Raw genomic sequence first — 144179 nt, forward strand, 5'->3', positions numbered from 1 at the left:
CCTAGCACTGTGCCTGGAAAATACCTGTTTGCTGAGTGAATGGGAAAGGTGGTCTGAAATTCACTCCTTGACTGGCTAGGACAAGAGAAGAAAAAAAGCAAAAAAATCAAACTCCCACAAAAATGCCCAAATACAATGGCTCCACGTCTTAATTTCTCAAGAGATTCTGCTAGGGATATTTATCTCAGCAGTCCAGTCTAAGTGCCCTGCACAGAAGTGAATAGGAGCCAACAGGAGAAGATCCAGAGACACCGTGCAGGGGTCTGAACATGGTAGCACAGGCAGGGCAGTGAGATTTCCAGGGAGCAGACAGGCAATAGTTTATTTTGGGGTCATGGAGACCAAGAGCTATATGGGAAAAAGATGATTGCGCTTTGTAAATACCTCAGCGCAGACCTTACCCTTCTGAGCTGGGAGGTTAGCTAAAATAATCACTGAAAGGAAAAGTGAAAGTGGGCCTTGTTTTCCCCAGGGCGGGGGGTGGGGGGCAGAACAGTGATGGCGGAACTTGAGGGAATCTGCACCGACCGGCACTTGTCGGCAACTTTATCTGCACCTAGGTTTGTACCTAGGTACAACACTAGGGTTTGTGTTTTTGTTAAATGAAAAATTGAACAGTTAAACAACTAAGCAATTTTATTCTTATCACGTACAACATCCAAATTGGACTACATAATAAAATAATTCTATAAAATAACGTATCTATCGAAGGATTATCACCTCCTGATCTTTCTCCACAAGCTTTCAGTGCCCATGGCAAGTTCCTTGTCAAAACGCAGCAGCTGCCTCACTCGGCCTGTAGCTCGGGAGACTCATCGGGAAGAAGCTTCAGTCACCTCATTGCTCTTTCCAGCAATTTTCATTCTCCTAGAGGCGATAATCTTCAGGTCTGAAAGACAAAAATCAACATTTCTTTCTTTATGAATCATCCTATCATTTTCTCCTGCCTGATGAAGGAAGATTATTTTTCAATTTAAAATGAAAGTAACTGTTCATTGAGAAATTATCTACAAGCATTAGATTTCTGGTGAAAAACACTAAAGCCAAATCATCGTGAAGTGACAATTCCCAAGCTCTTTCGAGAGTATAAATATAGACTGCCTTGTGCCTGTGCGTGAATGTTGTAACTTAAAAACTTCAATTAAATTTCTGTTCTATTTTTAAATATACTTTCTTAAAGACTTTTTCACAGGACTGCTATGATCTTTAAAAATCCATATAAGCATATGGATTTGCCTAATCAAGGCCATTTTTGAATGAGTAATTTCCCTATTTATATTATTTTATCATGCTAAATTTATTTTTCATTATGATACAAATACAAAATAAATGTATAAACACCAGGCCTTTGATATTTTAATTACATACATATAACTGGTCTTTTCCTCATTCATGCATTTATAGGATTAATCATACTTGAAAGTTACTTCCAGTAGTAAATTAAAACAAAAAACACTTTTTTTTAGGGAAATGTTAAATCTTAACGGTGGAGAAAATGAAGAGCAGGAAATTACAAAATGCAAAAAAATGTTCAAGTGTCCTTTTATCTTTTCCATAGGTGTATTTGTAGGTGTTGAGCTCCCATGCGATTTTCAGAAGGGAGTTTGTAATCAGTAAATTAAATAGATGTTTTTGAAACAGCTGTAAAAATATTCGATAGTTTGAGTTCCTTTAAAAAGTAGATGAACTCTGTTTGCCCCGAAATAACTTATCTAGTCCCTTTCTACACTCACAGCATGTTTTCTTCAACAGAATACTCACAAGATACCAGATAGCTCAGCTATGAAGACCAACAGGCTAGTGGCTGAGTAAATAAACTACATTACAATTTAAAGTTATTATTTAACTCCGAGGAATATAGGCTCTGATCTGGGAAACCAGCCAAATATGCTTCACCATATCAGCCGTTCTATAACAACTAGAGGAGAAACTGCAGAATTCTGTCACTGTTTTTGAAATCTCTTTCCAAATGTAAAAACTGCATCCAAAGTCTGGGAAATGACAGTGTGGTCCGAGAGCTGAATGTGGCTCCAAAGTGCATCCTTTTAATCTTTGGCTAGTGACTCAATTTAGTGGAAGCAGTTCCCAGTCAAGACACACCAGCACATTTCAAGAAACCACTTCTTCTGTTGAGCTGGTTCATGTAATTACGACTAAAGGGTGGTGATGATGTCATCAGAAAGGAATCTTCTAAGCTAAGGTCCTAACAAGAAGTCTCTGCAACTCCACTCGATAAAACTAAATGTGCTTAGTCTAGTTGTTTCCACACCAAAGGTTAATTTATTAAGTAACAATGAGATGACAAAAGGACCTTTTGGTGGGATTTACAAATAAAACTGGAAATGTGTGTGAAGGGTGTAATCCGTGATATGAGGTATGTAGTAGGTAGTGACCTGAAAGCTCTAGGGGGCTAATAAGGCCCCAGTCTGTTTCAAGAAGATTTTCTGGCGGGAATAGAGGAGGATAAAGAAGAGGGCTGTGTTGGGGCTGTAGCAGTGATGAGTGAGAAGAAAGGACAGGTTCAGGATTTAAGAGGCAGAAAAGTACCATGTTGGTGGGGAGAAGGTGGGAAGGGACAGGGAAAAGGGAAGGGGCCAGGGAGATGGAGGAAGAAGGAGCTACTAGAAAATGAGGATTCAGGAATGATCCCTGATTTTCAGCTTGAAGACCTCCATGAATGGCGATGCTGCTGATCTCTTCAGGATAGGGAATACAGGCAGAGGAACAGACTGGAAGGGGGGAAGGATCTTGGTTTTGAAAATGGTAAGATTTGGACATGACAGGCAGCTAGCAATTAGGATGTGGAGTTTAGGAGAAAGGGGGCAAAGGGGGAGACCTGTCAAGAGTCCCTACCACAGATTCCTTCTTTTCCATCCCACTTCTGCATATCAAGTGGCCCTGCCTAAAAAATCTTCAGTAGTCCTCCACTGCTTTGTCACAATTCAAACAGCCCAGAAACCAATATATAACCCTCCATGACATGGCCTCAGCTAACACTTCTGAGTTATTCCTTCTACATCCCATTCCTTTACATTCTGATCCCATTACACTACCCGCTACTGCCCAGATAAAAACTTTCATACCTCTTGACTTGGGTACTTGAGCTTTTTTCTGCCTGATAGACTTGACTAATCCTTCAAAATCCACCTCAAAAATCACATCATCTGGGTAGCCCTCCAAGACCTTCCTTTCTAACTTAGGGCTCCTCTTTGTGAGATTGCCAGAGAATCTCATGCATACTTCTATTACAGTGTTTCTCAAATTATACTTGACTTTATTTATGTAAATAAATGTTACTTATGTAAGATGTGCTGAATGCTTATTAGAGGCCATGAAGTACACCAACTACTTCACATGCATTATCTCATTTTATTCTCATAACTACATTGTGAGAAAGACTTTTATCAATCCCATTGTATAGTTGACAATACCGAGGCTCAGAGAAGCTGGGTGACTAGCCTGAGGATACACAGCTAGGAAGTGGATGGTAGGGACCTAGTGCAGACCTCCTGACTGCAAGTGCCTGCATGCACCATTTTATTCTATCACTTCTAGTAGGCTGTTGGTTCCTTTAAAGGCAGGGTCCCCGTATAACTGAGATTATGCCTCCAGCAATTAGCACAGTGCCCAGCATACAGTGGATATCTGTAAGATATCTGTCATTACAGTACAGTGACTGCCTTGAAAATGCCACTTTGTTTTACAAACTCTTCCTTTTTTTACGGAAGGTAGTCAGGATCTTTTATGGATTGTTAATTTGCTTCCAGGAGGGGAAAACAATATCATGGCCAAGGGACTAGGTACTTTAGATGTTGGCATAGCCAGAAACATCAACTTATACTGGAGGCAATTAATGGTATTATATGGCGTTCAGTAGGTACCCTTGTGGGGAAAAGTGAGGCTTTTACATTAAATACGGTTTTATTTCTCCACACGCACGTGCACACACAAAAGCAGGCACACATCCAATGCATTTATACTGCTTACCTTCTTCCACTAAAAGGAATCCAAGGTAAGAAAGGGGAGGGGAGGTCTATTTACCTGAGTGCTTCTCCAACTTCAGTGGGTATACACATCGCTTGGGCTCTTGTGAAAATGCAGATTCAGATTCAGTTAATCTGTAGAGTGGCTCATGATTCTACATTTCCAACAAGCTCCGATATGCTGCAGTGCTGGTCTATGGACCACAGGATGACTTAGCAAGGGTTCACCTTAGACCTCCCACAGAGCTACTCATAAGAACGAGGGGATGACTATTTGAAGATGCTGAAGAAGCAAATGAAGTAAATTTCTAAAACTATGCTGCGCCTAAGAGAAGGTAACATACTTCCTCCTTAGCCAGAGGTGATTCCATTTGCTATACAGTATCCTTCACAGCTCTACCCACGAGAGGACTTTATTGACAGGCAGTTTTAAGCTTTTCTGATACAATAATAATTTTAAATTATGATAACATGTACTGATGAGGCTGGATACCAGAATTCCTTTGGTATCTATCATCAAAGAAAGCTTAAATTGTAGTCCATGTAGTTATTAGATTAAATAATTTTTAAAAGCAAGACACCTGGCATCTAATATATTGCTTTTCATAGTATGGATGCTTAAATGTTGTTTGAAACTTTAGTGAACTTAAATGAAATGACTTAATCCTTTGCTAGAAGGATGATGAGCAAATTTATATTCTATATCTATTTGCCTTAGTTCTTTGTTGCTGTTTCAGTGCAAATAAAAAATCATGAAGTTTTAAAATAAAAGATAATCTTATATAAGGTTAATGTTTTTGTAAATAACAGTATTCTAAAATAATCTCAGGAAATCTTTAAAGAGACATTTCAAATGCTGTTACAGAAAATTAATCTCTATTAATTTTCATAGAAATGTTTTCCTTGACAGAAATAAGTTATATTTTAACAAAATTACCATAATCTTTTCTTTATATACGTAATACAAAGTATCCAAAACTAAATATATCAGAGTTACACTAAAGCACAGACTGTTAAGGAAAATTTCTATTTTAGCTATAACTATTAAGCCAGCTTTAAGAAAGAAGCAAAGCCCAAAATATGAATTTACCATACTTGATGAATTAAAAGTCAATTCCTCTTTCAGGGAGATAAGATTCCACTCATTTATTCATTGAACAAAGATTACTGAATGTCAGGTCTACCTGTGGGCACTGGGAACACAGCAGCAAGCAAGACAAAGTTCTGTCTGTAGACCGTGCATTTTCTCATAGAGGGAGATGCACACACACTCACACACAGACACACATATGTACACTTTGACCTCTGAGGTGAAAGCTAAAAATGTTAAGCTTTCATAGATATATTTAGGGTAATTTGGGAGATTAATGAATTTCAAAGAATTAGCCAACATTAAGACTTTCCTTAATTCATTTTCTAAATTGTGCTAAAATTACACAGCTACTAAATGTTCTAGAGCAGTAATTCATTTTGCACTTAATGCTTGTCACTAGCAGAAAACTGCCTTCAAACACTATGGTTTTTAAAAAAAACACTTTTTTGAATGAGGAAACAGAACTTAAAAAAGGGCTGTCTGAAGAAGTATTCTATGGTACTTGTTTCTCAGAAACTTGAAAGTTAAAATCATACCACCTCTCACAAAATTCTCAATTTTCTATAGCAAATCCTTTACCACTGACATCCCTATGCAAAATGTTGCCAGTCACTCACTAAATGAAACAGGCAAAATACCGCCACTCATTGAAATTTAGGACAAAGATTGACAGAGGCCAACACATTTTAAATTATCTTGAAAATGGGGACATTTCTATAAAAAAATTTATCTTTTGACTTCAGGAAAAATCTTTAGGGAGATTTTAGTTTTCATTGTAAAATGATGGGACAAATCCATTTGGTTTGTGAATAAAATGAAATATAAAGCTATAAAACACACAGATAATGTGATGGTTCAGTTAGACACTTAATATTATTTATCCCATTAAGATAATTTATTTTGCAGAAGAAAAAAGCATTTGAATTTCGTTGTGAATCCACGAAATTGGGTATAACTTAAGTGTAATAAATCTCAAAAATATTTTATTCTCCCTTAGGTCTTATGTCTTTTCACTCATAAATAATATTTGTCAGTATAATGTTTATTCCAACGAAATATTTAAACGAGAAAAAAAAACAAACAATAAAATTTGGACAGTGGAGTAATCTTAAGAACAATAAAAGGTCAGTTTGATTGAGTTTTAAGTCATTTCCATTGTACTGATGAAACTATTTAGAATAAAGTCACAGGAAATCTGGTAACATTGCATATTCCTTGAACTAAAATTCTTTGAACTAAAGATGTCAGCCGTACAGGAAATCGTGAGGCAGAATAATGGTGCCTCTATACTCCTTTCTCCAGGCACTGTACCATGTACCAAATCCTGATTAGAAAAAGTTCAATAGTGCTTTAAAAAACAAACAAACAAATAACTAAATTAATAGGATTGTTAAAACAATTTTTTAAATCAACTTACTGCTTTTTTCAGTTAAAATAAATCATGAAACACTATGTCAAAAACTAATGATGTAATGTATGGTGATTAACATAACATAATAAAATAAAAAAATGAAATAAATAAGAGAGATGAATTCTGAAGAAAAAAACGGAAATCTCTTTTGAAATGAGGATTAAATGGGATGATATATAAGCTCTTAATATATATGAAGCTGTCAGTAAGAATAATATACTTAAAAATTCAAAAAAAAATAGGAATTGCTGTTACATTCACTTTTAAGTCGTAAGCGCTATTGGCTTGGAATGATTTGGTTTGGTTGCTCAAGTAGAGATTGTTTTTAATTTTAACAACCAGTCCTAATCTGTTCATAGCCAAAAGAACAGTAAAGTTTAGAATGTCTAATTTGAGCAAAATTCAGCACTGGAAATACTGAGGTCTACAGTTTTTGCCAATGCTGAGCTGGTTGAAATAATGGGAAAATTGGAATATAATCCTGCTCCTGAAGTCCAGCTAATAACTTCTGTCTGTGAAGAGCAGCAAATTAAGTTAAATCTTGTAGGAAAATGCCATATGACCAGACTAGCATAAAATTATGGAAAATCTTGAAGATGTCCAGATCCCAATTCCTTGTGGGTTTTGAAAAGGTAAAAATCCTTCTTTACGGTCTTTAAATAAATTAAGCCTCTGATGTGAAGCACTTTTATAAAAGAGGCATAGGTAAAAATATTGTTTTCTGCGTATTAATTTAAATACAACTGAAAATCTGTAGATTTTTAGAACTGGTAAGTTTCCTATTGGAGGGCAGGTATAAGTTTAAATCATTGCTCTCTCCTAGAGCTACAGACTAGACTACACAGGATGCTCACCAAGGCCCTTTTCCAGGGCTAATGTCCCCACACCTGTGTTCCTTTTACAGTGCTGGAGGCATCACCCAGGAAACATAAACCAAATCCTGCTTTCAGCAAAGACAAGTCAGGGCCAATCACGACTGCCCTCGTATCTCTCCACTTCCATCCCTGCCACTCTCTTCTTTGCAGGCCACTTCCAATAGCACACTCTGTAGAGGGCATTAACCGCTGGACACATGGGTTTTCATTATAAACAACTCTTTTCAAGATTTATTGATGCTGACCTTTCCACACTTAATTTCTATACAAAGGTGAGGGTTTTGCTTAAAATAAAGCATTACGGACTTAATGAGTGAGGAATACAAAAATCTATTTCTTTTTTCGTACTGTTACATCACTCACTCTGTGGACTATGCGAAGCAACTCCAGTTGAAATTTTCCACATACCTTGTTTTTCCTAAGAAAAGCTCTCCTACAGAATTTTGTAAAAATGAAAATAAAGTTTAAAATGATCCAAGTTTTATTTTTACCCTACATAATGAAAAGTTTCCATTACAGTGATAGCATTATAATTTCTATGATTATTGTGGTTTTGTAATGTGTTGGCAAAACTACAATGATTATGGAAATAATTACTGACAGAATTAAAATAAGTTGACCATTTGAAAGCCACAATGCAGGCAAATGAATTGTGAAGAAAAAACAGTGCTGTTGCTTTTTCTTTGACAAACAAATTCTCTGTGCATACCCTCCAATCATCACTTGCACATGGCAACCACACATTTATTTTGTACCATCAAGAAACAAATTATAATTTCATAACATATTCTAACACTATGTATGCATGAGCTATAAAAAATACTAATACACCAAGTATATCCACTAATTTAAGAAGTGAGGTTTATAGGCAATACTTCTCATACAAGAAAATGACTTTTAGTTATTAAAGTTCAGTTGTCTCATAAATATCAGTTTCTTTCCTTCTTGTCTAACATTGTTTTAAAAATGACTATACAACTAGCATAAGAAGATCTGCATAAACTGAAATTAGGCCTGAGAGAACATAACTTTTGTAAGTGATTTAAAATAATTTAAAGGAAATCCCAAAAATGGAGCTTTTAATTAAGATTAAAACAATTTTGTCAATCATCTACTGGGTTCAAACCTTAGTTCTGACTATCATTACTGTTTGACAGTTGCTCAAAAGCCTTCGTTTCTACTAGAAAAGCTAATAAACATACATTGACCAAAAGCTAATAACAGTTCCAATTAAAAAATGTACCTTTCTATATTATCAACATATTTTAAATTTTATTACTAGGGAAACAAAAACCAAAGCAAGCTATTTTTATGCCTATTGATTTAGGTGCAATCCAGGTACATCTGTTTCAGTCAAGTCTCTGCAGATTCACCATCAGATCTATCTTGACTAAATTCCAATTGCTACATTCCCAAGAAGATTATATTGTTGGCTTAGCTATTTTGGGTGGAATGAGAGCATATTTTAAGCAGCCTCCTTCTCCAAAAGGAGAAAAAAATTTTTTTCTCATGAAAGCAAATCTACCAATAATGAGAAATCCCATTTTCAATGGGTTGCCCTGCATAGTGTTACATATTTTCATTTTTACTCTAATGTCTATAATATTTAATAACAGAACTTTATGAAATGGCAAACAACTAAAATGGCAACATTCATTAAAGTGGTCAGTGGCCACATGGGGCTAATGAAACTTAATTAAAATGACAAAAAATACAAGTTCCATTCCTCAGTCACACTAGCCACAGTGTAAGTACTCAAGACCCACATGTGGCCAAGAGCCACTGTATTAGATGGCTCAGATACAGAATTTTTCATCATGTGGAAAGTTCTATTAGACAGCCCTGGCCATTTAAATTGTAATGTGTAAGTATGTACCCACATTACTATCTGGGGAACACAAGTTAACCAAGTTGTATGGCTACCTGTAAGGAAAGAACATACTTTAATAAAGCCCAAAGGCAAGGCTAGGGCCTTAATGCATATTCCTGTCAGAGGGAAATTCGAAATGAAAAGAAAGGGCAGGGAAATACATCTCCGTAGTAGTCTAAAAAATGCATCAAGTTACTGTAAGTTTCTCTAAAAGTCTCCTTAAAAATAATTCTAGAAAAGCCCTTCCCAGTTCCATTAATATAATAAAGGCACTCAGTCATCTTCTAATTTGTTTTAAATGAGCCAGGAATCATTTAGTATAATGAGCAGTTATGATCAGTACTCTTTATTCATGATATACAACTCCAAATGCATAACCCAAATAAGCACATATTTGATTAAATAGCACCTTTGGTATTTCTAGTTAAAAAAAAAAGTACCATATACCCCTTTTGGTTCGGAATATAAATTCATTTATGATGGTGTTTCTATAAAAAAATCAGATATGACATTCTTAGACTTCCAGAACTTCATACAGCATGGTAACCTACCAAAATCCAAAGACTACTTAAAATACTTTTTTATGATATAACTTTTTAAAGCAAAATATTTGAGAACTACATATGACTTAGGTACACTCACATAAGATGCTACAAGAGACACTCGGGCAGAGTGGTTAGGACGATGACCTTAGGCTTGAATCCCTAATCCACCATTTAACAATCGTGTGATCTTAGTCAAATTACTTTTCTTTCTGTGCCTACATTTCCTTTTCTATGAAAAAATGAGGATAAAAAATATAAGACATAGACACACACACAAACACAAAGAAACAGTGGAAGCTAACACACCAAAATGTTAACTATGGTGAGATTATTTGCTTCCTTAAGTTTGTATCTTATTCATAGTTTCTACAATGAACATTTAACATTTTTTTAAAAAGATTTATTTATTTTAGTGAGAGAGAGCAAGAGCAAGGGGAGGGGCAAAGGGAGAGAGAAAATCTCAAGCAGAGTCCTGCTCAGTACAGAGCCCATTGTGGGGCTCAATCTGATGACCCTGAGATCATGACCTAAGCGGAAATCAAGAGTCAGACACTTAATTGACTGAGCCACCCAAGCGCCCCAAACATTTAACACGTTTTATTTTTTTTATTTTTTTTTAAAGATGTTATTTATTTGAGAGAGAGAAAGCACAAGTGGGGGAAGGGACAAAGGGAGAGGGAGAAGCAGACTCCCCTCTGAGCTGGACCCAGGACCCTGAGATCATGACCTGAGCCAATGGCAGACACTGAACTGACTGAGCCACCCAGGAGCCCTCATTTAATACTTTTTAATTCCGGGGCGCCTGGGTGGCTCAGTTGTTAAGTGTCTGCCTTCGGCTCAGGTCATGGTCCCAGGGTCCTGGGATCGAGCCCCGCATCAGGCTCCCTGCTCAGCGGGAGGCCTGCTTCTCCCTCTCCCACTCCCCCTGCTTGTGTTCCCTCTCTTGCTGTCTCTCTCTCTGTCAAATAAATAAATAAAATCTTTTAAAAAAAAAAAAACTTTTTAATTCCCCCAAAGTGAAAGTTTTTAATCAAATGCTTGAGTTTAAAGACTATATTATGTGAATTCTTAGTAAATTAAAGATTCCAGGGTAGTAAATTTAAGCTAGTAAATGTTTTTCATAAATTAGAGATTAATTTCAGTTTGTGGCAAATTGTACATCTCTTTAAAAGAATTTAAAAAAATGTTTATGTCTTCCTAGAAAAATGTTCTGTATATGTGGGTTCAGTTGTAAAGATAAATATAAGTTCTATGTAGTTTAAGGAGGAAAAGGCACATTGAATATGTCTGGAATAAATGACCATGTAAGTCTATAAGAACAAGTTAAATTAAAATTATTTTTCCAAAAGTATAAAATTTATCCAAGTACAGAAGTCTCATCTGTCAGATGCCAAAGGGGGAAGAACTGTAAAGATCATAGCATGTAAAACAAACTGTAAAACCTTTTATTTTCAGAAACCACTGATTTATCTAAATAAATCACTACATAATCTGGATAAAAAAATGAATTTTATTTTTTTATTTTTATTTTTTATTTTATTATTATTTTTTAAGATTTTATTTATTTATTTGACAGAGAGAGAGGGAGATAGTGAGAGCAGGAACACAAGCAGTGGGAGTGGGAGAGGGAGAAGCAGGCTTCCCGCCGAGCAGGGAGCTCGATGCAGGGCTCGATCCCAGGACCCTGGGATCATGACCTGAGCCGAAAGCAGATGCTTAACGAATGAGCCACCCAGGCGCCCCCCAAAAATGAATTTTAATAAGAAGAATTAAAATAGACTCTTGGGTTTTGAAAAGAAGGCAAACTATTAAATAAGCATTTAAAAAGGTCAAAAGGAGACAATCACCCCACACTAAACTTAGTTGTTAGAATCAAATCACATCACATAATGTATGGTTTCTGGTCATCGTCAAGCAACGAAAACCAGAACCTAAGGAGTGATGGAAAATGTACTTCTTTATTTTAGGGAAAAATATTTATCATGAGGATGTATCCTGATAACTAGCTGGTATTAATATCAGACACCATAAAATCAGTTCTTTCAGTTCTTCATGCAGAGTTTTGTTAATCACTCATTTACTATCAACTGAAAACTGATGATTCAGATGATACAGTGAACAGAAACAAAAGTAATAAAATGTTTTTAAAGCTAGTCAATTTCAATGATTCTAGCATGAAGAACTAGTATTAAATTGGAGGATTTTATATCTTCTAGAGATTCTTTCCTAACGTCATTTATAAAAGCTGATACAAGGATATTTGCTTCTTCATTTATTCATTCAATAAATATTTGCTGAATGCCTACTTAATGTGCCAGATGCTATGCTCAGGTAAATAAGACAACATGGAGTTCCCTCACGGAATCTAGTTAGAGAAAGACATTAAACAAAAAAAATCACACACATACTTAATTACATTAGAATAAATGCAGTAAACGAAAAGGGAAGTGTACAATGAGACTCTATGAAGGGGGCCTAACCCAGTTCACGGATTATAGGAAGGACTTCTGGAGGAAGTTACATTTAAATGCTTCACCATCTATATATCCCAGACATCTATCCATATGTCTAGCACACAGGATAAACTCAATAAAAGTTTGTGCAGCTGAATTAAATAATGGTTTGTTTGCTTGTTTTTTAAAGATTTTATTTATTTATCTGACAGAGACCCAGCGAGAGAGGGAACACAAGCAGGGGGAGAGGGAGAGGGAGAAGCAGGCTTCCCGCGGAGGAGGGAGCCCGATGTGGGGCTCCCTGAGCCGAAGGCAGACACACTTAACGACTGAGCCACCCAGGCGCCCCGCCCCTAAATAATGTTTTTAATGGAATTTCTCCAACATGTGTCTCAGTGCCTATGACAGTGTCTTGTACAGATGAGACAGCTAAAATGTATTTTTTTTCTTTTAAGATTTTTATTTATTTATTTGACAGAGAGAGACACAGCGAGAGAGGGAACACAAGCAGGGGGAGTGGGAGAGGGAGAAACAGGCTTCCTGCTGAGCAGGGAGCCCGATGCGGGGCTCTATCCCAGGACCCCGGGATCATGACCTGAGCCGAAGGCAGACGCTTAACGACTGAGCCACCCAGGCGCCCCAACTAAAATATATTTGTTGAAAAAAATAAATTAATGAGGAAGTTTGCTTCTGTGGAAAGAACATAGGCTTTGGAATCAGACAGTTGGGTTCAAATGCAGGCTAACAAACCAGATGACCCTTGCCTTACTCTTCAAAATAGGAATAATAGATCTATCTCAGAGGCTTGTGGAGAGAATTAAATACAATACATGTAAACTCCCTAGCGCAGTGTTGGGCAATTGGAAAGTGTCCAACAAATAGTCACTATAATAAATGGTCACTAATAATTATATTATTTTCTTCATCTGCAGATTTAGTAAAGGAGAACCTTGATAAAAGTCAGCAAAATCAAAAAGATTCAAAGAGAATACCCTACAGACTTCTCTGTGTGGAGTCTGAAGATTATATACATGCAATAATGAGAGAGTCAAGGATTAGATTGTTGGACATACTGACAATGCTGGGAAGGCTTATATTTTCACAAACCTATCTGGCCAAAGAGCCAATAAAGAGATAAGAATTTTCAGAGCACAGAGGGTAGCGTCTGTGGGAAGACGAGCTGTCTAGTGTATAAGCAATAAGGATGTGTGGTTCTCTTTTAGATCTACTATATAAATTCTTAAATGTTCCCAAGTCCCCATTAGATGAAGTACTGTTGTATGCACTGAGGATCAGTGATGAGCAAGATGCAGCCCTTGCTCTTGACGAGCTGACTGTGGTAAGGACAGAGTTACACGGCAGGTGCTATGGCAGAAGATGGCTGGGCACTTAGTCTCATCTTGACGTTTACACAAGGCTTCTTAAAGGTGGTTGTATCAGAACTAAGGTCTAAAGAATGACTTAAGAGTTATTTCAGAGCATGGGGGAGGGACATGTTGTTCTAGGCAAAGTGACGCAAAACAAAGATCAGGAAGAATTAAATTGTGCAAAAAGGGTGACAATCTTAAACAGGCTGCTATCATTAGACCAGTGAAGTGGGAAGAAGTTAAGCTTCAGAGACAGAGAGGAACCAGGTCACGAAGACCCTGGAAGGCCAGATATGGAAACCTGCAAACAATTAGATGGAAGATAGTATGTCAATACCAAGCAGCTTTCCGGACCTCAGACAGAGGAAATTGTGTAGAGGATAGCAAAAAGTGTTTGTTATTTTGTTTTTCTATTTGGATCAGGACTATTAATTATCCAGAATTGATGACTTTTCATTAGATGATATTCTCAAGCTTAGTGAAGCAATCTGGAAAATGGTAATGACTATTTATTTATCATTCCAAGAGACAACAATCAATCTAAGTAATTTCATCCCAAACAAAATATCTGACAATTATAGGCACCTATGAACACCCTTGCATGTACATAGCAAGGTTCTAAGACTTAGAGACTTTTTGGTTCTAATACCAACATCTAGAATTTATTTGCAGGTCGAAGATGGAAAGAGTATCCAGGGGAGTAAAAAAAAAGTTCACTCTTCCCACCCTCAAGGATCTTTGGTCATTTGGTTAAGGAAACAGGGGATACTAAACTGAGCTTAAGAAAAAACAGGGGGAAAAAAAAAAAGACAGGAAAGAGAAAAGACTTACGGAGACCACACTCTTGGGAAAGCCTCTATTTCTTCCTGCGTGTACTCATCTAGACGTCTGGGTACTTTTCGTGGTTGAGGAAGCTCTTCCACCAAATTCTTACGAATATCTTCTGGTATGTCCTAGGTTAAATAAAATTTAGGCTTAATTTTCTTAAAATACATCCCTTAGTAATAAATTAGTAATACTTAGTAAATATTAAAAAATTACAAACAAAAGAATATTTATAGAATGAGGAACACAATACAATCTCTATAAATCCATGAAAATCCCTGAAAAGTATATTAATGATAAAAGTAATCTCATTATAATACTGTACCTTATATTTTAATCTTGACAAACCTATTTCTCATGATAAGTTAGATATCTTCAATTCTGAGGACCATCGAGTCACTAAGTTCTATCAATTTTTTCTAAACTGTTTAATTTATTCCCAGCCTTTCAATTGCAGAAAGGCACTGCCTTGGCTAATTCTCATGATTTTTCATCTGATTGAGTGGATGTACGGGGTCTGTGGCTTGCAGAGACACAACCTTTCAATTCATACTCCATGTTGTTGCCAGAAAAAACTTGGGAAAATGAAAACCTGCTGGATCTTTGAGTCATTTAGCCAACAAACATTAACTGAACTCCTTCTATGAACCAGAAATTGTGCTAGGTGCTCAGAATATAAAAGGGAATAAAAAGATGATGGCCTCTACAGGCTTATAATTTTAAAAATGTCACTTCTCAAACCAGTGTCCTCACTCCTAGGCCATCTCTGCGACTTCACCTCTTCACACACACCCGACCATGGTGTCTGAGTTATCAACCTCCCTGCCTTTCATGCATTGTTCCACACTGAAATCCTGGTGCCTTTATTAATGGCATTCCCTCTGCCCATAATGACTCTCCCCTGGTTAATATTCAAATATTCAAATATTCAGAAAAATGAAAGGAAAAGTAAAATGCAAAAAAGTCTGAATTTGGGTAATGAAAAGTAAACTAAAGAGTAAAGCATAGGGATGCCTGGGTGGCTCAGTCAGTTAAACGTCTGCCTTCGGCTCAGGTCATGGTCCCAGGGTCCTGGGATAGAGTCCAGCATCGGGCTCCTTGCTCAGTGGGGAGCCTGCTTCTCCCCCTGCCTGCAGCTTCCCCTGCTTGTGCTCTCTCTCTCTGACAAATAAATAAATAAAATCTTAAAAAAATAGAGTAAGGCATATATTTGAGAGATATTTTAAAAGAAGAACAGAAATTGAACAAAGTAAAGGAAATGATAAAATGAAGAGCCTGAGTAACCAAAAGAATTTACATTTATTTTGTGCTCATGATACAGACATAGGGAAAGGGAATTGTCTTGTGAGTCTGGATGGTAAGTTATTTTTGGAGACTCTACTGAAGTAATGGTTGGATGTCAATATGAAAGCATCCTATGAGTATTTCCACAGGGATAGTAGATATATTTCCCGCTTTTCATAACAGTATATTCCTAAACATTAAAAAAAGTTATATAGTAAATTACAATTCTCCATGCAAAGAGCATATCATAATTGGGAATCAAGTATCTGGGCAAGAACATGGGCCCAAAACAGTCAACATCTTAAGAATCAAAATATAATTTTAAAATAGCTTTAATGAATCAGAGCTCTATGGCATTATAAATTTGTTCTAAAATCTAATATGGCAAAATTTTAATAATATTTTAAAAAACTTAGGTTGGCTTTTTAAAATTATGGCTTGTATAGGGTGAGTCACTACCAATACATACAAAATACAATAAATACTATTGATAATGTTTTTCTTCACTGAGAAGCATTTTAAAAATATTTGACATCCCTTCCCCGATATATTCAAATCTGTAAGTTTAATCACACAAAACTGGAACAAGGAGAGGATGCCTGGACATATAAATATTAAGTTGCTCTCATTTTTTACTTCCTGAAAAAGTCTACTTGCCAGTTTGATATTTTTAAAAGTTTATGAATATTTCACACTCCTTTGGGAAGCTATTAAGAAAAAAAATCCCGCTATAATTCACAAAGACAATTTTAAAAGTTGCCAAGTGCTTACACAGCAGAGGGTGTGGAACATACTGGGTTAGTAAATGTTTGCCGAATTGAAGAGAATTCTGACTGAAACGAGCTTACAAATTTTCCCCACTCTTAGAGCAATTTACTGAAAGAATGGATTAAAACACTGCAAAATGAGGAATGAAAGTTGTTGATTAGGCATTACACATGAAACCAGGAAGAGGGGAAGCGCCTCCTTTAATCTGCACACTGAGAAGGTAACCCAAACATGCTAACTGAATGTGTTCATGGAGATTTAAGAGATTTAATTATTCCCGCTGCATGGAGGGAATGATCAACCTAAATGGGGGGAATAAGGAGAAGAATGAGTGGAATAAACAGGGGGCAAGGTGATCAGTTATTACTTTTTTCAATTTCTAAAGAAATTTCAAATCTACAGAAAAATTGTGAGAATACAGTGAACACTCCTCTAACCTTCACCTAAATTCACCAACTGTCAAAATAGGACATGTTTGCTTTCCTTCTTTTCACCTATATACAAACACATGCAAACTTTCATTTTGGCTGAACCATTTGAGAGTAATTTGTAAATATTTCATCCCTAAGTATTTCAGCGTGTATCTCCTAAATATAAGGATTGTCTCCTATGTCACCACATTACAAATTCAAGCTTAGGAAAATTAACATTGATGAAATACTTTCTATCTGATATATAAGTATATATTCCAATTTTCCAAACTGATACAATATTGTCTTATGTATCTTTTTTTCAGTCTAAGATCCAGTCAAGGATCACATGCTACATTTAGTTATTATGCTGTTACTATGTTGTTTCACATACAAAATAAGTTCTTCAGTCTAGTCTCTTTTAACACAAAGCCTGTCCCTGCTTTTTGTTGTTCATAAAATTAACACTTTTGAAGAGTCCAGGCCAATTATGTGGTAGAATGCCCTTTTATTTGGATTTGTTGGATTGTTTCCTCATTAAAGTCAGGTTAAACATTTTTGACAGAACGCTATACATAGTTTGAGTCTTCAGTGCTTTATTCATAGCAGGAGGCACATGATGTCAGTCTGTCCCATACCAATGATATGTTTGATCTCTTGGTTATGTTGGTGTCCACCAGGTATCTTTAACATAAAGTATCTTTTCTCCTTTCAAATAGTAAGTACTCTGTGACATGTTTTGAAATTGCGTGAATATCTTTTTCTACAATAATCTTTCACCCAGTGACTACAGAATATGCTGATAATGGTGACTTTTCTAATTCAGTATTATTTCTACATTTTTTAGATGATATTCTTCTCTAAGGAAAAGCTTTTCCTTCTCCAGAAAAGAAAGGGAAATTATAACAAGTTAAAAATAATTTTTTAATGGGCTCACAGATTTTTGTCTTCTACTCAATGTAATCCATTATTATTACCATTCATTTTGAGGCTCACAAAGTCCCATATTTGGTCAGTGGGCACCAATTCAAAATGCCTCCCATGTTCTCTTGGTATTTCTCCACCCATTTCTGAACACTGCCTTATTTTCTGTTACTTATTATTTTACCAGCATAAACAATGCAGAAATAATAATTATGTACATGTGTATACTCCATAGTAACTTTGTTCTTTCTCTGCTCCAGACCTAGAATCAACCATTTCTCCAATGAGAATCAGGTTCCTTTTAATAAAGAATAGCATTTAGAAAATGAGATCTGGGGGGCACCTGGGTGGCTCAGCTGGTTAAGCGACTGCCTTCAGCTCAGGTCATGATCCTGGAGTCCCAGGATCGAGTCCCGCATCAGGCTCCCTGCTCAGCAGGGAGTCTGCTTCTCCCTCTGATCCTCTCATGTTCTCTGTCTCTCATTCTTTCTCTCTCAAATAAATAAATAAAATCTTTAAAAAAAAAAAGAAAATGAGATCTGGGCACTAGTACTTACTTCTACTAGTGCTGTCATATAATTTTTATTTTTTTTTTTAAAGATTTTATTTATTTATTTTTAGAGAGAGAGAAAGGGAGAGAGAGAGAGAGCATGTGCGAGCAGGGGGGAGGGCAGAAGGAGAGGGAGAGAATCCCAAGTAGACTCCAAGCTGAGCACGCAGCCAAAGGTGGGGCTCGATCTGAGATCATGACCTGAGCTGAAATCAAGAGTTGGATGCTCAACTGACTAAGCCACCCAGGTGCCCCTTGAATAAAAATCTTAACATGATAAGAAAGTTAAAGTAAAAAAAAAAAAAAAAAAATCTAAAAGGCATTCTCCAAAAACCTTATTCTCTTCCCTACTCCTTCCATCTCTTTGTGCCCATGCTTCAGTAAGTAGCCAACTTCATCTTCTCGAGTTTCTTTATGCAAAAAGCAGATATGGTATGTATGTGTGTAAACATGTATATGTACCTATGCACAGAGAAGGCAGTATGCTATCTGTATTTTTTAACCTTGCCTTTTTTCACTTACCAATATGTCTTGGAAAACATCAATTCACAAGAATATTTGGCATTCTTTTTTTATAGTTACATAATACTCAACTGAATGGATGTAATATTGTTTATCCAATCACCTATGAATAAACTCTTATTTCTATTATTTTACTATTATAAATAAGGTGGAAACAATAATCTTGTGTATCTTCAGAGTAAACAGATTGCTGAACCAAGCACGAATCTCCTTATGTATGTATTGTATTATATGTAATGTTACCTAATTCTCAGATTCCTTATGGGTTGCACCATTTTGTACACCTACCAGCAATCTATGAGTGTCTACTTCCCTATGGCCTGGACAACAAAATGTGCTATGAAGCTTTTGAATATTTGACAATCCATTTTTGGGGAAATGGGCCCATTAATTTTATAGTCTGAAACTATTTAAGTAATTTGCTGTTCAACTGAACTACCATGAAAACTTAAAACATCCAAACCTGACTGCCTTATAACTAAGATTATATATCTATCTACATATACACATTTTGTGTGTGTGTGTGTGTGTGTGTGTCTTTTAGAAAGTACGGATTCTAAAAAAATGGAACAGTACAATCAGAAATACAACATTTAATATTGTGATTTGATGAAGGTCATTTATTCTTAGATGATGACATAGCTCCCATACTTGTTACCTCAGAGGTAAAGTGAATACTGGAAAATTCTACTCATTCATGCAAAGCAAAGGTAATACATTAACCATTTTGATAAAAGCATGAGTAATTTACTCATGCATTAAGCGAAGTAAATAGAGCACACAGTGGCTTAAATAGTTGATATAACTTCATATTCTAGAATTAGTTTCTACATTATTCCTCCAGTAATAACTATAAGGACAACAATCACAATCATGGTAATGATGGCACTTACTATGTCAAGCCTATTCTAGGTGCTCTACAAATGTTACCTCATTTGACCCTTACCACAATCTTGTGAAGTAGGTACTCTTATTTCCATTTTACAGATGAGAAAACAGAGATAATAAGTAACCACCCATGGCCATAAAGTCAGTAAATGGTGGAGCATGAATTCTAATCCAGATGGTCTGATTCCAGAGCCGGGACTCAACTATTTTATTATAGAACCTCTACTGTTTCATTACATTATACTAAAGAGAAAAGCTAAGGACTTAAAATAGTTTAATAGTAATAAATAAAACTATTTTTTTCAAATACTTTTTTAGCTGAATAAATTTTGAGTTAGGAACAAGTATTCTAAAATTAAATCAAGGAAAATAATTAGCAACCAAAACTAAGTTATTAATCCATGATTCATACAAGGTTTGCTACTAGTCACATAAAATGTATATGAAATTCATGCTTTTTATATAAAGCTGATGAAATTAGCAATGAATACCCTCAATTTATCAGGGGCTCTGGCCATGTTCCTCGTTGCAGCATCATTACCAACGACCACTGACTTACCTCATCTGGGAAAAGATGCAATCTCTGCATCAGAGTTCTTCTGTGAAGGTTTTTTGGCAGCATGCCATAAATAGCTAGTTTCACAATCTGAAAAACAGATATATGTAGGACTCAACAAGAAAAATCTGATTTGGGATATAAGAAGGCAACCACATTTAGAGATAGTGGTGAAAACAAGTGGGCTAAGACTCAACAAAAATGAAAGAAATTAGGACCTAAGTAGATATATGTGACAGCAACAGCAAAGGAATTGTCATTATTTTGTGCATTACTATTTTCTTTAGGCTCTATTTGCTTTAATTTAGTTTTAAAGGAAAGGACAATAGGGAAAGATTAAAAATAATCTACATATGTACTGATGTTAGCTAGAATAAGAAGAAATTCTCTAAGCTTGTACAAGAAACTACGGCTCAAATAATCTGTCACATACTGAATATAGCAGAACCCAGGGAGGCCTTAAATCCTGTGTCCTCCAGGTAGATCAGGAGGTCTCAAATTCATAAAGTAAGCATGACCATACAGTTTTGAGAATGACTCGTAGGTCACAAATCTACAACAATGTTAACATTGTTAACTGCGTCACATTTGTTGTCTTGTTTATCATGCTGAGTCTCATTTCACACATGAGAAAACAGATTTAATGAGGTTAAAGAACTCTCCCAATTTCATATATCTAACTTGGTGGTGCTGTAATGCAAACCAGGCAGTGGTCTTCCTCCCAGAATAGACATATAGTACATGCAATCACACCTATAATGTGTTTCTCTCTGTCACCTCTCAAGAAGACAAAAAGTCCCTTCTCTCTACCATACCCATTCCCAAGATAGCAAACTAACCTTGCCGTGATTTACTTTTTCTTTTTTAAGATTATCCTCTTTGTTGGTCTGAATGTGATTTGATATCCTTTATCAAGAGAAGGTCACACAGTGTCACCCTGTGTTCCATAATCTCCTGGGGGCCTGCTGGCATCTAGTATATACAAATACACTGCGAGGTCTTCATAAAGCTGCTGATAGGGACATTTGGAGGGCTGCATCAATTTTTACCATCTGTACACATAATCCAAGAATATGACTTGACATATATTAAAGTTAGTAGGAAGGGAAGAATGAAGGGGGGAAATCGGAGGGGGAGACGAACCATGAGAGACTATGGACTCTGAGAAACAAACTGAGGGTTCTAGAGGGGAGGAGGGTGGCGGGCTGCATTAGCCCGGTGATGGGTATTAAAGAGGGCACGTACTGAATGGAGCACTGGGTGTTATACGCAAACAATGAATCATGGAACACTACATCAAAAACTAATGATGAAATGTATGGTGATTAACATAACATAATAAAATAAAATTAAAAAAAAAACCACTAAAACTATACATGTTAGAACAGTGTTGCACTATAAGAGGATTTCCTGTATCTTTAATTTTCTCATCAAAAAAACCAAACAAACAAAAAAAACCCTTACTACATACCCAAGCTAATGGCATCCCATATATATTTTCCAGTTTTAGTGCTATTAATACTCTATGTTCTAGAGATTTTAATAGAGATTTCTATTGTTAAAATTAAAAGCAATTAAAAATTCAGTTAACTCAGCCACACAAGCCACATTATAAGTGGCCAATTGCCACATATGGCTAGTGGCTACCATGTTTGACAGGGCAGACATAGAACATCATGACAGAAATTTCTATTGGACAGCATTGATGTAGATACTTGTCCTTAAAAATTTTAATTTTTAGAAGTCTTAAGCAGAAATTGACAGTGTTAAGACTACTGAGCATCTTTTCTGGATAAGCTAGTCATTATAACCTCTGAATATCCCAAAATAGCAATTTTATTGTTATGGTAGGGTTATATGGCATTTAGGGTTCATGCTCTTAAAAAAATATAGTTGTAGTCACTTGAATTAACAAGTTGGTTTTTTAAAACTTGCCCTATTAAAACATGCAAACATAGAGTCAAATTAGAGAAAGCTAGAAAGTGTAGAAAGATTTTAAGCCGACAGGGGAGAGAAAAAGGCAGACATACAAACAATATACGCCCCAAATAATAGAACACAATGTGTGCATGCAATCAAGTAATTATAGCTGCATAGGCTTAAGCATAAGTTCTAAGGAATTCAGAAAGTGAGAGAATAAAGCGAGGTTAATAAATATTAAAGAGCTTCCACATCTGAAAACCAGGGCATGTGCCCATTTGTTTCACACAAAATAACTTTATTAACTATGGGGGTGGGGGCGGAGATAAGAAAGGAACCATGTTAGAAAAAAATGTAAGGACAAAGAGGTGGGACATCTGGTTGGCTAAGTCAGAAGCACATGTAACTCTTGAACTTGGGGTCGTGAGTTCAGGCCCCACATTGGGTGTAGAGATTATTTAAATAAATAAAAACTTAAAAAACAATGTAAGGACAAAGAAACTATTAATAAAACTAAAATATATGATAGAGGGATAAGGAAAGGCTGAATTAACACATTTATATGAGTTTACAAATAATCTGTGTAATTATAAAAATATTTTGAAATATTTAATAACCTACTAATAACTATTTAAATGTATTAATTAATGTATTTTACAAACAATATTCCAGGACTGTACTAATTATCAGAAACAAATTCTCTTACAAGCCCATACACCAAATACTGATAAGCAAATTACGTCTGCAGGCAGAAGACCTACTGTTCCAGACAAACACGTTATTTGATTTGAAGTAAAATAACTGAACTCTTCCTTAACAAGCTATTCTTTTTCAAAATACAAAGTCAAAATTAAGACTTAAAAAAAAAATTAACATTATTTAAATGACATAATAATTCAAATGGATTTAACTTTGAACTATTTTCTAGGCCTTCATTAAACATTTTCTAATGTGTTTTAATATTTGTTTATAAAACATAACTTGAAACAGCTTCTACAAATGTTATCTATTGCCAAATCCTTCTAAGTTATAAAGTTGGGACTACACTGCCTCCCAGTGTATAGTGAGCACGCCTGCCTGAATAACACAGAAATTTAAATCTTAAAAATATCTGTCAAATATTAAAACTACAATTTGTTGTAGCACTTATAGTACATATTATCAGCAGTCCTTATAACTTTTTAATACCATTACATGCAATCCATATAAATAGTCAAAACAGGATATTTTATTTGACCTGTAATAGTCTAAAAACATGTTTTGAAACAGAACGTTAAATATTTCTTAAGCAATCTCTGAGCACATTTTTGTAAAACACCTATAAATGATAAGAAGTAAAAATAAATGGTAAAGCACGGAACTTCCAAATGTTATGTCAGAACTTACTATAATAAAATATGTCCCTCTCCCTCACCTCTAAGGAAGTTTTAGGCAGTATTACACCAAACAAATGATTGTATCCTGACAATAGGTATCTATTTTTATTCACCACTGTAGGGAAATTAAAAAAAGAACGTCTCCACAGCATAACACTTTGTTCATTTATGAATGTATTTAGGTATAAAGCTAAAATAGTTCATAATGGGGAAAATGTTATTATCTATTCTATGAGTCTAGTTCAAAGACTGAGTTATAAAGAATTAAGGAAGGAAAAATAAAATTGTGAAATGGCAACAGGAGATTTTGTTTTTAGCAATATTGACCGCTAATATTTAGATTAGAAATTTCTAGTATATAACTCAAATGATAAAGAAATAAATATTAATGAAATTAATAATACTGTTTTAAAAAATCTTTTCTAAAGCATGGAAGCAACTAGAGGCCAGAAGTAGGAGAAAGTAGTACAAAAAAGAGTCCTAAGGCTGGCATTTGCCCAGAGGGTATCAGCTTAGTGCAGGGCTTGGATTTCAAAGGACTACCTCTTTTTTGGTCAGGAAGTAGGATCAAAGACTTCCTCATAAACCTAGATTTTCAACAGAAGTCAATATCCAGGGTATAGAGTGGGGAAATTAAAAAATAAAAATCTTTCCTGATAGGAAACTAGAACCATGAGCCTGACTGCAGAAGGCCTCGAGGCCCCAAATTCACCCTTTTTAAAATGGGGATCAAAACCCAGAAATCTATAAAGTATAGCTTAAAGAGGTCTTAGGTTGGTATAGCCCCATGCACCTATCAGAAGCTAAGCCAATCTTTTTTTTTTTTTAAGATTTATTTATTTTAGAGAAAGAGAGAGAGAGTGCGTGCAAGAGAAGGGGGGAAGGGCAGAGGGAGAGGGAGAGAGAATCTCAAGCAGACTCCCACTGAAGGCAAAGCCCGACGTGGGGCTCAATCTCACAACCCTGAGATCATGACATGAACGGAAACCAAGAGTCAGGCACTTAACTTTAAGCCACCAGGTGCCCCTGCTAAGCAAATTTTTATGAAGAAATCCACTTTGAAGATATAGGTCTCAAAGAATTCTCAGTGATGAAGTTTCAAGGTACATGAGCTTATCAAGTATCCTGAGCAGAAACAATATATTACAGATCCACAAAGACCAAAAATATTAGAATCAGATATAAACACTAAGAATTATGTTTACTAGGCTTAAAAAAATAAGAAGGAACCAAAGTATGACAAAGAAACAGAAAAACTATCAAAACTGACCAGCAAACTTGAAAAAAAAGACAAACAGTAAATCTTCAAAAAAAATATATTATAATTCAAATCAGAAACTCAATAAAAGGATTGATCAGATGAGACATAGGTAAAAAGATAATTAGAGAACTAGAACACAGACATAAAGAAATTATTGACAATGCAGCACAGACAGGGAGACATAAAATATTAAAGAGAGCTAATGAATCATGTACAATGAAATGAGACAATCTACTGTAAATATAATCAGATTTCCAAAGGGAAAGAACAGATAAAGAATAAAAGGACCAATATTTAAAAGATGTAAGAGCTGACAAATTTTCAGAACTGAAGATACCAGTCCTCAAGCAAAATAAATAACAAGACTTGAATAGAAACAGGAAAACCAACGCCAAAGGAAAGATCTCAAAAGCATCCAAAAAGAAGACAAAATACATACAAAGAAATATTAAACTGACATGTGATTTATCAATAGCAGTAACAGAAACTAAAATCTGTTTGAACAATAGCTTCAAACAGGTGAGAGAGAAAAATAGTTATCCTAGAATTGCATATACTGAATAAGCAAAACTAACTTTCAAGAAAGAAGGCAAAAATAAAGAGTTTCAGACAAAAATGAGTTTACTATTAAGAGAATGTTATGATAGGAATGTCAAAAGAAGTATTTCGAGAAGGAAATTAATCCCAAAGGAAGGCTGTTATCTGAAAGGATTTATAAGCAAAGAGAATCATAAAAAATCAGTAACTAGGTAAAACAATAACAAGAATGTTGAATTGGAAGGGTTTTGAAAACTGTTGAATAGAGAAAGAATCGTAACTGTGAGGGAGAGAAGGTGTTAAAAATCTTCTAAGGACCTTGATTTGATCTGGAGGAAAATAAAGATATTGATTAATCTTAGACTTCTAATAAATAAACTCAATCCAAAAGAAGGCAAGAAAGAAAGAGGGGAAAAATTAAAATAAAATCTAGTTTAAGTGTAAAGTAAAATGACATTTCAGGCAAACACTATCAAAAGAAGACTGATGCAGCTTATTAATATAAAAAAATACACCTGGAGTTAAAAAGCATTATTGGAGATAAAAAGGGCCAAGTACATACGCTGATTAATTCTTAGGAATAGTATAATTCCAAACTTAAATTCATCTAACATTAAATCTTCAAAACATACAAAGCAAAAACTGCTAGAACTACAGGGAAAAAACAAATCCACAATTGAGAATGTAACATAACTCTTTCAGGTAATCAATAAATGAAATGAACAAAAAAAGGTAAGACTTTTGATTGGAACAACATACTTTGCATATTTGATATAATGGATATATAAACATACATAGATACAAACAACGCTCTCTCTCCCAAGATGTTTTTGTGAACATATCATATTCTAGGTAATCAGGCTGGTATCAAGTAATTAAAAAGAAAAGCAACAGAACTGTTTGGCTACGTGAAAAACATAGTAAATAGTATTTAGAAAATATATAGATTTGAATAATAATGGGTTAATACTTATCAAAACTTGTGAGACAGTTAAAACGCAGAATTTATAGCCTTGCATGCTAGCTACATTAGAAGAGAAGCAAGACTGGAAAAACAGTTTCTGAACCAGTCTTTCCACAGATGACAAATAATAAAAAATACAATAAACTTACCGCTACTGGATCCTTCTGGTGAAGTTGAGCAGCTGTTACTTGTTTAAATCCACCTGGATAGCTGTGAAAAGAAGCAAAGACATTAAAACTGGGAGTAGGCTATGATATAGTATCTTGAAATGAATGTTTTATAATATGAAAACTATTTTTATTATGAAATTATTGTTTTAGGAAACTATGCTGTTCATTAGGATGTCTTAAAAAAAATTAAGTAGTAACCTATGCTATTTGAAATGCTGTTCTTTTTAAGTGGTCAACTATCATTGTTTCATAAAAGTTCCACATCTTGGAAAATTCATGGCATAATTATCTTTCAAGGGAATTTAAAGTTTTCATTCATTCATTCATTATGGGGTAGTTTATCATGCTTGAATTAAGAAAGAAAAAGCAATGAGCCAATATGCTTCACATTTCCTGCCAAGTCAGAATGTCTGTATAGCCTAGGGGTCAAGTTTGGGGAAAATAGTGGTAGACCACTTTGGTTCTAAAGTCAAGTTCATACTCTGAAGAGGGGATGGTCCTGTTTCCTACTAACAATTGGTAAAAGACCACTAAGAGTTATACGCTGGTCTTAAGTAATAAAATATTTCACTGAATTCATATAAAAAATATATAAAATGGATAGAGGTTAAAAACTATATATATATACATATACACACACACACACACACACAGACACACACACACACACGTATATGGGATACATATATATTTGGGATCGTACTGGTGGCAGCTTAGTAACTTGGATGCCCCATATCCCAGTCTAGAATCTAGGCTTGCCAGTGGCTACCAGTATAGTATTAGTTAACTCATTTTACCTTTTTATATGAGTTTATTCACATAAGAAAATGATACTATCTGCTCTATCTACCTCTCAAGATTTTTACAAGAGTCAAATGAGAAAATGTTTGTGAAACTGCTTAAGAAATTTAAAACAAAAACAATATACAGATGTGAGGTTTCATTATGCTGAATGGATAAATATAGCCCAAATGATTTCTGAGGAAGGGGAAAAGAAAACATAAACTCAGTGCACTCTGCAAAAGAAGTTTACCTAAAATGTGATTCCTTTCATAAGTTTCATAAGTTTCTTTCGACAAGACTTGAAAACATTTGAAAGAACCACACTTCAGGAATAAAATTGAAGAAGCAGATTTAGAAGTTTGCTGAGAAAGATGGATAATTTTCAAAGTGATACTCTTGCATTTGTTTCAAGGAATTTCAGTTTCAGAAAAAGAAATACCTGTCTAGACTTCAATTCCTGTATTCATTCTCTCCATGGAAAAAAGTACTTTACACCTTCTACGCTAAAGATCACTTCTCTGTTTTCAACACTGGGATGCCAAATTCTAAAGCACAATACCATTTACGTTTTATTTCAGGAGAATCTGGAGAGAGAGCATAAAATTCTGAGTAGACGAATGACTTGCATAGTGTAATAAATAGTCAGTTCATTTTTACTGGTGAGAAAGTAATTACACTTCTTCCTCCAGGGATAGCCTGAATGGAAGAGAAGAAACTTTGTTTTAACTGTTCGTCAAATTTTTTTCAATTCAAATTAATTCAGTAAATACTGAATGCCTATTGTGCTGAGTGCTGGGGATATACAATAAATATAACGGTATCCTGTCCACAGGAAAAATGACTAAGTGAATTCTACTGAGGCATCTAACAGTAGGCTGTATTTCCAACTCATATCAATACATTTTAGATGACTGAACAGTTAGAGTCAAAGTTCAAGGTGCACACATACACATCTCGCCTGACCTCTAAAACTATGAGAAGCGAATGTTTATGAAATATTTAGATGAGAAAAGATTTTCTGAGACTGGAAAACACAGAAGAAATTACAAGGGAAAAGAGAGATTTAATTATATAAAAGTTAAATAACCATACAACAAAGGATATAAAGAAAATTCGTAAAAAGTAAACTAATAGTGGATTAATATTCTTAATAGATAAAATACGCAGAGAAGGTGCTAAGGAAGGCATTGATACCTTATTATAAGGCACATGTAAACAATCAGATGCCCATCGAAGTAGCAGAATCTTATTATTAAATCATTTTTATGGCAGTATTGTGTCAGCAGTTTTACAACAGGCATTCTTATGCACTCCTAGTGCAATATTACAGTAATATTTAGAAATACTCTTAAAAGACCTATTATCATCCCTTTGATCTTGAAATTCGTTACATTTCTAGTTTTATTTTAGATTACCCTATATATTGAAAAAGCCTAATGGATAAAGATGTTTTTGGGGCTCTTTATGAAATTAAAAATTTTAATTTTAAAAAATAGAACAATCATTATATATGCAAATCATATTGTGTACTACTACACAGTGACTAACAATAATATTTATAAAAAAGCTTTCTGGGAATTTTATATAAAGTGAAAAAGGATGTAAACTTGTGTATGTATTAAAATGTTTAGTCCACAAGATGAAAAATGATTTTTAGTTCCTTCTTTACATTTTTCTGCATTTTCTAAAATTATCATGTATTAACATTTTTACAACTAGAGAGTTAAATTTTGAATACATAATGTAACAGTGTTATGAGCATAATAAGAGTGGTACCTCCAGTGAGGTGAAGGAACAAAGGGAAGAGTCAAGAGAAACAGAAACAAAAAGTGACTAACCCTATGGGGGATGACGAAATAGGGAAGGCCTTCCAGAAGAGGTGATATCTGAGTCAGGGTTTAATGGATAAATGTGAGAATTCTTGAGAAACACTCCTGTGAAGGAGAATAACACATGCAAAGGCAGAGAGGCAAGAAATAGCAATACGTTGGCTAAAATGAAGGATTCTGAAGCAGAAGGGATAGCTGGGTACCAACAATTTACAACAGTTTAGATTTTCATCCATAGATAGGAGAGCTTTACTGAAGAGGACACCACCAGCAGAGGGTACATTACACTAGCTGTTCGCTACTGGCAGTGCTATTATTTTCCTTCATCTGCAGTATCACTACAGATATTATTGCTACAGTAATTACTGTAGCATTTTGTGTCAATACTTCCCCTTTACGCTTTTATCACATTATGTTATCCTGACTTTTTATATTTCCTTCCCCCATTATCTCTAAATTTTATAGAACTTGGTTTATCTGTAGAGATTTCCTAATAGTAGAAATTACTAAAGCCGTATGTGAACTTATTTGGGCATTTATATGGGCAAAGGATGGCTAATGGAAGCAAAAAAGTTATTCCCAGCATTTGAGACCTACTTAGGGGGGGTATTAAAGTCTGCTTGTCTAAGACAAAGGTGTACTTGGAAATAAAATAGTAATTTTATTCAAGAATGAAAGGTCAACTTTTTTTTTACAGATCGATTTATTTATTTATTTTAGAGAGACAGAGAGCATGAGCGGGGAGAGGGGTAAAAGGAGAGAGAGAATCTCAAGCAGACTCCCCACTGAGCATGCAGCCCTATGCGGGGCTTGATCCCAGGACCCTGAGATCAGAACCTGAGCTGAAATCAAGAGTCAGCCGCTTAACTGACTGAGCCACCCAGGAACCCATGAAAGGTCAACATTTTTAACCACATGGTTGAACAGCAGCATGTCTAAGAAAGACTTGGGAGTTTTAGCTGATCATGAACTAGTGTACTACCCAGTGATATGGCCTTGAAGAAAAGTTCTGTTGCGATAGAGGACTGCAACTGAAAGATGGAGGACTCCCATTATACCAGGAAACCATCAGAACATAGCCAGTTGAGTATATTTCATTACGAAAGACACTGACAAGAAATGACTGTATCTAGAGAGTGACCAAGAAATAAAGGCTATAGTCAAAGGGAAGCCATATGAAGAACTCTGAAGGACTATACATGTTTAGCCAAAGACAAATCAATGGGCTCTTATTGATCCCTTTCTCAAAATTATGTGAAGGATGTCCTGTGGAAGAGAGATAATTATTTTACACTGTCCAAAGAGGAGAACTAAGACCAGTATGAAAGCTGGAGAAAAACAGATTATGATTCAATAGCATAAAGAGCTTTCTAAAATTTAAACCATTTCAAAGGTGGAATGAATGGGCTGCCTTACAAGCCACAAGATGGCTATTATTCAAACATTGGCAGAGAGACCTGGATCTTGAAAAGTATGTTGTGGGGATTTCAGGTATCTTCCAAATTTGGGATTTTGTTCACCATTCCTTAAACATCTCATGTATTATGGTTCAGGAAATAGCAGTAACATGAATGACAGGAAACAGAGAAAAAATTGAGAAGATTGACTAAAAAATGAGAATAATCTAAACCAGAGAAGTTATGTGAAAAGCTCCTAGGAAAAACAAATACTGTCAGTAATAACTAGTATTTGGTATAGTTCTGTGGGTTTTTTGATTAAATTATATATGTAGCATATGCAAAATTAGTATTTTCTTAAATGCCAATTTTTGAAAATAGCTTTTTAAGTGAGATCTATAGTATTCTTTTAAGGGATGGGTTTGTTTACTTATTTATTTAAAAAAAAAATTTTTTTTTAAATAATCTCTACACCCAACTTGGAGCTCACACTCATAACCCTGAGATGAAGAGGCATCTCTTCCAACTGAGCCAGCCAGGCACCCCTAGTAAGACCAATAGTATTTTTAAAGTAATATATTTCAACTACCTATCTTCCTTGACAATGCATTATCTTTTTTTTTTTTTTTGAGTATAGTTGACACATGATGTTACATTAGTTTCAGGTGTACAACTTAGTGATTCAACAACTCTGTATGTTATGCTATGATCACAAGTGTAGCTACCCTCTGCTACCATACAATGCTATTACAATACCACTGACTATATTCCCATTCTGTACCTTTTATCCCCGTAACTTATTCATTCCATAACTGGAAGCCTGTATCTCCCATTCCCCTTCACCCATTTTGCCCATCCCCTCCACTCTCATCCCCTCTAGCAATCATCAATTTGTTCTTTGTATTTATAGCTTTGATTCTGCTTTTTGTTTATTCATTTATTTTTTATTTATTATTATTTTTTTAAAGATTATTTATTTATTTGAGAGAGAAAGAGAGCAGGAGCAGGGGAGCAGAGGGAGAGGGAGAAGCAGGCCCCCCGCTGAGCCGGGAGCCTGACGCGGGGCTCCATCCCAGGACCCCGGGATCATGACCTGAGCTGAAGGCAGATGCTTAATGGACTGAGCCACCCAGGTGCCCCTATTTATTTGTTTTTTAGATTCCACATATAAGTGAAATCATATGTCATTTATCTTTCCGAGTCTTCACTTAACATTATATACTCATATTGTTGCAAATGGCAAGACTGCATCCTTTTTTGTGGCTGAGTAATATTCCAGTGCATGTGCACATGTGTACATCATTATCCATTCATCTATCAGTGCACACTTGGATTGCTTTTCTATTTTGCCTATTATAAATAATACTGCAATAAACATAGGGGTATATATGTATCACAAATTAGTGTTTTCATTTTCTTTGGCTAAATACCTAGTAGTGGAACTAGTGGATCATATGGTAGTTCTATTTTTAATTTTTTGAGGAACCTCCATACTGTCTTCCACAGTGGCTGCACCAGTTTACATTCCCACCAACAGTGCATGAAGGTTCCTTTTTCTCCACATCCTCACCAACATTTGTTATGTATTGTCTTCTTGATTCTGGCCATGCTGACACATGTAAGGTAGTATCTCATTGTGGTTTTGACTGGCATTTCCTGATGGTTAGTGATGTGAGCATTTTTTCATATGTCTGTTGGACAATGGCTTTATCTTACCCAGTATGTGAGGAGTATACTTTTTGTTCCCATTTATTTCCAGAAAATGCAATGTGCCTTGTGTTCATAATGACAACATGATCCCCACAATCACCTAGATTTAAAAAGAACAAAGAAAGAAAGATTTTATATGAAAGCCATGACCTTAAGAAAAAGTGATCTTGGTTATTTATAAAGCTTTTCAAAGCCTAAACAACACATTAAAATATATAAAGCAAGTCACAGTGTAACACCAAAATCCTTGAACAGGATTTTGCTGTTCTGTTCTTCTTTTATATAACATCTAAGTATAGAAAGAATTGGCCAGACATGTGGAAAATCTCAACACTGGAAGGTAACAGAGAATATAATAAAGATGCCAATCACAACAATACATCTTTGAAAGGCAAACTATTGTTATTCCTATTGTCTTTTCCCATTAATAATCACACTTTGCTAAAATGTTTATATTAACATACCTTTAAATATCTAATACAAACTGTCTTAAAAATAGAAGACAAATTAAAAACAATATGCATATAGAAATAAAAAGGTATGTTTTACCAATAGGCAAATTGAAAACAAATGTTAAAACATCACAACTGATTATTCTTCTCAAATTCAGAGAACAATAGAGTACTATGATCTTATGCTTAACTACTAACCCAAGGCTTTTTCCACCCACATTTTAACTAGCTACATTTAAACTGCCACTCTCAACTATGACAACATGCATATTTGATATGACAGATGACCTGAAAATTAAAATATATGTATTAGATTAATTTTCCAGTGAAAGTACCTCTAAATTTGGCTGTTCATCTAAAACAAAACAAAACAAAACAAAACAAAACAAAACAAAACAAAAAACCCTAAAAAGTCAACATGCAGTTTTCGAAGAAGTCACTATACATCACAAAATCAAGTAATCAGAAACATTTTTTAAATGCCTATTATAGTAAAAAGGAAACTTAAAAAGATTCTAAAAGCTTATTTTAAAAAAAAACCTGAAAAAATAAGTATAAATAAATACCATATATGAAAACTAACGATTACATTATAAGATTCTACGCAGAGCTTTGAATTTGAATGACAGCATTTTCAGAGAGAAGTACATTCATAGTCTATGTGGAACAAGGGTAAAGGAATAGAGGATAAAGCAGGTAGGTTTTCTTTACCACAGTGAAAAGGAATCTAGAAATGTAAAGGAAAGACCCAGGAAGTTTGCTGTGAGTGGGTTGAAAAGATAGTTTGTATTTGGTGAATTGTCTAAAGTTCCTATAAGTGACCCATAGTGGGCTACTACGGAATGCAACTGGGCAAATGAAAAGAAAAACAAAGAGGGTGAGAAGAGATCTACGTCATTTCAGAGAATGCTTCAGTTACCTTAGTTTTCAAGCAGACATTTACAGTTGAAGAAGCTAAGGCCTACTAAGATTAAGTGATCTGCCAAAGCTCACATGCCATGTTATTTAACACCATGTTCTGGCTCTTTCCGTGACACTTACGTGGAGGAAAAATGGAATTGTTAACTTTACACAAAAGCTGAATTTATTTTTAAAATGTTACTTAAGCTGTAAGTATGCAAAAAGCACTTTGAGCTACTCCAAACAAAGCTACTCTCTTTTGTAGAGATCAAAAAGGATCTTTCAAAGGATATTAGAAAGAATACCACGGAGTAGATGAAAATCATGTTCTTTCATCTCTAAGGTATGAATATCTAATCTGGGAAAAGTTATTCTCTCCATAACTTATGCCAGATCTCTATTAAATATATTCTTAGAAGCACTTCTCTGACTCTAAATAGAACTAACCAGCAATTAAATATTTGGTTTTTTGACTGCATTACGTATTAAAACAAAAGCCAGTATCATTAAAGGCTGAGATCCTGAATATAGTACAATCATTTCTGTCTAAATTTCTTGTTAAATAGACAGATTTCATTTTAAGGTTTTAACTAAAAAATTATGCTTTATAATATGCACCAAATGCATATAAATTGGAACTCTATTGCCTGATGAAGAGATGTTCCAAGAGAAATTAATTCCCTTCAGATTAAAAAAAAAATAGAGTTCAGTAAGTAATTTTTAGAATAGGAATTCTGAGTTTATTTGTAAAAAATTCTCACCTTAGATGTGTAACCTTATTTGGCCCCTTTTTATAATATTCAGTGCTAAACTAAATAAATGTAATAAATGTAATAAATAAATAAATAAATATTAGGTGCCAAATAAATTCAGACAAAATCAATCAAAGTGGAAACTCAAAAGCTTCCCGTCAGGGAACTGAAGGTCTCATGATGAGTTACACTATCAGGGGTGCTTCTCAGTGCTACGGCTTCAGTGTTTTGGCTCGTTTTCTCCCCTAAGCCAGAACTCCCAATTTTTCCTCAAAATTGCCTGGGAGAAAGAGAAGTAACATTCATTCTGTATCCTCCACATGCAAGGGCCTGAGCTAGGCATCTTAAAATCACTTTCTACATTGTAAGTCTCACAGTCATCTCACTGCTACACTTGCTATTCCCCGAAGCATTATTCCATTATTTCTATTCAAAACACACACACACATAGAGGAATGTATACACAGATCCTCCAATCTTTTCTTCGTTCCATCCACTAGAAATACTCTCCTGATTTATTTCCACTTGCTAAATTTTATCCAACAAATTTAAGTTCCACATAAATACCAAGTTCCAAAATAAATACCAGTCCTTCCATAAAGCCTTTCCTAATACCAAAGCCAACCTCCTTTGATTCCACAAAGATGCCTGAATTTCTCTTATGATACTGACTTAACTCTATCTTGTCCTATTGTTTGTACAATTTTATTCCCTCCACCTACATTATAAGCTTCCTTCTGAAGACTCTTAATGTAGACTCATATAATGGGAGTTACCAGTCACAGTGTTAAAAAAAAATTCCTGGTGTTCACTTTAATGTAAATAGGGCTTGTTCTATCACGTCTGGCTCCCATTCAATTCCTTTCTTAGATTTCATGGGAGATACTCCTAGTTCTTATCTTAGAAATCAGACCATTCAAAATTGTCTGAGCTACTCAGATTCCATACAAGGGTAGATTCAGATGTAGATATATATAAGTTTGGCAGGATTCTCTTCCAAAATCTGCTTTATACTCCTTTTCCATTGATTGATTGATTAACCAACTTACTACTTACTAATGCTAGGTACTGTTCTTGATGTTGGGAATATAGCAAAGAATACAACTGAAATCCCTGTTCATAATAAATCTTACATTCTAGTGGAATGAGCTAGACATTAAACAAACAAGTAAGTAAATATACAATATGCCAGGAGCTGATAAATATAGGGGGATAAAGAGTAATACAGAAGTATTATTAATTGGTACAGGTTTTTGTGTTTTAATTTCCCTGGGACAAAGGCCCAAAAGTGCAACTGGTATATGGTAAACTCATGTTTAGTTTTATAAGAAACTGCCATATTCTTTTCCAGACTGGCTGTACGATTTTACATTCCTACCAGCAATGTGTAAGTAATCCAATTTCTTTGCATCATCACTAGCATTTTTATTGCCACTATTTTTTATTTTAGCTATTCTGATAGATGTGCAGTGATATCTCATTGTGGTTTTAATCTGTTCCCTAACGGCTAATAATGTTGAATTTTTTTATGTGTTTATTTGCCAGCTGGTCATGTATTTTGCTCATTTCCTAATTACATGTTTATTTCTTGCAGGCTGTGTGATTTTCAAATATTTCCCTTCAGTCTGTAGCTTGTCTTTTCATCCCCTTCACAGCGTCAAATCCTTCTTTAAAAGTTCTTTGGTTTATTAAAAAAAAAAAAGAAGAAGATAGCAGGAAGGGAAGAATGAAGGGGGGGGAAATCGGAGGGGGAGACGAACCATGAGAGACTAAGGACTGAGAAACAAACTGAGGGTTCTAGAGGGGAGGGGTGTGGGGGCAGGGGTTAGCCTGGTGATGGGTATTAAAGAGGGCACGTACTGCATGGAGCCCTGGGTGTTACACGCAAACAATGAATCATGGAACACTACATCAAAAACTAATGATGTAATGTATGGTGATTAACATAACATAATAATAAAAAAAAATTTAAAAAAATAAACCCAGGTTTAGGGGCACCTGGATGGCTCAGTCGGTTAAGCGTCTGCCTTCGGCTCAGGTTATGATCCCAGGGTCCTGGGATCAAGCCCTGTTATCAGGCTCCCTGCTCAGTGGGGAGCCTACTTCTCCCTCTCCCACTGCCTCTCCCCTTACTTGTGCGCATGCTCTCTCTCTCTCAAATAAATAAATAAAATCTTAAAAAAAAATAAAAAAATAAAAGTTCTTTGGTTTAGCTTGGTGGTTTTAAAACTGTATTTGATAGAGATGTCAGGTTCTGAGAAGGTGACTCACAGAAGCAAGGGTCCAGCATCTTCTCCCTCCTTCAGCCAGCGCAGCACTGCTTTGTTTTTTTTACAGATTTATTTATTTGAGAGAAAGAGCACATGGAGGGCGGGGGCAGAGGGAGAGAGCCTCAAGCAGACTCTGCGCTAGCGTGGAGCCTGACATGGGGCTCTATTTCATGACCCTGAGATCATGACCTGAGTAGAAACCAAGAGTCAGACGCTTAACCAACTGCACCACCCAGGCGCCCCTGTGCAGCACTGTTTTTATATATTGGGTCTCCATACAAGATTTGGTTTGAGAAATGTTTGAAAAATAGCTATTTCAATTTAGTGATACATAACAAAATTGGCTTTGGCCATTACGTTTGTTTCTAACCTTGAAAGATAAATGTCCAAATGCCTAGCTCAATGTTATTTTTGGCATCCCTGAACTTGTGCATAGCCAATATGACAGATGACCATGTAGGTTACCACAAAATCTACTGAGTGTAAAGACACTGTGATAGGAATAAGGAGTGCTGTTCAAATTTATTGATAATATCTAAATATCTTCCAAAGGAGTTAAGTATTCTGGATGTAACCTGAAGCAAAATTCTCCTTCACTGTTTTGTACGATGATATCCTAGGAGCAGAAGAATAAATGTGTAATTAAGACTGCAAAATTAAAATGATGCAGTAATTGACATTTGAAATAAATTGACACTGAACTCGATAGTAAGAAAGAAAAATACGTTAGCTGGCTAACTTTAAAAACAGCATCCTAAACTTTATTTTCTAACAAGTCCTTACAAGATGTAAATAATACAAGGCAGAATGCTAGAGATTGGACTAGATCTAATCTAATCTTTGTTAAACTGGTGTGCTAGCATTCATAATGTTAAGAACTGTTTGCAACTTTTGTTTCATTTCATGTAGATCAGGAGTATTTTAGGATAATCTAATAATAACTTTAGAAAATGCTAAAGAAAAGTTTCTCTCTGCTTCTTTTCTTTTTTAATTTTTTATTTATTTTTAGAAGATTTTATTTATTTATTTGAGAGAGAGAGAGAAAAAGCGCAAGCAGGGAGAGGGGCAAAGGGAGGGGCAGAAGGAGAAGCAGGCCCCCTGCTGAGCAGGGAGCCCGACGCAGGGCTCCATCCCAGGACCCCAGGATCATGACCTGAGTGGAAGGCAGAAGCTTAACAGACTGAGCCACCCAGGTGCCCCTCTCTGCTTCTTATAAATGCTCATACAGTCCTCCTCAATTTTTCAATCTGTAACCTGCAAAAAGAGTGGAATCCTCATGAAGAGTAAGTCATAATCCAAAAATTACCATGTGTCTTTTCTTTTCATTTATCAGTGACAAAGAAACAAGCTCAAAAAGCTCTCAGGTCCCAAATTCAGAAGGGCAGCTCTAATTAGAAAGAGGAGAGAATGCTTTTCCTAGTTCCACATCATTTCCAGCTTGACCCAGACCACATTTTCCATAAAAAATAATCTCGTAAGTGGAAATTTGGTTTTCTACAACACTTGACAAAGTCCACTGGACCTATAAAGTAGTTCAAATATCGTATATATCATGTTTAGATACATTATTGGTTAAATTTTATTACTTATTTATTTATTTATTTTTTGTTGGCTAACTTTTATAATCACTCCAGGATATACGACCATCATTTATAGTATTATTTTTCTGGGAAACTGCATGTCAATTTTCAAAAAAACATGTTTACAGTGATTGTGAGCACATAATACATGCTTAATAAATGCTTACCAAACCAATGAATGTTAGAAGTAAACTTACAACATGAGATGTTTGTAAGTAGAAAATTGCTTGCAATTTAAGTCTTGATTTTAGTGACATCTTGTGGAAATAAAAAGTTTTGCTGATATGTTACATATTAAATTATATAGTAAAACAAAAATAACTCCGTCTTTAAAATGTAAATTTTTAATTTCATAGAAAAGCTATTCTCCTTTACTAGAAAAGGATGACCGGAGAGGCAGCCGCAAAAGCTCGTCTGGTGTTCTAGGAGAATATTCTCATTAGGTACCTAAGGAATACTTTTGCAATAATGACCTGCTTACAGAATGCAGAACTTTAATTCAGTGAACAGATAAGTGCTATACTTTAAGGAAATCAGATTACTACTAATTTTACTTTTCCCCAAATTTTGTACTGTTTGTATTTCTACAAAAACAATCTAAGAGATCTTATGTACCACCTTGTTAATAACATTGCTAAGGTAAAAAAAAAAAACAAAACAAATCAGCAGGAAAACACAGCTTAAGTGGCTAAGAATCACCACACTGAGGTGGAATGGGTAATTTACCTCTGAGGAAACAAGTTCCTGGGTTCTGGTCCCAGTTCTATTATAATATAGCAGCTGAGTGACAGTGAGAAAGTCACTTTATTCTTCTGATTTTAGTTTTCTCACATATAAATGAGGCAGTTAAACAAAATATCTGAAGTCCTAAGGAATTAATTTCTATGATTTGGTAATTCTAGGACTATAGCATTCTCCTTGTCTGCCAAAAAAGAGATTTTTAAAGTAAAGAGATTTCTAATTAGTCAAGCATAAGTCTGCTCATCACCATTTTACTTTGGAAGCACAGGTGCTCCTCATTATTCATGGATTCCACATTGCAAATTTGCCTATTCTCTTAAAATTTATTTATAATCTCATTACCTGCGGTGCTTTCTTAGTCATTTGCAGACATGTGCACATCAGTGGAAAATTTGAGTGGCTTGATGTACTCGTTTCCAACTGAGGTCAAATAACGTAATGCACTGACTGTTCTCTTATTATAAACAAGTGTCCCTTTGTGGTCCATTTAGTGCTAGCTTTTTGGCATTTTTGTTCTTTTTAAAGTGACTTTACTTTTTAAATATCCCTCAAGTCTGATGCTCAAGTGCTGTGTAGTGTTCCTAAGTGCAAGAAGGCTCCAGTGTGTCTTACAAAGAAAATGTGTGTTAGATAAGCGTTGTTCAGTCATGAGTTACTCTGCGGTTGGCCATGAGTTCAACAATGTGTGTATTAAATAAGGTGTCTTTAAACAAAAACACATAAAACAAACAAGACTATATATTGATTGGTTGACAAAAAATGCTGTGACCAGAGGCTCATAGGAACCTAACTGTGTCTCTCCCAGAAGCAACGATTCGGTGTTCACTCTCATTCAGCATTCGTGGTGACTTTAAAGAACGGAACTACAGCGGATAATGAGACTGTGCTTGTAAAACATTTTCTTAAAAGTGTCATTCCACAAAATGTTTCTGACAAGCATTTCTGAAGGACCAGACATTATACTAAGGTGCCTGAAGAACAAAGATCAACATGACAGAATCCTTACATTCAAATTCTGTACTTAAAGATTTCACAGGTTGTGGGCTTACTTTGAAATTTTCATTAAGTGAAGAAAAAGATTAGAGCAGCAAGTATGAGAAATGGGGAAACTCGCAAGTTCTTGCTCTTACCCAAATCAAACCATCTACAGGTCTCTTTCTCCTAGCTCCAAAGATCCAAAATCTAACTTAGTTGAAATGCCAGAGCCCTGATTAAAAGTAATTTCTTCATTCTCAAAACTGGTATTCATGAATGCATATATCCACCAAAAAACATTTTATGCAGTCCAGCTATGTGTCAAACACCATTCTAGGCACTGGGCATATATAGCTCTGAAAAATTCAGGCAAAGTTCTTGACTTCTTAGAACTTCATCTAGTAAAGGTAGGTGGATAATGCACATTTATATAATATGTGTGATCAGTGAATGCTATTTTTTTTTTTAAAGGCAAGGTAAAGTATAGTAAGTGAAAGGGGGAGCTGACAGAGGAATTGGGGAAGGCCTCTCTCAGAATATAAATGAGCAGAAATCTGAAAGATGTGAAGGAATAAGGCATAAATTTGGAAAATCCCATGCAGGCAGAGGGAACAAAATGTGAAAAGGCCCTAAGACAAAAATGTGTTGGCAGGTATATTAATGAAACAGTAATAAGCCTTAGTGGATTATTCAAGGGAGGTAGGAAATAAACTCAGGGAGATAATAGGGACCACACCATGTAGGTCCTTGTAGGGCACTGACATAATTTGGCTTTTACTCTGATTCTCATTTGGAAAAGACAACTGTAACTGATCTGTGGAGAAAAGACCCTATTGGGGCAAGAGCAGAAGCAGGCAGATCAGTGAGGAGGCTTTTGGAATAACCCAGAGTAGAGAGTACAGTGGTTTAAAATTACAGTAGAAGAGAGAGTTAATGAGACGTGGCTAGATTTCAGATATATATATTTTTTCAGATATATATATTTCTTCAGGTATATTTTTTCTTTTTTTTTTGAAGATTTTATTTATTTATTTGAGAGAGAGAGAATGAGAGAGAGCACATGAGCGGGGGGAGGGTCAGAGGGAGAAGCAGACTCCCTGCCGAGCAGGGAGCCCGATGTGGGACTCGATCCAGGGACTCCAGGATCATGACCTGAGCCGAAGGCAGCCGCTCAACCAACTGAGCCACCCAGGCGCCCTCTTCAGGTATATTTTTTCATATATATATATTTTTTTTTATAGGGAGTTGAAAAAGGGAAGTCACAAATAAAGCAAAGACATCTGACTAGAGTAAGAAAAAGAATAGAGAAGCTGTTAATTGAGATTGGGAAACTAGAAGTAACAGGTTGGTTTGGGTGGGGGAAATCAGGAAGTACGACACCTCCAAGTTAAACACACATTAACATGCTGGAGATGTCTACTAGACACCTAAGAAGATTTGCTGAGTAGAAATGTGGTTATGTGAGTCTGGAATACAGGGAAAAGGTAAAAAAATGAAGATATAAATCTGGCAGCTATAAGCATAATAGAAGATAGAGATATGAAACTGAATGTGATTGCTTAAGGAATGTGAAGGGGTCCAAGGAGCAGGTTCCAGGGCACTCCTAATTTTTAATGAGAGAAGACTGGGAAATTGGAAAGTTGAAAAGAACAAAAGGAACTGGGAAGGAGGAGTTAGCAAGAGAATGCATCCAAGAACAAATGGAGAATGTGTTTAAGAAGAAAGTTCTTTACATGAAAACTAGCCTGGACTCCCCAAAAGGGTAGCTGCAAGAAGAAAATAAGGATTATTCTATATTAAAAGGACTAAAGAAACATAACAACTGAAGGCAATACAAAAACCTTGGTTGGATTCTGGTCTTAAAAAAAAGTAACAGCTAGGGGCGCCTGGGTGGCTCAGTTGTCAAGCGTCTGCCTTCGGCTCAGGTCATGATCCCAGGGTCCTGGGATCGAGTCCCACATCGGGCTCCCTGCTCTGCGGGAAGCCTGCTTCTCCCTCTCCCACTCCCCCTGCTTGTGTTCCTGCTCTCGCTATGTCTCTCTCTGTCAAAAAATAAAATCTTTAAAAAAAAAAAAAAAGTAACAGCTATAAAGGACATTCTTGGAACTACTAAAGAAATTTGAAAATGCACTGGATATTAAATCATACAATTAAATTATGTTTGTTTTGTTATGTGTGATAAGGGCATTTTGGTTACACAGGGGAGTATTCTTATTCTTAGGAGACACATGCTGAAGTATTCAGGGGGATTTATTATGACATCTGCAACTTATTTTCCAATGATTGAGTAAAAAATTATATGTTAAATTATATGTTAAAATGTTAGTAACTGTGTAATCTAGGTGGAGGGTATAATTCACTGTACTATTCTTTGAGCTTTTCTGAAAATGTGAAAACTTTCACAGTAAAAGTTATAAAAATGTAAAGGACAAATAACTCAGTGGAAATATGGGCAAAAGACATGTATAGACATTTCACAGAAGAAGAAATGATAAAAGGCCAATAAAGAGAAAAAGATACATAGCACCATTTGCAATCAGGACAATGCAAAACCATCAGGAGAGTGTATTTCACATCTACCAGAGTAGTCAAACTTAAAGAGAATGAAAACATCAAGTGTTACTGAAGATGAGGGATAATACAAACTCTGGTAGGACATCAGCGTCAAGACTAACTAGTTTCCCAAACCCAGTAACTCCTGTGCTGTAAACAGACCTCGGAGAAACTCATCCACATATGCACTGGAAAAAAGGTACAAGAAAGTAGTATTGTTTGTAATGGTAAAAGAAAAAAAAAAAATTGGAAATAACCCAAATGTTGAGTGTATGGGTATTTATTTCATCATCATTATAACTGTTAATTTTCTTTAAAATATTACCTATATTTAAATATTATCTATATCTACACACTGTATATGTAAACTTCATGTTTCAAAAAGCTAAAACTACGATCAATTGCCAAAAATGGTGTTGACAGGTCAAACAAGATGAAGAGTAAGAGCTAACACCTAGATCTTGCTGGGTGGTCCCTGAAGTCCCAGGTTAAGTGAAGTCAATCAAAACTACGTGTAACAAGCAGAAGTCTTTTAGTATCAAAACAACTTTTTTCTTTTGTATTAGAAAAGGGTTACAGAAAATCAAATCTATAATTAAAAACAGAAAGAGTAAACTTTCCATGTCCAGCTAGTTCTATCCATCTTCCTGGGGGAAAAGGTTTTTGGAAGAGAGGGCAAACTTATTTCTTCATTTTCAAAAATTCTCTATTCAAATGCACATCGCCATCTGAAGAAACATGTGTAAGAGTGAACATATAATTTATAGTCCCAATCAGGATATCTGAGAATGAAAGGAGGGCTACAGATAATTTTGCTGTTGTAATGGCATAAAATGGGGTTGTCTCAGGCAAACTGGTCTGTATGGTTTTCCTATGAATAAGCCAAATTCATTGTAGTGCCCCAGTAGGTTTTTTGCTGAATGGAACAAGGGATCCCAGGAAAAAAAGAGGTCCTTAGAAGTAGTTCAGTCAGACTTCTTCAAGATTCTATTCTGGTATGAAAATTATGGTTACTAGTGACAGATCTAAAATGATACTCACTCAGTTGATGGTATATAGGTTTATGCAATCCTTGAAGTTTAACTGATGCCAAAGCAGCCAGTTTGCCAGGGGGCTGCATTTTCCCATCTAAGAGATACCAAACCCGAGCAAAAGTGGCCCATTGCTAGGGGGAAAAAAAATTTAAAAAGAGAGAAAACAAAGAAAATTCTAATTAAAATGGAAATAATCAAGTTTATTATTATATACCATCATGACTATTCTACAGTTAATATTAATAATAAATCAATCACAAAGAGCCTTCATTTTGTATTCATTTCTATTTCTGGAAAAGGAGGGTCTTTTTTCATTATACAAAGATTAACACAGTAATTTTTCCTGCCTGCTTTTCTATCTGCAATATGGATGATGCTTTATTTAAAACATTTCAAAGATATATTTTCCTTTATATTATGACTTTTTTTGTATCACATAAAATAGAATCTGGAATGGTAATGAGAAACTCTTATGAAAGTAGAAACTGTTTATAAAGGTCTTCAAAAATATTTTGAGACTAATAGATATTAAATTGAAAGATGAGTGACCAACTGGGAACTGAAGACCATTCAGAAGTTCAATTCCATGGGAGAATACAGTAACAGAATATAGCTGGACAAGTATAGATGGATGATGTTGAATAAACTTAAATTTTAAGTAGCTGCTTTAGACATCTTTAGGCTGCCTCAGGCATAAACCATTGTCTTTGCAGTATCCATCAGTAACTTCAAACTCTAAGAAAATTCCAGCCCAGAAAGATCTCAACCAGATGTTTTCTCTATGCATATACATAAGTTGCTGAACAATGCTGGAAAAAATACAACCAGGCTAACTGGTTTTATTTTAAAATTACAAACTTCAAATCGGCTTATAAACTGCTCACCATTTCTGTTTTTCTCTCTCACTTTTCTAGTTTCTACTTTGTTCTCCTCACATATCTTTTGTCAGATTTATCTCTTAAGTATTTCATATATATATTTTAAAATTTTTTATTGTTATGTTAATCCATATTACATCATTAGTTTTTGATGTAGTGTTCCATGATTCATTGTTTGTGTATAACACCCAGTGCTCCATGCAGAACGTGCCCTCTTTAATACCCATCACCAGGCTAACCCATCCCCCCACCCCCCTCCCCTCTAGAACCCTCAGTTTGTTTTTCAGAGTTCATAGTCTCTCATGGTTCGTCTCCCCTTCTGATTTCCCCCCCTTCAGTCTTCCCCTCTTGCTATCTTCTTTTTTTTTTTTTTTTAACATATATTGTATTATTTGTTTCAGAGGTACAGGTCTGTGATTCAACAGTCTTGCACAATTCACAGCGCTCACCATAGCACATACCTTCCCCAATGTCTATCACCCAGCCACCCCATCCCTCCCACCCCACCCCCCACTCCAGCAACCCTCAGTTTGTTTCCTGAGATTAAGAATTCCTCATATCAGTGAGGTCATATGATACATGTCGTTCTCTGATTGACTTATTTTGCTCAGCGTAACACCCTCCAGTTCCATCCATGTCGTGTATTTCATATATTTTGACGTCACTGTAAATGGTATTGTATTTTTAATTTAAATTTGATTGATTGTTGCTAGTATATGGAAATGCACTTCATTTTTTGCATGCTGCTCTTATACCTGCAACCCTGCTAAACTTATTTATCAGATCTAGTAGCTTTTCTTAGATTCCATCTGATTTTTTACATAGAAAATCATGTTCTTTGCAAATAAAGACAGCTTTTAGCCCATACCCTTTCCCTACTACTCTCAGTTTAGGACTAACTAAGAAAAATTCAAACAGTGGGAACTGTATAGGACAATCTTTTGTCTTCAATAAATTGCAAAGGAAAAAAAATAGGAAAAAGAACCGATTTATTAAGAGAGAATTAAAAAACAGGAAATTATTACATTCTGGATCCTAAAACCAAAGGAACAGTAAAAATATTATGTATTTCTTTTTTTAAAATATTTATTTATTTGAAAGAGAGAGATTGAGAGCAAGAGGAGGGGGGAGAGGGAGAGGAAGAAGCAGGCTCCCCGCTGAGCAGGGAGCTCAATGCAGGGCTTGAACCCAGGCCCCAGGATCAAGACCTGAGCTGAAGGCAGAAGCTTAACTGGCTGAGCCACCCAGTTTTTATGTATTTCTATATTTTATGTATTTTTATGTTTTCTATATTTTTATTTTATGTATTTCTGTAACAAATTTTATGTATTTCTATAACATATATGAGAAAATTGAACATATACTACTCATTTGAGATTAAGGAATTATAATTAATTTTTCTTTTGTCTTTGATAAATGGTATTGGGATTATAGTTTTTAAAAGAATCCTTATCTTGTAGAGAACATATTGAATTATTTACTTATGAAATAATAGGAGTCTGAGATTCACCTCAAATTCATAAGGAAAGGTAAGAAGTGAATGGAGGTACAGAGGAAATAATATTGGCTATGAGGTTTTTGAAACTGGGTGATACCTACTTTTATATGTGATTGAAATTCTCCATAATAAAGTTAAAAAACAACAACAACAAACCCTCCTGACCTCACTTAGCCACTGCTTCATTTCTTTCCTCTCCTTTGTGGCAACATTTTTCCAAAGAGGTTGTCTTTACTCCTCATTCTCTCTTCAACCTACTCCAACCTGTCTTTTGCCCTCCCACACTCATCGCCCTCACTCTACCGCCTGCCAAAGTTACCAGGACCTTCATGTCACTAAATCCACTGTTCAATTCTAAGCTTCAGTATAGGTGATCACTTCCTCCTTCTGGGTATTCTTTCCTCACTTGATTTCCAGGACACCACCCTCTGCTGGTTTTTTTTGCTACTTTGCTTCTTCTCTTACCTCTTGCCTCTGAAATGTTGAAATGTCCCAGAATTCAGTTCTTGGTCCTTCTCTCTTCTCAATACACACTTCCTCAAAGACTACAACCAGACTCATGTGTTGAAATGCCATTTTCATGCTTAGGACTCTCAAATGTAGAAATTTACATCTCTAGCCTGGACCTTTTCCCCCCAACTCTACATTTGTATTTAATTGTCCACTTGGCACCTGCCCCACAGTGCTTTTTAAACCATATGTAGCAAAGACTAGTTTTTCCCCATTCCATTGCAGATCAATTATTCTGACTAAAAATAACCCCAAACTTTGTTTAAAAAAATTAAAATACTGCTATATCATCAAATTGCTATAAAAGTTTTAAAATGTTTAAGCTTATTTCCTGTATATGCCTCATCCAGGAGAGGTAACAAACAGTTCAAGAAAGCAATCACACTTGGAGCAGAACTTGGCTAAGAAGCATCTCAGACCAACATACCCAAAACTGAACTGCTCTTCCACCTGAAACCTGCTTCAATTTCAGTCTTCCGTATCTCAGCTGACCGCACGGAAACAAAAAACCTTGGAGTAACCCTTGTTTCTTCTTTTGTTAGCTCACATTCAATTCTTCAGGAAATCCTTCTGGCCCCACCTTCAAATAGAACCTCACCACTTTTCAACACTCATCGCCCTCACTCTACCGCCTGCCAAAGTTACCGGGACCTAGTTTGATTTGTGCCACCATCATGTCCAGCCTGGATTACTGCAGTTGGTCTCCAAACGGATTCTTTGTTTCTATCTTCCATCAATCCCCATCTCTGAACAGTCTAAACTCAGCGGCCAGAGTGCTCCTTTTAACACCTAATGACATCATGGCTCCTGGCTCCAAATCTTTCAATGGATCCTCATTTTACTCAGTAACGAACAAATTCTCACAATGATCTACAATGCCCTATCTGATCCTCCTTATTACCTCTGACCTTCTCTCCGAATACCCTTTCCGGGGCGGGGGACATGAAAAGGGCTGGCTGAAAAGAGAAGAGTGCCAAGAGAACAGCGAGCAGTAGCCAGAATCACGACCCTCGTATATGCTTTCCCGAGGCATCCTGGCTTTCCTGTCGGCTTTCCTGCCGACTCAGCATCACTAAATCCACCCGAGCCACTGACTTTCTTCTGCCGGTGTAATGAATTCCATCAAGCTACAAGAGTTCGAGCTCACCTGGGGTGCCTTAGAGAAACTCGACATGTCTCCCCCACCAGCAGGACCGTCCTTTTCCCAGGATCCAAGGCCAGACCTCAGCATCACTAGCCCGGCGGGAAACGTTACAAACCCAAGCATGACAGTTCCTAGGCCAGCCAGGCCTCGTCAGCTTCTCTGCTCTTCCTGGGTCTCCTCCAATCTTCCCATGGTAGCAGTTTCATCATGAAAGGAGGAAATAATGCAGCTATTGAGAGAATAACTCCCCAAAAGAACCCACCGGCCGGAAAAGCTGCAGCAAACAGACGAGGGCGCACAATTTCCAGCCGACCAAAAGTGGAAGGGAACCGGAAGTATATCAGTAGCGCGCGACTGTTTGGATGTGGAAACCGGGACTTGAAACAGTAGTTCAGCTCTAAGGAGATGGATCGGTACCTACTCCTCGTGATCTGGGGAGAAGGAAAAGTCCAGTACGCAGCGGGTGGGGAGGTGGAGCATGGGCCTGGGGAGTTTTCCGTGGAGGGTAGCGAGAAGCTGCCGGGTAAGCGCGGGGCTGAGAAAGAGCGGGAACGGCTTGCGGGGAGGGAAGAAATTTAAGTTTGAGATCCAGTTCTGCCGGGGAAGGACCTATCTCGAGTTCTCCCGGGGATTTGTTTCTCTCTGGGATCGGCCCAATAAGGGCTGACAAATGTCGTTATCTTAATGGAAAAATAAGGACAAATTTGTGAATGCAAAATCCCAGCGCTCAGAAGTTCTTGGCACAGTAAAAATTTAATTGAACAATTCTCAGTGCTTTAGGAATGGAATGTCTGCTTGTTGGAAATATATGCATTCAGTAGTGTTTCCGCCTCCTGTGTGTTCCAAATGCAGGTACAGAAAGGAACAAGATGGAAAAGGGGCTTACTCTCCTAAAGTTTACATCCTAATGGGAGGAGACATCCTACACATAAACTAAGCTAAAAAAAAAAAAAAAAGGTCAATTTAAAACAATTGTAACCGTTTGAAATTGCACTCCTTTTTGGCGTTTCTGTCTAATCCGTGTTCCATTTTATTTGTTTTGATTGGGCAAGCATTTTGAGGAGAAAATATATGTGGTTGTATATAGAGTATTGTGGTAGAGTTTCCCTTCTCCGCTTAAAGTTATTCTTTGCGGGGATTTTTGAATTTGTGTTAACTGGCTAGCATATACAAACTGGGCGCCTTTCTTCTCTGTTTGCATTTGATTTATTATATTGAAACTAGAAAATGTGTAGTTCTTTTATGTACCATATAATGTTCTTGAGAGTCTCTGATGGTGAAATTGGAATAGGCCTAGATTACATGACTCTTGAGCCCATTGAGTTAGTCTTTTCTTTTTCAGACTTAAGAGCAGCAAATGTTTATCATCTCCTGAAAAGAAGCATTAGTGCTTCAATGAATCCAGAAGATAGTACTTTTCCCGGTAAGTATAGCACAAACCCCTTATTTCTCTGACACTGCATTTGTATTGGTAGTAAATTTAATTAATTTGGTCACTTAAAGTTACAAGAGATATTTGTTGACTGTGCATAAGCCACTGGGATAGGGAATTAAGGAAATACAAACCTGAAAAAGATGATATCCCTCTCATCTTGCTGCTTCAATGTAATCAAATTGTATGGAAATTACTTTAGGTTCTCAGCTTGACTTTGTTCCCTTTATGGGATTTTTTTGCCCATCTTTAGTTCCATATAAAATAGGGTAATGTGGCATTATTAGAAGGATTTGCAATTTTGTCCTGAGTACAAATACATTAATGCTCTTACACCCATTTCTTACCATTTTTTTCCACCCTTACCTCTTAACAGATTCTCTTTAAAGCACTTCATAATTGTTAAACACAGTGATCCTTTCTCCATTCTTATCTGTTTTAACTTTTTCTAAGTATTTGGCTTTTTTGACCGCACCTTTGCTTTTGTAAAAATCTTTTTTCCTGTGGTTTCTATTAGCATTATACAGATCCATCTATCTATTTATTTATTTATTTATTTATTTATTTATTTTAAGATTTTATTTATTTATTTGACAGAGTGAGACACAGCGAGAGAGGGGACACAAGCAGGGGGAGTGGGAGAGGGAGAAGCAGCCTTCCCGCTGAGCAGGGAGCCCGGCGTGGGGCTCGATCCCAGGACCCTGGGATCATGACCTGAGCCGAAGGCAGACGCTTAACGACTGAGCCACCCAGGCGCCCCCATCTATTTATTTTTTGATAGTTATCTTCTCTTTTACTTCCTCTTCTTGGCCTCTGAGAGTGTCTTTCAAAGGCTCAGAGAAAAGAGATAACCAAAACAGGCCAAGGCCTAAAAGCTGAAGGAAGCTTCTGGAGATGCTAGGGATAGGGTGCTCATTTTGATAACGTAATTCTCATGACTGTACTGTCTGTTCCTTTCTCTCTTCTTTCATTAGAGAACCTCTTGTCTGTCAGGTTTAAACTGTCACCCTGGGGAAGTTATTTCTAATGTTTTGTGCTGCCGTAGTCCATTTGCCCAGTTGCAGTAGTACTCATTAAATTTTCAAGCTGGTATAATTTAAGTCAGTACTGCTATTACTGCAAGAAAGATTTTCTTTCACTTGTGCCTTGAAAGTATACATTAAAGAGCTATTGGGAGCATTCTAGGAATTCTCGTGATAAATTTCACTTCCTGTTTGGGTGGATAGACATTTCTTATCCAGGCAGTCCTTGTTTGCCCAGTAATCTGGGACTATGTAAGTGATTGCACACTGAAACCACGCTAAGCAATCCTAATAGGGAAAAAAATCACAATTGTTCCATGACATTTTTTGTCAAAACATTAAAGTCTCTCACTGTTGGTTATACATGTAGAAGAAATGGGGGAAAAAAAACCCAGTAAAACTAATAGTTATTTCAAAGGCTGTAATTTGAAGCATTAGAAGCATTGAGAATTAAAGTGTTTCTTCTTATTATTCTTCTTTTTTTTTTTTTGTAAAAACTTTATCAGAAGTAGGTTGAACAGTTCTTGTCACTTTCTTGTCATCATACAACTTAGGATATAGAGTGAGCATCTCCTCTATGTTTCAGTGAATTGCTGTACTCCCAAGTTTGTATTAGCTTCCAGTGTTTTATCCTTTGCACTTTTAATGTCCTGAAATATCTCTGAGTTCCTTTAGTGCAAAGGTATTTGCCAACGTCATTTTTCTCTGAGACGTCTTCATCCTTTTCATCACAATGTTTTTTATCACAGCAGCTATTTCTAGAATCCAATTACATTAGATTTGAATATCACTTTGTGTTTTTTGCTGCGCTTTCATCTTTTTTTTTCCTTTTGCCCATTTCCTCTTACCATTATCCAATTCTCTATAATATGTGGATTTAGCACTGGGAGACAAGAAGGAAACACAATTACATACTTGTCCTCTATTCATATGAACTGAATAACAGATGTGCAGTGACCAATCAACAAACTTGGAAAGTAGCAATGCGATTGGTCACTGATCATGATACACATCTTTGATTTATGTAGTGATTTGCGATCCGAGAAGCTAGCAGTGACATTTTACTTTATGCAATTACGGTTCATTAATAAACCTTGGTAACTGGAGTTTGAACCAATTTTGGGGGGACCAGGAGTTATTGAAACCATGGTAACTGAAATCTGCATATCAGAACCATGCAAAGAAAGAACTGCTCATATTGAATTTCTTACCCTGGGAGCATTATTGCTTTCAGTAATATGGCAAGTTTGAGAAACTGGAAGTGCATTATGATTATAATTGAGCTAAGGCTGGAAAGGTAGGCATAGCTATATGGAGGACTTTGTAAATCATGTCGGGGTGTTTGGACTTTATCATAATAATAATTAGCCATTAAAGGCTTTAATGAAGGAAGAGACGTGCCATCTGTGTTAGTGAAGTATTCTGGCTACAGTAGAGTAGACAAATTTGAGAAAAGTGTAGTTATGAAGGGGCTGCTGCAGAAGACCAGCTGAGAAATAAGAGAGGCAGTCAGGGTAGAGGAAAATGGATAGATCTAAAGGAAATTATAGAGGTAGAATCCACCTGACCGAGTGTTGCATTGGTGTGACTTAGGAGAAGGGAAGAGGAGAAAGCAATCAAGAGTGACATTAGGTTTCTGGCTTGGCTATAGTGTAGATGGTGGCATTTAGTGAGGTAAGAGAATTAGGTTTTGAGGGACTAGGACGAGTCCAAATTAGAACATGTAAATACTCTAAACAGTTGCCTGTAAGATGTCAAAGTGAAAATGTTTTGTAAAAGTTGGATACCTGTGTCCAGAACTCAAAAGGCTGGAGATAAAAAAGATTATAGAATCATCAATATATAGATGTCAGTTCAAGCTGTGAGAAAGGATGGGATTTATGGACAGTGAAAAGAGCAGAAAATTTTGAACTGAATCCCAGTATTTAAAGGAACTGAGCACTGGTTTTTAAAGGCATGAGGAGCACCTGGAAAGATAGCTTCCACAGAAGCCAAGTGTTTTAAGGGAGAAAGATGACAACTGTGTCATCTTTGATTCCTTTCTTACTCTTATGTTGAGAGGTCAAGTAACAACAGCTGTAAGAGCTGCCACGTTTAGTAACATGCTAGTTATTATTGCCTTTAGGGGGTATAGTTACAGTGGCATATTGGAGACAAAAAAAAAAAGATTGAAATGGATTTAGAGGGGAGTAGAAAATGTGATGAGGAAATAGGGACAGTCAAGTGTAGACAATACTTACAGTTTATCCTTGAAGAAGAGTAAAGAAATAGTACTGTCTAGCAAAGGGAGGTGATTTAAAGGAGATTTTTTTTTTTCCCTCTAACTTGAGGAATATCTGTGCAAACTTAAATGCTAATGGGACGGAACTGACAGAGGAGGAGAGCTTGAAGGTGCAAGAAAGATCGTCTAATCAGGGGTTTGGGGTCCCAGTGGAAGTCTGAGGGATAACATTGAATTGAAAGGGCAGTACTCCTCATGTACTCACAGAAAGTAATGAGGAAAGACTAATGGGAATGCGAGTAGTGTCCTATGTTTCCTGACAGCATATTTGGGAGTAATTACCTAATAATGATTTCTATTTTCTTAAGGAAGTAGGAGGTAAAGTCTTTTGCTGAGGCTGTTGGCAGAAAGCGGTAATTAGCACTTAGCATGTTACCTAGCTCCCAGGAGTTAAGCTTCATTTCTCATCTCTCCTGTGAATCCAGTTTCTTTACATAGTTCTACATTCTTCGTGGCTCTAGATTGACATGCACCCTGGAGATGACCCTTAAGTTCACATCCTCATGTCACATTCTGGTCTCCAAGAAGAGAATCTTCCCTACGTTTAGGCTGTAGTTGTATCTCCTCTCTCTCTAGCCAGGATGAACCAGACCTTCATGGTCTTTGAAGAGGGGATCGTTTTTCCTAAAATGACTTACACACTTTTGTGTGACTCAATAGTAATTAGTGGGTGTATTTTTTTGGTAGACTTTAGTGTTTAAAATGGTGAATAAAATAGTATGGATTTCGATTTTGACAAAATAAAAGTGTTCATTGCGAGTGAATAATTTTGCTCTTTAGGCAGATTGTTCTTTTAAATTTTTATAGATTTTAAAAAGATCCACGTTATATGTAAATGCGTAGATACACACACACATATCTTAAAGAACTATATAATATGTATCAAAAATTATATAATTCTTTAAGTATATATGCTATAACATCTGCTTACTTGTGGTATGCCTTTCTTCTAATAATCATGGTTTTGTTTTCAAGCATGTTCGGTAGGCGGTATACCTGGTTCCAGGAAGTGGTTCTTTGCAGTGCAGGCAATATGTGGATTTTATCAGGTAACAGAAATGAAAAAATAGCCATTAGTAAATGTCTTTGTTAATATAAATAATTTCAGGAACGCATCATTTAATGCAGTCTTTTCATGTATTAGTTTTGCAGTTCTGACTGGGAAGAGATACATTTTGGTATGGAAAAAGATGAAATTGAAGATGTTCTTCAAACAAATATCGAAGAATGTTTGAATGCTGAGTGTTTTGAGGAAGAAGATAGTAATAGCAGAGAATCATTATTCTTGGCTGAGTATGCTTATAATAGCTTACTTTCTATAATATCTTTCTATAGTATCTTTAAAATACTTAACATTAGATAGTATTTTAGCCACAAGAGTGAAGGTTAAATGTTTTAGCTATCAAAAGGGAATTTTAGTTAATTGAAATTGTCAATTCTTTATCTTGGAAGATAGGCAATTTGGGCCTTTTATTTGAGTAAAACTATTTAAAATGGAAAATGGGCATCTGCAAATGTTTAGTTTCTCAAGCTGAGAAAATTGCAGGAATCATAAAAAGTGATACTCTAATTAATATGTCACTCTCCCTTTTTTTTTAAGATTTTATTTATTCATTTGAAAGAGAGCAAGCACAAGCAGGGGGAGCAGCAGACAGAGGGAGAGAGAGAAGCAGGCTCACCCAGCAGGAGCCCTACGCGGGGCTCAATCCCAGGACCCTGGGATCATGACCTGAGTTGAAGGCAGACACTTAACGACTGATCCACCCAGGCGCCCCAATATGTCACTTTCTTAAAGATGAATTCTGCCTGATTATGAATTTTAAGAGCTTGACTAGAAACTTTATTTAAGATTAATAACTGGCATTCAAACTCAAACTCTAAAAGTATGATTTTCATTTTGCTATTTGAGGTTGAAATATTTGATTTCGTCAATTTATGTATATCTTGAACATTTAGACACCTTTAAAATGCATAGGGTTTCTGAGGATTATATAGACCACTGGGTTCACTTTCAGGTTTTTTGAACTGTGGTATAATATACAAGTTGGTACAAGTTGGTCCAGGTGATGTAAGTTGTGATTATTTTTTTCTTCATAAAATAGCCCGTCTTTGACTCATAATTAATACCTTTCATTTTAGTCTTCCACAGTATTTCATTACAAAATCCCACTTTTGTTTATTGCAGGAGTCACATATTACAATATTTCTATAAATTACTGGAGACTTTAAAAATTCTGTTTTCCTCTTTTCAAATTATATTTGTATGATTAATGAAAGGAGATCTTGTAGAACTGAGCAAAGGTTATTGAACCAGGAGTCATTAGAGGTAGTTTCTAGTTACATGATTGTGGGCCAGTCACTCCATTTTTCTAGTCCTTTATTTTCTCGTCCATAAAGGGTTGAGATCCTTTCAGGTGATTTCTAAGGTGCCTGCCGGCCTTAGAGTTCTTATCATCCCATGTTTCCCACCATTACTAAAAGAGTGTAAATGTAATTATTTCTAGTAAGTGACCTAATAATTATTTCCACAAGAGGGAGCTTGAAAACTATTTTTTAACATAACATGCCTTAGGTTTTCTAGACAATGGCAGGTTTGTAATAAAGGATTTAAGTAACTTTATGTTATATAATAAACTTTTGAGAAAAAAAATCATCATTTGGATAAAATGAAAAGATTTGGAAGAATTGGAGGACATCATCATATTTTCCATCCAGGGCTGTAGTATGCCATTCAGAGAAAAGCAGTAGCCTTCTTTATTAAACCCTTAGCAATACTTACTTTTAGGGTTCAGAAAAATGTTTGGTCTACTAGTTATGATTTATGTTTAATATACTAGATATAATTTAGAGTTTTTCCCCCCTCTTTTGTTAGTATTGTTTGTTTTTGATGGTGTGGCTAAAAAGTTGGACTCAGTGTTTGAATCTTAGCTTCTACACCTACTAATTATGTGGCTGAGGCAAATTATTTAAAGTAAGAATAATAATAGTAGTGCCTCATGGATTGTCATGAAGATCAAATAAGATAATGCATTTAACATACTTAATAGTGTCTGCCACATAGGTCCATTTAATTAATATTACCTATCATTATTATATGAAATGTGTGGGTGTGTTTTTCTAACTTACCCTTTTATTTTAGCCTATATGAAGAATCTGCAGAAAATTTGCATCAGCTGTCCGATAAACTTCCTGCTCCTGGTAATATTTTATGACTTTTCAATAATGTTTTTTAAAGATTTTATTTATTTATTTGACAGAGAGAGACATAGCGAGAGAGGGAACACAAGCAGGGGGAGTGGGAGAGGGAGAAGCAGGCTTCCCGCTGAGCAGAGAGCCCGATGTGGGGCTCAATCCCAGGACCCTGAGATCATGACCTGAGCCAAAGGCAGACGCTTAACTACTGAGCCACCTAGGTGCCCCATGTTTTCAATAATTTATATCTTATCTTATACCTTCTATGAATGAGTGATGAATTCAGTCTTTATGCTAGTGTCCTCACTTCTAATTTCAAAATTCAAAATGAAAAAAAATTTTTTTAGAGGGAGGGGAAGGACAGAGGGAGAGGGAGAGAGAGAATCTTAAGCAGGCTCCACGCCCAGTACGGAGCCCAATGTGGGGCTTCATCTCAGGACCCTGAGATCATGACCTGAGCTGAACTCAAGAATCAGATGCTCAACCAACTGAGCCATCCAGGCACTCTGAAAAATAATTTTTTAATTGAAGTTGACACAAAACACACTTTAATAAAGTATATTACTGAGACATTACAGTTCTCTTAATTGTTTTTATTTAGTTAGACAGAAATTAGAACTTAGAAAATTAAATACCCATCTCCGTTTCCTCATGTAGTTATTACTGAGGAATGTTTCCACTACATACCATTGTTTTCCACAGTATGTTCTATAGAACACTAGTCCTATGAATACCTCTGGGAGAAAGAAGTTCTTTAACCTAGGTCATTTGGATAACATTCTTATAAGGTGTGAGGCCACTATATACATTATCAAACAGAAAGTTATACAGTAGGGGCGCCTGGGTGGCTCAGATGGTTAAGCGTCTGCCTTCGGCTCAGGTCATGATCCCAGGGTCCTGGGATCAAGCCCTGCAACTGGCTCCTGGCTCATTAGGGAGCCTGCTTCTCCCTCTCCCTCTGCCTCTCCCCTGCTCATGCTCTCTCTCTCTGTATCTCTGTCTCAAATGAATAAATAAAATCTTTAAAAAATAAAAAAAAGAAAGTTATACAGTAAAAGAACCCGTTATTCAGCATTTTATTTTTAAGGATTTTATTTATTTATTTGAAAGAGAGGGTACAAGTGGTGGAGAGAGAGAAGCAGGCTCCCCACTGAGCAGGGAGCCGATGCGTGGCTTGATCCCAGGACCCTGGGATCATGACCCGAGCCGAAGGCAGCACTTAACTGACTGAGCCACCCCGGTGCCCCTACTCAGCATTTTTTTACAAAGCCCCCCCCCTTTTTTTTACTATAGTGGAAAGCATATTTTATAAAATATTGCATCATACTATTCTTAAAACTGTATTCTGTCTTAAATTTATCTTTCTTTGTGTCAATCAAGTAGCTGGCATCTAAAGTGAGGTACAATTTGGCATCTATAAATAATTTTGAAGAGCGTTCTTGAATATTGTCATCATTGAAAGTCATTTATTAAGCAGATATTTGTTGCATGTATTGTATGTCATGTACTAGGAGCTGAGTATATAATGAGTAAAGCATATGTGATTACCATGAAGGACTTGATAGCTCATCATCTAATCCTTATATTCAAGATCCTATTTTAGTATAAAGATCCCACATGGAAAATAACTGAATACATAGATAAATAAACATCAGTTTTTTAAATGAAATGTGTCAAATTCAAAATATGCATTGAAACATATAGTTGCTGTTTAGGCAAATTAGAATGCTTTCATTATCAAATTTCTATTTGGTTTCTGTTTCATTTATATTATCTTGGTCCTTTGGTAAATTTATAATTTCATAAAATGTGAAGTTTCATGGAGTTATACTTTTTTTCTTAGGAACTAATGATATTGTCAGTATAAATTGAGTTTTCTGAGGGTTTTATTGTCCTATACAAAGAAATAATTTATTTGAACATTACAATTTTATATTAATTCATTCCCTTTTGTATAAATTAAGTACAGAAAAATATACTGAAATTGCCCAGTTTTTTTTCCTCTGTTCAGTACAACAATAGCATTGATGATCTCAAGAGCAATATATATAATTAAGCACTGGTGCATAATTGGCAAGTAATTATGATAGACTCCATTGTTTCCTGGCATATGCTAGCTATTTCAAGATAACAAGGCTTTAAATCAATGATGAACATTTAGAAATTTTGAACTCCTAAAGATGTGTATTGTTTTGAAGAATTTCAGAACTTAAAGTTAAAATCCTTCTTTGTATTCTAAATAAATATAAAATTCAATTTTTTAGGGTACTATTTTGAGACATTTCTGATTTTCAGAAAAATTACGAAAATGCCTTATTCTCTTTCTAGGTAGAGCAATGATAGATATAATACTGTTGCCCTCGGACAAAGATCCTCCTAAATTGAAAGACTGTCTACCTACTGTGGGAGCACTAAAACATTTGAAGGAATGGTATTCAGCAAAGATTACTATAGCAGGAAATCATTGTGAAATGTAAGCTGTTCTGTTTTTATTGGCTCTGTGTTATCTGTCTTTACAATTAGCATGGTATCCTGTTTTTAATAGACTTATGATTTGAAGTTTTTTTTTTTAATGTGACAAGATAGTTTTATGTCATACTGTTATTAGAGGTTTATCTATTGAGAAGAATCTAGATTTTTCTTGTTTCATACTTTATATTCCTGAGGTATTTAAGTTTTTAGTAAATATCATCAATGCTGTTTTATAACCATTATTGAGCATTAATTATCTAAACACACTGTGTGCTTTTAAATAAGTGTGTATTGTTCATTGAGCACCACGATGAATACCATGGATACATGGATACACAGGATTTGTTATGTCATATTTGTTTTTTTGTTTTATGTGCAATGTAGAAACAAGTATATACGGTTGTGTTTTATGATATTTTAGTAAGGACCAATTGTATCCTTAAAGAAGTATTCAATTGGATTTATTAACTTCATGATTTTCTTCATTTAACAAATGTTTATTGAGCACTGACTTTATGCCAAGCACAGCAATAGATGCTGATGAGTTAAGAAAGCAAGATTTGATCTTGTTCATTGAGATACAGGGAGAAACAGGAGTGCTAATAGTCATGATCATCTGTGATAAGTGCTACTATGGAATTCCATACAAAGCTGTATGAGAAAAATTTAGGAGAGCAGTTCTCCCTTTGAAGATAAAGGACTGATACTAAGTCTGTGTGTGTGTGTACCTATGTGTATATCTGACACTTTTAAGCTAATAAGTAGTAATAGGAAAATCTGTACCTTCATCTGTAGTGTTAAGGGTAATTCCTCTTAACAGGGATATTGAGATTAAATGGACATGTAATAGTGACTCCCTCAGAGACTGACTTAAGGGATGCTCTATAATATTAGTAGATAAAAGCAGCAATAGAAACTGCATTTTTGCCTGTTAGGATTATAGTTAACTATAACCGTTAAATCTAAGGAAGATATAAAACCCTGTATTTAACCATCATAATCTTTTATTTATAGGAATTGTCAGAAAATTGCAGAATACCTCTCTGCTAATGTTGTATCTTTAGAGGATCTCAAAAATGCTATTGACTCAAAGGAATTATGGAGGGGAAAGATTCAGATATGGGAAAGAAAGGTAAGTGGATTTCTCAGTTATCACAGTTTGTAAAGCAGGCCTTTCAGCTTTATTTACAGCACAGATAATTTAAATGAATTTGAATGAAAATGTACCTCATAAAGATGTTCTAGAATAGCACTAAGAATTTTCTGCGATAATAGAAATGTTCCGCCTGTGCTAATACAGTGGCCACTGGCCTTATATTGCTACTGAGCACTTTATGTGTGATTACTTATGTGATGATTTCAACCAAAAAATAGAATTTTAAACTTTATTTTAATTATATAATCACCGTGGTTATCTTTTGGACACTGCAGCTCTAGAATCTAACAGTCTTTTAAAAATATAGAATTTGACATTAGTTGAGTTCATGTTGTTTATCCAAGACGCCTTATTTCATTACATGTGTAAACTACTGGAAAGCTGCTTAGAACATCTTAACTATAATACCATTTTATTTTTTTTTTAAGACTTATTTATTTATTTTTAGGGAGAGAGAGAGTGGGACCAGGGGGCGGGACAGAGGGAGAAGGAGAGAAATCTCAAGCAGACTCCTCACTGAGGGCAGAGCCCAATACTGGGCTCACTCTTACAACCCTGAGATCATGACCTGAGCCAAAATCAAGAGTCAGACGCTTAACTGTCTGAGCCACCCAGGTGCCCTATAATACTACTTTAAATGATCACTACTCTCTACTAATCAGCTCTGATTTTGAACAATTTTTTTTAACCTCACAAGATCCTAGATTTTTCAACTACAAGATGAAAATATTGGATTAGTTCAACTTCTCTGATCTTAAATTTCTATGAGACTCCAATTCTATTTTGGCATCTTTTATGATGAATGAATATATTGAGTGGCTTTTATAAGTTGTGTGCATGTTAAAGTAAGTATCTAGTATTTTATATATTTTTGAATATAGGTAAAACTAAAACAATAAAGTTTCTTGGAACGCCTGGCTGGCTCAGTTGGTTAAGCATCTGCCTTCAGTTCAGGTCATGATCCTGGGGTCCTGGGATCGAGTCCTACATCGGGCTCCTTGCTCAGTGGGGAGCCTGCCTCTCCCTCTGCCTGCCGCTCCCCCTGCTTGTGCTCTCCCTCTCTCTATATCTCTGACAAATAAATACATAAAATCTTAAAGAAAAATACCAAAAAACAATAAAGTTTCTTAATGTTTGTTCGGGGTGGCATGGGAACATGAGTTGGGTCTTATATTTCTATAAAGATTTATTGCACTAATTACTAGATTTTTTTTCCTTTTCAATTCACCCTTAACTATGGCTTAATAAAACTTCTAGTAAGGGGGCGCCTGGGTGGCTCAGTTGGTTGAGCAACTGCCTTTGGCTCAGGTCATGATCCTAGAGTCCCTGGATTGAGTCCCCATCGGGCTCCCTGCTTGGTGGGGAGTCTGTTTCTCCCTCTGACCCTACCCCCTCTCTCTCATTTTCTCTCTCTCTCAAATAAATAAATAAAATCTTAAAAAAAAAAAAAAAACTTCTAATAAGACAATAGGAATTAATGTGATTGGGTCCTTCTTGCTGATTTACATGTTGCCTCATCCTCACTTTGGGAAAGTTCAATCTGCAGGTAAACCTTCTCTGCAAGTGGTTTTAATGTAAACAAACCACAGAGCCAGCTTGAAGCCTGTAGGATAGAATTAGCTAGAAGAATTGTTTTTGTACACATTTTTTGAAACTGCATGTTTGCATACACACAAATAATGGCAGAGTTCTTTTCATGTGATTCTTTTATGAATAGGAAATTAAATGTTCATATCTCCACAAGATGAATTTAAAACTTGAAATCACTTGTTTTGGTGGAGAATAGCTTTTAGCATAGAGGCATTATAGTGATTAAAGACATAGATTTTGGAGTTAAATTGTCCACATTGAAATCCCTACTCTATTTCTTGCTAGTTTTGTGTGACACACTGGGTAATAGTTAGCCTTTTGGTGCCACAGTTACCTTCACCTGTAAGATAGGGGTCATAATAGCTCCTATCTCATAGATTTTTATGAAGGTGAAATTACGTAAAGCACAAAGTAACCACTCATTAAATGTTAGTATCATTGTTACCATTACTATTAAGACCCCTACTATTACTGCTTCTACAGGAATTGATCTTTTCATCAACAGTTTATTTTGAAAGCAAACTATGTGTGAGGCTCTGTCCTAAGAATTTGTTTGAATAAGACAGACAAGCTCTGTTTTTGCAGAACTTGCAGACTGATAGGAAGCCACATATTGAACAAGTATATGTAAAGGAAATTGTTTGGTTCTGGGGTTGCACAGAATGGGCTTAATACATTCTTGTGGGCTGTTATAGGGCCAAAGAGAGCTTTTCATGAAAAGATCCATATGTAAGTTAAAACAGGAAGGATGTATACACAAATGGAAGAACCACATTTTGAGTTGAGGAATCAAAAATATATTTCCATGTGGTTTTCTTCTCAACTTTTACATTGCAATAAGATGTATTGGTCTTTGTAAGTTTATTCATGGTATTTCTAACTGTGTTCTTTTGGTTTCTTTTCAGTTTGGATTTGAAATTAGTTTTCCTGAATTTTGTTTAAAAGGAGTCACACCTAAGAATTTTGGTACATCTTATTTAAATCCTTGTATTCTTGCCAAAAGGGTAATACCATCAAAGGATAAGAACATTTTACCGAAGGTAATCTATGTTTAATTCATTTTGCAATCATCCATTCATGCATATTTTTGTTCTTATAAGATATGTTTGAATCTTAAAATTAACTTTTCTAATATATGTGCTTAAATGTGCTCACTGGCATAATTTTTATTATAATTATAATTAAGCGCTTAAATTATACTGTGTTACCAGCATTGAATGTTGGCAAAACTATCATTATTTTGTTTTTAAAATGGAATGATCCTAACTTTAGATCAGTATAGGCCTGAAACTTCCTTTGGTGAGGACTTTGCTATGGGACCTTTCTGAGACTCAGTTTGGAGGGAATATGATACACTGGAAAGAGAACAGGCTTTGATGTTAGGTAGACCTGGGTTTGAAACCTGGCTCTGTCACCTATAAGGTGTTGTAACCTGGGTAGATTGATTAACTCATTCGTGAAATGAAGACAGTAACACACTTACCTTACAAAGTTATTACGAAGGTTAAATGAGGAAAGGGATTACACTAACTGACATTTGCTTCATTCACAGTTTAAGAAGTATTAGTTGTGTCCCATATCTCCATAGGTTCATTCTTAAAATGCAAATAATTATGAAATATAGCAATTTAAAAGGGTTTAGTTAGTTGGCTTTTTTTTTCACATTGGAAAAAATAACATAAGAAGAGGTATTTATATAGAAGCCCTTTAGAAATTCACTTTAAAAGACCCAATTCAAGAATGTGCAAAACAACAGTCACTGAAATTACAAGGATGTCAGATGGATGGGTAATATTTTCTGATCAAAGGGTAGTACAAAAAAAGGGCATATTTCTGATGTAAACACATTTCCCAATAGTTGTTAAGTTGTTAATTGCTTACTTTAAGTAACCTACCATGGCCATCATTCACAGGAATATTATATTCTTTTTTTGTTGTTGTTAAAGATTTTCTTTATTTGAGATAGAGTGAGAGAGAGAGAAAGAGAGAGAGCATGAGCAGGGGGAAGAGCGGCGGGCAGAGGGAGAAGCAGGCTCCCCGATAAGCAGGGAGCCCGATGTGGGACTCAATCCCAGGACCCCGGGATCATAACCTGAGCCGAAGGCAGTCGCTTAACCGACTGAGCCACCCAGGCGCCCCAATATATTCTTTTCTAAAGATTATAAGATTGATGACTTCAATGTCTCTTCTTTCATAAGACACCATTCAAGTATGGATAATATATTTAAGTTTTGCTGTTATGGATGGGAGTCTTAGGGTACAATCTCTCTCTCTCTCTCGTGTGTGTATTTATGTGTACATATACACATAATTAAAGATGGTGAAATTACTCAGCTTTCTGCAAAGTTTAAAACTTTGGGTAGTCTCCTCAAAATGTGTTTGCTTTTCTTTACCCTTCTTGTGAAGTATTGTAGCCTCAACTTCTAAAATATCTGTCCTCCTTCACTAGCTCACTGGTAGCTTAGTTTTAGACTCTGCCCAAAGAAATACTGCAATTTTATTTCTCTGAGTGGAGCTCTCTTTGTTAATTAGGACTCTTGGCTTTGCTAGTTCTCTTAACTTCTTCAGCATTTCTTTCAAGGATTTTTTTTTTTTTTTTTTTTAAATCTCAGCACACCACTCAGTCTAAGTTCATTCTGGAGAATCTTCTCTTTCTATCTCTCAGTCTTGCAAACGCTCTAAGTTTGTTTCTTCAATATCCTAGCTTCTTGGGTCACCTGTCTGTCTTGCTGAAAATAAACAGGAAAAGTTGAGAACTCTTGTCTTCCTTTGCTTGCCTCTTTCCAGACTCATTTTCCCTCTGTTAAAACTCTTCAGTTACTAAGAAATCTCTATGTCTGTCTCTACTCTGAAAGGTAGAATTAAAATGGAAGAAATTCTTGTCTGCTATAGAGGATTTAATGTTTGGCTTGCATAATGTGTAAACACCTGCTTTTAAAGATCGATTTTAAAGTTTTAAACTCTGATCACTAATTTGTTCACTTTTATTTTATTTGTAGAATTTAAAGTATTACATAATCTTATTTCTTTCATAGGTTTTCCATTATTATGGCCCTGCTTTAGAATTTGTGCAGATGATAAAATTATCAGATCTACCCTCCTGCTATATGTCGGACATTGAATTTGAGTTGTATCCTTTTATTTACATGTTCATTTTAGATTACATTTTCTGTGTCAGGTAGAATGTTTCCTCCACATTTAGATATTTGACCATGCTGGGGTTTTTTTCTTTAATAATATTCAGTATATTTTTCATTGCCATGGCTTTAAGAGAAGCTCTACAACTTTCAAAAGGAAAAAATCTTCCTTCAAGTACTATATGCTCCTAGAATAGGCAGAAGACTTTCTGGTATTGCTGCTCATTGCTAATGGGGTAGGGAGGATGGAGAAATGTTAGGAATATGTGGAGAAAAACGGAGTAATTTATATACTCCTGAAATGTGCAGATGTTTCTGTTGCCATCAGCAGGCTGGATATATAAGCACCAGTCCACTGTATCTTTTTATATACTTAAGTAAATACAAATGCTGTCTCATGTATCTGCAAATATTCGACAAATTTAGGCTGTCTTTTAAGAAAAGGATTTTTAGAAGTACACCTAAGAACAGAACATTTTATATAAAAAGAAATTGTTGCCTGGATTTGGAACTCTAGCATGGTGTTCTTAAATTTTTGTGTAGAAACTATAGTTTTTACAAATCTCTTTTTCTGGTGGTTTATAGGGATGCTCTTCATAGAAGCACTTTTTTCTTGGTATATTTTCAGCATTAGAAAAATACTTTTCCTTAAGGGGAGGAGCAATTGTGAATTCCTACAGTTAAAATTTTTAATAAATTAATCTAAGCACCTTGTGAATTAGAGGACCAAACTTGTTTTAGGGAGTAGTATTGTTTCACGGTTACCATTCTATCATTTCTTTAACTCCTTAGTGCAGAGGGTTGACAAAAAACAATACCAAACAGAATTCCATGTTGTTGTTGGAGCAGATTTCTTCTTTGCATGGCAAGGTATAGGTTTTTTGTTTTGTTTTTAACTTAACATTTAAGGATGGGTGAGAAAAGGGAATATAGTTTGTTAATCTGTTTTTGCATAATAATTTTGCTTCTTTAATATAACAAAGGATTTTGGACCTAATTGATATTAAGATACTTTGAACTTCCCATAATAACACCAAAGTACTCTGCAGACATGAAATGATATTAAGTTTTTGGAAGAGATTTTCAAAAATAAGCTTCATGACTGGTAATTTTGTTAGTTTTAAAATTTGAAAACATGTTAGATTATCGTTAATCTACTCCTTCAACATCTGATTTCAGTTATATGAGAAGATATTCGTACGCTTGCATTATCTTTTTCATGGTAGGACAGGTGGGTGGAAATGAGAAAAACTTCTAAAGCCTCATGGTATTATCAATAAGTTTTCAGTTTTTCTTTTTTTTTTTTTTTAAGATTTTATTTATTTATTTGTCAGAGAGAGAGAGCACAAGCAGGGGGAGTGGCAGGTAGAGGGAGAAGCAGACTCCCCACTGAGCAAGGAGCCCAATGTGGGGCTCTGTCCGAGGATCCTGGGATCATGACCTGAGCCGAAGGCCGACACTTAACTGACTGAGCCACCCAGGCATCCCTCAGTTTTTCTTTCTTAATTCTGGTGATGTTTATGGGGCGTCTGGGTGGCTCAGTTGGTTAAGCAACTGCCTTCGGCTCAGGTCATGATCCCAGGGTCCTGGAATCGAGTCCCGCATCAGGCTCTCTGCTCTGCGGGGAGCCTGCTTCTCCCTCTCCCACTCCCCCTGCTTGTGTTCCCTCTCTCGCTGTGTCTCTCTCTGTCAAATAAATAAATAAAATCTTTAAAAAAAAAAAAAAAATTCTGGTGATGTTTATGAGATTTGTGGCTATTTCAATTTTTATATATATATATATATATATATATATATATACACACATATACATATATATGTCATCTATTTAAAGTCAAGTATAGTTTTTATTGGGAAAAACTAAAAGTTTGCTTTTCTTTCTGGTTATTTACTGTGTTTCTATGAAAACAATTTTTAATGCACAGAATATTCATTGGCAATATTTATTTAACATTATTTTACTATTTTAACAACAAATAAACTATTTCAAACAATTCTGTAGGGAGGAAAATGATTATTAAAATTATAGTTTCCCCATGGCACTATAGTCAAATACTGGTTATAATTCCCTTAGAAAATTGATACAGTAATGGAAATAATGATTTTGGCCTTAAGATGCTTGACTATAGATAATTTAAAATTTTGACTTTCATGGTTAAGCGTCTGAATCTTGATTTTGGCTCAGGTCATGATCTCAGGGTGGCATAGTCAAGCCATGTTGGGCTCCACTCTGGGTCATGGAGCCTGCTTAAGATTTTCTTCCCCTCTCCCTCTGCCCCCACCCCCACCCCTTGCATGTTCTCTCTCTGTGTGTCTCAAATAAATACATCTTAAAATTTTGACTTTCAGCCTCTTTTTCCATAAAATTAAGTTTTTTAATAGTGTGCTTAAGTGTTTATTTGATGAAGTAGCCTTTGAAGGAACAGCCTGAAGTGTAATATTAGCCTGTGTTTTCATCCTCTAAAGAATACCTAATGTGAAATTTAAAACATTTATCTTTTCTTATTTATCCAACGTATATCTTATTATGTGCTAGACACTGTTTTAGGTATTAGGGATCCAGTGATGGATTAGAGAGATGAAAACTATCCTCGTGGAACTTACATTTTGGTGGGAAAAAGAGAAAATAATAAGAAATATGAAGAGGGGAGCCTGGGTGGCTCAGTCAGTTAGGCAGCTGACTCTTGGTTTTAGCTCAGGTCATGATCTCAGGGTCGTGAGATCCAGCCCCATGTGGGGGTCTGCGCTGAGTGTGGAGCCTGCTTAAGATTCTCTCTCCCTCTCCCCCATTCCTCACACTCCCTCTCTCCCCCTCCAACAAAAGGAACTATGAAGAAAACAAGCAGACTGCAATAGAGTAATAAGGTGAACTTACTTTAATCGAATTAATAAGATCATATATCTTTATAAAAATATGCATATAGAAATCTTGCAAAGTTGTATAGTAAAAAGAAAAAGACAGAAAAAGGAAAGAAAAAAAAGCACAAAGAATTAAAAAAAAAAATCTGTTCCTGCTTTAACCCAAGTAACTAAATAGTTCTCTGTTTAACCTTATCTAGTTCACCTAATTTTGGGGAGCCTCTTCATTCTAGGAAATGAGAATATCATTAACCATTTCACCTGTGTTTTCAAATAGGGGAGGGGAGGAGTATGGTAGAATAGAAAGTCTCAAGTAAGAGTGTATATACTTTAGAAAACTTAGATTTAAGTCCTAGTTCTACCACTTACTGGCTTATAGCTTTTTAAATTGTAAACTGTAAGTAATCCCTGTTTTACCTGTTGTGAAAGTTGCAATGAAAACCAATTGGAATATATTTTACAAACTGTGAAGTATGCTATAAAAGATGGTTGGTAACTAATTTTAATGTCCTTGAAGTTTATCTGGCCTGAATGATAGACATGCATATGTGAAATATTTTCCTGAAAGGTATAAAGCTCCAAATATCCTCTAGATATTTTGAAGATAAAATGAAATTTTTAGGAATCGCTTTTATAGGTAATTTTTCAAGTCAAAATCAGATACATACCTGTAATTTGTTTAATACAGGTATAAAATAATCCTTAATGCATCTCGTGATTGAAGACAGGCAACACTAATATTAGAAGCAAACTAAATGATATTTATATCGTATTTTCAGTTGTTTTGTTTTAAATTTGGTATATTAGATTGTCATTTTTATTGCTTCTTGGACAACGACTATAAAACATTAGAGTATTCTTGGGGTGCCTGCGTGGCTCATTGGTTGAGCGTCCGACTCTTGATTTTGGCTCAGGTCATGATCTCAGGGTCATGAGATCGAGTCCCGCATTGGTTGGGTTCCGTGCTCAGCACAGAGTCTGCTTGGGATTCTCTTTTTCCCTTTTCCTCTGCATCCTACCCCTGCTCGTGTGCTCTTTCCCTCTCTCTCCCTCTCTAAAATAAATAAATAAAATCTTTAAAAAATACTAGAGTATTCTTTATCAGTAAGGGACAAATAAATGATGGAATTTTTTATAGATGTTTCTACTTTAATGCAGCAAAAGGGATGATTTTTGGAAACATAATTTAGCTAACATATCTCTGAATGTGAAGCACTGTATTTTCCTTTTATACTAGGTCATAATTAGTTTTTTACATTTTTGAAAAAAGTAGTTTTGATTTGCATGCTCATTCTTTGAAATAATTCTAATGCTTTATAACTTGGTTTTCATTTATTTATTCAGCAGTTTTGTGTGAGGGGCTGGGGCAGAGACTGCCTGCTGTGTGCCCAGGGCTTGTTTCAGATGCTGGAGAGAATAAAATGGACAAGGTCCCTCCTTAGGAAGCTTTCATAGTACTTAAATTTTAGTGATTTATATGATCTTAAGTCAACTTCTGACTTTAAAAAAACAAATTTGATCAGCCCCAGAATAAAAATAAAAACCTTTTATAGTGAAGCTTATTTTATTAGATTAGTAAAAAATAAGAAGATTGTTAAGGAATCATGATATCTACTAATTGTATGACCAGGAAATATTTTTTATTTTGTTTTATTTATTTTTAAAAAAAATTTTTGAGAGAGAGCAGCAGGGGTGGGGGCTGGTAGTAGTAGGAGGGGTGGAGGGAAAGGGAGCGAGAGATTCTTAAGCAGGCTCTACACCCAGCATGGAGTCTGATACAGGGCTCGATCACACAATCCTAAGATCATGACCTGAGCCAAAATCAAGAGTCGGATACTTAACCAAACGAGCCACCCAAGCACCCCAGGAAATATTTTTTTTTAAAGATTTTATTTATTTATTTGACAGAGAGAGACATAGCGAGAAAGGGAACACAAGCAGGGGGAGTGGGAGAGGGAGAAGCAGGCTTCCCGGCGAGCAGGGAGCCCAATGTGGGGCTCGATCCCAGGACCCTGGGATCATGATCTGAGCCGAAGGCAGACGCTTAATGACTGAGCCACCCAGGCGCCCCCCAGGAAATATTTTTTTAAGAAGAGAGTTTGCAAGGTTAGAAACGTGATTCCCTTAGTGCCTGCTTGTTCAGGTGGTGCCTACTGAAAAGAATGAATCAAAGTTTTGAAATGGTATTTGGTTTTTAAATTCTGGAGATAGTATGATAACCTAGAAGCACCATCCTCAAGTCTTAGAGAGTATCTGATGATTAGTGCATGAGTGAGAACGAGTTATCAGAATCCAAGTTTGTTTTGAACACAGTATAAACAGTTGACATAAATGTATTTTGTAGGAAATTATAGTTTATGGGATTTAGAAATGTTTATTTTCATATTTGTAGCAAATGTTTATTCAAGAATAAGTTGTCTCAAACATTTGGCTACTTCTTTGCCTGGGTAGGACGTACTTATAATATCAGGCTTTAAGTTGTGCATTGAACTGCATTTAGCATCTCTAATTTGTTAAGCTTTAACTATAATAATTACATAATTAAGTTATAACTGGGCCCTGATCTAGCATACTCACAGCTTTTGTCTATCCTTTGGGCAAAATACTTTTGTTATGAATTTTGTGCTACATAGTCTTATTTATGCAAGTATGAAGAACTAGGATTTAGTGTTTCAAAGTTAAATATAGATCTTTTTATATTTAATGATTATTTTCTATTGCTAATATTTTTTATTTTTAGTGTCTAATAATTATGTGAAATACATTTGTCTTAGAATTAAAAAAAGGCGTGGCTGTAATAACAAAAATAAACATTTAATTTTCCCTTTTTTTTGTTCCTAATACACTTATTTGTATATCTAAAAATGCATAAGATAATAAATATCAGTAAAACTAATACATTATTGACTTAGTATCATATATGTCATGAGACTCATCCATCTACAAGTGACAATTAAGAGTGATTTTTCTGTTCCATTGATCTGTGTGTCTGTTTTTGTGCCAGTACCATACTGTCTTGATGATGACAGCTTTGTAATAGAGCTTGAAGTCCGGAATTGTGATGCCACCAGCTTTGCTTTGCTTTTTCAACATTCCTCTGGCTATTCGGGGTCTTTTCTGGTTCCATACAAATTTTAGGATTATTTGTTCCATTTCTTTGAAAAAAGTTGATGGTATTTGATTAACATAACATAATAAAATAAAATTTTAAAAGAAGTCATTCTTCATTAGAGTTGAGATCTATAAGGTATCTTACTTAAATTTCCCCAGAGTTAAAAAAAAATGTTATTTATTGGTTGTTGTAGCTTATATTTCTAAAATAACAAGCAAAATGTAGCTTTCGGAGTGCAGTTTGTTTTATTCAGTACCTAATCAAATTGAGATTTTGCCTAAATATCATATGCTGGCTTTGGGAAAACAAATATTTAATAAAAATCTGTATGCCCAGCCCTGGGAAGGCAAAGATGAATAAGCTGAGTTTTCTCACAAATCAGTCAGAAGCTGCTGTATGTTTTCTGGCATATGATTCATGGTTTCTTTGCAGTTTATACCTTATTAGGATTAAATCTCTGATTTCTAGGAACAGAGTTTTGAAATTACCTACAGATGTATTATAATTTTGAAACCAGAACAATAATCCATCCAGACAAAAGGTTATAAAATTATGGCTAAGTATGACAAAATCTTTTGATGATGGCGTTCCCAGCCTCTCACTCGTTTGCAGATACACAAAGAAATGATACCACAACCTGAACTTGAAGCAAATATTGTGAATAACAAGGTTTTCAGAGATCTGTAACTTACTGGAAAAGGGAGCCCATGTTTGACTACCTTGGTCTGATTTTTTACTTTTTTTTCTGACAGTTTGGGCATTGTTTTTGTTTTTCCAGTGGACTTGTGAGAGAGCATTACAAAGTACCTATTAGATAGGTGAAATTCGAGTGGAAAATTGTCAGGTGACACTATTTAAGAATTAATCTCAGTGTGCAGTCGCTAAAAATATGTTCTGTTTTATCCAGGTTGGTGCTCTCTTTGTATTGCCATGTGCTATTAGTAACACACTCATTCCACCTCCCAGCCAGCTCAGTTCAAGAAAATGGAGAGAATACATAGCTAAAAAGCCTAAGACAATCAGTGGTGAGTAGTAAATCGTTGTTTTATGAAATGGAGATAACATGCTTGATGAGAAAATAATATTTATTACTACTGATTAAAACGAACCCACATCCTTTTAAGATTTTTTATTATCTCTTAGTAACCTACTGTTAGTAATAACAAAGTGTATACTACCTTATTCAAAAAAATATCAGTGATCTAAAGGCCGAAGTTTTGATTAAGTAGATAGCTAATTATATTGAACATGGGTTTCTTAGAGACATTTCAAGAATGAAATTTATGAAAATAAAGGGGTGCCTGGGTGGCTCAGTCAGTTAAGCATCTGCCTTTGGCTCAGGTCATGATCCCGGGGTCCTGGGATCGAGCTCCAGGTCAGGCTCCCTCTGCCCCTCCCCCTGCTCGTGCACAATCTTTCTCTCTTGCTCAGTCTCTCAGATAAATAAATAAAATCTTTTTTTAAAGAAAAAGAAAAAGTGGTTATTTTATTATATGGTAGGTACATAAGAAAAAAAACTGGTGATTAAGTTTTCTAAAGAAATTAGAAGTTATTTAACAATTATATGTTATGCAGTGTTCTGTGTACTTTGGAAATATTGGCTCCTTTAATTCTTATAATAGCCCTATAAACTTATTTTTATATCCATTTAACAGACTAGGAAATTGGGGCTTGAAGAAGTTACAGAGCTGTTAATTGGCAGAATCTAATAGTTAATAGCTCTGTAACTTCTCCAAGGATTTGAACCCAGGCTCTTTGCTCTTAACTACTGCACTGTATTGCCTCTACTAGTTTATTACATTCAAAATGTCACTGTCAAAATGAAATCTTAATTTCTGTTGTAAAATCAGATCATTTATATCCAAACTTTAGTATTTTATTAGGTAATTACAGCTCAAAAGTTTTAGTTACTTGCCCAAAGTCATATAGCTAAAGAATGTTTCTTCATACTTTGCTTATATGTGTTTTTTTTATTGGACAATAATTTGTTTAAATTAGTTTTGAGCTTGTAGTTAGTTTTCGAGACCCATGATATGATGGGACTAAGAATTGGAATTTGAACATGCCCACCTGGATTGTTCTAGAAGAAATCTCTAGCAATACTCCAGAGCCATATAATCCTGAGGAATATGAATTTAAAATCAGCAACTTACACAGTATTATATAGGTGAGATACTGAAATCCATTTTAGCAAATGTTGAATTTGAAAAGGAGATGATAGCTATATGGAAATTTAAATTTAAGAGTTTGAGATTAGATCTATTATCCCCAGAGAGTGGTCAGGGCTAGAGATTTAGATTTTACCAGCTGTTTGATCTATTTTATAACAAACCAGCCTAAGACTAAGTGGCTTCAAAGAGCAAATGCTTTTATTTGCTCACAGTTTTGCAGTTTGACCTAGGTTCAGCTGGGCAGTTCTCCCATTCTCACCAGTGGTCACGGATGTGGCTGCACTGAGCTTGTGGGTTGTTCAGAAGTTGGGCTCAGCTTGGGATGCAGGGACAGCTATCTTTCTTTCCCCATGTAGTCTCAGAGCCTTTTCTCTTGCCCCATGGTTTCTTCATGTGATCTCTAGCAGGTTAGCTGGAATTTTTACATGGTGGCTTAAGACTCCAAAACGTACAAAAGTCAAAGCTGCCAGGAGTTCTAAGGCTTAATCCCAGAACTGGCCCAGCATCACTTCTGCTGTATTGTTTTATTTAAAGCTACTCAGAAGAGTGGTCCAGATTCAAAGGGGAGGTGATTAGACAAGGGTGTGAATACTGAGAAGCCACCAGTGTAGAAAGCCTCCCAGTGACTGTGTATAGGTAATAGTTGAAGCCTTAGGAGTAGTTGGACAAAACCATATAGACAGCATGACTAGAGAAGAGAGCCACGGCTAGGATCTTCAGAAATACCTGAATTTAAGGTAAAGGTGGAAGAAAAGCTAGGAAATGATTTAATAAATAGTGGTTGGAAGACCCTAGAGAGCTATAATCATTAACATCAACATCAAAGTATCATTTATTGCATGACACACTGTGGGAAATAAAGGGGAGTCAAACTGGGTCCTTACACTTGAGGAAGTAGTTGCACGGTCTTTTTCTTTGTGGAATTTGTAGTCAAGTGATGAAAGCACTTTGAAAAATCATTATAAATCCGTTTAGTCGACACTGCGAAGGTGAAGTGGAGGATACTTGCAGAGTGTTTGGCCTGGCATAGTCGCAAGAATTCAGAGCAGCTTCCTGGGGGAACAGATGTTCATGTGGTTAGTTGCACTGTACTAGTACATAAAGAAGTGCAGCTCTGGCCCTTCTCAACTCCTCCCAGGGAGCAGATGTAGCTGTGGGGTTTGGGCACCTGCTAAAACAAAATCAGAAATAGGTGTGCTAGGTGGCAGTAGAGGCAATTTCACTTATTTTACATGAAATCATAGGATAATATTTATCCATTTCTCAATATTACACATGTTTAAGGCTTACTAATATGAATTGCATATTAATATCTCCTAACTAAACTTGAGTATATTCTGGACAGCCCATTATTTATTTTTTCTTTGTAACTTTTTCTAAGGTAATTTACTGATTTAGAATTTATTCTTAAATAGGTTTTTTTTTTCATGAGTTTTATTGCAACTTTAAGAAAATACCTTAGTATGTGGCTTGATTTGATTTCCTTAAATTATCACCTCTTGAAATTTGGAGATTAATATTGGTAACTTCTGAATAATAAGACATATATCACATGACATTCTTCAAAGGCAGGTTGTTGATTACTGATCAGGCTGTATCATTAAGTGCTGATGAAGCTGACACTTTACAGTATTTTTTTTTAATCTTAGAAGTAGAAACAATCAAATTGGACAGTTGATTATTAAGTTCTCTTCTAACCATAGCCCTTTCTGTAGGGGAAATTATTTATCTCATTGACAGAGCTCCTTTTGTAAAAGAGGAGCCAAGTTTTAGCTAGGATAAAGTTTTCACAGCTCTTACTTAGGAAGCATCGTCTCCCACTCATAGTACCACTACCCGTAGCCTCTCTCACTATTCCAAATAAGATACCAACTGTCCGATCAGCCTCTTAAGTCAACATTCTGTTCCCATGCCTTACTGCATTATGTCCAGCTGTGCTCTGTTGTTGGCCCTGCATGTCCCGTCCTCCAAGCTAAACTTTTATACTGTTTCCTTAAGCTGTTCTCTGATTTTCATCCTTTATGACCTTGTTCATTCATTCATTCAGTCAGTCAGTCAGTCATACCTTTCATTCTTTTTTTTTTTTTTTTTGAGATTGGTAGATATTGTGGATCAGGCATGGTACAATATCTGGAGATTAGTAATGAGCAAGATAGACTTGGCTCCTCCTTTCCTGGAATTTGACCCGTAATAGGAAATAGATATTGAGAAGTCATTATTAAGTCTTAATTATAACATTGTATTCAGTAGCAACCGACTATAAATCCACAAGAGATAGTATCTTGAAAAAAGTTAGATGTGGAAAGGCTATCAACAACAATGTGGGGGGGGAGTGTGTGTAAGCACTTGTACGTATTTATTTATATTATCAAGCATCTACAATATAGTAGGCCCCGTTACACGTGCTGGACTGGCAGTAAATAGAACACAGTCCATGTCCTCGGGAAGCTTACATGACAGTGGAGGGAATGGGTTTAGATTTTACCTCAGAAACCCGTATGGTTAGGTCTCTCAGTTTTGACGGGCCTTTACTCCAGGCATTTTCTCATTCAGGACCTAATTTGCCATCCCGTTTAAAATTGCAAATAGACTCTTCTCCTGACATTTTATCCATTTCCCCAGCTTTATTTTTTCTCTTTAGTACTTATCACTATCTAATATACTAAGTGTGTGTCTTTTTCTCTCACTCGAAGTGACAAGAGACAAGATGGAATTTTTTACTTTTATTCATTTTATTTTCAGTGCCTGGAACAGTACCAGATACTTATTAGGTACTCAAAAATAGTTGTTAAGTAATATGTGAAATATATATTTCCAGGTAGTGATAACTGTTGTCTGGAAAAGTAAAAAGATTTTAAATGGATTCCATCTGTGCAATGTGAATAAAAATTTGTGCCCCAGTTTTTATCAGTTCCTTAAGTTTAACAAATCATCTCTGATGAAATAAAATACATACATAGTTTGAACCATATGGTATTGCTTACTTGTATATCAAAAATTGTTAAGTATCAGCAGTTTCATATGGTTTGACCTAAAATAGAAAACCAATGTCCCATTTGAATTATGCTTAAATTAAGTGTAGTCAAAGAATGATTTTTAACAGTGATTTTCAGTGAAATACCCAGAAAGTATTATGATACTAGGAAAAATGCAAAAGAACTATGTGAACAAATGCAACTGAGCTAAACCCAATTACTCTGAAGAAAGGCTTCTATATTTAACACTTGTACTGAAAAGCCAGTTGTATAATGAAAAGTGCTGGCTTACCATATGTTCACAGAGAAGTTTTACAGAATTGTCAAAAAACTGGATGTTGATCATTGCCTCACTGTACATTACAAATGAATAAGCTAAAGTATAGAGAAATCAACAACCTTCTCTAATATCATAGGGTGCAGTCAGAATTTTCACCCAAGTCTGACTGCATCTACAAACCATCCATGTTAATTTTACAATCTTGAGTCCTATTGTTGTCTCATTTTTTTTAATTGGAATTCTTTTGAAAGGAAATATTTTAAAGGCACTCTTGAAAAGTTACTGTTTCGTTGACTGACAAGTCTTCTAATAAAAATATTTTTAAAGGGACTAGATTAATAAGAGCTAATGAAATGTTTTGAATTGATGAAGCATGTGCCTTTATTCTTTTTTTTTTAAATTTTATTATGTATGTTAATCACCGTACATTACATCATTAGTTTTTGATGTAGTGTTCCATGATTCATTGTTTGCATATAACACCTAGTGCTCCATTCAGTACGTGCCCTCTTTTAATACCCATCACCAGGCTAACCCATCCTCCTACACCCCTCCCCTCTAGAACCCTCAGTTTGTTTCTGAGTCCATAGTCTCTCATGGTTCGTCTCCCCCTCCAATACCCCCCCTTCATTTTTCCCTCCGTACTATCTTCTTTTTTTTTTTAAACATATAATGTATTATTTGTTTCAGAGGTACAGGTCTGTGATTCAACAGTCTTACACAATTCACAGCACTCACCATAGCACATACCCTCCCCAATGTCTATCACCCAGTCACCCCGTGCCTCCCACCCCCCACCACTCCACCAACCCTCAGTTTGTTTCCTGAGATTAAGAATTCCTCATATCAGTAAGATCATATGATACCTGTCTTTCTCTGATTGACTTATTTCGCTCAGCATAATACCCTCCAGTTCCATCCACGTCGTTGCAAATGGCAAGATCTCATTCCTTTTGATGTCTGCTTAATATTCCATTGTATATATATACCACATCTTCCTTATCCATTCATTTGTCGATGGACATCTTGGCTCTTTCCACAGTTTGGCTATTGTGAACATTGCTGCTATAAACATCGGGGTGCACGTACCCCTTCGGATCCCTATATTTGTATCTTTGGGGTAAATACCCAGTAGTGCAGTTGCTGGGTAGTATGGTAGCTCTATTTTCAACTTTCTGAGGAACCTCCATACTGTTTTCCAGAGTGGCTGCACCACCTTGCATTCCCACCAACAGTGTAGGAAGATTCCCTTTTCTCCACATCCCCTCCAACATCTGTCGTTTCCTGACTTGTTAATTTTAGCCTTTCTGACTGGTGTGAGGTGGTATCTCATTGAGGTTTTGATTTGGATTTCCCTGATGCCGAGCGATGTTGAGCACTTTTTCATGTTGTCTGTTGGCCATTTGGATGTCTTCTTTGGAAAAATGTCTCTTCATGTCTTCTGCCCATTTCTTGATTGGATCGTTTGTTCTTTGGGTGTTGAGTTTGATAAGTTCTTTATAGATTTTGGATACTAGCCCTTTATCTGATATGTCATTTGCAAATATCTTCTCCCATTCTGTCGGTTGTCTTTTGGTTTTGTTGACTGTTTCTTTTGCTGTGCAAAAGCTTTTTATCTTGATGAAGTCCCAATAGTTCATTTTTGCCCTTGCTTCCCTTGCCTTTGGCGATGTTTCTAGGAAGAAGTTGCTGCGGCTGAGGTCGAAGAGGTTGCTGCCTGTGTTCTCCTTTAGGATTTTGAAGGACTCCTGTCTCACATTTAGGTCTTTCAGCCATTTTGAGTCTATTTTTGTGTGTGGTGTAGGGAAATGGTCCAGTTTCATTCTTCTGCATGTGGCAGTCCCAATTTTCCCAACACTGTTTGTTGAAGAGACTGTTTTTTTTCCATTGGACATTCTTTCCTGCTTTGTTGAAGATTAGTTGACCACAGAGTTGAGGGTCCATTTCTGGGCTCTCTGTTCTGTTCTATTGATCTATGTGCCTGTTTTTGTGCCAGCACCATACTGTCTTGATGATGACAGCTTTGTAATAGAGCTGGAAGTCCGGAATTGTGATGCCACCAGCTTTGTTTTTCTTTTTCAACATTCCTCTGGCTATTTGGGGTCTTTTCTGGTTCCATACAAATTTTAGGATTATTGGTTCCATTTCTTTGAAAAAAGTTGGTGGTGTTTTGATAGGGATTGCATTAAATGTGTAGATTGCTCTAGGTAGCATTGACATCTTCACAATATTTGTTCTTCCAATCCATGAGCATGGAACGTTTTTCCATTTCTTTGTGTTTTTCTTTCATGAGTATTTTATAGTTTTCTGAGTACAGATTCTTTGCCTCTTTGGTTAGATTTATTCCTAGGTATCTTATGGTTTTGGGTGCAGTTGTAGATGGGATTGACTCCTTAATTTCTCTTTCTTCTGTCTTGTTGTTGGTGTATAGGAATGCCACTGATTTCTGTGCATTGATTTTATATCCTGCCACTTTACTGAATTCCTGTATGAGTTCTAGCAGTTTTGGGGTGGAGTCTTTTGGGTTTTCCACATAAAGTATCATATCACCTGCAAAGAGTGAGAGTTTGACTTCTTCTTTGCCAATTCGGATGCCTTTTATTTCTTTTTGTTGTCTGATTGCTGTGGCTAGGACTTCTAGTACTGTATTCACCACAGTCAATTTTAGGACATTTTCATGTCTCCAGAGAGCAACTCCAAACCCTTTAGCAGTCCCTCCCCATTCCCATTGCGTGCTCCTCCCCCCAGCCCTTAGGCAATCACTAATCTATTTCTTTCTGTATAGATTTGCCTGTTCTAGATATTTCATATAAATTAATCATACAATAAATAAATGTCATCTTTAATGTCTGGCTTCTTTCACATATAGCATGTTTTTAAGGTTCATCTTTGTTGTACGACATACCGATACTTCATTCTTTTCATTGCTGAATACAACTCGTCATTTGACTCGTCATTGAATGTATCACTTATTATTATTCACACATCAGTTGATGGACACTTTAGCTGTTGACCCTTTCAGGCTATTGTAAATATGTACATGTTTTTTTGTGAGCATATGTTTAAAATTATTTTGGATATAAACCTGGGAGTGGCATTTCTGAGTCATATGTTAATTATATGTTTAACTTTTTTGAAGAATTGCCAAACAGTAGCTGTACCATTTTATATTCCCAACAGCAATCTATAAGAGTTCCATTCTCTCTACATCTTTATCAGTACCTGTTATTGTCTGTATTTTTGTTACATTCATCCAAGGGAGGTGAAGTGGTATCTCTTTGTGGTTTTGATTTACATGATGTTTTGGCTAATGATGAGGATCTTTACATGTGCTTATTGGCCATTTGTATATATCTTTACATGTGCTTATTGGCCATTTGTATATATCTTTGGAGGAAAGTCTATTCAGATCCTTTACTCAGTTTTTAATTGAGTTGTCTTTTTATTGCCATAGGAGTTATTTATATATTCTAGATACAAATCCCTTATAAGATATACTATTTACAAAAATTTCCCTGTGTTCTGTAGGTTGACTTTTTTTTTATTACTTGGTAATAGTTACTGAATAAATGGTATATGTCAGGCATCGATCTAAGCACTTTCCCTACAGCATCTCATATTTATTCCTCACAGCAGCCTTGTCATATGGATACTTCTTTTTAAAATTAATAATCTTTATTTTTTTAGAGCATTTTAGGTACTCAGCAACAATGAGCAGAAAGTACAGAGAGTTTCCTTATAGCCCATGTCCTCACACACATATAGCCTCCTGTTACCAACATTCCACCCCAATGGTACATTTGTTAAAATTGATAAGCTTGCATTCACATATCATTATTAACCGAAGTCCATAGTGGGTTGACTTTTCATTCTCTTGATGGTGTACTTTTAAGCACAAAAGTTCTTAATTTGGGTGAAATTCAGTTTTCTCTTTTTCTTTTGTTTGTTGTGCTTTGTGTCTCTTATTTAACAAACCATTGCCTAATCCCAAGGTCATGAAGATTTATGCCTTTGTTTTATTGTAAGAGCTTTAAAGTTTAAATGTTAAATTTATGTTTTTGATCCATTTTGGATTAATATGTGAGGTAGAGGGGTAGGGGTGCAACTTCATTCTTTTGCATATTGGATGTTTGGTTGCTCCAAGACCATTTGTTGAAAAAACTGTTCCTTCTCCCATCAAATTGTCTTGGTGCCTTTGTTGAAACTCATGTGACTATAAATGTGAGGGTTCACTTATGGATTCTCAGTTCTATTAATCTGTATGTCTGTTGTTACACCTGTGCCTCAGTGTCTTGATTACAGTAGCTTTATAGTGAGTTTTCAAACAGGCAAGTATGGATCCTCTAAGCTCCTTCACTCTCACCACACACTCAAATTCTTCTCATTTCCCTCTCATACAGTAATTTTAAATTAATATTAGTTGTTTTAATTATTTTGATTATGTAATCACTCTTCACAGTTGAGCCATGTAATGTATCTTATTTTCCTTTCCTCTACAGTATTTTGTTTTAGCTAGAATCCATGAATATTTTTTTATATCCAGCCACAAAGCCTTCCCCCAGTGGTGAAACTCCTTTCAGTACCTTCAAGTACATTAAGTATTCTATCAATCATGTATATGTAAGAAATCTCTTCCAGATCTTTATGACCTGTCTAATCCAGACTGGTGTCTCTAGCTTTGTTCCATAGCTTTGGATTTAAAAGACTAGTTTTTCATCATCATGGAAATTTCTTCTGCCCTTTCTCTGTTGGTGCCTTTAATCGTCTTGTCTCTTCCCTTAGTCCCTATTTTGGTGGAGCAGATTTGCTAAAATCTTCCTGAAATTTTGACGGTATTACTCCATTGTCTTCCAGCTCTTAGAGCTGTTGTTTAGAATTCTAGTGCTGTTTTCATTCTTGATTTTTTTTTTTTTAATAGTAAACCCATATTTTCTCTGGAATTTTGCAGAATCTTCTACTTGTTCTTAGTCTTCTGAATTTTCATGATGATGCACCTTGGTGGGTCTATTTTTATTCTTGTATTGGGCTCTCAGCATGTCTGGAAGCTTGTCTTTTTATTGGGGAAAGAATTCTTATAATTTATTTTGTTGGTAATTTCCTTCCTTCTGTTGTTTTATGTTCTCACTTCTATTACTCCTGTGTAGATGTTGTTCCTCCTGATTTGAGTGTCTGTCTCTCTTTATCTTCTCTACTATTTTCCATTTCTTTGTCTTTTTACTTTACTACTTTCTGTAGATTCACTGAACTTTTCTTCTACCAATTTAGGTGAAGTATATGTTTATGCTTTCTTAGTTTTAATTTCCATGAGCTCTTTCTTATTAATGTTCTTATAATCTCCTGTTCTTATTTAATGGATGCAGTATCTTCTCTGAGGATTTTAGTGATCTGATTGGTTTGTTTGTTTGTTTCTTGTGTGTGATTTCTTTTTACTGTGTATTCTTTGTTTCCTTGCAAGTCACTTTTTTCTGTTTATTTTGGCATCTAGTTTTCATACTAGCAACTTTTCTTGAGATCTCATAACATTTGCCTGCCTGCTCACATTTAAGGGATAGTACCAGAAAACTAATGGGAAAATTTAGGTGCACGAGTGTAGCTTGTTGACTGTGATCTTCATTTTAGGGTGATCTCCCTGGGACCTTAGCTGATCCCGATGTTGGGATTCTTCAGTCTTTCCTCTAGGACTGACCACATTTCCAAAAGAAAGCTCAATTCTGTTATCTGGCTTCCAAAATTCTAGAAGTTATATAGGTGAAGTAGGGCAAAGGATCTCAATATTCAATATACAAGTACATGCTTAATCCACTGATAATTAACTCTAACCCTACTCTCTGTCCAGTATCTCTCAGGCCAGAGACACCTTGTTTTACTTTCTGCAGAAAATAAACCACTAGTCTTCTGGACTGGGAAAAGGACAGTCATGTGCCTCAATAGAATAAGGACTGGTCAGGTTGCCAGACTTCACCTCACTCACAGACTTCAACCTATTTTCCTATTTTACCTTCATGTTGCTTCCAATGCCATCTGGGACCATCATCCCAGAGTCTTGTCAGGGGTTGTAGTATAAATTATGTTGCTTCTAAGCCTTGTCCAGTTTTTCTCAGCTTCCTTAGCAGTCTGTTACCAATTATTCATTTGCTTTCCTGCTTTCAAAATTAGTTTCTGTTGTCTCTTCTGTTAGATATTAGTCCTTGTAGATTTGTGCTATTTTAAAAATCTCTTTATTATCATTTTGTGGAATTTCAGGAGATAGTGAAAATGAATGCTTATGTCCATTTACCATCTTCAACAAAAAAGGGACTCTACTTCTATTTTTAATCTCAAAGGCTTCACAGTTTTTCTTTGACCTTCAATATAACCCTCACTTGATTTGTTTTTAAAAATACAAGAAGCTGTCTTAAGTGACCTTCATGTAACTGGCATGCCAGATTAATGAATGCTCTCCATTCCCTCTGTAAAATACATTATGGATGCCCACTGCAGGGACTGAAAAGCTACCTTGGAGTGTATCTGTACACTTCTGCTGCACCAGTGGAATTTTTTGTGTGCTCACAGGGGTCAGTTAATTCCATTTTAAAGAAACAGAAGCTGGAAATAGTAGTTGGTACATTATAGGTGTGGTCATATAAGAAAGATATCGTGGAAGTCTAGTGGGCCATATCAAAAGGTAATGAACAAGGACACATCGTTTTAAAGTAAAATGTGTAGGCTTTATGTCATTTTTGTTATGATCCTCTGCTTTCAGTTTTCTGAGTTAAATGAACAAGTGCTACCCAAAAGAGGTTGCATAAGAGCTTGTTTTCAAATAACATAGAAAATCATTATATCCTATGGGTCAAATGACTGATTCTGCCATGTTGCATGCTGAATTTTCACATACTTAACAAAATAATTGTTTTTGTTTAGTTCCAGATGTTGAAGTGAAAGGAGAGTGTTCTAGCTATTATCTACTGTTACAAGGTAATGGCAATAGAAAATGTAAAGCCACATTGATTCACTCAGCCAACCAGATCAATGGCTCATTTGCACTCAGTTTAATTCATGGAAAGATGAAAGCAAGGACAGAAGAAGCCAAACTGAGTAAGTGTTAATTTTAGGTGGGAAACGTTTTTATATTTGTTTGTATATGCAGTTAACTTCTGTGGTTTTTAATGATTTTATTTTCCCCAAACTCCATTTCACTTTCATTTTACCTTTTATTTCGAACATATTATAGCATATATGAACAATTTAAAGTACACATAATTAATCCCTTTTTCATTATACTTAGTAAAATTTAGTAGGTCAGCCTTTGATTCCAAATAGGAAATTTTTAGTATTTTCCACTTTATTTATTTATTTTTAAAGATGTTATTTTTTTATTTCATAGAGAGAGCTCACGTGTGGAAGCATGAGGGGGTGGGGCAGAGGGGGAAGCAGACTCTCCACTGAGCAGGGAGCCCAATAAGCAGCTGGATCCCAGGACTCTGGGATCGTGACCTGAGCTGAAGGCAGATACTTAACTGACTGAGCCACCCAGGCATCCTGTTTGTATTTTCCACTTTAAAACACACTTTAAAACAGATAATATTTTTCTATAATTTATCTCTCATTTTTACTTACTTCCTCTCAAGCATCTTGTTCCATTTTATTGCCCATCTTTTTTTTTCCGCCAAGTTCCAAGTTTTGGTTATCCATCAGTATATGACAAACCACTCCAAATTTAACTTAAAAATGACTTTTCATAGTCCTATGGGTTGACCGGGCTCAGCTGGATGGTTCTATTTTGAAGTCCCACTTACGTTTGCAGCCACATAAAGCTGGGGCTCCATTCACTTGAAGACTTAATGGAGCTTGTTGTGTAAGATGACTTCTTCACCCACCTGTTTGGCTCCTGGGTTAGGATGGCTGGAACAGATGAGAGCTGACGTTCTCTTCACAGGCTCTTTTCTCATAGCCAACTTGGGCTTCCTTACAACACTATAGTCTCGGGGTAGTCTGATTTCTTACCTGGTTGCTATCTTCTCTTAGAGCATTGTTCTAAGAAGCCTCCAGGTTTTTTGACCTAGCCTGAACTCATTCACTGTCACTTTTACCGTAGTACCTTTTTGATTTCATAGAGCTAACCTGGATTCATTGTGGAAGGACTACACAATGAGTGACTAGTAAGTGTGGTTGATTGGGAGCATCTTTAGAGACTAGCTGCCATACTGCCTCTGTACTTTGTGTAGGACTTTCAGTAGCTGAGGCCATAAAAGAAAATGTGATGGGGGAAATTCTACTCTGTTACCTAAATTCCCTCAATTTAAGAGGCAGGTCAGGGTTTAAAATGCAAAATAATTTAGTATGCCTAATTTCTGCATCTTAATTATTATTTTGAAATAAGCAAGAGCAGGAGAGATGAGTAACTGGCTTTTATTTTTTAAAATTATATAATAACACATTTTCTGGGAACTGAACATTATTGTCATAGAACATCCTTAATACTTACTTTTCTCTATTTCTCAGGCTTTCCTTTTGACTTCTTGTCACTTCCACATTTTTCTGGTGAGCAACTTATACAGAGAGAGAAACAGTTAGCTAATGTTCAAGCTTTGGCTTTGAGAGAATGTCTGAGTAAGTAATGATTTGTACATTTCATTTTACTCTAAGAATGTTGACTTGTTCAGCAATGCATTGTTACTGTCATACTTTTTCTTACTTTGTCTTTTAGGTATAATGCTCATTTGTAGAACTATTCTTGATAGAGGTGATGCAGAGTAGAAAAGGTCTGCAGCCTTTTTCCACCAGATTCAGAATCTTCCTATTTATTCATACATCACTGATAACATTTGTAAAAGTATATTTTTTAAAGACTTATTTGAGAGAGAGAGAAAGAGGGGCGGAGCAGCAGAAGGAGAGGGAGAGAGAGTCTCAAGCAGACTCCTCACTGAGTACAGAGCCCAATGCCGAGCTCGATCTCACGACCCTGAGCCGAAATCAAGAGTCAGATTCTCAACTGACCGTGCCACCCAGGCACCCCTATAAAAATATTTCTTTAGGAAAATTTTGTATTCCATTCTTTTTAACTGTGTACTGAAAAAGGTAGCTATGGTTTTTTAATTCTGATTAATATGAATTTTTTATAAAATTCCTCATTTTATATTTTTGGTTGTATCAGGAGGATAAAGACTACAAATAGAGGGAAATACAACTACAGAGAAATTAATATGCTAACTTGAGCATTGATTCTTAGACTTTAACCATGACTATTAATAATAACACATTTCACATGTGTGCAGAGTAAAGTTAGCATTATGGATTTTTCCTTATTCAGGAAATTAACACTTTTTTCAAGGGTCATAGTTTAAGGTTTTACCTCTATTACTGAATGTTTAGTTGGTATCAGTCTTAACATTTTATAATAAATAATCATTCATTAGTATCTAATATAAACTTATTTTAAGGTAACTGATACAGAATTTTTAAGAAATTGATTCAAATTGTGAGGCCTCTTTAGTAGCATATGAAAAAAGTGATATTAGAATTAATTAGATACATTATAAAATAAAAACTATCATCCTTTTCTTTAAAAGCATTTTAAAAATATCTTCAATTCAGTAGCCTATTTTATTCAACAGAAAATAATTTTAGAATACTTGGTCTCAATTATTCTTTAAGAATTACCTACTTTTTCAGTTGTACAAATCAGGGTGATTGTGTAGTCTTGAACTTCTCCAACCATTGATTTTTTTTTTTTAATTGTATCAATGATATTAGCTCAAGGAAAATATAGTTAGAAAGGCAAATCAGTTTCAATAAAAAGTAGTACATGTTAAAACCAAGAAAAAGAATAAATACTGGAATAGTATTTTTGTGGCTGGAAAATCTTTATTTCACATATCAACCTGCAGTATTATTTACCTCTTGACTTTGTTCTGTCCCTGCTAAACGCGTCGTCAGGCCCTGCTCCCTTGCCTTAAGCCTTTTGCAGCTCTTTGTAACTTAGTTCCCTCAACATCTCCTCTCTCCTTCATCTTCACCTCTCTTCCTCATCCTTCCAACCCGAAAATCTGCCAGAGTGGAAGAATAGGTTGCTCTCTGAAGCTGACGCTTTTCTGCTTTGGGTAGGAAGAGTTAGCCCTCCTGTTTAGGTGGGAAGGGAAATACTGACAGCTCTAACTAGACTGCTGCCTGCGGGTGTGATCAGAAGCTCTGCTGCGGGAAGCGGAAACGGAAGTGCTCAATAAATGCCGAAAGTGTCGGAGCACCGGCCGCTGAGCGGTACCGCAGCTCTAAGGATGCCGCAGCTCTCGGCAAGGTGCAAGGACAAGGAGGGGGCTTGAAGTTGGGGGAAACCTTACAGCTAGTAGCTGCTGGAGGTACCAGCTCCTGGCATATCCATGAAATGACCAGTCTGCAGTCCAAAGCATTACATCGTGATAAAATTAGTGATCCAGTTCATCAGTTTATGATGGAAATACTAGCTGAACCAACCTCTTCTCTACCCAGAGAGTCAATACTGGATTAAAAATTTGGGGTAAAGTTGCATCTGTTCAGAATTCCTGTATCTCCAAAGACAAAATGACAGCAAAACGAAGTTTCTGATGTAAGAATGTCTGAGTGTATTTCAGTGACTTTCAAAGAAGTGAAATATAAATATAAAAGTAGTGAAAGTGATATAGTTAATTAATTTACACATGGTAAAAACTAATGTACTAGGAACAGCTTTCTTTGGGAAAAAATCAACAATTCGGAATCAATACAAAGATTATAGCCTTTGCTGTAAAATAAGAAGTTGTTCAGGAAGATTTTTTTTTTTTTTCAAAATTATCAACAAGACATGGAGTAGACTTACTATCTCCCCACTATTTCTCTGCCCCAGTCCTGAATCAGAAAGAGCAGCTGGAAAAGTTTGCATGAAAATGTACATACATTATCGAGACACTTTGTTGTTTAAAATAACACAAAAATCAAATAAAGTTTCTGTTATGGTTTAATTTTTTAGAATAATTACTTCCAGTAGTTTTATTTTTTAAAAATTATATTTAATAATATTATATTAGAATGATATTTATAATTTTATAAGTTTTTTTACTTGATTTCTTGGTAGTTTGTAACTTTCTGAATTTGGAAATATTAAATATCTTGTTTCACTGATTTTTAAAGAAAAAGTTTAAGAATGCTAGACAATTTTTAGATAAAAGACTATTCAGTATGATGCATAACAAATACCAAAACAACAACAGGCTTGTCATTTTGCTCCAGTATTGCTGTCACTCCTCTGAGTTTCCCACATCTGTTTTAAATTTATAGAACCTAGTACAAACCTGATTGACACTCAGTCTCTGGTACTTTTGAATATTCTACTCTATCTTTTTATTTAATAGATCCCAAGTTATGGCTAGCTTTTTAGGAATAGTATTCTTTTGCTGATTCATTTTTAGACTTTAGTCAAATATTTTTCTCCCAAATATTTTCTCACTTGTGTGCAAATTCATTTGTGTAGAGAATATTTTTTGCCTAGGTAAATTATTCTGCTCATAACCTTGTTAAACTTCATCTGTTTCCTCTTTCTTTTTCGGTCATTAAGGCCAGGAGGAAGTCTTACACTACTCTCCAAATAGCCCAATTTCATAATATAATTGACTACTTTAATAAGCATGGTCCGGTTCATGATTTAAGTTTATTTTTAACATTAATAAAAATGTAGAGCTAAATTCTGAAGCACATTACCTATTGTGCATCTTTCAGATGAAAACAAACCATTGATAACTTTTTGTTTAGATGGCTCCCAGCAGATTGGCAATAAAGCTTTTTATTTTCTCACTAAGAAGATATAATAATAGCAGCATATTTTACAGTCTTACTTTACCATTACCAATGTTCTTGAGTGCAGGAACCATGTGTTACTTACCTTGGATCACAACTGGAATGACCCTACCAATATCCACATTGCTATGATGGGATTTTGCAGAGGCGTCGTTGTAAAGCTGATGTTCTAAAGTAGAGCCTCTAGGCTGGCTATTTCCTTCTCAGCCTACTCTCTTGCATTATTTATGTTTCAACCTCATATGGTAATGGGTTCTAATCCTCTGTGTCTGAGGGCACAGCACAGTGCTTTGTAGACAGTACCTAATAAATGTTGGAGTGAATTCTCTGTGCATTTACAATTTACTATTTTATTATAGAAGAAAATGTTATTAGTCCAGAAGTGTTTTAAAAGTGTAATATTTTTATAAAAGTAATACATGGGTCTAGTTTAAGATGCAAATGGTATTGAAAAACTTCATGTGGAAACCAGCAGTACCCTACTGTCTCCTCTCCATCTTTCAGTCTCCGTCTGTAGGCAGTGACCCACAGCTGTTCCAGCTGGTTTTCCTAACATTTCCTCCACTTTTGTTACTAGTATGTGTATGCTGCTGTTTATTAATTTGCCAGTTTCAGACATTATCTTAGCATCTAACTATGAAAGATAAACATTTAGCTTTCTCATATCATCTTCAGTTTCCCTTTCTACCCTTTACAATGAAGTCATGAATTTTGGTTAAATCAGTGGTTAGTTTTAACATTATTATCACTATATGCATAAGTTTACCACTGAGTCAAATAATATACGATGATTATCACTCTTTTGTATCATCTTTGTTTTTCTTATGGTTGATGATCATTTTTAATTTGCCCATTCCTCTGTACAGGCAAATTTTTTTTTTTTTTAAGATTTTATTTATTTATTTGACAGAGAGAGAGTGAGAGCAGGAACACAAGCAGGGGGAGCAGGAGAGGGAGAAGCAGGCTTCCAGTGGAGCAGGGAGCCCGATGAGGGAGGGACTCGATCCCAGGACCCTGGGATCATGACCTGAGCTGAAGGCAGACGCTTAACAACTGAGCCACCCAGGCACCCATGGCAAAATATTTTTATGTTTTTCCAGAGGCTCCAACATTTTTCTACACACTTATCATTAAATTCATTGTATGTTCAAACACAGCAGTTCCTTTTTATTTCTCTTTATTTTTTCAGAGTGTTTAATATTTTGTTCTGATAACGGAACATTTTAGAGACTTCTCTTTCTTCTTTCTCCTCTTTTGGAGTCTCCTTTTTTCTAGACCACTTGTCCTTCTTGGATTACTCCCTTGTTTGGTTGGAGCATATCTTTCAGTAACTACTTTGAGTAAAACTTCATGGAGCGTAAATTTTTTTAAGCTCTTGCGTATTTGAAAATATCTTTACTTGACTGATAGGTCATAAAGAATCCTAGGTTGAAAATCATCTACCTTCAGAATTTTGAAGACATTGCTTTATTATCTTCTGTGTGACTGTGTTCCTATTGAGAAACCCAATTCTATTCTTATTCTTTATAGTGTTTTATTTTTGGTTTCTTTGTTTTAACGCCTTTCTAGAATGTTTATCTTCAGAAGCTTTGGCCCTGGAAGCTTTACTCTGAATCATGGTGTGTATGTATGCTCTGTCCTCTCCCTCTGTCCTCAATTTATTAAGCTATGTGTTTGATGAGCCATTTCAATAGAAGATTCACATTCTTAAACCTGAAAATGTTAATAATTTTTCTTTCCTTTTCTGTTTTTTTTTCTTTCTAGAACTTTTATTAGTTATATAAAAAATACCTGGACAGAACACCTACTTTTCTGGACCGAACACCTAATTTTCTTTCCTATTTCCATATTGTTTTCTTTTTGTTCTAGTTTCTGGGCAATATCTTCCATTTTATTTTAAGCCCTTTTATGGAATGTTTAAAATTTGAGCTCTCATGTACTTAATTTTTAAAAGTCTTTTCTTGTTCATCATCTGTTCCTTTATTAAAGAATCCTGTACTTGTTTCATGGGGTGTAGTATCTTCTCTTAGTTCTACGAGAATATTAATTATAGCAAGCTTTCTTTTGTTCCCTGCAGTGTTTTTGTTTCTGCTGGGCTCCTTTTTCCTTTTTGCTTGCTTTAGTCTCTCTTTTTCATCTTGGACTTTTTCTATTTTGAGGGTCCCAATAAATAAACCCCCTTACTCTCCCAAAGTTGGAACCAATTGAAAAATAAAACTAAGAAACACACTGATGGAGATAAATAACAGATAAAAGCTGTATTGAAGGATATGACTTTTTAGATCTATGGCCAGGTGAGTTTTCTGAACACCCAGAATTGAATTTCCCCCCCTTGAATGAAGAACTAGGCAAATGAAGATCAACCCTGTGGGGGCAGGGTTACCGCATTGTAGAGAGCATGCATCCTGAGGACTTGCTAGCTCAGAGGAAAGTTGGAGAGAAGGATCTGATCAGAGCATGCCTTGTTTCTTCTCCAGACTAGCTCAGTGAGTGACAGGAGGGAGATAGGAGCTAGAAGTGTTACTGGATCAAAGTCCTTCCTTATATGTGTAAACATAAGACTATGGAAATGCAGAGTCCCCTCTTTCCTCAACACCTTTTCTTTTTTTTTTTTATTTTAATTCTTTATTTAAATTCAGTGTAGTTAACATATACTGTATTATCAATTTCAGGGGTAGAATTTAATGATTCATCTTTTGCATATGACACCCAGTGCTCATTACATCAAGTGCCGTCCTTAGTGCCCATCACCCAGTTACCCCTTCCCCCACCCGCCTCCCCTCCAGCAACCCTCAGTTTGTTTCCTAGAGTTCAGCATCTCTTATGGTTTGCCTCCCTCTCTATTTTCGTCTTACTTTATTTTTCCTTCCCTTGCCCTATGTTCATCTGTTTTGTTTCTTAAATTCCACATATGAGTGAAATTATATGATATTTGTCTTTCTCTGACTGACTTATTTCACTTTGCATTATACCCTCTAGTTCCATCCATATCATTGCAAATGGCAAGATTTCATTCTTTTTGATGGCCGAGTAATATTCCTATATATATTTATTTATATATAAATACCATATAAATGCCATATAAATACACACACACATGCATACCACATCTTCTTTATGCATTCATCTGTTGATGGACATCTGGGCTCTGTCCATAGTTTGGCTGTTGTGAACATTGCTGCTATAAACATCGAATCACTGTGTTCCTTTTTTTTTTTTTTTAAGATTTTATTTATTTGTCACAAAGAGAGAGAAAAAGAGAGCACAAGCAGGGGGAGTTGCAGGCAGAGGGAGAAGCAGGCTTCCCGCTGAGCAGGGAGCCTGATGAGGGACTCAATCCCAGGAACCTGGGATTGCGACCTGAGCTGAAGGCAGACACTTGACCGACTGAGCCACCCAAGTGTCCCAAATCACTATGTTCCTTAAATGTCTGGTGATTCTTTTCTGTCTGTACTGTTTTAAATGGGAAGCTTTACATACCTTGCTCTAATATACTATCTGGCAAGCTGCAGTGTAGAGTGGTAGAGTGACAAGTCATCCTGGTTGTGAGCTCCTATCCCTACCTGCACTTCAATATCAGGATGAAGCTCTTTCCTCCAGGGGCATTCAGTTTTTCAAAAGGGGGACTCCTTAATCTTTCTAGTGGAGCATTTATAGCTGCTAGCTTTCCCGCTACGGGGCTTGGAATCAGACCTCTCAGTATGTACACTTCTATTTAGTCCCCCAGTTTTAACCCGTTTCAGTGCTACCTTTCAGTGTGCCTGATGCTGCTTGGGCTGGGACTCCTTTTCAGCTTCTACCAAAAAAAAAAAAAAAAATGAGAACAGAGTCTCCTGGCTGTGAGGGCTGGAGGGTGGGGTAAAGACCTTTAGTTCTAACTGCTCCTTCCCTGAACATCCATGCACGCAGTCCTCTTTTAGCCTGCCTCGCCATCATCTTCCTAATACCTCATAGGAGTGCCTCTCTAGGTACCCAATTGACCCTCCCTCTGCTGCACCAACTCAGCTACCACTCCACCATCATTTTATCTTCCAAAATGTCCAAAACTCTCATTATTTATTGTTTCTGCTTTTGTTGTCCTTTTTTAAATTCCTTTGCTGTGAGTTTAGGTTTTGGGAAGGAGAAGAAACAGATGGAAGTGGCCAAGCTACCACATTTAACTCAAAGTCTTACAGGTTTTATTTTCACGTAAACACCAACGTTCTTAGTGCTCTGCGGTATATTCTGAAAACTTGCAAACTTGCCTTTACCATTCATCACGCATGGTGTGAACAGATTACTTTATTTTTGTTTATCTCACATAACTGGAAATTCTATCATTACCTACAAATTGGATTAAAATAAAAACCTACATAGGAATGTTGATTTGCTGGAGAAATTCAACTGTTTTACTTTTGAAAATATTTATCATGAAAGAGTAGTATATGTACTTCTTGAGAGTCTTTAAAATAATAGTTATATGGTTAATCATACTGTTTTGTTGTCTTACAGAAAGGAGAAAGTTGGCAAAGCAGCCTGAAGTAGTTTCTGTTGATGAACTCAAAAGTCTATTAATACTCACAAGGGAACGCTTTTTAGATCGTTTTGATGCCTTTATTCCTAAAACAATTCCAATAAAGACAGACAAAATTAAAACCTCCAATATGTTAAATGGTAAGTTTTTTGTAGAATACTGGTTCTTTTTGTATGTATTTCTCATCATTTAAACATTAAAAAATTTCTGTCACTTCTTTCATTAAGCATGTTTAATATAATTGTTTTTGAGCAGAGGGAGAAGCACTTTAAGGTGATTCCTCTTATTAATTTTACTAAGCTGCTAGAATGGGCAGATTTCTATTAAGCCATATTTTCGGAAGATGAGAATAGTAGAACCTACACAGTAAGTTGACTATAGTTAAAACTACCTACAATAAGATGCTCTGCATTTGCCATTCATTGTAGTAGGAACGGTCACCAAACTTCACTGAAGGAGCAGGAAATCATTTCTATATTAACTTGCAACTCTTTGTCTTTTCCTGGTTCCTGTTCTTGTGATGTATTTGGATACAGTGAAGCTTTACAAGATCTAGCAGGAAAGCATTTGATGATTGCCTGGCATTTTAAACGTACAGGGTAATTTTTTGTTTTTATTCCTTGAGAATCATTTTTATTCCATTGGTTAATAAGAAAATGACCAAAGAGTCAAGTTAACAGTAATATTTGTGGGGTACCTTTCTCTGTTTGACACCATAAAGGTATACATAGAAGTAAAAATTTGGATCCTTGACTTTCAACAGGTTATGATCTATTTCAAAAACAAAATATAAATACAGCACACAGTGCCGTTTCAAGAGCCCAGGCTCGGGAGCTCGCTTGCCAGGGCTCAAGTCTGAGTTTTGTCACTTGTTCTCTGAGTGTTGTTGGGCAGTTATCCCACCTATCCCTGCCTCTGCCTCCTCATGTTTAAAATGGGCTTAATAATATTACCCACTCACTAGGGTTATTGTGAGGATTAGATGAGTTGATGCATATAAGAACACAGTAAATGCCAAAGAACTATTAGCTGTTTGTATTATCATGATTGTCATCATGACGTATCAGTACGAATGTTCAGTAACAGTGCAGAGTAATCTGACAGGTGTTGGAGACAGTGCAAGGTTACTTGTAAATGGGGGCATGTGTTCAGTAAATGAGAGACACAGTTTCTTGGTTGCAGCCTGGGCTCTGGAGCTGGACTAACAAGGTTGGATGCGGCTCTGCAGCTTACATGCTGTATGACTTTGGGCAAGTTTTCTAACCTCTCTGAGCCTCAGGTTTTTTTTCATCTTTAAATGAGAGATGACATATGTTGTTATGAGGATTAAAGGTATTATTTATAAATTGCTTAGAAAGTTGCCTGATGTGAAGTGCTATATATTTGTTTTTAAATAAATGAATGTGAATTTAGAGGCGAGGAATATAACTAGGGTAGGATAGTCACAGAACACTTTGTTAGGAGCGAAGGGACTTGGATGTAGGCCTTGAGTGATGCATAGGATCTGGGTAGAGTGGAGAAGATAGGATTTTCCAGGGAGTAGGAGCTGCATACCCAGAGTCATAGAGGTAAGAAAGGGCAGACTGAGTTCCAGAGAAAAGTTGGCTTACTCAGAGAATTTGTGCAGGAGTTAACAGTTACAAGGTAGGAAGGGCTGTGATCATTGCACAGGTTTTTCTGTAAGTGTGGAAATGTGTCTTATAGTTACTCATACAAAGTCAAGTCCTAGGACACTATTAACACCCTGAGCTTACAGGGGTGCTCATCTTAAAATGTAGATCAGATTATATCACTCCTTTGTTCAAACCTTTGTCATTGCTTTCCATTGTACATAGAATGTGTCATCCTTAATATGGCTTACAAAAACCCTACAAGATGTCTGCCCTCACACTGATTCTGGCTTCCTCCAGTGTCGCATTTCTGTCTCCTTGGTGCCACAGTCTTTCCATTCCTTGAGCACGTCACCTTCCTTTCCACCTCAGGAACCTGACACACGTGGTGTCCTCTTTTCGGAATACTTTTCTCCCAGTCTTTACCTGATTAATTGACAGTCATTCTTCAGATCTTGACTTAAGTGTTACTTCCTCAAAAAGGCTTTCCCAGACCTTCCTCATTTTAAATTGTTTCCAGTGGTACTCATCTTCTGTATCTTTCTTTAAGTTATTTTTCCTATGTTAAATTATATACTATAGATGTAATTATTTATTAACTATTTGTCTTCACTGTGAACCATATGTTCTCTGAGAGTAGGGAGTGTGCCTACTTGCTTTCTCCAGTGCCCTAGAGCCTAGTACCGTACCTGGCATATAGGAGTTCATTCCTCCCAAAATAATACTGAACAAATGAAAGAAACCCTGAAGATTTTTTAGAGCCTGAACTGAAATTTGACAGGTTATACGTTTGAACATGACCCCTAAGAATGGAGTTGTGATTTTTAACATCCTTTGTAGCTTTTGTTTGAGTAAATACATCTAGATGCAAATTATACAGCAAAGGAACCAATAAGGTCAATCACGTTTCATATTCCGATCCCATTCTTTAATAACCATGCTCATTAGGAATTATTGGCAATCATCAAGATTATTGTTTTCCCCTTTTTTGTGTGTATAAAAACTATAGCACTCTAGCATGTGTAACATGAAAATCAGCATGGAGAAAATGTCTTGATTTTCTATACTCATTGCCACAAAGTTGCTAAAAACCTTCACAATGCCAAATGTAATATCTGAACTCAAAATGCAGCAACTGTCTCCTTTACCTCAGGCCACTGGAGCACATAAACAACACTGCATAAATGAGTTTTCTAGGTAATTTTATAAGATCACAGTTTTATTATTTCAAATATTTTAATAAGAATCTTCTAGGGGCGCCTGGGTGGCTCAGTCTTTAAGCGTCTGACTTCGGCTCAGGTCATGATCCTGGGGTCCTGGGATCGAGCCCTGCATCGGGCTCCCTGCTCAGCGGGGAGCCTGCTTCTCCCCATCCCACTCCCCCTGCTTGTGTTCCCTCTCTCGCTGTGTCTCTCTCTGTCAAATAAATAAAATCTTAAAAAAAAAAGAATCTTCTGGTATGTGTTTATAATTCTTGCTTTATTAAACAGAATATGCCAATTATAATATAACCTTTTCTTTGTGATTGTAAGGCTTTGTGTATGTAAGGCTATGATGGCCTCTGTTACTATGCACATATTATCACCTGCTGTATTACTTCCTTTGTGTTTGCCTTGATTTGTGTAGGGCAGGTTTTGAGTCCCTATTTCCCTACTGCATCACTTTCATTTCTCTGTTTCTCCTGTAAAGTAAAACACTTAAAAAAAAACAAAAACAAAAACAAAAAAAAGCAGTGTTCTTGGTTTCTCAGAGGCCCTTTTTGTGCTTTTTGGTTGTCAGCATGTCCTAGTGTCCTCACTGCCACATAAATAAAATATTGTGTCTTACTTTCCTGTAAGAATTATATTAAATTATTACCCAAAAGTACATATGAATGTTTGTCCATCCATTCCTTACTATTTAGCCTATGTCATTTATATTTATGTAAATTGTATAGTCAACGTTAATAATTAATTATATTGTAATATGTAGAACAATTAATGTTTACTTTTATTTAACATGACTTGTGTTCTTTTGAGTTCTCAGCATGTAACTGTTCAGATCTGCTAATGATATTTGCTTTATGATTTTAGTGGAAAGCCATGTCAACATTAAAAAGTAGATTATTTCATTATAAAGTTTATTGCTATATAAAATAGTATTTCACTACCCTTATTATGAAATGGGAAGTGGTATATTTGGATGGTGTTTGGTGGGGGCAATCCAATGTAGTCATTAAAGATATTTTAAAATGTTCAAGGTTAAGTAGTTTAATGAATAAAGGGAAAATAACAAGCAGTTGGCTTCGGTTTTATGTTTAAGTGTTTTCTTTTTTGTATAAAAATTCCTTTACCAAATCACCATTTTGTAAGACTTCAAAGTATAAAATGGTATTTTTGTCAGAATTAATAGTCAGACAACTAATGTCCAGTAATTTTCAGTTAATTTATTAGAATAGTGTGTAATAGCTCAAAACAATATTAAAAACCAGATATTTTGGGAATCCAAAAAGTTGTACAGTTAGTAATTTTGACAGTGTTAAAATAGTTTGGATGTACTAATAATTTATAATGCAAATGGAAGCTGTCCCTTTATGTTTTTGATATGAATTGTAGTGTTATTAGTAATCTCAGTTCATTGCAGCATACTAGCTAGAAGGATAAACACACTCTGGTATAAAATATTTTATTAGTAGTGAAATAACATTTAATGTTAGTGATTTACTTGAAGATGTATACGTTAAGGCATCTTACATTAATGGATAAGTGAAAATTCTTTCTAAGGTAACCTTTATCTGAGAACATCCTATGTTATTTATTGTGTTATTATACTTTTGAGAATGAAGTAATCTCTTTCAAAAATATGAACTTTTCTGGATAATGCTGCTAATTCCTGTTTCTGGTATGAAAATCACATAGTATATCCAATATATTCTCCAGAGAATTGCCTCCTTTTCATTTAATACTAATTTCACACACACACACACACACACACACACAAATAAGCAAGTTATGCTTTTATTCCACAGGAGTCCTCATAGTGCTAATTCATTTTCTGAATTCTAGCTCATAACTTGTATTATGAGGAGACAGTAATATAAACAAAGCTTAACAGTGATTTTTTTTTTCATTTCCAAAAAACTTTTCAATGGCATTTTGCACAGTTTCGGCCATCAGAGATATCCTTAATAAATGCCTGAGGTAAGTAGTGCACAGTTAATCCAACACGGCTTTATATATACATATATGCATGTGCACATGGATGGATGGATCTATCCACATGTATATGTTTTCATATAGCAAAATTCAATATGTTAATAATTTTCAGTACTTACGTAGGTTTCTTTCACTTTAGACACCAGTTCAGTAGAACCTACTTCTTCAAATCTAATGGAAACGAACCCTTTGGAATGGCCAGAAAGGCATGTTCTTCAAAATTTGGAAAGTTTTGAAAAAGCTAAACAAAAAATGAGGTAATATTTAAATAGCTCAGTATTTTTAAATGGGCATTTTTTTCTTAATTCTTACATTGTGTTTATGAAATATAAGTATTTTCTAGCTTTAATAGGAAATAATATTTCCTTTATTGAAGGAATACATGCATACTGTAAGTAGATAGGTAGATAGAGCATTACAGAGTAGGATGTTGAGAAAACACTGCTCTTCCTCACCTGCTACTTACACTTTTGTGTGTACATAATCATTGTTAACATTTTAGTGGATCCCTTTCCAGACTCTCTCTCCTGCTCTATGTTCTGGGTGTTAGAAGGTGGAGGAGAGACAGTAAAGTATCCTCCAAACTGAGAAGGCACTTGGAAATATAAAAACGAAGCAAACCATTCCATACCTTCCACACGGAGTTTTATTCAGAGTAACTTACTGACGGGGTTTCAAGCGGATGACAATCCAGCACTGTGCAGCTATTCTCCACAAAGTCCGGACCTTAATCTACAGATTTTATAAGAGTGAGGGGATGGGCAGAGGTCATTGTAGTGAGGTCAAAGGGTTTAACAGATCTGGGGGAGCCATCTCTGTGCCAGAGAGGAGAAAGGGGAAGAAACTAGGCTGTCTCTCCTAGTTAACCTTAACAACTTTAGGGAAGATCAGAACAAGCCTTTCCACATCCTGGTCAGGGCACACATCAACCTCCAAGGGGCCTGGAACACGTAGTCCTAAGAGAGGTTATTGCATGAACGAGACGGAGGGCCAAAGATGGAGTCAGTGTTGTCAGCACTCCTACATCTGGGATATTTTCTTGACCTATGCTTTCATCTTTTAAGTTTTTTGATAGTCATACTTTAAATTCCTAATAATTTTTTTTTGTTCTCAACTCTGTTTTTTCATTAGCGATCTCTTCTTTTGTTAATAATGAGAATTCAGAAGATACTAAAGGATGTTAATTGGAATCTTCTTTTAACTTGTTTTCTCTGTTCCTTAGATGATCTCATTATCCTTGTATCTGTTCTGTTTGTTCCTCTGGTGTTTTTTTCTTATGTGTAGCTTTCCTTCCACGTCTGATGGTCCTTGATTGTTACTAGGTCGGAATTTAGTACGAAGCTGCTTTATATAGGTAGTTGGTGTTTATTTTCTCTCTATATGTGTAGTCATGTTTCTCGCCTGTTCTCATTTGAATATCGTGGGTAGGGAGAGTGGAGTGTACCTAGTAAACTTTAGGGCACCTATGGGGGTATCAGAAGGTAGGCAGCCTTGGTCCTTCACCCAAGACTGAAATAACAGGGCTTTATTCTGGGGGCATCAGCACGGAGACTGGGACAGGTACCTAGTTCTGGATCTTCAGAGAGCAGTTTCTCTGTTTTTCACTTGGAGATAAAATTGCAGGGATAAGGGGAGGTGTGGGAGGGTGATACTTGAACAACTGTTCTAGTAGGGTTCTTAAAATACATTGCCTGATTTCTGCCCATTGTCACTCAGCCCATGTGTAGAGTCTCACTGTGGCATTGTGGGATGGGAAGAAGACAGATTCCACATTTTTTTGTAAGTTTCTCTCTCTAGCTCTCATTTACATGCTTGCTCTAGTTTATCCCTTTTGTTTGTTCCATCATTTTTTCATCTTTCATTTCTCAACCTTCTTAGGAATTTAGTGTCTGGTACTTCATCATTGTGATTTCCATTTGTTTGAGTGGAGAGGTTTATCTGTATGATGTTTAATGCACCATCATCTTGAACTAGATTGTTTGTCATTCATGTTCTCAATCAAATATCACCTTTCTCTTAAGCCTTTTATAAATGTTACAGCTCAGTGTTCTCTTTCTTCATTAAGCACCCAAGGACTATATCATTACTTCTTTCATGAAGCTTATTTTATTGCACCTTTTTTTTTTACCTCATTCTACATTGGTATATCTATCTCCTTTTACTGTCCTTACCTCCTTTCTCCTACTCAAATCATACCTATATTACTAAATTACACGCAGTGATTATGAGTCTATACATTATCATCAGTGAACTCTTTTTAGTATCTTCCAGTGATATTTACAGAGTCAGTGCTCAAATACTTGAGAGTACGTCACAGTATGGGGAGATGTCATTGAATTCTTGGTTGGGAACAAAAGTTACTTTGCATATTTTCAGAATTTGTATTGTGTTAAAATAGGCTTAACTGGAGAATTAAGGATGCTTTACATAGTGAAATTCAGAAGTCATAAGAATTTGGTTTTGGAAATAATACATTATATGTTTAAAAAAAGAGGAAGATAGTAGGAAGGGAAAAATGAAGGGGGGATGTAGGAGGGGGAGATGAACCATGAGAGACTATGGACTCTGAGAAACAAACTGAGGGTTCTGGAGGGGAAGGGGGTGGGAGGATGGGTTAGCCCGGTGATGGGTATTAAGGAGGGCATGTACTGAATGGAGCACTGGGTGTTATATGCAAACAATGAATCATGGAACACTACATCAAAAACTAATGATGTAATGTATGGTGATTAACATAACATAATAAAATAAAATAAAAGAATTTGGCTTTGGACAAACTCACCTGTTGTGTGACTTTGTTGCCTCATCCGTAAGATGGAGATAACAATCCCAGTTCTACTTCAAAGTTGTCAATGCTTAATGAGATGATGTATGAAAAAATACTTTGTAACCTTGCAAACACTGGACAAAATAAAGTGCTATTATTTTATTGATTGATTGATTGATTTTAAAACCAAGATATATCTTGGTGGTGTAATTTATCACAAACTGGGCTTTGAAATTGCTTTGATATCTTTGTGTCCAGGGTCCTATATAAATGCAAATTATACATGTCCCCAGTCCGCCTAGCCTATAAAATGATTAGGAGTAATATTCATTAAGAAACCTTTGTGAATCACAATTAGAGAATAGCTATATAGAAATTAAATTAAACTCATAATGTAGTTCCTACCCTCTTGGAGTATGAAGTTCAGAGAAAACATTTGAGTATTTTCTTGTTTGACTATTTTTATTAGATTTATATTTTCAATTTAAAAATAAAGGGGACAGGAGGGGGAAAGGGACACACTCTTGGTACATTTTTGATCTTTATAGAAATAGAAGTCTAAAACTATAATGTCAACATTTTAATCATATAATCACCAATAAGTATGCTTGATTGGAGTGATTAAATAATCAGGAAATAGTATTAATAGAAAGTCATGAAATTAATTTTCTGCGCAGGTATTAAAAGAGTTTATTTAAGCTTTGGTGACAGAGCAATAGCATGGTCTGACTCAGTGCTTGATAAAACCATTACCATTCTCTGAAAGTAAAGTATTTTCCTTTTTCCAGTTTTTAAGCTTCCTGTGAGCTTTTTGGGTTTACAGAGGGAGAGTGTAGATAGAAATAGTACCTAATTCAGAGTCAGTCTGGTTCTGTCATTTTAAATGGCTGTGTCACCCTGGGCTTGTAATACAAACTAATATGTGGTAGTATCTTTATCTGAAATTAGTAATAATTCTTTCCTAGGTTGGGTATGCTGACTTTCACTTTAGAAAGTACTTATTTTCAGGTGTTCATTTTGAGATAAGACTTGTTCTGTCTTTGTCAAGGAAATTTGTGAGGATTAAGAACATATTGTATCTAAAGTAGTTTGAGAAGTATGAACTCCTGTATATATTTCAGGTATAATAATGATCCATTGCTTATTCATAATGTTATAATCATGGCTAGGAGAGACCTTGGGAGAGATTTTTGATTACTGTCTCATTTCATGGTTGTGCTTCAAGTAATCTTTGAAGTTCATAGAAAATCTTTCAAGTTCATACAGTCTCTACCATCAAAATTTATGAGATTATGGGGTTTCAGAACGTACAAAAACACTTAGATTTAAATTTTATAAAATTGATAACTTCACACTACTAAATAATCATGCCATCATTTATTTTTTTAAAAGATTTATTTTAGAGAGAGAGCAGGGGTGAGAGGCAGAGGGAGAGAGAGAATCTCAAGCAGACTCCCCACTCAGTGTGGAGCCCAACGCGGGGCTTTGATCCCATGACCCTGAAATCATGACCTTGGCCTAAATCAAGATTTGGATGCTCAACCAACTGAGCCACCCAGGTGCTCCTCATGCCATTTATAAAGAATATAATTATGTTTATTTTAGTTAAATAGTAGCATTATTGACATGGTTAACTACAAATTTCACTGTGACCTACAGATTTTTAAAAATATACTTTTATACTAAATGATTCACAAAGATTTTACTTTATTTTCTTTCCTAAATATATAGTTCTGTAGTTTTCTTTGTCTGTTGTTCTGGTTTCTGCTCATATCACCTTTTCCTGACTATGGTGAATTCTAACCCGCTTTTAATAATCTACATAACATTGTTTTCTCAGAACTGGTTCATTACCTCGTTCATCTGAACAGTTGCTGGGTCACAAAGAGGGTCCACGGGACTCGATCACATTATTGGACGCTAAAGAATTACTAAAATTCTTTACCTCAGATGGGTTACCAATTGGAGATCTTCAGCCTTTACAGATCCAAAAGGGGTAAGTTATAAACTTATAATTGCCAATTAATTTTTTAAAAATCATTTTAAAACACATTGCATCTCATTTCCTTAGTTAATCGATGCCCTATGCTGCTTGGGCAAAATTCACATGTTTGATCCCAATGTTTATCAGTTGGACTTAATCCTCACATTTTACCTTAGCCGAATGTCCTATTATTTTGTGTTATTGAATATAAGGAAAACAAGGATAATAAAAGCAAGAGCAACCTCAGTTTATTCCCTACAGAGGTCAGTAGCTTCTACTTTGTATACAAAGGACAGTGCTATTTAAGGAAAAATTATAATTTGGCTTGCAAATTTTTAAAATTATTTTTCTACATTATTCTCTAGTTCTGATTTTGCCATGACCTGTCGTGACATTGTCATGTCAGGCCTAATATTAGCAAAAAGCACAGCCTTTCAACTGAAGAGAACTGAAAAGTTTAATAAAAATGCTTTTGAAACTATAATATTACCGAGTACTCAGTGTCTATATGAATAGTTTACTGCTAATTTGACTTCCAAGACAACTTCCACTAAGTTACTAGTTAATAAATACCAGATGTTGCTGAAGTTGACTTAATTACAGGTAAAACTGTGATGTCAGTTACTTGTGAGATTTGAATCATTTGATCACTATCCCATCTTAATTGTTAATCCATTATTTTGAAGACCTCCCAGAGAACCTTAAAAATTATAGATCATTTTAATCACTTCTACAAAACTTGTTTTGGCAAATATTGATTTTAAAGGTATACTTTGGAAGGGATTTTTTGAAGGTAGTTGTATATCAAAAATAATCCTGGACATATTGCCTTCATGTGAATGTTCACTAGAGAGAGAGAGAGAAGGAGCAACTTTGAAAGCTTGAGGATCTTAATTATGGGTTTTAATGACTTAATGATCTTAATGACATAAAAGTTGTGTAATTTTTCTTTCCTCATAGCTTTGAGAGATTGGTAATCTTTTTTATGGGAATCAAGACAGTGAAGAAGTATATACACATTTTTCATCTATTTAGCTATCAGATTATTGTCCTTCCAGATCATTAGGTGTGAACTGACAAAGTTGAACAGATTTGCCAAAACTGAGTTATATAGGTTGTACTCTTTTTGAACAGAGTATCTTTCTAGATGCAATGTTAGGAGATACACTTGTAGGGGAGATACTATTTTTTCTGTAATTTATAGGTATTTTATTTAGGGAAATTTGATACAGTTCCTTCGTGTTAGTAAAGAATGACATCATTACCCAATAATCTTTTATCAACATTGAAGTTGAAGAATGAGCTTTCCTAACAATGAATCAAGAACCTTTGGGCTCTTATTAAAATGTCTACCTATGTAAGGAGCTATTGAAATGTTCAAGAAAGTGCAGGTATGACTCCTGTGTGTATACCAAAGAAATATTAAACATTGACAAAATACATATTAATTAAAACGTTTCCTTTGGAAAGAATAGGTTGTGAGTAAATCTAAAGAAAAATACATAAAGTTGCTGAGAGTGTTGAAATAAGAAATGGAAGACACCCAGGTAAGGGAAAGAAGTGAAATGCTAGGTGCCTAAATCATTTTATATTAGGAAATTATGCATTTTAATAGTGAGTCATCAAAATACTGGGGTCATTGCAATTAATTAGTGTTATTTTTTTGTGAAACACTTCAAATGGATGCATTAGAATATAAATTCTGTTTTCTAAGGTTCATACTTAGCATATGCCTTACATTTTAATGTAATAATTTCAAATGCTTATTATAGTACCCTCAATAATTTTCAGTGGCAAGTGGGCAGTTTTCATTATTAAAGCCATAGGGCAAAAAATGTGAGAGCACACTTATTCATGGAACTATACTATCTGCTTGCCTTTCTATATACCGTTTCCAAGTCTTCTGAATTGAGGCCCCTGGTATTTCATTCTATTAACTATGTAAAAGCACCATTGCATTTTTCTCCCATTCCCATCTGACCTGTTCTGAACTTCAGGAACATGATCCAGTGCATTAGAACAGTGCCTCTCAACTCAGGAAGAGAAAGGCGAGGGTTGCGGGGAGTGGACACCTCTTAGAATAAGCAGGAGAGCTTAACCTAATTACAGTGACCTTTTTCTTCCTGAGATTTTGATATACCCCTGCAGGTCTGGGTAAGGAAGGGGTTGAGCATGAATATTTTACGTAAGCTCACCATATGATTAGTTCTCACATACCTGCTGATTGGAAATCTACTTCAAAAGCATAATGGAAGTCAGCAGTCTCCATATCCTTTGATATTTAACAGGTTGCTAACTCTTAGAGTAGGTGTCAAGATGCCTACATTCCCAGGCAAAGAAAAATCTGGATCCTTCATGTGTTATAGTAGGAAGTAAATACTTTTGTTACCAAAAGATTTGAATTGACTTTAATTATTTCCCAGCAAAAAAGAACTTAACTAAATGCATAAACATTAGTTCACTACACCAAGAAAGAGAATCCTTCGGGAATAATGCTGCTTCTTGAATTTCCACTACAAATCATTTTTCATTCTTGATTTATCCATTTCTCAGAATAGTTTTGTGAAATGAATAACATCATAACTTCAGAAACTTGAGGCACAGAAAATGTAAGTGACAGAACCCACTTAGGCTTAACCTTGTTTGATTTCTTTCTTATGCTTTCTGATGTTACATAATTTTTATCCCATATAAGATTCACTTACAGAGAAGGAAGTCAGATTTCGTCTTTTAGATGCTTTCTTGAACTTTCTCTTTTTCACTAAATAAACTTTAAATACAAATGAAAAACTTCTTGTTTTAGGGAAAAGACTTTTATTCTGACACCGGAACTTAGTCCTCGGAAACTTCAGGGTTTACCTTTTGAAAAAGCCTCAGTGTGTCATTATCATGGGATTGAGTAAGTTTTTATTTACACTTTACTCTTCTGCGTGTTGCTGGTGAGGCTTTTCTTTTGTGAGTGTGAAGAGTATCTGTAATAAAATGATGAAGATATAAAGCCAAAGAGAAAGTATATCAAAAAATCTCAGAAAACAAAGCAGTGTGTACACAAATAAGAATTTGTCTTCTATTGTAAAAAAAAAAAAAGTCATTTGATGGTTGATCAGTTTTGAAGCATTTAAATATTCTATTATTACCAGATGTTTTAATCAAAATTATTTTCATCCCTATGTTACAAATGTATATTTATACTACTGGTTACATTAATATTTCCTGGTCACTAATTACATTGTAATTACTCAGAAACTATTAGATGAAATGTGTTCCCATTTGTAATATGTTAATTATTTGTAAATTTTTCTAGAATTTTAATTGACCAGCTTGAATAAAATTTCAAAGAATTCTCTTGTATAAAGGGATTAGCAGTTTCTGAGGTTATGTGCACATCTACCATTTTCACAAGGATGAGAAATTCAGTGATGGTGATAAAATATTTTATGATAGATTTTCAAGACCTTGGCGATTCATTTTGTAAAATATTTTGCCTGAAACATCCTATTTTGATTGGCTTGTGAACTTAATCTTTATTTCATGTAAACTTTAAAAATACGGATAGTCATTCACTCAGAGGCTAAAGATACAAAGGACAATTATTTCTGCCCTTAAGAAGCATATACTATTATGGGGGAGAAAGAAAACACATAATTTTAGTAGAGTATAAATAGTGTTAAAATACAGATATCTGCCTGGTGGATGGAAGAATTAAATGCCAGGAACTATTTGAGATTGTTTCAAAGAGGAAATCTGAACTAACTTTGAAAGAATGAATAGAGTGTACCTGGCAGAAAAGGCAATGTCTGGGGGAGGAACAAAGTACAGAGTTACAGATTTTAGGAAGATAAACTACATTTCTATTGTTTTATTTTTCATTTTTTATTTTTGTTTATTTTTATTTTTTAAAGATTTTATTTTATTTTATTTTATTTATTTGAGAGAGAGAGGGCTCACATGAGCAGAGGGGAGGGGCAGAGGGAGAAGCAGACTTCTGCCCCTGGGCTCAATCCCAGGACCCTAGAATCATGACCTGAGCTAAAGGCTGACGCTTAACCGACTGAGCCACCCAGGTGCCCCTAGATTTTTATTTTTGAATAAGAGTGATAAACGTATTGTACTATAATAAGACCAAATCATGAAGTCATGAAGGTCACTAGTGACATGGGAGGGAGATTGATCTTTATTTTTGAGGAGTAAAAAACCTTTAATTTTAAACCATGAAATTATATGCTTGGGTTTGTGCCATTGAAAGAAATCTCATTGGCTTTTGATAAATTGAGTTGAAGTATTTCAAGCAGATGTTGAAGGACTAAAATGCTATCAAGGCAGTGAAAAATAGGAAAGAGAATACAAACTAATAGCTATCTAAAGAACCTTAGACCAGCTAGATGTTGGAGATGAGAAAGAAGGAGATGACAAGAATTTCTTTAGGGTTTCTAGCTTGGGCACATTGGATAAATGGTGGTACAATTGAGAAAATATGGAAGGTATGGAAGGCCACCCAACAAGTCATTCTAGGAATGTTTAGTTTCCTTGCTATGTTTAAATAAGATTTATTTCATTTAAAGAGTTTGTGTGTAAGTTTGACACTAGAGGCAAAATATTCAGTTATTTTATTTTCAAGCATCAGAATTAAATTCCCCATTAAAGTCAGATGCAAGACTTTAAAAGATACCTGCTATCACTGCTTTTTCTTTTTTACCCATTGTGCTGAATGTTTCTGTTTTAATCATTGTTTTGGCTAGTCAGTTAAAATAAGGAAAACTAGAGAGCTTAAAAGAGTTATAAACTCTTTAAAAGAGTATTGAAAAGGAGACCATAGAAGTATTTTTTTGTTTTTATTTTTTGTTTTGCAGAGAAGAGACCTGAAAGATTATTAGAAGTAGTAAACTTGGAAAAGTGACCAGTGATAAAATATGTATAAAAAGCCTAGTTTACCTCTAAACCAGCCATTTCCAATTTTAAACACTCTGAGAAAAGATCTCATTCAAAATAGCAATAAAACCATAAATATTAGAAGTATTTTTGGAAGAAATGTAGAATGGAAAAAATTGCAAATAACCTATATTAAGGGACATAAAAACGACGTTGATTACTTGGCGGAAACATGCCTTGTTTCCCTGTGACAGATTCCATATTCCAAAGGCATTAGTTCTTTTGGAAGAAATATAAATATTTAATATAATTTTTAACAACTTTGAACCTTTGGGTGAAATAATTCTATAATTTATCTGGTAAAGAAGCCTCCTTCTTTTTACTTAAAGAATGAGATTAATTTTATCATATAACCAGAAAATTTTATTATAAAGCTATTATAATTACAGTGTAGGACTGGAACAAAATAGGAAATCCAAGGAAAAAAGCCAATATACATAGGAATTTGATCTAATAGAGGAAAAATTTCAAATCAGAGGGCAAAAGATGAAATATTCAGTGGACAGTAGTGAGAATATGATTAAATATGCAAATAAAAATAAATTAATTTAAAATGATTCTTAGTTCACACCAAATATCAAAATAAATCGCAGATATATGCAGAATTAAAAGTGAAAAACTGTGAAAGGAAAGGACTAGTATAAAATTTAGGGGAAAATCTGTTCTAAGTGTAGGGAAGACTTTTTTATTCATTCTAACTGAGGAAGAAACCAAAAAAGAAAAGAATGATAGATTTGTCCTAGTTTTAAAACAGCAATGTCAATAATCAACAGAAGCAAAAGAAATCCTTAAACTAAGGATTAAGCTGAGGAAAATATTTTTTAACATAAATTTGAAGGTGTTTTCTTTTATAATTAAAGAATGCTGGGGCCCCTGGGTGGCTCAGTGGGTTAAGCATCTGACTCTTGATTTCAGCTCCGGTCAGGGTCTCAGGCTCATGAGATTGAGCCCAGCGTCAGCTCCACAGTCAGCACCGGAGTCCACTTGAGATTGCCCTCTGCTCCTTCCCCTGCTCACGCGCCCTCCTTGCTTGCTCTCTCTCAAACAAATAAATAAATAAAATAAATCTTAAAAAAAAAAAAAGATAGCTTACAAATCAATAAGAAAATAAAATATGAAAAAGCTGGCAAAATCTGGGACCATTTGCTTACCAAAGAGGAAATACAAATGACTGATACACATGACAAGTTGTTTTTATCAACTTTTTAAAATTTGCTTTTTAATTTGCATTCTTAATGTAAATTGAAACAACAGTGAGGATACTTTTCACTTATGAAGTCATGTTAGTGGTGAAGGAACATGAATGAGTAAGCCAGCTCATAGAAGTATAAGTTGCTACAACCTGCCTGGAGGGCTATTCATTAATTTACCAAACCCATGCAAATGTTTATAACATCAGATTGATTAATTTATCTTGATGAAAAAAAGTGGTATACACTGAAAGCTATTATGCAAGGGTATTTTCCATAATGTTATTTAAAACAAGAAACATTGTAAATGTCTAACTGTAGGGGCTTGGTTAAATACATTATAGTACATCCATAAAATTCTGTATACAGTCACCAAAATGGCTAAAATTGAAGACTGATAAATAGTGACAAGTACATGGAACAGTTAGAACTGAGCACCTTGCTTGTGGGAGTATGAAATGATATCTCTACTCCAGAAAAGAACTAAACATACTCAGATCCTATGGTTCAGCAGTTCCAATACTAGGCATTTTCCTAAGAGAAATGAAAACACAACTCCACAGGAAGATTTGAAGATCATACGGAGCAGTTTTATCCATAATAGCCCTAAACAGCAAACAGCCTAGGTGTATGTCAACAGAGTAGATAAATAAACTCGTATATGTATCCAAAGCAATACTCCTCAGCAATAACAAGGAATTACATACAATAACATTACACTTCTGTCTGTGTGTGGAAAAACAGTTGAAGAAAGAATTGGAGGACTTTAAAATGAGCAATAGCAACTCCCTACCCCTATAAACAAATAAATCTTTCAGTGACTCTGTTTTCTTTACTCTAAATTTATGCTCCTTAACCTGGGGGCATTGAGATCAAACTAAGAAGGTTGTAGGAGGTGAGCACAGTGAATCCAGGAACATGGTTTTTTCAGGAAGATCTATGTTCAACAGAGATAATGGATCTACTTGGAACAAAATTCTAGTAGGATGTCAAAGTAATTATGAAGCTGACAGGAGAGTTCTCTCTTCCTCATGTTGCTATAAGTCTTTGGAATCCTTGAGCTCTTCCTATACCCAGACATAAAGAATATTTGGAAAAAACATATATAGACTGCTCAAGTACAAATCAGTATTTTCTTAAGACAAAATGAAATATCTCCACTGTTGGCTTGTTTGTTTTTTCACGTATTTTACCCTGGAGTGTTAGATACCATTGATTGTAAGATGCAGTGTTTTCTTTAACAACAAATTAAACTCTGCTGTCAAATTGTGATGGGTGGCCACACCAGCCTTCTGTTGGTTTCAAATTTGTTTCGTCTATTCCAAGAGATTTGGCAGGTTCTCCTGCCTTCATTGACATTGGTGTGTGCTAGGAAGTATCTTGCCTATTATGTAGTTACCAAACAAAAATAGTTTCATCTTCTTGAAGATATTTTTTCTTTGGATGCATAAAGCATTTGGTTATTGTTTTGCAAGAAAATATGGAAGTATAGTCATTCATCCAACTATGGATATTTACTTGACTAATATCAAATATGTACCCTGCCTCTCTGTTTCTGTTCCTTTATTATTTACAAAGTACTTTTTGCTTCAGTGCCAGATCATAGTTCAATCATTTGAAGACATTTTAAATGGCAAAGTCAACAGGCACAGTACACATAATTCAGTTGAAGGAATGACGTTATGAACAGCTGTGATCAAGAGATATTAAAACTGGAAGGAAAATATCTGCATGTTAGATTCAAAATCTCAGAGTAGAAAAATATATTCATTTGGAATCAGACTGTATCTTTTTTTCTCAAAAAATTTTCTATAGGCTCATCAGGCATTACATTGCCTCTTGCCTAGAACCTTAACATTCATGGTACTTGATTTTATTTTCGATTCTGTCAGTTGCCCAGGAGAGAAATAGGACTCATCAGTAATCCTTAGAGTTACTGCTGGTTTTTAATGAACTGTGTTTTATTAAATAACAGACTAGAGCAAGAATGTTACAGAACTGGGAGACCTAGGTTCTAGTTACTGTTTTGTCACCACTTCACATTCTGACTTAGGAGCTCAGTGTTCTCCCCTGTTAAATTAAACTGCTGGGTTAAATCGGAGATTTTTCAGTCCTAGCTATGCTTTAGAATCACCTGGACAGCTTTTTAAATAATGTGCATACTATAAGATTTGCTGTGGTAGAAAATAAACCTGCTAATAATAATAATAACAATAACAACAGCAGCATGCATTTATAGACTGCTTTGCTTGCATGTTCTAGGCACCGCTTCTGAGTGCCTACACGTACCCAAGGAACACGTAAGGAATCCTCACAGTAGCTCTTGGAAATGACTGCTATAAATCTCATTTTGCAGAGGAGGCCAGCAGAAGCATAGATAAAGTTAAGTAATTTGGCCAAGTTCAAACAGCTCCTCAGTGGTGGAGCCAGATTTAAGTCCAGGGATTCCAGCTCTTAGAAATCAAATATGAAAGTGTCACAAGGGAAAGACAAAGTCCCTAAATCTTCCACCAGGCACTCAGATATTAGGGTAATGATATGCTCCTTGGGAGTTGAACTAAAAGCTTTTGGACCCAAAGTGCTGATTTTAGGGAGCATCTTAGAATTTTACAAGCCAAGAAGACAGCTAACAGAGAAAGGGTTTAATTTTGATAGTCCTCCCATCACATTTGTGAAGCCGTTTGTGTTTCCCTGATGCAGCTGTGGACGAGGAGAAGGTGAAGAGTTGTACAAGGTCACATATCTCATAGGTGATTTTCCTGAGATGCTTCTTTGTTGTACTTAACAACATGGGATTTCTTTAAGTCCAGAAGCATTCACTGAGCTAACGTCTTTTTTTTTTTAAGATTTTTTTTTCTTATTCATTTGAGACAGATAAAGAGAGAGAGAGCATGAGCAGGGGGAGTTGCAGAGGGAGAGGGAGAAGCAGGCTCTCCGCTGAGCACGGAGCCGGATGTGGGACTCGATCCCAGGACCCTGGGATCATGACCTGAGCCAAAGGCAGAGGCTTAACCATCTGAGCCGCCCAGGCGCCCCCTGAGCTGACATCTTGATTCCTTGAGTCAGATTTAGCTAGAAACCAGATACACAGGGACAGCCGAAGTGTTTGAAGAAAAATCCGTCAATCAGCAGTAATGGGGGAAGGGAGTTTCAAAGAAAAATTCAAAATGTTCTGAGCTGTGTTTGGTGAACCAGTTAGAATATACCTTCATACCCTTTTCATCTTTTTGTTGAAAATAAACTTGCCCTTTCTAACAGAAGTCAGCATTTCACATTGTTACATATCAGCCATACTGAGGAATCAGAGGTTGGTAGGGATTTAAGAGTATTAAAACAGCAACTCTATTATTTTGAAAATAAGCCAGAGGATTAACTTAATCTGTTGCCCAGAAATAGTCAAAGAGGAATCAGATCGTACTTCAAATTTTTTAATCTTTTGCCGTGTCATCTAGCAGGCTAGAAAAAAACTGAACTTGTGAGGGAAGTTGGCCATTCACTCAACCCTCCAACAATTATTAGGAAGTTAAGTAAGAGGTTTTCCAGTAAGTGTTTTGCTGTTTCCTCATTGGCAGGGAAAAGTCTGTTGCTGTCGTGGAGCCTGTGATTTTGATGGTCTTTCTCTTATTTAGATATTGCTTGGATGACCGAAAAGCATTAGAAAGAGATGGGGGATTTTCTGAACTTCAGTCTCGTCTTATCCGTTACGAAACCCAAACCACCTGCACCAGAGAAAGTTTTCCGGTACCCACTGTGTTGAGCCCTCTTCCATCACCTGCCGTCTTGTCAGAGCCTGGAAGTGTCCCTGATGGAGAAGCCTTACAAAGCGAGCTCCGAGCTGAAGTATCTCGACTGAAAAGGAGATCAAAAGATCTGAACTGCCTTTATCCACAAAAAAGGTGATCTGTTACAGTGCATAAAAATAGTCTCTTGACAGAAAGCGTGTTAGTCCCTAATCTTTTTTTTTCAAATTAGTCTTTCCTATTTTTAAGTAGCTTTCTGCATAGATCATAGATTAATTCCTTTGTGTCAGGAATTTTATTTTTATTGTGAGCAGTTATGATTATGCTTATAAGTTATAAAAAGAAATGACTTAGGAGGTGCCTGGGTGGCTCAGCCATTGAACGTCTGCCTTCAGCTCAGGTCATGATCGCAGGGTCCTGGGATCGAGCCCCGCATCAGGCTCCCTGCTCCGCGGGAAGCCTGCTTCTCCCTCTGCCACTCCCCCTGCTTGTGTTCCCTCTCTCGCTGTGTCTCTGTCAAATAAATAAAATCTTGAAAAAAAATAAAATAAAAAAAGAAATGACTTAGAAAAAACACCATTTCTTGCTTTCTGTGCTAATATACAGTGCATTAGCACGATGGATTGTCAAGTTGTTAAGCCATGGAACACTAGTGGTCTGTCCAATAGATTAAGTAGAGGAACTGCTTTATCGAAGAGGGCGTTTCTTGCTGTAGGTCTTCCTTCCTTCTCGCACTGCTTTCTGCCTGCGCTGGCCCCTTAAACACTGTTTCTGTAACCTGTAACTTTAAACACTACGTAATATTATATGGAACTTTTCCAGATCCTTTTTTTGCTAGCTAAATAAAATGTCCATATACTGGAACAGAAGTTTTCATAAACATTCTCATTTCCATTGAATTTATATGTCTTTAGGATCTTTGTCAAATGTAGGTCTTTAGCATCTAAAGAATCTTAAATTCTTATTGTTATGTAAATCTTTCAAAAAGTATAAAATATTATTACAGTGCGACTTTTAAATCTTTATTTTTTTGAGCAGTTAAAAATATTAGAATACTATTTCCCTGGTATGGAATAACTAAATTATTTTTATGGGGACTTTACAAATTCATGGTACTTTTTAAATGTGATAAAGCTAAAAAGCAAATCCGTTAACATTTCCGATACTGTATTTTGTAACAATATTTCTTATTTGTGACTTGCGACTAATAAAAAGACATGTGTTCCAGAAAAGAAAGTACACTGTGGCCTGTGGGTTAGCAGAATTGAAGGATATGAGACCCTATCTTGTAAAAGGAAATTTAAACATTTTCGAAAGATTGAAACGTGAGCCCATTTTGTAGTTTTATTTGTATTTAGCACGTATTTATTTTGCCCAGGTAATTGCATGGGTACAATAAGTATAGGTTGTGATGTCTTTGTCAAAATTATCTTCATAGAAAAGTATAAGTACTTAACAGATGATTATGAAATTTACAGATTTCACCACCTAGAGTGCCAGAGCTGATTTATGTGAGAAATTATAAATCGATGGGGAGGGCGACAGTGATAACTGCTTGTTGCTTTTCCTAATTAGCTGAAATCTAGTTATTCCTTGCTTTGTATGTTTTAGTCACTCATTTGAAGACCTAAGAGAGCAACTTTATAGTATGATGTCACATTACTTATTTAAAGCAGTAGTAGCAAGAAATTTTGTTTGCTTTTCATGGGTTTATGTTTCAGTGGATCTGGTTGTCACATTTGGGACAGAAAAATGGACCTCGTTGTTGATTCACTTAATCTGTGTTTTTGATGTATTTCTCCACAATAGACTTGTGAAGTCTGAAAGTTCAGATTCTCTTCTTTCTCAAACAAGTGGCAATACTAGTCATCATCATCATGCAGTGACATCCAGAAAACCCCGAGCAGAGCGATCATTATCTGTGACTTGTCCATCAGTTCCAGTTCTAAGCTATGAAACTCCAAAAGTCACTACAAAGGCCAGTTCAGGTCAAAAAAGTGTGCATGGATCAAAAACATCAAGGCAAATTAAGGAATCAAGATCACAGAAACACACACGGGTAAAGATTTATTTCCTGTCTCTTAGTTCTACATGAGAAGAAATTCCTTTATTTGGTTCATTTAAAATGTATGTCTAAAATTTTATGAGTGAAATGAAATGGTATCTATAATGTACTTCAAAACAATCCAATGTAAGAAGATAATGGGTAAGTGGGCAGAGCTATAAATGAAACAAAATTAGCCACAAATTGATCCTCATTGAAACTGGTTGATCTGTCAAGATAAGGATTTGTTATAAAATGTTCTCTCTACTTTTCAGTGTTCGAAATTTTCCGTAATAAAAAATAAATACATCCCCTTGTCTATCCCTAATGTGTGTAGCTTTTACACCCAGATTTTGATTCAGAACTCATGATTTGAATTCCTCTTAAATATATTCCAGTCATGGGGCACCTGGTGGCTCAGTTATTAAGCGCCTGCCTTCGGCTCAGGTCATGATCCCAGGGTCCTGGGATCGAGCCCCGTGTCGGGCTCCCTGCTCAGCGGGAAGCCTGCTTCTCCCTCTACCACTCCCCCTGCTTGTGTTCCCTCTCTCACTGTGTCTCTCTCTCTGTCAGATAAATAAATAAAATCTTAAAAAAAAAAAAAGATATTCCAGTCATTTCTTCCTAACAAATTATCTGATGACATGTATGACCATGTAAATGTTTCAGCTCTCTTTTTTTTACCAGTTGTTTTATCTTAATGAACTTATCTGTCTTTCACATAGTTACATGATTATGCAATTCACAGAACTGAATTCTAAAGATAAAATAATACGTTTGTACCTTTTTCAAGAAATATTAGTCATATATTATGTTCTATTCAAGATACTGAAAGAGGTAGTTACGGAAACCCTGAAGAAACACAGCATTACTGAGGCCCATGGATGTTTCACTGCATGCAGCCAACGTCTCTTTGAGATCTCCAAGTTCTATCTGAAGGTACGGTGTCTTCTCTACTAACAGCAAAATTGAAGTCATGTTCTGATGTTCATCTTTGACATAAAGTAATATTTAGTGAGTATTTTTTACAGTGATAACTTATAACTTGTTGCCAGATATTTTTTGAAGTGGAGATAGAAAAATTGGAGCCAAAATATTTTATATCTGACTTGTTTGATTTTTGTCTTCATATGTAGAAAACTACATTTTAACTGGTATCCTCAGTATTTCCCTGACTAGTCTTTGACTTAAGTTGATAATGAGCTTCAAAACATGTTTATTTTATTTTTTTAAAGCTTTTTTAAATGTATTCACTTGAGAGAGAAACAGAGAGCACAAGCAGGGGGAGAGGCAAAGGAAGAGGGAGATGCAGACTCCCCACTGAGCTGGGAGCCCGACATGGGGCTGCATCCCAGGACCTGGAGATCATGACCTGAGCTGACGGCAGATGTCCAACCATCTGAGCCACCCATGCACCCCTCAAAACATGTTTAGTTAGTAATTTTAGTATACAGTAAAAAGACAACTGGAATGGGTATCAGAATACCCCATTTCTAATTTTGGTTCCATTATCAGCTAGTTATGACACACTGGACAGATGAGCCATTCAGATGATGTGTCTATAAAACTTAGATGGTGTTAGATTATCTCCAGTGAAGAGTTTTTGACTCAATCACAGTTTTGTGTGTGGGCTCCTGGTTAAAACTACAAATTGACCACATGCATTCAATTCACCTTCTTTTTAAATCTCTCAAGAAAGATGGTATTAAAGTACAAAAACAAAGAAAAGAAGAGAGAAAAAAATGTTTAGTCTCTTGTTGAACAAGACAAAGCCCACAGAAGTGTGGTATCACAGAGTTAAAGAAGTTCGAACCTAAATGCCTGCCCATTGGAGTGCCAGTGAGAATCAAACCACTTCAAGGGACACAGTCTCTGAGGTGCTTAGGATTTGAAGATACCGGGTATCAGAGAAAGCAGGGGTGTGGTGTCAGGTGGAAGATAGGGGAATTGAATAAAGATCTACAAAGTGAACTGGGGATCCCTCAACTTCCCCTACAAGTCCTTCTCCCACAGGGGTGACCACGAGGTATACTGCACGTACTTCTCTTCCCCCACCTCTGTGACAGTGCAGGAAATAGTCTCTGGAGAAAAAAGAATTAAAGGCCACAAGGGAAAAACCAACTGGCCTCCTAATAACCCTGCCTTGTAAAGCCACCAGACAGAGCTTCCACTAAGATTTATATCTCATTTTTATATATGATTGGACTGCCAAGGATTAGCAGACTTTTGAGACTTTTCCAAAAAAGAGATGCCAAAACATAAAGGAATGAAGGGAACTCTTAAGGGGCAGAAAGCTATAGAAGACTTCATAAAAACTATAATTCTCTGAGAAAAAAGATAATCGCATCCATAAAGCTGGAACAGGATGCTGTTTCCAGAAACTGTAGAGAATATGAAAGCTCCTTGAAATTAAAAATACGATAAAATCAATCCAATAGAGAGGCTGAATAGTTGAGATTAAGAAAGTTACCAGAGGGCGCCTGGGTGGCTCAGTTGGTTAAGCAACTGCCTTCGGCTCAGGTCATGATCCTGGAGTCCCGGGATCGAGTCCCGCATCGGGCTCCCTGCTTAGCAGGGAGTCTGCTTCTCCCTCTCCCGCTCCCCCCTCTTGTGCTCTCTCTCTCTCTCAAATAAATAAATAAAATCTTAAAAAAAAAAAAAAAAAGAAAGTTACCAGAAATTAGATGACAAAAACATGAAACATAGGATCAGAAAATGGGAGGACTAAATCCAGAAGATCCAATATGCTAATGATAGAAGTTTTAAAAATAGAGAATAAAGGAGAGCAAACTATCAAAAATCTAACAAAGTTTTCCAGAACTGAAGAACACAAGTGCCGTGATTAAAAGGGCACACAGCTTGTCCATCCCAGTGAATGACAGTTCTACAACAAGCTACCTCATTGTGGAATTCCATACCTCCTGGAATAGAGAGAACACTTCTTAAAAGCTTCCCAGAAAGAAAGTTTGCATATAAAGAACTGAGAATCAGAATGGCATTAGACTTCTCCACATTAAGTAATGTTGTATGCTAGAAGACAGTAGAAAAGTATCTTCCAATCTGAGGGAAACGGATTTACCTAGTATGTTATACCTGGTCACAAATTCAATCAGGTGTGGGGATTCGGTAGAGATATTTCAGATAGTGAAGGTCTAAAAAAATCTGTCATTTGTATACCCTTTGGAAGCAACTGCAAGAGGATGAAGTTCAGCAGAACGGGGACTGAGTCAAGAAATAAGAACTAACCCAGGGAGCAGTTAGACTAAATCAGAGCAGGCTGTGGAGAAAGATCGCCAGGGGAAAAAATAAGAATAATAATGAAAATCAGATTTTTTGAAAAACTGAACCGAGAGGTTACCCAGTGTATTTGAGTATTTGAAACAACTTTGCTATTTGTACATTTAATCAATCGATTGCAGCATTTGGCAGGGGGGACTCAGAATTACATACATGGCAAACTAAGCAAATATGATTTAACTACAGGTTAAACGAAATGTGAGAAGATAATTATAATAACATTACTTAGCTCAGGACTGAACTGTATGTACATAGGTATAATAATGCAGACACTGACTACTGATCAAAACTGGTGCAACAGTTACTGAGAGGAAGAAGGGGGACGTGGCGGGATTCAGAGACCTGAATCCACTACCTTTGTAACTGGTTGTTACATTGTCTAAATCATTGTCTAAATTTGTCTAAATCATTTGTCTAAAATTGCTAAATCAAAAAGTAGCAGCATAAGCGTATTATTTAGAAACATGAAGATATAAATAAGGGAAACAGCTGAAAAAACTGAAAGTGGTTTTTTCTCCTCTGGGAAGCATAACTCAGAGGGACAGCAGAGGACTGCTTTTTTAAAATACAATTAGATTTTTTTTTAATTTACTTTGTAATCTAATTTGATATAATCATATTTTTTAAAAGTCAGAGATTTCAGTTTCCTTTCCTATGTCATTCCCTCTTTGTTATGGAGTAAAATAACCAAAAAGAAGAGAGAGAAAAGATATTTTATCTGAAAAATAAATATAAATGCTGTATATTCATTTCTTGTGTACCAAAGCATTCATGGATACTCATAATCAAGAATGGGGCTTAGATTTGGTTAGTGCTGCTGGGAATATGAGGTTAGAATCACAGAAGTTTGGGGCACCTAGGTGGCTCAGTCAGTTAAGCTCTGCCTTCGGCTCAGGTCATGATTCTGGGGTCCTGGGATCTGCTTCTCCCTCTCCCTCTGCCACCCCCCCTGCTTGTGCTCTCTCTCTTTCAAATAAATAAAATCTTAAAAAAAAAAAAAAAGGAATGACAGAAATTTATGTATGTGTGTTTTGTTGTTAGAGTATCTTGATATTTGGGGATAAAGCTAAATTATAATACTTTGATTTTTTTTTTTTCGGTAGTATTTCCTGTGTCACATTGATACTTGTAGAATGATTTAGGATAATGTCAAGTTTATTTAATAATGACTTGTTCTCTGTAATTTAATGTACAACTTGTGAAACGCTTTATTTTGTTATTTTTAGGATCTTAAAACTTCAAGGGGTCTATTTGAAGAAATGAAGAAAGCAGCAAACAATAATGCTGTACAGGTAAATAACTTTCTCCTAAGAAACTACATTCAGTTAACTTGCTATTTTATTTCAGGGTAGCTACGATGCTGTCATTTTTGCTGTGTAAGAACTCTCTTTAAAATACTTAATAATAGACTAACGCAAACAGAGCATTTAGGAGTACTTAATAGACTGCTGTTAACAAAAGGGTTTCTAAAGATGATGTTAAGAAAGAAAAACTTCTTTTAAATAATCCAGAGAGCTGGAAAAATTAATCCATTTTGAATAGTTGTTTTCAAAGTTTGGTTTAATTTCTTTCTAGTGACCCTTTGAAAACAATTGGGAAAAAAGGTGAGAAAACAGAGCAGAATCTTTATTGTGTTCAGTGAGGACAGTTATTGTACTCTGCAGTAGAAATCCAGCTTCAGTTTTATTTTCTTCAGTTAGAAAATAAAATGTGTTTTGAAGATAAAATGTGTTTTAAGATTTTGACATATAACTTTCTATTTTAAATTTTCTACCATACTGTTTTAAAGTTTTAAGTGTATCTTTTTCTGTCCCTTGTGTTTTCAGTAGAAATAAACCATAATCATATTTTTTCTCCTTCTAGGTGATTGAATGGGTATTAGAAAAGACAAGCAAGAAATAACACAGAATCTTTCTCTTTGGACAATTATAAATTGGGCAGAGCTATTATTTGCTACTTCCTTAGTTTGAAAATTATAAACAAATTTCAAACTTTATTAAAAGAATAGATATTACATCTCTAAAGAATTTCATAAATATCCAATATTTATATAGTCTTGAGGATGCTCAGTTAATGTGTTCTTTAATTGTATACTTATTTTATAGTTTCACTATATTTTAATTTTTAAGGTTAATAGTTTTATATATGTTTTTGAATTTTTACTCTTTGTTATTTAATAATTTCCAATAAATTGAAAATGTTACTTCTTTTCTTCTTGGTAAATGTCTTTGTTGGCAGACCTGTTTAAATTACTGAATTTCCAGTAAGGTATTGCCAGTGGCTTTTCTCATGTAACCCAACAGCATACTTAATCGGACGATTCCTGGTTTAGAAAATATTGGTAAAAAAATTCATACAGGTGGCCGTCTTCCCTTAGCCCTGCCCCAGAGCCACTGCTGTTGAAGCTATCAACGTTTATTTGGGATTAAAAACGAAGAAAGGGCAGAAATTGTAAAAATAAGATAGAGTAAAAATGACTAAGTAGAGACTGCCCACCTTTCCCATGGTATAAAATCTGGGAAATGCAGAAAATACAAAACAGAGTTAAAAAAAAAAATTCCAACATTGCCTCACTATCTATATGTGACCACTGTTAATATATTTTTTAAAGATTTTATTTATTTATTAGAGAGAGAGAGAGCAAGCATGAACTGGGGGGAGGAAAGAAGGAGAGGGAGAAGCAGGCTCCCCACTGAGCAGGGAGTCCGACTCGGGCTGGATCCCAGGATCCTTGAGATCAGGATCTGAGCCGAAGGCAGACGCTTAACCGACTGAGCCACCCAGGCGCCCCACCACTGTTGATATTTTAAAAATATATATATATTCCTCATATCAGTGAGATCATATGATACATGTCTTTCTCTGATTGACTTATTTTGCTCAGCATAATACCCTCCAATTCTTAATCTCAGGAAACAAACTGAGGGTTGCTGGAGTGGTGGGGGTTGGGAGGGATGGGGTGGCTGGGTGATAGACATTGGGGAGGGTATGTGCTATGGTGAGCACTGTGAATTGGGTAAGACTGTTGAATCGCAGATCTGTACCTCTGAAACAAATAATACATTATATGTTAAAAAAAAGAAAAGAAGATAGCAGGAAGGGAAAAATGAAGGAGGGGAAATCGGAGGGGGAGACGAACCATGAGAGACTATGGACTCTGAGAAACAAACTGAGGGTTCTAGAGGGGAGGGGTATGGGGGGATGGGTTAGCCTGGTGATGGGTATTAAAGAGGGCATGTTCTGCATGGAGCACTGGGTGTTATATGCAAACAATGAATCATGGAACACTACATCAAAAACTAATGATGTAATGTATGGTGATTAACATAATAAAAAAAAGTAAAAAAAAAATATGTAATTATTTTTAGAATATTTTTAAAGTGGGGGTCATCCATATGTGTGTATGTGTGCTCATACGCATATGTGTATTAATTTATAGCCTGCTTTTCACTTAAAAATGTATCATGAATTTTATATCATGTATCATTTTAATTACTGCATAATACGAGGGAACCACAGTTTGTTTAACAAATCCTCTTTATTGGACATATAGGCTCACTTTTTCCCTATTATAAATAAAACTATAATGAATCTTCTTAATACATCACTAGTTATTTCCTTAGTATAACTTTTTAGGAGTGGAATTCATGGGTCTTAAGATTGATGGTAATATTTCCAAATTGCCCTTCTGAGAAATGAGTTTGGACACAGACCAGCAGAGTCCCTGTTTCCTTTTTTTGATGACTGAAAATAGTGATGATGAGTATTTTATTTAGAATATATAAAGAACCTTTACAGTTTAATAATAAGACATTACCTAAGGGTTTTTTTTTTTAATAGGCAAGGAGTTGAAAAAACATTTCACAAAAGAAGATACAGGAATGGCAATAAACACATGAAAAGATGTTCAGTATCATCAATCATCAAGGGAAGGCAAATTAAAACCATAATGAGATGCCACTAAACACCCACTAGAATGGATACAATTTTAAAACTGATGATACCATGGTGACTATGTGGAAATCTCATGCCTTGCTGATGGGAAAGGAAAATGCTATAATATTTTGGAAAATATTTGACTTTCTTATAAAATTCAACTTAACACTTAGCATATGACTCAGCCATTCCCCTGTTTACCCAAGGTAAATTAAAACCTATATCATACAAAAACTTGAACCTAAATACTCATACCAGCTTAATTTTTTTAAAATTTGTTATTTAAATTCAATTTAGTTAACATACACTATATTATTAGTTTCAGGAGTAGAATTTAGTGTTTATTAGTTGCATATAACACCCAGTGCTCATTACATCAAGTACCCTACTTAATGCCCATCACCCAATTACCCCATCCTCCTACCCACCTCCCCTCCAGCAACCCTGTTTGTTTCCTATAGTTAAGAGTCTCTTACGGTTTGCCTGCCTGTTTTCATCTTATTTTATTTTTCCTTCCCTTGCCCTATGTTCATCTGTTTTGTTTCTTAAATTCCACATATGAGTGAAATGATGTATTTTTCTCTGACTGACTTGTTTTGCTTAGCATAATACCCTCTAGTTCCATCCAAGTCCTTGCAAATGGCAAGATTTCATGCTTTTTGATGGCTAAGTAATATTCCATTGTGTACATATACCACATCTTCTTTATCCATTCATCTGTCAGTGGACATCTGGGCTCTTCCCATATTTTGGCTATTGTGGACATTGCTGCTATAAACATTGGGGTGCATATGCCACTTTGAATCACTATGTCTATATCCTTCGGATAAATACTTAGTGTAATTGCTGGGTCATGGGGTAGCTCTATTTTTAGCTTTTTGAGGAACCTCCATACTGTTTTCCACAGTGGCTGCACCAGTTTGCATTCCCACCAACAGTGTAAGAGGGTTCCCCTTTCTCTGCATCCTCGCCAAGACCTGTTATTTCCTGACTTACTAGTAAGCCATTCTGACTACTGTGAGGTGGTATCTCATTGTGGTTTTGATTTGGATTTCCCTGATGCCAAGTGATGTTGAGCATTTTTTCATGTGTCTATTGGCCATTTGTGTGTCTTCTTGGGAAAAATGTCTGTTCATGTCTTTTGCCCATTTCTTGATTGGATTATTTGTTTTTGGGGTGTTGAGTTTGATAAGTTCTTTATAGATTTTGGACACTAGTCCTTTATCTGATAAGTCATTTGCAAATATCTTCTCTCATTCTGTAGGTTGCCATTTAGTTTTATCAGCTGTTTCCTTTGCTGTGCAAAACCTTTTTATCCTGGTGAAGTCCCAATAGTTCATTTTTGCTTTTGTTTCCCTTGCCTTTGCAGTTGTGTCTAGCAAGTTGTTGCAGCTGAGGTCAAACAGGTTGCTGCCTGCATTCTTCTCTAGGATTTTGATGGATTCCTGTCTCACATTTAGGTCTTTCATCCATTTTGAGTTTACTTTTCTGTATGGTGTAAGAAAGTCATCCAGTTTCATTCTTCTGAATGTGGCTGTCCAATTTTCCCAATACCATTTGTGGAAGAGACTGTCTTTTTTCCATTGGACATTCTTTCCTGCTTTGTCGAATATTAGTTGACCATAGAGTTGAGGGTCGATTTCTGGGCTCTCTATTCTGTTCCGTTGATCTATATGTCTGTTTTTGTGCCAGTATCATACTGTCTTGATGATGACAGCTTTGTAATAGAGCTTGAAGTCCAGAATTGTGATGCTTCCAACTTTGGTTTTCTCTTTCAACATTACTTTGGCTATTCAGGGTCTTATCTGGTTCCATACACATTTTATGATTGTTTGTTCCAGCTCTGTGAAAAATGCTGGTGTTATTTTGATAGGGATTGCATTGTTACAGTCTTTGGTTTAAAATCTAGTTTGTCTGATACAAGAATGGCTATTCCAGCTTTCTTTTGATGTACATTAGCATGATAAATGGTTCTCCACCCCCTCACTTCCAATCTGGAGGTGTCTTTCGGTCTAAAATGAGTCTCTTTTGTAAGCAGCATATCGATGGGTCTTGTTTTTTTATCCATTCTGATACCCTGTGCCTTTTGTTTGGAGCATTTAGTCCATTTACATTCAGAGTAAGTATTGATAGATACGAATTTAGTGCCTTTGAATTGCCTGTAAAGTCACTGTACCTGTAGATTGTCTTTGTTCCTTTCTCGTCGTTGTTACTTTTGGGCTGTCTCTCCACTCAAAGGATACCCTTTAATATTTCTTTCAAGGTTGGTTTAATGTTCACAAATTCCTTTAGTTTTTCTTTGTCCTAAAAACTCTTTACTCTTCTTCTATTCTGAATGACAGCCTTGCTGGATAAAGTATTCTTGGCTGCATATTTTTCCCATTTAGCACGTTGAATATATCATGCCAGTCCTTTCTGATCTGCCAGGTCTCTGTGGACAGGTCTGCTGCCAGCCTTATGTGTCTACCCTTATAGGTTAAGGACCTCTTGTCCCAAGCTGTTTTCAGGATTTTGTCTTTATCTTTGAAATTTGCAAGATTCACTATTACATGTCAAGGTGTTTACCTATTTTTATTGATTTTGGGGGGGGTTCTCTGTGCCTCCTGGACTTGAATGCCTGTTTCCTTCCCCAAATTAGGGAAGTTCTGAGCTATAAATTGTTTAAGTAAGACTTCTGCCCCTTTCTCCTGCTCATCTTTTGGGACCCCTATTAGATGGATATTATTTCACTTTATGGAATTGCTGTGTTCTCTCAGTCACCTTTAATGATCTAATAGTTTTCTTTCTCTCTTCTGCTTCATTCATCCTTGTTTTATTATAGCCTTTACTTGGGACTACATGTCAGTAATAGCATTTTTAATTTAGGTCTGACTAGATTTTAGTTCTTTTATTTCTATAGTAAGGGGTTGTCTAGTGTCTTCTATGCTTTTTTAAGCCCAGCTAGTATCTTTATAATCATTGTTTTAAATTCTAGTTCTGATATCTTACTTATATCTGTGTTGATTATCCCTGGCAGTGAGTACTACCTCCTGTTCTTTCTTTTGGGGTGAGTTTCTCTGTCTTGTCATTATGTCCAGAAAAGAAAAAAAGAAAGAGAGAGAAAAGACAAAAACTAACAACAACAACAACAACAACAACAAACAAACCAGAAGAAACAAAACAAAAAACTAAATCTTGGGTGTGTTTTGGTCTGCTTGTTAAAAGAAACTAGATCTCAAAATAAGAAAGAAAGAGAAACTTATATATATAGTATATATTTAATAAGTTGATATATATTATTATATATTATAATATATAATTATACAATAATGTTAATATATAATAATGTATATATAATAAAATAAAAATAACATGTAGTAGTAATGCAATGATGGGAAGATATATATAACATATAAAAATTAAAATTAAAAAATAATAAAAATGAATTTAAAAAATAAGAAAATAACTGAAAAAAATAATACTGAAAGACCAAAGAATAAAAGTACAAAGAATGCTATCTCCTGTTTTCCCCAGGACCTGAAGCTTTGCAGCCCTCTACAATCAGTAAACTTGGTGAGAGCCAGCTGTCCTTGCTGGTCCTCCGGAGGACGACTGTTGGTGGACTTGCCCTAGTGCAAATGCACCTCCAGTGTGTAGGGAGGCAGGGATCAGTGTAACCAGCTCTGGACTCCACTAGGTGGCGCTGTTTTGCTCCCTGAAGGCTTTCAGTGCTGAGGGGCGGGATGAATATGGAGGCGCCCAGCTGTTTAGCCCCAGAACTGAAAGTTCATGCTCCCCACACTTCCTCACAGAAAAGCAGTCAATCGCTCTTGTCTCCCTAGTTTCGGTCAGAACTCTGTGTTCACCCAGGCTATAACTGAGAGTTTTGCAACTGAGTTTCAAAACTCCAAAGTTTGTGGACTCCTATGGCAGGCACCCATGCTGTTCCCCCCGGGGGAGAGGGAGTTCTCCCGGTGCTTCTGCCTCTTGCTGGGCCCCTGCCAGGAGAGCAGTCTCCCTACTGTGGAGCCGTTCATGGTTTATGGCAACATAGAGCAGAATGCCGGTGCCTAGACTCGCTGTTCTCAGCCGGCTTCCCTGCTCCTATGCCTGGGAACTCTGCCACACTCAGGCACCCCTGTTCTTGAGACCTCGGGGATCTTGAGACAATGCTGTCCCACCTGGGATTCTGCCCCACTTTGCCACCTGAGCACCTTTAAGCCAGGGACGTCCCCCACTGCAGCAGACTTCTAAAAGTTCTGATTTTCTGCTCCACTGGTTATAATACTTTAGGGTAGCCTCCTTAAGCAGGCTCCCTCCCCTCCACTGTATCCTTGGCTATGTCACATCGGATTCAAGTCTCTGTACCTCCACCTTCCAAAAAATAGTTGCTTTTCTACTTGTAGAATTAGAGCTTTTCTTTTCTCAGATCTCCGACTGATTTCTCAGGTGTTCAGAATGATTTGATAACTATCTAGCTGTAGTGGAGGCACCAGGCAAACTTAGGGCTCCCTACCCCTCCACCATCTTAGCTCCTCCTCACCAGCTTAACTCTTTTTTTTTTTTTAATTTTTATTAAGTTCAATTAGCCAACATATAGTACATCATCAATTTTTGATGTAGTGTTCAATGATTCATTAGTTGCACTCACCAGCTTAGTTCTCAATAGCACCAAACTGCAAACAACCCAAAGGTACATCAAAAAGTGAATGGATAAACAAATTATAGAACATGTATATAATGGAATACTACCTATCAATATAAGAGGACAAACTAAAATAGGCAGCCACATGGATGACTCTCAAAATATGCTGAGAAGAAAATGCCAGATATATGAAATTATAGAAAAGAAATACAGGGCGCCTGGGTGGCTCAGTTGGTTGGGCAACTGCCTTCGGCTCAGGTCATGATCCTGGAGTTCCCGGATCGAGTCCCACATCGGGCTCCCTGCTCAGCGGGGAGTCTGCTTCTCCTTCTGACTCTCCCCCCTCTCGTGCTCTATCACTATCTCTCTCAATAAATAAATAAAAATCTTTAAAAAAAAAAAAAAAAGAAAAGAAATACAGAGTCACAGGAAGCAAAAATGGTTTCCTGGGGCCAGATGTGGGAGTGACTGGAAAGTGGCACAAGGAAACTGTGGTGATATAAGTGTTCTATATCGTTCTTGTGATGGTGGCTACACTGCATACACATTTATCACAACTGCCCAAACTGTATGCTTGCAGTTGCATCTGTATAACATGGGTACTAGAGTGTTCTCTGCTACTTAATTAATAAAATCACTCTGCGTTTATTTCCTTTTAAAATACCATTGTCCTATCAAAGTCTCCACTTTGTTCATATTCCCAGATAATTAGTAGTAGAGGAATCCTAGATCCAATCCACTTGATTAAATTTGTGTATTCTGTTTTATTAGGTTGAACTGTATGAAACTGCTGATACCCAACCATTTTTGCCCTCAACATTTTGAGTCATCAAATACAGTTTCCCAAAGCACTGTACATTTGCTGCAGCTTTGTTTGCTGCATGAGGCCAGTGAGCCTTAGGAGGTGAGTGGGTGGTGAAGGGTGGGAGGTGAAGCTGTGTGGAGAGAGGCAAGGGACACCAGATGTATCCTTGCCAAGAAAACACAGTAACTCCCATCTGTGTTTTGGAGATTTTTTGTTTTGTTCAAGTTACATCCCCAAAGTGAACCAGTTATTGTGACTTGGAAAACTTTTTAGGTCATTTCAACTGATCAGAGAAATTGGTTCCTAAACTTTTAGATGCCTTACCAGCATCATCTCCACATTGTCTACCTCATGGGCCTGAATTCCTGACTAAAAAGTGGTTAAAGATATTTCAAATAAATCTGAAAGTTGGCACAAAGGAGAGACCTAAAAAGTCCAGAAACTTAGGTCAATTTTTGATGTTTTGAGCCAGGAACTTCCAGCAAATAGCATTTAGTATAAGCTAAGCCCCCGGAAGAAGAGCGGGCTGGGCTGGGTACAGCCGCACCTACTTTGGAGCTCTGCTCCCCGCCAGGAACCCCGCAGAGCAGTTGTTCTGCCTTTACATAGGGGAAGCATCACAGGGACCTTCCAAGGGAAATGGGAAAGAGGGCAGAGGCTGGGCTCAGACCGGCGTTATTTACCGGTGCTGGGAGCAATGCTGAAAGCTCAGGCTCTTTAAAATGAGAAGTTTAGAAGGGGGCCCTTGCAGGAGGGAAAAGGGGAGCCACTGAGCCCAACCAGCTGAGCTGTGTTCTGCAGAGATGGTACGTTTGGCAACACTGTTGCCTGCAGAAGCTGGAAAAGAAGTTGTACTTAATGAGCTCATGGATTCTTCAGGTTATTTCTAGGCAGAATGTTAAAAAAAAAAAAAGTGACAGTGGGCCATTTGTTTGCTAATTTAGCTGAATACGGTAAGATGCAGGAAAAGATAGATGGGCCAAAGAAGGAACTGGGTGGCTTTCCAGCATTTAGAGGAGATCCTGAGGGCTGAGGGCATTCTGAATCCGAAAATAAAATGGTTTCTCACTTCCAACATCTCCAATGGCAAAAGTTTCTAAAGGAAACAGATCAAACCTAAGGTTGTTTATGTAATCCTTTATTAAGACCTTAGAAATATTTACAGTTAAGTGATTTCAAAGTAGACCCTCTCAGCTAGACAGAAGGGCTTTTAAGAATCAGGGGTGGCGTTGGACCACAGGCACGCTGACACCCAAAGGGAAGAGAAACCTGTCCTGAAAAAGAATTGTGGGTGTGGCTTTCATCTAAGGGACTAGACTAGAACTGGATACATAAAAAGCCTACAACGTATATTTTTGAGATGTAATTCACACATCATAAAACTCACACTGTAAAATGGATAATGCAGTGGGTTTAGTACACTCACAAAGTTGTGCAACCATCACCGCTGTTTCCAGAACATTTTCATCCCCTCCAAACAGACATACCATTATCTACTAGCAGTCGTTTCATATTCTCCCTCCTCCCAGCCCCTGGCAAACAGTAATCTACTTTATGTCTCTACAGATTTGCCTCTCCTGGACATTTCATGTAAGTTGAGTCATACAATTCATGGTCTTGTGTGTCTGGCTCCTTTTTCTTAGCATGAGGTTTTCAGGGTTCAGCCGTGTTGTGGCATGTGGCAGCGGCTCATCCTGTTTTAGAGCCAAATATTTCATTGTGTGACTCAGCCGTGTTTTGTTTATCATCAACTAGTGGACATCTGGGCTGTTTGCACTTTTTGGCTATTCTGAATAATGCTGCTATGGACATCTGTGTACAAGTGTTTTGTGTGGACATAGGTTTTCCATTATTCTTGGGTATATGCCTAGGAATAGAATTGCTGGACTATAGGGTAACTCAATGTTTAAACTTTTTGTTTTCACCATTTTCCAAAGCAACTAGCTGTACCATCTGACATTTCCACTGGCCATTAATGTATTAGCGTTCCAAATTCTCAACATCCTTTCTAATACTTGTAATTATTTGTCTTTTTGACAAATGATATGAAGTGTGAGGTGGTATCTCATTGTGGTTTTGATTTGCATTTTCCAGATAACTACTAATGTTGAGCATCTTTTCATGTGCCTGTTGGCCATTTACACATCTTCTTTGGAGAACTGTCCACTCAATTCCTTTGACCATTTTTAGTTGGATTATTTGTCTTTTTGTTGTTGAATTGTCAGAGGTCTTTATATATTCTGGACTCTAGTCCCTTATCAGATATATGACTTATATTTTCTCCCGTTCTGTGGGTTATCTTTTCACTTTATAGTTTTATCTTGTACATTTAGGTCTGTGATCCATTTGGAGTGATTTTTTGTGTAGGGTATGACTAGGTGCTGACCCTGTATGTGGAATGTCCAATCCAGGGCCCCGAGAGTGAAGAAGAAAAGGGAGAAGAGGTGGGGACGGCAGGCAAGCAAAGCAGGTGATCCATTACTCACTGGCCACTGCTTCCTGAGGCCCAAAGAAACAGCCAGTCCCCCAGTAGGTGTGTTCCCAGTCACAGGGAGTGTCTCAGGATACATGGTGTATGCTGAAACTATGTCTCAGGGAAGTACACAAGAAGAAGGAAGAAGAGAGTTATTTTCCCGCTTGGCTCCTTCCTATTATCTCCTGTTGGGCCCCACAAAGCCTTAAATCCTGTATAGTTCTAGACTGCTCAGGTCATTCGTGGCTGCTCAGGACACCAGTTCTTATGCCCTACGGTGTGTGGCTTTTCATCCAAATCTGGAATTGATGGCAAAACCCAGAGATTCAAGTATGCATCTCCTTAGCCTGGCCGCCTGGTGGTGGTACCCAGTGGACACGGGGGTTGGAGGGGCAGTGTTTCTGAGCAACGGTGGGTTGGCCCTCAGAGGCAGAAACACTCAGGTCAAGCAGAGCCGGCTGTGGTGGAGCCTCAGGTTGGGACAGCAGCCGAGCGTCTCGGACACCAGACAGTGGCCAGCAGTAACAGCCTACGTGCGCTCAGGATTCTTTAAAATTGCTATTTCCTAACTGTAAGGTAAAGAAGTTTTAGAAGAGGAAAATAGTGATAATAAAATAATATGTGCTTCAATTTGGAGATGCTGGGGTACAACCACACTAAAAGATAAAATAACTCAGATTCAGTGTGAATGAGGCACATATAAAAGTAGTCCGGTTCTGTTTCGACGACTCGAGTCCCATATACACACTGGCTATGGGAGACTTGTTTTGATAAAATGTTTTATAAAATGCCCCGAAGAAACCAAAAACACAGTCTTCCTTCCATATATGTGGTAGTTGTATACCTAGAAAATTCAGAATGTATTGAATCAGTCAAAAAATGTTTTCATATGTAAAATGTAGTCAGGGTCTAGGCTCAGATAATTATGGGTTTCACCTGCACGACCAACTCAGAGGACAAAACTGTTGTGTGGGAAACGGTCCCATTGGATTTGGGGACTGTCCTCCCATTGCAGGAAGTCTACCAGCTGTGGCTCTTGTTCAGTAAATACTAAGTGTGCCCCCACCCCCCAGCATAGTGGTGGCAAAACAACGCTAGCCCAGATTTCCAAAATGCCCTGGCAGGTGCTGCTCTTCCTGGAACTACTTTTTAAACAACACGTGGAATACATATCTATGTATCTGTGTTTTTATCTGCATTTTGCAGAAGTTGCATTTAAGAACTTTGTCCACAGTAGTACTTAAGAGATGGATCATGGTAACATTGCAGAACTAGTGCGTCTGTGTGCTGGGATTTATTTAGCTATTGATGGTCTTATTGACCTTTTTAGCTTCTTGTTGCAACTAATGCTGCCAACATGATCCTCATATATGTTAGTCTTTGTGCACTTTTATCTCTAGGATAAATTCTTAGAGTCAAAATGTACATGTATTTTAAAATTTTTATAGATATTGCCAGATTACCCTCCAAATTATTGCCAAATGTATACCTACCAATGGCTGTGTAAGTAAATGCCGGTTTTCCCATCACTCTCCACCACTAGGTATTACGGAGAGTTTCAGTCTTGGCCAATTGGTTCTTTAAAGATAAAAAGAAGGAATTTTAGGTGTCCTATTTAAAGCCATTTTCAGATCATTTTCTATTTCCTAATAGCCCCCAGCCTTGATAGGTCTTTTTATTCTATAGGACATTCATGTGGAAAAGAGATCGGACTTCCATTGTTTTCTAGGGTAGAACAGGGTCATGACTGAAAGGCAGATCTAAGTTTGGGCTCTAATATCAGAACTTTGCAACAACTCCCACCACCCAGCAGTGGAAGGACCTGCCTTGGGAGAGAAGGAGCTCCCACCCCATCACGGAAAACTTTTGATTTCAGGCAGAATGAACAACTGTAAGGGATGCTCAGGAAGAGATGCCTGAGTTCAGTGGAAACACATACAAGGTCGGCATTTCCCCAAATGTAATACTTGGACCAGTAGTGTATGCGGGATGACTCTAGGTGGTACAGAATTTTTTAAACATTAAATTGGTGTATATTCATTTTTATGTATATACTGTGTTGCTATGTTACTAGCAAATCATATACCCTAAGATCCTAAGGTAGTATTGCTAAAATTATAAATAAACTTCGAGCACTAATGGGTTGATGACCTCTGAAGTCTCTTCAAAAGCGAGATTCTACAGATCTAAATGTAATCCCAATTTTCAAATAGTAAAAAGACTTCTCAGCCATAGACTGACATTAATTATAAGCAACTAAAACACAAACCAAGTTGTACTACAGAGAACTTGAGAGTTTGGAGCTTGGTGTACAGGTCAAATCCCATGAAAATTTAGTTAAAATGAGAGCCAAGATCCCTCAGCCCCAGATGCAGACCTGAAATTATACGCAACGCCCCCCCCAACACACCAAATTTTCTAGTGGCGTCCCCTTTACCCATTAGCATCTTCCAGAGCCGGTCCTGGAGGAAGAGAATAGCAAGTGGTGTCTTCACACTCCCTCTGTGGCTGTCATGAAACCACCAGCCAGTCCACCATACTCAGAGGTGAATATTTATTTAATATCACATACATGATATCCATGGTGCTATAAACATAGGCACATTTTTTTTTAACTCAACGTACATTCAAATATTACTCCCTCACCCCAGTCCGCTCCAATCCCCTCAAGATGGAATACCTAATATTTGTAAAAGAAAGGCTCTGCTCGTTAATTTCAGGTGAATGCATTGTTCAGCATTTTAATTACATCAACCGAAAGAATTAATTAAACGCCTCTACCTGGGTGTTTTTAAGAGGTTGATGGTTTTTCTACTTAGTTCAAGTCAGAAAAGAGATTGCTAACTGTATTCCTATTGGCCTTCTTTAAATCCCTGGAATGCTTAAGGCTCACCTCATCTACCAGCGAATGGGTGGCTTGCCACTAAGTACAGATGAAACATCAGCCATTTGTATTGATTTGGCCTTAAAGGGACAAACGTGAATTTAATAATTCATTGATTCAAATAAGAAACGGATTAAGCACAGAGCAGACTGGACAAAAACAAATTCCCCAAAATGAATCAGTTGATTCACTGACTGTACCCAGGCATGATCCAGACGTCTGTGTGTCATTCACAACATTCATAACACACATGAAGACAAGATTAAAACCTACAGTGTAAAATCATTATGTAATTTCCTCAATTCAGAACAAGGAAAAATGAGTATTTGAAATTGATTCATCATAGCCACTCTGATATGATACACTTAACTTTGAAGGAAAAAACAAGGATTCATATACACAATTCTCTTAGTAAAACTGTCTACTTCTTGCTAATACATTTTAATTCAGAAAATGCATTAATTTATTCAAATGTATTTTTTCTAAAATATAAATATTTAAATTAAGTTTTTATAAATGCAGAGAATGTAATTTGTTGACCCCCACCCATTTATTAATCAGTCTAAAACATAAGTGATGAAGAAATACTTGTAATTATCATTTTATTTTTTCTATAAATATAGAATAGGATCTTTGCAATTTAATTATAAGTAATTAACTCATACTTCATGTAGTACTGAGCACCTTAAATTACATATTGTTGAATTGAACTATTGGCATTAATATATGTATTTTAATGTTATTTACAATGCATAATTCTCTTGTATAACAACATTCCAGTGACTTCGAAAATATGTAATGAAAGAGTGCAGTATAATTTATAAATGCATCAAAGCTTTCCTATAATATTCAGGGTGGGACTTTACTCTTCAGCATTTTAAAATGGGAAACCAAAAAAAAAAAAAATCAGTGACCTAAAGCTGTGTTTCCTGAAGTGTTTTTTTATTTTATTTTATTTTATTTATTTTATTTTATTTTATTTATTTTATTTTATTTGAAAGTAATCTCTACACCCAACATGGGGCTTGAACTCGAGGCTCCTGAGATCAAGAGTCACATGCTCTACCGACCGAGCCAGCCAGACGCCCCTGTTTTTGTTTTTTTAAAACACTTGCTTCACAAAATGCTCTGTCAGAAAGGAGCTCTGTAAGTACACAGGATCCCCCCTTGAAGAATTACAATGTGTACATTAAAGTCTTTGAGGAGGCCCACGATCATGAAATCTGTTTCTTACCTCCATATTTAACACATTTTTGATCATCAAACCTCATTCTCACCACCACCCCCTCCCCAAAACACCTCTCAGTCAATGCCCTTTGGAACTAGTGTTACATGATACATACTTTGGACGCTGCTTTGTAACTCAATAAACATATGTGTCTCAGTGGGCAAAATTACATCCCTTTAAAACAGTTTCACTTTTAAAAGCTCTTTGCATAGGTATTTGCTGAAGGACAATTCTGAAAAAAACACACAGATCAAATCCAGAGCATTTGTTTATGTAAACTACAGGGGAAAGAAGAGTTAACAAATGCTTACAGAAACTCTAGAGCTAATTTTTAAGGTTCCAGGAAGGTGACTCCAAAATCAAATAATATAGGTGTCTTTTTGGTGAATTTGTATTGAAAGGTAAAAATAAAAGCGTTAAATCAGTAATATGCTCTATGTTGTCTAAAAATATTCTTGTAGAAAAATAATCAGGTTGTTATATTATTTCCCTGGAATGCCTAAGAGCTGTGGATACTGTCAGAATTATATGAGGCTGCTCTAGGGCTGGTTTGAAAATGCATGCATACAAGCACAAGGCAGAAACAAGGGTCAATGAATTGCTCAGTACTTCCACTGAAAACCACGGAATGGGGATAATTAGTTAACCACATGTGAGTTGTTTATATATATGTTATATATATGAGATATGTTACATATACATCTCAAATGACAATCTTTTAAAAAAAATATCCATAATTTGCTTTCTGTAAGTAAAGCTATCAGTCTTGGCTCTAAGATAGCACACCTTGGTGTGAGTGCAGTCCCCAGATTAATCGTCTTTCAAGCACACTACTCTTCTGCACCGTGAAGCTTTGCAATATAAACAGTCTACTTTGGCTCAGATTCCACCAGCTTCCAGCTCAGATCAGTATCTGATGCTTTATTTAATTCCTGCTCAGCATATGCTAATGAGAATACTTCAGGATCACTCTACATCATTGAAAGATAATTCATTAAGAAAAGAACTACAGCTGCTTCATACTTAAAATAAAAGGTGGGTTTCCATTTGAAGCACTTCTCTTTCCTTACCAGCAGAAGTCAACTCAATTAGAAGTAGGCAATAAATCACAATAAAACAAGGGATCATTGTTACAGGGGGCGAGAGAGGTGAAAATGTCCATTCCTCAACTATTCAGCTCTTGCTTACCTGGGTGAACCAGTTGCCTAGAAACTGGTATGATTAAGATCTGCATGCGCTGTTCTCATGTTCGTGATGTCCTTGCTTGTCATTATTTCAAAGCTAGGCTGTGTATTTATTTCCATTTGCCCTCACCTCTTTACCCTTCTACTGTTCTAAAAAGCCCGTTTTCTTTCTGATATTCCTCATGGTGTTTTCTTGGGGGCCCCCCTTGTCATCAGTGAAGCTGACAGAGAAGTCTGGGGCAGGTGAGAGGACTTGGGGATCCAAAGCTGACCGTGGCAAGCCAAATGGTGCGCGCTCATGGTGTCCCATGTCACCAGCCCTCCTTTTCTCTAAGGCAAGTCACCCCTCTGCTCTGTTCAGGCCACCAAGCCCAGTCTTGTGATCTTCGCCGACAGGAAGGAGTGAATGATGAAAACAATCGGCTTGGGGCAGGAATGAAGGTCCAGTTGCTGAAATTTCAAAAGAAGAGAGCGTGAGCAATTTTAAATTGATGCTCGATGCAGAAGAGCGATTTACACATCAAACGATCTGCGCACTTCCTGCTTTTAACTGGAGCAATTATGGTTTTTGTTTTTTGTGGTTTTTTTTGTAGAAGCAATTTTTTTTTATTATGTTATGTGAATCACCATACATGCCATCATTAGTTTTTGATGTAGTGCTCCATGATTCATTGTTTGCGTATGACACCCAGTGCTCCATGCAGCACGTGCCCTCTTTCCTTGCCCCTCAATGAGATTTAGAAAAATAACTCTGAACTTATTTCTTACATTTATCTTTGTTTCCGAAATAGGTTCTGTGAAATTTATATACACCAGGACCATAAATATTGATGTTGCCTTTTTTGACCGTCGAAACCGTTTGTTTTTGGTATCACAATAGTGATGTTATTTATGTCGGGTTAGGTACAGCTTGAAGCAATACTAAATTTCACATCTGAAGGTTCAGTTTGAGCCCCGGTTTTAATACTTTTTTTTAAAAAACACTTCTGAGATATATAATCTTGGACAAGTCACTTAAAATTTTCCCCAGTCCTCCCAAATTCACAGGGTAACTAGAGTATTAAATGAGATACTGTGTGTGAAAACTCAGAATGGGGAAGCCATGCTGCTAAGCAGCTGTGTCCCCACTGTCCTATGCCCTTGGATTGCTGTAAGCATGGGCGTCGCCTGTTAAGGCCCCTGCTAAAGTCTTACCCTTCTCAGCGTGTTCCTACGTGTGGCCCAGCACATGACCAGAGAGTAAGAGTCAGGTGGAATTTTTATCACCTAAGTCAGGAAAACTGGAGGAGTTGTTCCCAATTCTCTTCTGCTGATGACACTGTTGGGGAGCAACCACCTGGATGTATAATAACATCTAGCAAAGTTAGGGTTGTATTTATCATGAATCAGGCACTGTGCTAAATATTTCCTCTACCCCGTCTTATTTAAGTCTCACAAAACCCCTGTGAGCTTATTGCCATTATCTGCATGTTTTATATGGAAAACTAAGATTTGAAGAAGTTCTAAAACTTTCTGAGATCACAGATCTTACAGGGGAGAGGAGGTATGGCCAGAGTCAGGATGGAACCACAGTATTCAGTCTCACTAACACAGAAAGCAACTTTTGGAAGGAACCTACTTCAGTCACTGTATTTTACGGACAGAGAGACTCAGATCCAGAGACATAAAGGATTTGCCCAAGACAATTGGTGAGTTAGTTAGAGACACAGAAAGAAAACATGGGTCTCTTGACCCTCAATTTGTTCCATTTCCTACAGCCCATGTCTGCTCCCTTCCCCAGGAAGGGAGAAGAAAGGCCTGGTGGTGCCTGCCTCCTGGGGTTGCAGAACTAGGCCTGGGGAAGCCGTGCGTGAATTTGCACTTCTCAGCCGAATGGACTGGCAGCAAAACTCAGTCCTGCATACATCTTCCAAGTCAGGTTGTAATTACGGGCTTCAGAAAGGCTGAAATTTAGACATAAGTGATTTTCCTCACAGGCAAAAATAGCCTTGATTTTTCAAGCTAAGGCTAAGGCTAAGAGCCTTTTGTCTTTTGGGTTTTGGTTTGTTTTTGTTTTTTGTGGGTTTTTTTTTTTTTTTTGGCTAGGGAGCAGTCAGTCACCTTTAGGAAAGAGCACTCAGTTGAATGATTGATAGAGTAGCAACTGAACTATAAGTGTTCTTAGTAAAATGGACTTTCATTCAAATCACTTGTTTGTTTCCAAACTGCTGCTTCAGGCTGAACTTAACTCATTGCAACACGCAAACAACAACGCTGGTGTGGCGGCATCCACAACAGCCGTGCTCCGACTGGGAAATGAAGGCCTTATGCTCTCAAGTGTGATCTCGGCTCTCCCCTTCGGTCAGCCCCTGCTCAGTCCCCCTGAATGGTTTCCAGAGAAGTACCAGTCCAGTCCCACGGGAGAAATCGCTGAACGGGCTGGAGGCGAAGGGAGGGATGGAGGAAGGCCAGAAGCTTCGCCGAAATTACTGGAGCTTTAAAATTGAGGTTTACCTCTGCATTTTATCTATTCCCCATCCCTGTTATCAAGCGGAAGTCAATGGATATTTGTTGACTAACCTAGTGACTTAGGAAGGACCTAAAGAGAGCCTAGTTACTACAGAATCAAGGTCCTCTTAAAAGTTTGGCATTTGACGGCTTAAATGAGATGCTAGGTCTTCCTGAGAATGTCAATAACTATACGAGCTTTAAAGTTCAAATATAGAGGAAGAAAAAAGAAAAACATGGTTAGAGCTCATTTGCCCACTTATTCTACAGGAACACCAGCTGAGGTCAACTAGAATTGAAAGTAACCACAATCAGTTGATTCTGAATATCTGAGCTTTATATATTTGATATATATTCTATATTTGAACTGCGAGCCCTCACAGATGTGTTGCCCCATGAAAAATATATGAAATCACGCTGTCTACAGAAATACACTTAGAGGGGCGCCTGGGTGGCTCAGTCGTTAAGCGTCTGCCTTCGGCTCAGGTCATGATCCCAGGGTCCTGGGATCGAGCCCCACATCGGGCTCCCTGCTCCGCGGGAAGCCTGATTCTCCCTCTCCCACTCCCCCTGCTTGTGTTCCCTCTCTCGCTGTGTCTCTCTCTGTCAAATAAATGAATAAAATTCTTTAAAAAAATTTAAAAAAAGAAATACACTTACAATCTCTCCATCTTTGCCTCCAAAATCTAAATACAGCATCCTGATTCCATCATCTGAAGACATTTTCAGCTTTTCATAGGGAGACTGCAGGATTGTCTTGGGAAAGGCACCCTCCTGTGGTTCAGTGGTAATAGAAAATCCATTCTCATAGTGTACGGTCAGGCGGCACTCCTGGTTTCTGTAGGTGCAAGCTGAGGGGAGAGAGGAGAGGGTGTGATATCAACAGCAAGTTCGTCCGTTCTCCCGGGCACTTACCTTGCAAGCCTCCTCAGTCCCAGGGCCAGCCACACGTTTCTTCTCAAGTTGAAAACTAGTCGTTGCTCATGAAAATATTCTCCTTGGACTGATTTTGATGTTGTAATTTAACTTGTCCCATGAAACCAAGGGAGATAAGCTGAAAGAATTCCTTTTGCCGGGATTTACTGAATTTTATCTGGCCTCCAGCCCTTATCTGACCCTCTGACAGCACATAGGCAGACGGGCGTACTTGCCTTCCACTGGCCTTGTCTCGGGGGTCGGGAGAAAAAACTGACATTTGACTGAGAGTAAGCTAGCTCTGAGTTGTCATCGTCATCACACACACGCACGCACGCACACACACACGCACCCCATAGCCATGCCCACCACCTGGGGAACGGAGTGAGCATTCCTCCATTCCATTACCAATATTAACAAGTGTAACATACCTAAGAAGTCGGGAGTAAGTCACTTAAAAATAATCCCATTTTTCATTTTTAAAAAGTCAAACGAAGCTCATTTTATAAATAGAAATGAGTGTTTTAAAACTTTCCCAGGAGATCTAATGATTGTGGGTCCTGGGGAAGCTGGGTTGCAGAGAGATCTCAGAGGTGGCTCCTTCCATGGAGAAGGCTGTTCCCCGTCTCTGCCCAGTGTGACACTCAGGAACCGCTCAGGGGGTGGTCACAAGGGACTCTCTGATCCAAAGAAACAAAACTAAAACCTCTTGATCAGGACAGCTTTTATGTGTGGTCCTCACTGCATTTAGGAAAACGGATCAGTACTCGAAGCGTATGAGCTGGACGGGGGACTGCCCCAGAATCCTAGTTCCTATTTAGGAAGACTTGTGAAGGTTTAAACCTTTGATCAAAGAGTTCTGAAAAAGGTTATTAAGTATCAGATTGGATTTTTTGCCTCACAGAACACCACATTTAACAGACCCGGGCAAGTAAATTGGCTCAGACCTTCACAGACATCTGAAAGCTCTTTAGGGAAACCAGGACATTTTCCTGGCTGGGGATGGGGTTTGGAAGGAGTAAGAGCCAGGGCATTTTGACTGTGCGGTACCATCCTTAGCTCAGCTCGGCTTTATAAGCCAAACTGAACTTCACCTTGCCACAAACTTCTGAAGCAGGACCTAAGCTTAATATGACAGGTGAAAAAAAGCAAAGCTCAGACAGGTGAAATGTGTCACAATTGAGGTGGCTTAGAATTCAAAATTCAAGTTCTTTCCACTCGGTGCCATGTAACTTTCTCATACTCTGGCAGTCAGGATCCAGAGGGATGTGGAGAGGGACCTTGGCAAAGAGAGTAATAACTGTACGGCCGGGGGGCCTTCAAGGTTTGGGGGAAAGAAATAGGGGACTCTATCTGCTCACAGAATGAGGCGGCTTTTAATTGAAGCTCTGGTGAAAAGTGTACCCCTTCCTCCGACTTCCCACAGGCATCTTTCAATTTGTAACTACGGGTTGGTACTTCCCCAAGGTACACTACACTCTCTAATAGATTTCTGAGTCCTTCTGAGCTACAGCCCCTCCGTAAATCTCATCTTCTCCGAAGGTCCGCAGACCGCTGCCATCCCCGCAGTCCTGGGATGGCCAAAGACAGTGGCATGGTGTAGGTATGGCTTCCCATCTTAAATCCTTATTTTTGACACTCTTTACTTCTGTTACCTGTAGAACAAGTGGGCAAATGAGCTCTAACCATGTTTTTCTTTTTTCTTCCTCTGTATTTGAACTTTAAAGCTATGCCCTCAGATACTCAGAATCAACTGATTGTGGTTACTTTCAATTCTTGTTGACCTCAGCTGGTGTTCTCGTTCTTTATATAATGGAACTGATTATCTGAAGATGTTCTCAATCCACACAGGAAAAATCGAACACATTAGCAAGTTAATTGAAGCTCTGATTAAAACATAAGCCCCGTTCCCCAACTCCCTGAAGGCATCTTTCAATCTGTAACTGGGTTGCACCTGTGGTCATTCCAGAATTTCTTCTCTCCCACCACCCCGCTAGCTCAGTGCACACAGTGCTTTGTTATTTCCTTTGGCTGGTCTACCAACAGCCCCATGGCTTTCCTATCCAAGTAGAGTTCAGCTTATTGAGAGAGAAAGATTTTACAAAATCTGTGAAATGTAAACTAAACCAAATCCCCTTGGCCTTCTCCATTCTTTCCTAGAACACTCCTGAATTTGTTGCAAGGAGCGTGAACTTCTCCAGCATTTACACATATCAGTTCATTAAGTCTAGTTTTCTGGTTTTCCAACTCTCAGGTCCAACACTCTAGTTTTTCTTGCCATACAGACTCAGCATAAAAATAAGAGCTTCGGTGACACTCTCAAATGTTTCCAGCAATGGTGGGAAATGGTGGGGGGCACCAATCCGTTTCAGGGTAATTACAAAAAGACACTGATTTTGTTGGAGTTGCTGCCGCAGACATTCTACAAAACATCTGGTTTTTCATGTTTGCATGAGCAAAGGAAATGTGGAGAAACCCCAGCACACACTGACGTGTGTGCCATCTTTTCAACTACTCCTGGGTGGGAGTTGCTCCTGAGGGAGGTTGCTCCCTGGTGCAGTGCTGCTCCTAGAGGGCTCCATGGCCCAGCAGCATCCGCACCAAATGGGACGTTATCAGGTACAAATTCTTGGGCCCCAACCCCAAACGGCTAAATCACAATCTCTGGGGGTGGAGGTCAGCAATCTGGGGCTTTTAGGGGTAAAACAAAAAGAACTTTACTTCTATTGTTGTTTTCAGCGTGGCTGAAGTTTGGAAACGCTGCATCTAAGATGTCTTGTGGGGACTCTGTTCCTCTAGAGCAGAGCTGTATAAGAGGATACTGTGCCGTGAGGGAAATGTTCTAGGTTCGCGCCATCCAACATGGTAGCCATCAGGTAGGCACACGTGGTGACTGAGCCCTGGAAATGTGGCTCGTGTGACTGAGGAATTCATTTAATTTTCATTACATTACACTTAAATAGCCACACATGACCAGAAGCTAGCATACTGGACAGCACAGATCTGGGGAAATAATGCCAAGAGTAACAACTAATACGAACATGTAGTGAGTGCTTACTTATGCGTCAAGCACCGTGCTAGGAGCTTTACGTGGACTATTTCTCTTCATTCTTGACAACTCTATGAGGGGGGTACTATTATTTCCTTCTTTTTTACAGATGAAGAAAACAAGAGATGCAAGTAAGAGTAAGAGATTAAGGAAGAAATAGGAGGGGCGCCTGGGTGGCTCAGTCGGTTAAGCATCTGCCTCAGGTCGTGATCCCAGGGTCCGGGGATCGAGCCCCACATCCGGCTCCCTGCTCAATGGGGAGCCTGCTTCTTCCTCTCCCTCTGCCTCTGCCTCTCTCTCTCTCTGTTTCTCATGAATAACTAAATAAAATCTTAAAAAGAAAGAAATAGGACTGGAATTTGAATTCAGGCCTTTCTGACTTAAATCCCACACTGTGGCTATTGCCTTGTACTGGTTCCTCAGAGACAGAGAGAAATGAAAGAACAGGCAAGAAAACATGATAGAAGAGGGTGAGCAGAGAGTATTCCAAGAAACAACCCTGTGGGACTTAAAGGTGGATTTACTGGAAGACTGTTGTTGAGGATACCAGCTACTCTGTCACATATGGCCTCCTTGCGAGTGATGGAAGGAGACCTGGAAGAGGGGCTGGTCTTCGATCTCAGAACCAGAAACAATCTTAGATCTCAGAACCAGGAGCAATAGCATCATGGACACTGTTAAAGGTACATTGTGCTGGCTGCTGAAAATCACTGGGTTCATATGGAATCCACCTTAGCAAATGTACAAGATTTTATTTTTTTAAAGATTTATGTATTTATTTTAGAGAGGTGGGAAGGGCCAGAGGGAGAGGGAGAGAGAACCTCAAGCAGACTCTGTGCTGAGCGCGGAGCCCGATGCGGGGCTGGATTTCATGACCCCAAGATCATGATCTGAGCCAAAACCAAGAGTTGGATGCTTGACTGACTGAGCCACCCAGGTGCCCCAATGTTCAAGATTTTACAGTATATACTTAGCTTATTCATTTTAGCTGAGATTAGTATTAGTTTCTAGTCTCCAATTTTACCTTTGCCCAATTAAAAAATTAAATTATCTATATATTTACATATAGATGCATTTATATCTATCTGTCATCTATCCATCACCTATCAATCATCTGATTTGGAGAGTGGCATGAAAATCATTTATCACAGCAGCCTGAACAGAACTGCTGGGTTTTGACCAGTGGTACAGGAGTGAGATCCATGTCTCGGTAGACACTAGAGTCAATGAAGAATGGTCTTTAGAATGACACGACATAGCGTTAAAATCAGTTCTGTCATTTATTAGTTGTGAGATCCCGGACAAGCTACTTAACCTTTCCTTAAGGGTTTGCTTCCGGATTCGGTAAAATCAGATCGGCAAGGGAATTGTGAGGATTAGATAAGATAAGGCAATGATTTGCGACCCGGGACACACACACATACCCCTGAATCCAAAGTTCCACAAATCTAAGCAATATTTACACTGATATGTGTATTCCATTTAATTTAATTTTTTAAATGTTGGCCTTGCCTCGACTCACTGACTTCTGGACCCACAGCAGGATTGTTTCTCATAGTGTGGAAAACACGGAGAGACATTATATGAAATGCCTGGCACGTCGTGAGTACACTCAATAAACAGGACAGTATAGAGGGGTTCTTCCTTCTGCACACATGTAACCCACGTAAATAATCCGTGTAAATCCCACTTCCCGCACTCACTAGTCCTTTCTTAGGGCTCTGCATGAACGGGGCTGTGCTCACCATGTGGTCCCTCCATCCTGCCTCAGCTTCAACATTCAGACCAGCGGCCCCAGTGGCTCTTCCCAAGGCTCTGCCCTTTGCTGTTGGAAACCCCCACCCCCCCACCCGGATGCCTCTGTTTCCTGCTCTTTTTCACAAACCCGTGCCCCAGTTTCCGGATCAACTCCGTGAGCTACCAAAATTATTATTTCCAAGAATTTTATTCTGTGATAAATTACCCAGGGTCCGTCTCTATGTTTGTAACAAGAACCTGCTGGTTGGTGCCTCGAAGCTCGTAGCTGCAGCAAGCCACCCTGGGGTCACAGTCAGGAAAACGACATCTGACTCCCCGAATTACCAACTTTTCTGGAATGGAGATGGGAAAAGGCTTACATTTGAGTAGGGCATACAGTGCCCTAATTTGGAAGAATTTGAGTTCACTTCTGGGATTCCAAATAGCCCGGAAGGCCAGTACTGGAAACCACATTGAGGCTGGGAGCCCGGGGTGCTCACCGGTAGTGACTTCGGTGACCAGTTCCGCCGAGTTGTGGCAGCCCTGCACGATGCTCCTCGTCCAGTGGGAGAGGTCCCTGCTGGTCTCGGCCCTGAACAGGTGTGTTTCAATCCCCTGCCTGGTGCCCGTTCGTGTCGCGAAGGACAGATCCACACCAGCCTGGGGCGATCCTTTGCCTGGACCTGAATGGACCAGCCTGTTGAGAGAGAGAAAGAGAGAGAGACAGAAAATCATCGGACTGGCAACCACTGTGTTCCCCTGACTTGTCACCTGGTACGAAGCTCCCAAATTGGTGATTTGCTCTCGGTTTTCTGCCCTAGAACCAAAGGGTCCGCTCTAGCACCAGTGTTCACTGTGGTTTTTCTGCCTTCTGCTCAGCTAGTTCGTCCCCAGGGCTAGAGGGAGACTTAAAGGTGCCCGGGACTGCGTCTGGTGACACATGCAGAGTTGCATGACATGCCTTTAATGAGACAAATTTAACTATACTCACTCAGCCAAAAAGAGAATTGAGCAAGTGCAAAAGAGAACAATTTAAATAGTGTGTCAACCCTTTCCTCTCCATTCCATTCCTGGACATGTGTATGTCCCAGGGTGAGCATGACACTGTTCCCTGCGTTAGGCTGCATTCCTCCATGTTTCTTGTAGTTTGGAGCATCTGGCTGCACCGAATGTCCTTCTGGGCACGCGTCCGTCGAGCACACAGCCTCCCCGTGCAAGCAAAACCACCAGGAGACTCAACGAAGCAGCAGCAATCTGTGCCCTTGTGTTAAAGCCCAGGAAGAACTAGCCATGCCAGGCTTCCTGAGAACTGGAAGAGAATTGCACTTTATGGGAGATTTCAGGGATTTCCGAGAGTGATTTTTTTACCACACGATGTTCACACTGGCTTTAAAACACATGCTCAGCATAAAATGTGACTCCCATAGTACATATTTTCCGAAAGGCCAGACGGAAAAAATGAGGATTCTCAGATTCTGAGTGCTACCTTCTGAGCACACACAGGCTCCTACTTCTCACGTGTCCCCTTTAAACCCCTGGATCTCTCCTGTTCTCTCCTGCTCCTTGATATCTCAACCCCCAGTGGGGAGAAATGCTCCTATCAATAATTTGCAGGATAGCGCGAGTATAATTTAGGAAATGTTACTTCTCCCCAGGATATTTGCATTTCCAGCCTTATCTTTTAATATAGAAAGAAATACTACCATTTGCTAGAGAAATGCCAGGTGTCTGTTCACCTTGGTGCACGGGAGAGGTACTTTCTTAGGCAAGGGGCTTATTCCCTCCAGATTAAAAACTGCACAAAGGAAATGCAAAAGCTTATTTTCTCTCATAAGCTTAAATATTATAGAGCAAAATTACTGGTGAACTAAAACATCGCACGCTGTTGAATTTCTAGCAACGAGCTTGTTGTATAACTCTGAGGAGATTTCTTTTACCCACAGAGCTGGTATTGGGGGAGGGGTGGTTTGCAATGCTGACTTGAAGAAAAAGGTTCGTTGAAAAACTTTTTGGGTGTAAAATTCTTTGAAGATAGTGAAGTTTCCAAGAGATAATGAATGTTTCCAAGAATGTGGAGAAAAGGGCACCCCTGCATACTGTTGGTGGGCATGTAAATTGGTGCAGCCATTATGGAAAACAGTATGGAGGTTGTGCAAAAAAAATTAAAACTAGAACTACCAGATCTACCAATTCCACCTCTGAGAATATGTCTGAAGGAAGCAAAATCAGTATCTCAAAGAGATATCTACAACCCCATGTTCTTTGCAGCACTATTCACAATAGCCAAGATATAGAAACAACCTACACGTCCATTGATGGATAAATGGATAAAGAAAATGTGGCACGTGCGCACACGTGCGCACACACACACACACACACACACACACACACACACACACTGGAATATTATTCAGCCTTAAAAAGGAAGGAAATCCTGCCATTTGCAACAACATGGATGAGCCTGGAGGGCATTATGGCTAAGTAAAATAAGCCAGACAGAGAAAGACAATACTGGCTGGTCCCATTCATATATGGAATCTGAAAAAAGTCAAACTCATAGAAACA

General features: G+C 36.7%; 3 protein-coding genes across 4 annotated transcripts in view; 1 reads left to right on the forward strand and 2 right to left on the reverse strand.

Annotated features, from left to right (window-relative positions):
- Nucleotides 1–629: 629 nt before the first annotated feature.
- On the reverse strand, nucleotides 630–47845 carry MRPL13 (mitochondrial ribosomal protein L13). Of its 2 annotated transcripts, none has more exons than XM_032415798.1 (7): nucleotides 47562–47845; nucleotides 43536–43659; nucleotides 32278–32371; nucleotides 26532–26592; nucleotides 20328–20414; nucleotides 14429–14550; nucleotides 630–889 (listed from the first exon to the last, which is right to left on the reverse strand). In XM_032415798.1, exons 1-7 carry the CDS (start codon nucleotides 47679–47681, stop codon nucleotides 868–870), a joined length of 630 nt encoding a protein of 209 aa, XP_032271689.1. In that variant the 5' UTR covers nucleotides 47682–47845; the 3' UTR covers nucleotides 630–867. The 2 variants fall into 2 exon arrangements, with proteins under 2 accessions (XP_032271689.1, XP_032271690.1); XM_032415799.1 differs by lacking the exon at nucleotides 47562–47845 and adding an exon at nucleotides 46370–47516.
- Nucleotides 47846–47963: 118 nt separating this feature from the next.
- On the forward strand, nucleotides 47964–118243 carry MTBP (MDM2 binding protein). The gene is made up of 22 exons (XM_032415969.1): nucleotides 47964–48081; nucleotides 48901–48981; nucleotides 53269–53342; nucleotides 53438–53586; nucleotides 55433–55491; nucleotides 57814–57958; nucleotides 58972–59089; nucleotides 61609–61743; nucleotides 63739–63833; nucleotides 64638–64710; nucleotides 70719–70836; nucleotides 82141–82314; nucleotides 83722–83829; nucleotides 91516–91677; nucleotides 96481–96598; nucleotides 100949–101104; nucleotides 103896–103991; nucleotides 110841–111107; nucleotides 112761–113010; nucleotides 113821–113934; nucleotides 117519–117584; nucleotides 118156–118243. Exons 1-22 carry the CDS (start codon nucleotides 47964–47966, stop codon nucleotides 118192–118194), a joined length of 2715 nt encoding a protein of 904 aa, XP_032271860.1. The 3' UTR covers nucleotides 118195–118243.
- A 13796-nt stretch (nucleotides 118244–132039) lies between these two features.
- The window catches only part of SNTB1 (syntrophin beta 1), a 219115-nt gene continuing 206975 nt past the window's right edge, over nucleotides 132040–144179 (reverse strand). The window contains exons 6-8 of the mRNA XM_032415603.1: nucleotides 142115–142311; nucleotides 136574–136764; nucleotides 132040–133876 (exon numbers count right to left, since the gene is read on the reverse strand). Of these exons, the coding sequence (XP_032271494.1) occupies nucleotides 133784–133876; nucleotides 136574–136764; nucleotides 142115–142311 (481 nt within the window). The 3' untranslated portion in view covers nucleotides 132040–133783. The remainder of the gene's footprint in view (nucleotides 133877–136573; nucleotides 136765–142114; nucleotides 142312–144179) is intronic.

The sequence above is a fragment of the Phoca vitulina genome, unplaced genomic scaffold, assembly GCF_004348235.1.
Source record: "Phoca vitulina isolate PV1807 unplaced genomic scaffold, GSC_HSeal_1.0 scaffold18, whole genome shotgun sequence".
NCBI lineage: Eukaryota > Metazoa > Chordata > Mammalia > Carnivora > Phocidae > Phoca > Phoca vitulina.

Excerpts from the sequence above, each read along its gene's own strand:
- MRPL13 (XM_032415798.1), bottom strand. The coding sequence starts at position 47,681 with ATGCTTGGGTTTGTAACGTTTCCCGCCGGGCTAGTGATGCTGAGGTCT. Across the intron at positions 26,593-32,277 it reads GTATACTCCTCACATACTGG|CTATCCAGGTGGATTTAAAC; the intron begins GTAAGATAAAGC and ends TTCTTTTCACAG. Across the intron at positions 20,415-26,531 it reads ACCAGAAGGATCCAGTAGCG|ATTGTGAAACTAGCTATTTA; the intron begins GTAAGTTTATTG and ends TCTGTTTTTCAG.
- MTBP (XM_032415969.1), top strand. The coding sequence starts at position 47,964 with ATGGATCGGTACCTACTCCTCGTGATCTGGGGAGAAGGAAAAGTCCAG. Across the intron at positions 55,492-57,813 it reads CGATAAACTTCCTGCTCCTG|GTAGAGCAATGATAGATATA; the intron begins GTAATATTTTAT and ends TTCTCTTTCTAG. Across the intron at positions 117,585-118,155 it reads CAAACAATAATGCTGTACAG|GTGATTGAATGGGTATTAGA; the intron begins GTAAATAACTTT and ends TTCTCCTTCTAG.